At 42.0% G+C, this 110,439-nt stretch overlaps 2 protein-coding genes and 14 non-coding genes across 16 annotated transcripts; 12 read left to right on the forward strand and 4 right to left on the reverse strand.

The window, feature by feature from the left end:
• Window positions 1-13,230: 13,230 nt before the first annotated feature.
• On the forward strand, window positions 13,231-13,443 carry LOC117561303. Its single transcript, XR_004571340.1, has one exon. It is a non-coding gene; the product is annotated as a small nucleolar RNA U3 (small nucleolar RNA).
• Window positions 13,444-14,161: 718 nt separating this feature from the next.
• On the forward strand, window positions 14,162-14,376 carry LOC117561294. Its single transcript, XR_004571331.1, has one exon. It is a non-coding gene; the product is annotated as a small nucleolar RNA U3 (small nucleolar RNA).
• Window positions 14,377-21,151: 6,775 nt separating this feature from the next.
• LOC117561302 lies at window positions 21,152-21,366 on the forward strand. The gene has a single exon (XR_004571339.1). It is a non-coding gene; the product is annotated as a small nucleolar RNA U3 (small nucleolar RNA).
• A 718-nt stretch (window positions 21,367-22,084) lies between these two features.
• On the forward strand, window positions 22,085-22,299 carry LOC117561307. The gene has a single exon (XR_004571344.1). It is a non-coding gene; the product is annotated as a small nucleolar RNA U3 (small nucleolar RNA).
• Window positions 22,300-23,017: 718 nt separating this feature from the next.
• Window positions 23,018-23,232, forward strand: LOC117561295. Its single transcript, XR_004571332.1, has one exon. It is a non-coding gene; the product is annotated as a small nucleolar RNA U3 (small nucleolar RNA).
• A 719-nt stretch (window positions 23,233-23,951) lies between these two features.
• Window positions 23,952-24,166, forward strand: LOC117561296. Its single transcript, XR_004571333.1, has one exon. It is a non-coding gene; the product is annotated as a small nucleolar RNA U3 (small nucleolar RNA).
• Window positions 24,167-24,884: 718 nt separating this feature from the next.
• On the forward strand, window positions 24,885-25,099 carry LOC117561297. The gene has a single exon (XR_004571334.1). It is a non-coding gene; the product is annotated as a small nucleolar RNA U3 (small nucleolar RNA).
• A 718-nt stretch (window positions 25,100-25,817) lies between these two features.
• On the forward strand, window positions 25,818-26,032 carry LOC117561298. Its single transcript, XR_004571335.1, has one exon. It is a non-coding gene; the product is annotated as a small nucleolar RNA U3 (small nucleolar RNA).
• Window positions 26,033-26,750: 718 nt separating this feature from the next.
• On the forward strand, window positions 26,751-26,965 carry LOC117561299. The gene has a single exon (XR_004571336.1). It is a non-coding gene; the product is annotated as a small nucleolar RNA U3 (small nucleolar RNA).
• Window positions 26,966-34,599: 7,634 nt separating this feature from the next.
• LOC117561304 lies at window positions 34,600-34,814 on the forward strand. The gene has a single exon (XR_004571341.1). It is a non-coding gene; the product is annotated as a small nucleolar RNA U3 (small nucleolar RNA).
• A 718-nt stretch (window positions 34,815-35,532) lies between these two features.
• Window positions 35,533-35,747, forward strand: LOC117561306. The gene has a single exon (XR_004571343.1). It is a non-coding gene; the product is annotated as a small nucleolar RNA U3 (small nucleolar RNA).
• Window positions 35,748-43,606: 7,859 nt separating this feature from the next.
• On the reverse strand, window positions 43,607-43,821 carry LOC117561301. Its single transcript, XR_004571338.1, has one exon. It is a non-coding gene; the product is annotated as a small nucleolar RNA U3 (small nucleolar RNA).
• A 717-nt stretch (window positions 43,822-44,538) lies between these two features.
• Window positions 44,539-44,753, reverse strand: LOC117561305. Its single transcript, XR_004571342.1, has one exon. It is a non-coding gene; the product is annotated as a small nucleolar RNA U3 (small nucleolar RNA).
• A 4,802-nt stretch (window positions 44,754-49,555) lies between these two features.
• Window positions 49,556-49,770, reverse strand: LOC117561300. The gene has a single exon (XR_004571337.1). It is a non-coding gene; the product is annotated as a small nucleolar RNA U3 (small nucleolar RNA).
• Window positions 49,771-51,994: 2,224 nt separating this feature from the next.
• On the reverse strand, window positions 51,995-83,540 carry LOC117561271 (calcium uptake protein 3, mitochondrial-like). Its single transcript, XM_034238569.1, is given in 16 exon segments — window positions 51,995-53,421; window positions 55,256-55,413; window positions 55,535-55,643; window positions 56,253-56,258; window positions 57,872-58,043; window positions 58,135-58,229; window positions 63,496-63,591; window positions 66,245-66,286; window positions 67,619-67,672; window positions 67,674-67,691; window positions 68,464-68,546; window positions 69,517-69,564; window positions 74,212-74,290; window positions 75,476-75,507; window positions 77,090-77,237; window positions 83,197-83,540. Coding segments are annotated over 16 exon segments (1,503 nt in total). The 5' UTR covers window positions 83,461-83,540; the 3' UTR covers window positions 51,995-53,322.
• Window positions 83,541-87,647: 4,107 nt separating this feature from the next.
• On the forward strand, window positions 87,648-91,054 carry LOC117561290 (fibroblast growth factor 20-like; the record flags this gene model as incomplete). Its single annotated transcript, XM_034238587.1, has 3 exons — window positions 87,648-87,987; window positions 89,173-89,276; window positions 89,414-91,054. Coding segments are annotated over 3 exons (690 nt in total), but the record flags the coding sequence as incomplete, so codon positions are not given.
• Between the last annotated feature and the right edge of the window lie 19,385 nt (window positions 91,055-110,439).

Below are 110,439 nucleotides of genomic sequence, written 5' to 3' on the forward strand. Positions count from 1 at the left end.
AGACAAAGTGGCTTAACCCAGGCTCTCCGACCCCGACCGAGTGACCCAGCGGACCTCTTATGCCGTCTGCCTGGGAGAAAAGGGGGACAGCTCGTACCACGGGAGCCAGTGTGCGGCGGGGAAACCACCTGCTAGGACCAGGGGACGACATCAGACGGACGTGGCCCTGGCAGACGTGGACTACTCGGAAGCAGCAGACTGGAGGAGCAGGACCCTGGAGACATCCTTACAGCAGACGACCCGGGAGGCATCATCAGCGGGCCGGAGAAGGAGGACCCTGGAGACATCTCTACAGCATCGACCCGGAAGCCGCCATCAGCGGGCCGGAGGACGAGGAGGAGGAAGACATCTCTCTAGCAGGCAGCCCAGAAGCTGCCGTCAGCGGATTGGGGGACAAAGACACGGCAAGCCAGGACGGCACAGGGGAACTTTTCGAGGCAGCAGAGGGAGTCTACTTTCGCTCTGATCAGTTCTACCCGTGAAGGGAAAGCTGCATCTCCCCCTCCCTATTAGCTGTCCTTGTGGGCTATTCCTCCGAGGGGGGGGGGGCTGATGATTCTAGCACTCAGCTACCCCCTCATGGTTCCTTCACTGCCATGGAAAGTGGTGTTCTGTCTCCATGAAGGTTTCAAGTACTCTGAATACCAGCTTCGGATGGATTTACGGACACAGTAGAAAATAATGACAGTGGGTATATTTCAAAATGCCTTGTCTAAGTTTATCTCTGGAGAAGGAGATAAAAAGGGGGATTTGTAGAGTTATATTTGTATTTATTCATGTTAGCAAACTATGGATAAGCTTAAAATGGGAATAATTTGGGTAAAACTGTGAGCTGCATTTGGGGCCTGTTGACATGTGTTTTTGAGGACAAAGGAAGATGGGGGAAGGTGAGAGCATGTCCTGATTTGCATTCAACTTAGAACTAGCTACAGTGGTTGTGATATTAAGAGAGGTCCCTTGGGTTTCTCTGGTGCTTATCAATAGTAGCAGTTAAGTGAATACTGTTCAAATAATACCTGTGTTTGTGTTTTATATTGATTTCTCTGTTTTATCCTTTCATAAATGTAAGGACTACAAATGGCTATAAACATTCTGGGCTGGTTGGAGTAAACAGGGTTTTATTGCTCTGTGGGGGAGGTGTAGGTATGCAGGCCTTGAGACCTTTGGTTGTAAGGTGAGCCTGTTTGGTTTCCTGCTGGCCAGCGTTGCGTCTCCCAATGAGATGACCTGAAAAGATGACCAGCTGACCTAACACCAAACCCCTCCTTCTTACTCTGGTATATATCCGGAGGATCCCTGGCGTTCGGCCTCTTCTTCACATGCTGCCCTCGGGTGAAAGTAGCTCTGCAGTATGCGAACGAGTGCAGGAGTAAGCCGGTATTACTCCTTAAGCATTACAATATAACTGTAATATATCATGTTGTATTGTAATGATTGTATTGCATTGTCATATTGCCATTAAAGTAGATTATTGTTAACGGTTACTTTGTAGATATGGATTCCTTCCTGTATTATAACCAGCTTCATAGGAACGCGCGGAGATTTGAAAAGCGGACCAGATATCCCTTTAAATCTCTAACAAAATGGTGACCCCGACGTCTATAACGAAGCTGAGGAAGAATTCAGACGCTTTCAAACATCTCAGACAATCAGCAGGCCTCTGCAACTTTGCAAATAAGGTAAGCAGACGATGAAAGTCGCCTGTCTGTAATTGGATACGCTAAAACTTTAGGATTGTCTGTAGGCGTTTCACAGTGTTTTTATAGTTTAAATGGAATATACAATGCATATTTTACTATGTTAGGAAAGTTATATACAAAACGTAAACGTTGATCGACAGGTAGACGAAAGTCCTGCGTGACGTAAAATAGAGCAGTTTGGCGTGGATCTGCAGGTAGATTATTCCTGAGTGGCGTAGAGATGGTGCAGTTTGTTATGCGAGGTTTGATTCCTGCACGACAAAACCTGGAAACTCGATAAATCAGATCGAGTCGCCGTTTAAAACTGGGGTTTAAATAACAGACCAATGCTAAAAGCTTAAAGCCAGAGGTCTGTTATATATTAAACCAAGGTAGAGCGTTTCCCTTTGTCTGGAAACTTCTGCTGCTGCCATCTAGTGGCTGAAAGGGGGTATCACACCCTTGAAACTTCTGCTGCTGCCATCTAGTGGCTGAAAGGGGGTATCACACCCTTGAAACTTATGCGAGCTTAGAGTTTAATCATTACATTGCTGGCCGGTATTGAAGACGGGAAGCACGTTCCCAGTATATTAATTATAACTGATTTTGGTAAACTGGTACAAAACAATAAGGGATTGAACATTTTTTACAACGACAGCACCAGGAGATGAGTAAACTCAAGAATCTGTAGAGTGTAAATACATTGTGCAAAACACATTTTACACTCGAACTGTTTGCAAATTTAGCCAATATAAATAAATGTTCAGAAAGAAGACATAGGCCTACACTTGATTCAAATTTCATTACTGTGATCCGATTGGTGTGCTCTGCAGGTTTACTATTGTTCGAAGTAATGGTGGGATTTAAAATGAGAGAACATATGGAGATGTTCTTTCATAGTGTGTGGAATATGTGATGCTGGAAACATGTAAGTATTTCAGAGTTGTGTTGGGTAAATATGTAACAATGGATGAAACAATTTTTGGAGTGAGTTTTTGTAATATCATAAGTAGACATTAATTATGTTGATTACATGGCATTTAACAACTAAGACAGATAGTATGATTAGAAAGAGACAGAGTGGAAAGGGTTGGATTTATTTAACATCAGTGGGCTAGACTTCTTATAGGTAATGTGTACCGAGACCTGGACTCCCCCTCTGAGTTAGAAAGGCTTTGATCCCGACCCTCCAAGCAGACAAAAAGACCTAACCCAACAGGAGACTCCTCCTTCTCCATCGTACAGACAGAGAACCAGAGCTGAAACAACAACAACAACAACAAGACTACATCAAGACTGCAGCCAGAACTATCTCCACCTGTGGCATCCAGAACCAAACCAGCATGCTGACAAAGAGGCAAACTCTCATCGGTCCCTCAAACAGGACATGAAGTTCCAAACTGCGCCGCGAGATTTGGCACAATAGACATGAGAGCAGAATCCGCCCTCCATAAAAACAGCAGAGAGACTGTAAAGGAGGAGTGCAACAACAGTGGCATGATGGGGCTGCAGATGTGACTGGGCCAATGGCTGCCTACAAAAGTTACAGTGGATGGATTCAACAGCTGATGGACTGAAGAGAAGACAGAATCAGAGGAGTTGGCATGGTCGATTAGAAGTGAGGAGGCCGGGGTCACGGCTTGAGAAAACCAGGGGAGGAGGAAAGGAGACCGGGAATGAGTGAGTTACACATAAACACACTTATTCACGAAACGCACATTTAAATAACTTGAATTAACTTCATAAAGACAGAAAGATTTATTAATCATTTGGTAAATTAAAAATAGCAGTAAAGAGGAAACTATTAAAGTAAAATGATAATCATCCTAAAACACACTGACAGAGTAGAACCATATTCTTCAATATTTTCATCATGTTAACAATTCATTCTTTAAGACATTTTTATTCACGTGTGAATAAAGTAGTGATCTCATTGGTTACAATATTGATCACCATTAAAAGGATAGTTTTAGGAACCACTCTATAGGACAAATCTTTGTTTGTATTAATGGCTAGTGCCAAGCCACATATTAAATTCCAATCTAAAGTGTTGATTTCACCATTGTGGCATAGTTATTACCAGACTTCGGTTTTAAATCCTTGATAAAGGAGGGAGTAATTGTTGCATGTTCGGACACCCAAGGTTCCACACACTGCTAAAGAGTTTAACATCGTTTTTTAAGTAGACCAGAATTATAATGAGCTATGAAATGCAGAGCGACACAGATCCTAGTAATGTTTTGACTCAAGATAATAGTTATTGTACAAAAGTTTCTGAAATAGATCATTAGACATTTTAATTAGTAGTGGTACTCGAAGGAAGTGAGTTTTGTACCAAGTTTCAGGAAAAGTGGGAGGCGGAAGTCCCAATGACAAGTGAGAATCATCTTGAAAATTATAGTTGAAATCGTGACATATTTTTGTAGACAAAGGATACTGGCCTATGCTGAAATGTCAAAGTCTCTGCAGAGCACGACACATGGCCAAAAAAGACGGAGACCAACTGACCTTTGACCCTGACCGACAGTGTAACTTGACAAGGCACTGTGGATGACTGACTCTGGGGTGTAACCTGACCAAACTTGACATGACAACCAGACAGTGTGAGTGTGAATGTATGCCGGACATGTGATCAGTGTAACTGCATGATTCTAAAACAATAACTAACCAAGCATGTTTTTGGACTAACATATTATTTTGGAGCTCCAAGGGAAACGAGAGGTTTCCTAAAAATTCCACAAAAAGGGGAAACCGCACATGTGATATTTTACTCTCACATGAGTTGGCGGTTTGCAAATGTAAAACTACAATCTGAAGATTCTGTTTCTTTTAGGCCTGAAGGACGGAGAGGAACACTTCTTTTCACTGAAGTGTTCACTGTGGAAATAATGATAATAATGTTCGTTATGTCCCTAACCAATTACCTGACAGTTTTTGTTCCCCTCCCATTACAGGCTTTTGTTACACATTATTTCATGTGTAAAAGGGGGGAGTGAGTATAATGTATAAATGTTAACATGGCTGTAAAATTCACAATTTAAATTTTTCTTTTAAGGATTGACAGAAACCTTCCGCCCCAACCCAGATGTTCAAACTGAGCATTGAATGTAATTAACCTGCTCCATATCTGGGGATAAGATACTGTTTGATGAATGTTGAGATGTTTCTAAATATTGATTTGAATTATAACAGGTAACACAGAAGCAGTGGCCAAGGGGCTACTGTGAAACCGAAGAAGTTGACCTGTGATAATGAAACCATTTTGTAATATTTTAACAGACATTAGAGTAACTGAGGTTTGAAATGTAGAAAGAACATATTACAGTTAAAGCTAAAACATAGTAGTGTATTGAGACAGAATTTAATTTAGACAACATCATGTAACTAGCCTGGTAAAGAAGTAAAAGCCATATACTTTATTGTTTAGGTCATTATGGGGATATACATTTCATCTAAATTTATAATAGAAAGACATTTGATGACAGTTTGTTGGAATTCTGTATTCATTTTTTCAGCGTGATAATATCTAAGCACTGACAGGTAGAAGCAGTATCACCAGGAAATCATTCACTTTGTTAGCATCGTGATTTTGGTTGTTTTTGAATCCATAACATTAGTGTGTTTCTTTACCAGAAACATTAGCAGTTCATATTATATTTGGATTTTAAATAGGATTTCATTTAAAAATAAACACGGATGCTTGTCAGAAATTCAGAGCTATTGAAATATGTTATTTAGTTTACCTAAAGATGTTGGGGTTCTTATTTAGTTGGCACAGTCCAAGTATTAAGATTCTGAAGCTGCACTGGCAGATAGGAGGTCTACAATTAATTTGGAAAACCTGTTCACAGACGGCTGTTGTTTCAAGACACCCCACCAAGAGGCTCCAAGTGGGGCAAAACAGCTGAGCGTAGGCTTGAGGGAGTTGTATCAGATTTCTCCACACAGGTCGCTGGCGCCAAAAGGGGGACCCGAGAAGCACGAGGCCGACAGCAGAGTTCGTCTGGCTGAAAGTCATCAGGACAAAGTGGCTTAACCCCAGGCTCTCCGACCCCGACCGAGTGACCCAGCGGACCTCTTATGCCGTCTGCCTGGGAGAAAAGGGGGACAGCTCGTACCACGGGAGCCAGTGTGCGGCGGGGAAACCACCTGCTAGGACCAGGGGACGACATCAGGACGGACGTGGCCCTGGCAGACGTGGACTACTCGGAAGCAGCAGACTGGAGGAGCAGGACCCTGGAGACATCCTTACAGCAGACGACCCGGGAGGCATCATCAGCGGGCCGGAGAAGGAGGACCCTGGAGACATCTCTACAGCATCGACCCGGAAGCCGCCATCAGCGGGCCGGAGGACGAGGAGGAGGAAGACATCTCTCTAGCAGGCAGCCCAGAAGCTGCCGTCAGCGGATTGGGGGACAAAGACACGGCAAGCCAGGACGGCACAGGGGACTTTTCGAGGCAGCAGAGGAGTCTACTTCGCTCTGATCAGTTCTACCCGTGAAGGGAAAGCTGCATCTCCCCCTCCCTATTAGCTGTCCTTGTGGGCTATTCCTCCGAGGGGGGGGGGGGCTGATGATTCTAGCACTCAGCTACCCCCTCATGGTTCCTTCACTGCCATGGAAAGTGGTGTTCTGTCTCCATGAAGGTTTCAAGTACTCTAATACCAGCTTCGGATGGATTTACGGACACAGTAGAAAATAATGACAGTGGGTATATTTCAAAATGCCTTGTCTAAGTTTATCTCTGGAGAAGGAGATAAAAAGGGGGATTTGTAGAGTTATATTTGTATTTATTCATGTTAGCAAACTATGGATAAGCTTAAAATGGGAATAATTTGGGTAAAACTGTGAGCTGCATTTGGGGCCTGTTGACATGTGTTTTTGAGGACAAAGGAAGATGGGGGAAGGTGAGAGCATGTCCTGATTTGCATTCAACTTAGAACGAGCTACAGTGGTTGTGATATTAAGAGAGGTCCCTTGGGTTTCTCTGGTGCTTATCAATAGTAGCAGTTAAGTGAATACTGTTCAAACAATACCTGTGTTTGTGTTTTATATTGATTTCTCTGTTTTATCCTTTCATAAATGTAAGGACTACAAATGGCTATAAACATTCTGGGCTGGTTGGAGTAAACAGGGTTTTATTGCTCTGTGGGGGAGGTGTAGGTATGCAGGCCTTGAGACCTTTGGTTGTAAGGTGAGCCTGTTTGGTTTCCTGCTGGCCAGCGTTGCGTCTCCCAATGAGATGACCTGAAAAGATGACCAGCTGACCTAACACCAAACCCCTCCTTCTTACTCTGGTATATATCCGGATGGATCCCTGGCGTTCGGCCTCTTCTTCACATGCTGCCCTCGGGTGAAAGTAGCTCTGCAGTATGCGAACGAGTGCAGGAGTAAGCCGGCATTACTCCTTAAGCATTACAATATAACTGTAATATATCATGTTGTATTGTAATGATTGTATTGCATTGTCATATTGCCATTAAAGTAGATTATTGTTAACGGTTACTTTGTAGATATGGATTCCTTCCTGTATTATAACCAGCTTCATAGGAACGCGCAGAGATTTGAAAAGCGGACCAGATATCCCTTCAAATCTCTAACAAAATGGTGACCCCGACGTCTATAACGAAGCTGAGGAAGAATTCAGACGCTTTCAAACATCTCAGACAATCAGCAGGACTCTGCAACTTTGCAAATAAGGTAAGCAGACGATGAAAGTCGCCTGTCTGTAATTGGATACGCTAAAACTTTAGGATTGTCTGTAGGCGTTTCACAGTGTTTTTATAGTTTAAATGGAATATACAATGCATATTTTACTATGTTAGGAAAGTTATATACAAAACGTAAACGTTGATCGACAGGTAGACGAAAGTCCTGCGTGACGTAAAATAGAGCAGTTTGGCGTGGATCTGCAGGTAGTTTATTCCTGAGTGGCGTAGAAATGGTGCAGTTTGTGTGAATGCGAGGTTTGAATCCTGCACGGCAAAACCTGGAAACTCGATAAATCAGATCGAGTCGCCGTTTAAAACTGGGGTTTAAATAACAGACCAATGCTAAAAGCTTAAAGCCAGAGGTCTGTTATATATTAAACCAAGGTAGAGCGTTTCCCTTTGTCTGGAAACTTCTGCTGCTGCCATCTAGTGGCTGAAAGGGGGTATCACACCCTTGAAACTTCTGCTGCTGCCATCTAGTGGCTGAAAGGGGGTATCACACCCTTGAAACTTATGCGAGCTTAGAGTTTAATCATTACATTGCTGGCCGGTATTGAAGACGGGAAGCACGTTCCCAGTATATTAATTATAACTGATTTTGGTAAACTGGTACAAAACAATAAGGGATTGAACATTTTTTACAACGACAGCACCAGGAGATGAGTAAACTCAAGAATCTGTAGAGTGTAAATACATTGTGCAAAACACATTTTACACTCGAACTGTTTGCAAATTTAGCCAATATAAATAAATGTTCAGAAAGAAGACATAGGCCTACACTTGATTCAAATTTCATTACTGTGATCCGATTGGTGTGCTCTGCAGGTTTACTATTGTTCGAAGTAATGGTGGGATTTAAAATGAGAGAACATATGGAGATGTTCTTTCATAGTGTGTGGAATATGTGATGCTGGAAACATGTAAGTATTTCAGAGTTGTGTTGGGTAAATATGTAACAATGGATGAAACAATTTTTGGAGTGAGTTTTTGTAATATCATAAGTAGACATTAATTATGTTGATTACATGGCATTTAACAACTAAGACAGATAGTATGATTAGAAAGAGACAGAGTGGAAAGGGTTGGATTTATTTAACATCAGTGGGCTAGACTTCTTATAGGTAATGTGTACCGAGACCTGGACTCCCCCTCTGAGTTAGAAAGGCTTTGATCCCGACCCTCCAAGCAGACAAAAGAGACCTAACCCAACAGGAGACTCCTCCTTCTCCATCGTACAGACAGAGAACCAGAGCTGAAACAACAACAACAACAACAAGACTACATCAAGACTGCAGCCAGAACTATCTCCACCTGTGGCATCCAGAACCAAACCAGTATGCTGACAAAGAGGCAAACTCTCATCGGTCCCTCAAACAGGACATGAAGTTCCAAACTGCGCCGCGAGATTTGGCACAATAGACATGAGAGCAGAATCCGCCCTCCATAAAAACAGCAGAGAGACTGTAAAGGAGGAGTGCAACAACAGTGGCATGATGGGGCTGCAGATGTGACTGGGCCAATGGCTGCCTACAAAAGTTACAGTGGATGGATTCAACAGCTGATGGACTGAAGAGAAGACAGAATCAGAGGAGTTGGCATGGTCGATTAGAAGTGAGGAGGCCGGGGTCACGGCTTGAGAAAACCAGGGGAGGAGGAAAGGAGACCGGGAATGAGTGAGTTACACATAAACACACTTATTCACGAAACGCACATTTAAATAACTTGAATTAACTTCATAAAGACAGAAAGATTTATTAATCATTTGGTAAATTAAAAATAGCAGTAAAGAGGAAACTATTAAAGTAAAATGATAATCATCCTAAAACACACTGACAGAGTAGAACCATATTCTTCAATATTTTCATCATGTTAACAATTCATTCTTTAAGACATTTTTATTCACGTGTGAATAAAGTAGTGATCTCATTGGTTACAATATTGATCACCATTAAAAGGATAGTTTTAGGAACCACTCTATAGGACAAATCTTTGTTTGTATTAATGGCTAGTGCCAAGCCACATATTAAATTCCAATCTAAAGTGTTGATTTCACCATTGTGGCATAGTTATTACCAGACTTCGGTTTTAAATCCTTGATAAAGGAGGGAGTAATTGTTGCATGTTCGGACACCCAAGGTTCCACACACTGCTAAAGAGTTTAACATCGTTTTTTAAGTAGACCAGAATTATAATGAGCTATGAAATGCAGAGCGACACAGATCCTAGTAATGTTTTGACTCAAGATAATAGTTATTGTACAAAAGTTTCTGAAATAGATCATTAGACATTTTAATTAGTAGTGGTACTCGAAGGAAGTGAGTTTTGTACCAAGTTTCAGGAAAAGTGGGAGGCGGAAGTCCCAATGACAAGTGAGAATCATCTTGAAAATTATAGTTGAAATCGTGACATATTTTTGTAGACAAAGGATACTGGCCTATGCTGAAATGTCAAAGTCTCTGCAGAGCACGACACATGGCCAAAAAAGACGGAGACCAACTGACCTTTGACCCTGACCGACAGTGTAACTTGACAAGGCACTGTGGATGACTGACTCTGGGGTGTACCTGACCAAACTTGACATGACAACCAGACAGTGTGAGTGTGAATGAATGCCGACATGTGATCAGTGTAACTGCATGATTCTAAAACAATAACTAACCAAGCATGTTTTTGGACTAACATATTATTTTGGAGCTCCAAGGGAAACGAGAGGTTTCCTAAAAATTCCACAAAAAGGGGAAACCGCACATGTGATATTTTACTCTCACATGAGTTGGCGGTTTGCAAATGTAAAACTACAATCTGAAGATTCTGTTTCTTTTAGGCCTGAAGGACGGAGAGGAACACTTCTTTTCACTGAAGTGTTCACTGTGGAAATAATGATAATAATGTTCGTTATGTCCCTAACCAATTACCTGACAGTTTTTGTTCCCCTCCCATTACAGGCTTTTGTTACACATTATTTCATGTGTAAAAGGGGGGAGTGAGTATAATGTATAAATGTTAACATGGCTGTAAAATTCACAATTTAAATTTTTCTTTTAAGGATTGACAGAAACCTTCCGCCCCAACCCAGATGTTCAAACTGAGCATTGAATGTAATTAACCTGCTCCATATCTGGGGATAAGATACTGTTTGATGAATGTTGAGATGTTTCTAAATATTGATTTGAATTATAACAGGTAACACAGAATCAGTGGCCAAGGGGCTACTGTGAAACCGAAGAAGTTGACCTGTGATAATGAAACCATTTTGTAATATTTTAACAGACATTAGAGTAACTGAGGTTTGAAATGTAGAAAGAACATATTACAGTTAAAGCTAAAACATAGTAGTGTATTGAGACAGAATTTAATTTAGACAGCATCATGTAACTAGCCTGGTAAAGAAGTAAAAGCCATATACTTTATTGTTTAGGTCATTATGGGGATCTACATTTCATCTAAATTTATAATAGAAAGACATTTGATGACAGTTTGTTGGAATTCTGTATTCATTTTTTCAGCGTGATAATATCTAAGCACTGACAGGTAGAAGCAGTATCACCAGGAAATCATTCACTTTGTTAGCATCGTGATTTTGGTTGTTTTTGAATCCATAACATTAGTGTGTTTCTTTACCAGAAACATTAGCAGTTCATATTATATTTGGATTTTAAATAGGATTTCATTTAAAAATAAACACGGATGCTTGTCAGAAATTCAGAGCTATTGAAATATGTTATTTAGTTTACCTAAAGATGTTGGGGTTCTTATTTAGTTGGCACAATCCAAGTATTAAGATTCTGAAGCTGCACTGGCAGATAGGAGGTCTACAATTAATTTGGAAAACCTGTTCACAGACGGCTGTTGTTTCAAGACACCCCACCAACAGGCTCCAAGTGGGGCAAAACAGCTGAGCGTAGGCTTGAGGGAGTTGTATCAGATTTCTCCACACAGGTCGCTGGCGCCAAAAGGGGGACCCGAGAAGCACGAGGCCGACAGCAGAGTTCGTCTGGCTGAAAGTCATCAGGACAAAGTGGCTCAACCCCAGGCTCTCCGACCCCGACCGAGTGACCCAGCGGACCTCTTATGCCGTCTGCCTGGGAGAAAAGGGGGACAGCTCGTACCACGGGAGCCAGTGTGCGGCGGGGAAACCACCTGCTAGGACCAGGGGACGACATCAGGACGGACGTGGCCCTGGCAGACGTGGACTACTCGGAAGCAGCAGACTGGAGGAGCAGGACCCTGGAGACATCCTTACAGCAGACGACCCGGGAGGCATCATCAGCGGGCCGGAGAAGGAGGACCCTGGAGACATCTCTACAGCATCGACCCGGAAGCCGCCATCAGCGGGCCGGAGGACGAGGAGGAGGAAGACATCTCTCTAGCAGGCAGCCCAGAAGCTGCCGTCAGCGGATTGGGGGACAAAGACACGGCAAGCCAGGACGGCACAGGGGACTTTTCGAGGCAGCAGGGGAGTCTACTTCGCTCTGATCAGTTCTACCCGTGAAGGGAAAGCTGCATCTCCCCCTCCCTATTAGCTGTCCTTGTGGGCTATTCCTCCGAGGGGGGGGGGGGCTGATGATTCTAGCACTCAGCTACCCCCTCATGGTTCCTTCACTGCCATGGAAAGTGGTGTTCTGTCTCCATGAAGGTTTCAAGTACTCTAAATACCAGCTTCGGATGGATTTATGGACACAGTAGAAAATAATGACAGTGGGTATATTTCAAAATGCCTTGTCTAAGTTTATCTCTGGAGAAGGAGATAAAAAGGGGGATTTGTAGAGTTATATTTGTATTTATTCATGTTAGCAAACTATGGATAAGCTTAAAATGGGAATAATTTGGGTAAAACTGTGAGCTGGATATGGGGCCTGTTGACATGTGTTTTTGAGGACAAAGGAAGATGGGGGAAGGTGAGAGCATGTCCTGATTTGCATTCAACTTAGAACAAGCTACAGTGGTTGTAATATTAAGAGAGGTCCCTTGGGTTTCTCTGGTGGTTATCAATAGTAGCAGTTAAGTGAATACTGTTCAAATAATACCTGTGTTTGTGTTTTATATTGATTTCTCTGTTTTATCCTTTCATAAATGTAAGGACTACAAATGGCTATAAACATTCTGGGCTGGTTGGAGTAAACAGGGTTTTATTGCTCTGTGGGGGAGGTGTAGGTATGCAGGCCTTGAGACCTTTGGTTGTAAGGTGAGCCTGTTTGGTTTCCTGCTGGCCAGCGTTGCGTCTCCCAATGAGATGACCTGAAAAGATGACCAGCTGACCTAACACCAAACCCCTCCTTCTTACTCTGGTATATATCCGGAGGATCCCTGGCGTTCGGCCTCTTCTTCACATGCTGCCCTCGGGTGAAAGTAGCTCTGCAGTATGCGAACGAGTGCAGGAGTAAGCCGGTATTACTCCTTAAGCATTACAATATAACTGTAATATATCATGTTGTATTGTAATGATTGTATTGCATTGTCATATTGCCATTAAAGTAGATTATTGTTAACGGTTACTTTGTAGATATGGATTCCTTCCTGTATTATAACCAGCTTCATAGGAACGCGCGGAGATTTGAAAAGCGGACCAGATATCCCTTTAAATCTCTAACATCACCTATAGAGGTCACTGTTTCTGGGCTTTAACTTGAATCTGATACAGGCATAGTTTAACTTACGTTAAAGGTCTTACTGTTTATCATAAGGATAATTGATGCTTTGCCACAAGCTAACTTGCATTGCTGTTAATAACATCAATCACATGACTTGACGAAATGGACACGTTTATTATTGTTAGGCAGGAACCCTCAGTGATAGTACGTTTCCTGTGAATGAGATGCAGTTTTCATCCTTCAACAAACTAAGACTATACTTTCAGGGATCATTTCTATAGTTTCTGACTTGAGAAATGTGTTTCTAAAGTGATTGGTCTCGCTACCCACGATGATGAGAAGTGATATTCCCTTCTGAGAGTGAAGCGGACACAGAGTAATGATTCAGTTCATATGCTCTGTCATTGATGATCGTTCTTTGCTTCTTCGGGAGTATTGAGGAAGGGGATATGATCAGAGTGGTAGTCAGTATCAGTACAATATAAAAACTTCTTAAATAGGTGAATACTGTGACATGTTTTATGTCTCGATAGGTTCAAATATTTCGTCAGCTCGTATCATTTTCATCAGACATTATTTAATCCAGTCAGCGGGAGCCCTCGTTGTCGCTAGTGATTTGGTCTTTGACTTAACGCAGCCCTTATTCTAGAAAACAGGTACACTTAAACAGTGTTGTGAGGAAAAGTCATTGTTTGAGCTCCAGACTCCACAGCACACATAGTCAGTACGCCTTTTGTTTGTCCAAATGTTCAACTTTAAAGCTCTGTCAGCTCTGTTTAAAGCCAATGTTTTAGCTGTAATTTAAGTTTTGATACAGGCTGAAATCAGTGTTGTTCAAGTCAGAGTCACATGGTCAATTTCACCTCGTTGCTGTGTCCTCAGCAGCTGCGGAATGAACTGTGATTGTTTCTCCCTGCAGCTATTTGCTGTGTTCACCTATAGAGGTCACTGTTTCTGGGCTTTAACTTGAATCTGATACAGGCATAGTTAAACTTACGTTAAAGGTCTTACTGTTTATCATAAGGATAATTGATGCTTTGCCACAAGCTAACTTGCATTGCTGTTAATAACATCAATCACATGACTTGACGAAATGGACACGTTTATTATTGTTAGGCAGGAACCCTCAGTGATAGTACGTTTCCTGTGAATGAGATGCAGTTTTCACCCTTCAACAAACTAAGACTATACTTTCAGGGATCATTTCTATAGTTTCTGACTTGAGAAATGTGTTTCTAAAGTGATTGGTCTCGCTACCCACGATGATGAGACGTGATATTCCCTTCTGAGCGTGAAGCGGACACAGAGTAATGATTCAGTTCATATGCTCTCTGTCATTGATGATCGTTCTTTGCTTCTTCGGGAGTATTGAGGAAGGGAATATGATCAGAGTGGTAGTCAGTATCAGTACAATATAAAAACTTCTTAAATAGGTAAATACTGTGACATGTTTTATGTCTCGATAGGTTCAAATATTTCGTCAGCTCGTAACATTTTCATCAGACATTATTTAATCCAGTCAGTGGGAGCCCTCGTTGTCGCTAGTGGTTTGGTCTTTGACTTAACGCAGCCCTTATTCTAGAAAACAGGTAGCCTACACTTAAAGATCAAATGCAAAGCTTTTTGTATAATTGCCAGTACAATCGAAATCATATAGCTACAACACTATCTAAGATATTGCAGTATTAAAATAGGAGATAATATGAGTCTGGCAATGCGCAATATTAATTTTGTTCAACCCCCAACACCAAGTCCGACGATTTATTTTCTCCGCCGCTCCTCCGCAAGATGGCAGCGCGTGACGTCAGATGTGCCAAACATATTTCCACCTGGCTTATCAATCACAGCGGCTTCCGCCGATAGTACAAATGAAAGCTTTAGCGCAAGTTCAATAAGGAAGACCTAACTCGAGTCACTCACACGTCACTCTATGGCTCCCTTCCCCCCTCATTAAATATGAGGGCGTCACCCCTCAGCAGCCAATCACTGCACATGCTAAATGCCTTAAATGCCTGCTCTTCCTCCCTGTCAGTTGTCATTGCAGATGATCACACGCAGTAGCAGTACTTCTTTACTCTTCCTCGTGAGAAAAAAAAACAAAAACAAAAACAAAACCTAGCTCAAGATGTCCAACTCGGACAATTCAGACGAACCTGGTATGGAAATCTTTGATCCCGGTTCGGCTCCCCACAGCGGCCTATCATCAGAGGCAGACTTCCTCATTGCCCGACTCCTGCAGCAGGGCATCCCCACAGCCCCAGGCCTCACTCTCTCGCAACTTCGAGAGCTCTCGGATCAGGTCTCCAGCTCAGCTCCCCAGCCCGAGGCAGCAGCCCCAAGCAGCTCCCCAGAGAGACCAGGGCGAGGACGCGGTCGCAGCCGCGGAGGAAAAAAGCGCAGGAAATCGAGCCCTCCAGGACCCCGTACGCCTCCCAAATCCACCCCTTCTCAGGCTCGCCAGGCCGGGAGTGGGGAGAGTAGCGTGGTCGGCGCCCTGCAATCCCTCGATAGCTCCATAAGAGCCATCGATGCTCGCCTCCAGGTCCTGGAAGACTCCGGCACAGGAGCGTCAACTTCCGTCGCATTCAGAGCAGCGCTCGCTGCCTCAGTCCCGCTGGGGTTGCCAGGTCAGGGTTTTCCACGCATCCCAGCGGCAGCTCCTCCTTATTCTCTGGCTTCGGCCCTCCCAGCCCCCCCTGCAGGTAGGCCTTTTATTTCCCAAGCCGCTAATATCTCCTCACGGCTTAGGTCGAAAATTCTTGAAGGGAAGGATGTTAACTTGCTTAGCCTTATCCTGCTCTCCCCGGAGTGCGATAAAGCCATCGCCACAGGAGGAGACATCACCGCCGTCTTTAAAACCGCAGACCCCAGGCTCATCAGAGATATCAGCATAGGGCAATTCATGGTAGCTTTTGGCATCTTCCGTGACGTCATCTGCTCCGTCTACCCTGAGAGAAGAGCAGAATTAGATGCGTACATGGCCATTATCGGAGATATCAACCTTAGATACGGGAGATCCATCTTTTATCAGTACCATAAAAGCTTTTCTAGTAAAGCAGCGCTTCACCTAGCGCATAGCAATATCCGCCTCGACTGGTCAGTGATGGACATAGAGCTGCTCGTGATGGCTACCGGCGGGCAAACCGCTATTTCTTGCAACAGCTGCGGAGCACAAGGCCACATCGCTGCCCTCTGCCCCTCAGTGCCTTTCTCCGCGCCCAGAGCCTCCCACATGCAGTATACTGGAATTGATAGACCAAACCGTCAGTTCCTGCAGGGATGCACACCCGAAGTCCGTGTGCCCCAGGCGCAGCCAAAACCTCTCAGTAGCTCTGCGCCAGAAACCTCGTGGTGGAAAAACATTCTGAAACATCACCCCTCCACTCCCATTAACATCCCTCAGCTAGCAGCTGCGCTATCCAACCACCCAGATTCCTTTTTCGTGGACTATCTCCTGTCAGGGCTCTCCCAAGGCTTCAGGGTAGGGGTCCTCTCATCTCCCACAGTTACTTTCGTAGCAAAAAAACCTACAGTCAGCCGCTAAAGAACCCAACATAGTTTCCCATCTCATCGACAAAGAACTCCACAAAGGATACATAATCGGTCCCTTTAGCTCCTCCCCCTTCCCAGTGTTCCGTTCAAATCCCATAGGAATAGCCACACGCAAATACTCTGGAAAAAAAGGCTGATTTTCGAGCTGTCCGCTCCCCATTCCGGCCCATTTTGCAGCGTCAATAGTATCATCCCTCCAGAGCAGTTTTCCCTTCACTATGCCTCAGTGGACAATGCAATCAAATTGATTAAGTTCACAGGGCACGGAGCGTGGCTCTCCAAAGCGGACATTACCGATGCCTTCAAAATCATTCCCATTCACCCGTCCCAGTGGAACCTGTTCGGCATTAAGTGGGAGTCCAAACTCTATTTCACCGTTCGCCTGACCTTCGGGTGCAGAAGCAGCCCCTGCATCTTCAACTCCTTCTCGGAAGCGCTCTGCTGGATCCTGCTGAACATCGTCAGAATCCCCTCCGTCCTTCACCTACTGGACGACTTCCTCCTCATAGACCCGCCACAGGACAGCTCAGGGACCTCACTGAGCAAACTGAAACACTGCTTTCAGGAGTTAGGCGTCCCCCTCTCCAATGAGAAAACGTTAGGTCCCAACACATGCTTAGAGTTCTTAGGCATCACCCTTGACTCTATAGACATGAAGGCGTCTCTCCCCTCCGACAAATTGCAGCGCATCCGGGACATCACCAAATCATACTGCGAGCAACAAATCATTACAAAACAACAGTTGCTCTCCCTTCTAGGACACCTCAACTTCGCCATGCGAGTCATCCCCCAGGGGCGCTCGTTCATCTCCCGCCTCCTGGACACAGCATCAGCGGTCGACAATCTCCATGACTGCGTCCTCTTAGACGAAGGCTGCCGCTCAGACCTACGTTTCTGGTCTCTCCTGCTCGCCCACTGGAACGGAGTCACTTTCTTCTATGACGACCTTGTGTGTTCCTCCGATTCAATGAGGTTTTTCACGGATGCCGCCCCATCCGTGGGTTTTGGGGGCTTCTTTCAGGGCGAGTGGTTCGCAGGGTCTTGGCCCCCGTCATTCCCTAATCATGCCTCATCCTCCGCTCTGCACGAGATATTTCCGATCGCCGTTGCATGCCACGTATGGGGTCACCAGTGGTTCCGTAAACGCATCTCGGTGCTGTGCGATAACCAATCAGTGGTTGAAATAATCAATAAGGCGCGCTCCCAGTGCAGCGACATCATGCCATTCATGAGAAGCATTACGCGGTCCTCCATTATCCACAACTTCATCATCACAGCTCGTCACATTCCCGGTCACCTCAATGTCATCGCTGACTCCCTCTCTCGCTTTCATTTCCAGACATTCCGGAGCCTCTGCCCGGAAGCCAGCTCGCAACCAGTCGGAATCCCTTCACTTCATCTCCTCTCTCTGCACTAACCGAGAGTCCCCTAGCTCGGCACCTTGAGTCGGCCAGATTCTTCATGAGAAAGGGCTTAGCCGCTTCCACCCTCAGATCTTATGATTTCGCATGGAGAACGTTCGCTTTTTTCTGCCGCTCAGTAGATGTCCCCCTCAAACCTGTCCTCATCTCCACCGTGTGCGCCTTTATGGGCTACTGCACCACCGATCGACACCTCAAACCCCAGTATATCCGGAGCCTCCTAGCAGGAATTCAATTTAACGTTCGATGCTCCGATCCTAGCTTTCCCAGCCTATTCTCCAACCCTACTGTTAAACTCATCCTTAAAGGGCTGTATAAGACGTTTCCCCCCGCTGCAGACCCGAGGCTCCCTATCACGCTCCCTGTCCTGCGTCTCATGCTGTCCACACTCAGGAAAGGATTATTCTCCCCCTATCTCGACGCACTGCTCGATGCCGTATTCCTACTTGCCTTCTATGCGCTCCTCCGACCTGGCGAATTCACCACAGCTTCCCTCACGTTCGACCCCAGCCAAGACGTCTGCCTCTCCGACCTAGTCTTCAACACCAACCACTTTAGTCTCAGCCTCAAACACTCAAAATGCGGAGGAGCCTGCTCAGTCATCGCAGCTCGCATCGATTCCCCGTTCTGCCCTTTTAATTCCATGATTAAATTCCTGCGCTGCAGACCCCCCACCAATCCGTCCTCACCACTTTTTCTCATTAAAGGAAATGCCCCCCTAACGCTGCGCCTGTTCACTTTCTACCTCAAGCAAGTCCTCACTAAGTCCGTCCTATCACCTACATCCTACTCAGGACATTCCTTTAGGATAGGTGCAGCCACCTCGGCTGCTAATCAAGTTCTCTCCACCTCATCCCTTCAACAACTAGGACGGTGGTCCTCCTCCACCTTCGCAACCTACATTCGCCCGGACATCAGCACCGTACTGGCTTCCCAAAGATCTCTCGGACCCTAATTATGGTATTTATGCATATAACTGGTGGTGGCTCATAAACACATTCATAAGTATACATGTCTCACTAAGGTACCTGATATTCAAACTGCATTCCCGTCCTAGTCCGCGGGCCCCGCCCACAGGGAATAACGTCTCTTCTCACGCGCACCTCCACGTAACGGGCTCCATCTCCCGGACACAGGTATCCAAATCCCAGGCCCTCGCTCAAACGTGTCAGTGTAAAGATATATCCTGCGAAGTCAGGCGTGGACTCGGGCCACCGTATTCTCCGGTGACAGTTACAAAACAAAGGAAAATAAAGAAAGAGAAAAGAGTAAAGAAAAAAAAAAATATATATATATATAGCCTGCGAAGTCAGGCGTGGCGGAAGGCCACCGTACACTTCGGTGTCAGTTACAAAACAAAGGAAAGAGAAAGAAAGAGTAAAGAAAAGAAAATATATATATATAGCCTGCGAAGTCAGGCGTGGCGGAAGGCCACCGTACACTCCGGTGTCAGTTACAAAACAAAGGAAAAGAAAGAAAGAGAAAAGAGTAAAGAAAAAGATATATATACATATATATATAGCGTGCGAAGTCAGGCGTGGCGGAAAGCCACCGTACACTTCGGTGTCAGTTACAAAACAAAGGAAAGAGAAAGAAGGAGTAAAGAAAAAGAGATATATATATATATATATAGCCTGCGAAGTCAGGCGTGGCGGAAGGCCACCGTACACTTCGGTGTCAGTTACAAAACAAAGGAAAGAGAAAGAAGGAGTAAAGAAAAAGAGATATATATATATATATATATAGCCTGCGAAGTCAGGCGTGGCGGAAGGCCACCGTACACTCCGGTGTCAGTTACAAAACAAAGGAAAAGAAAGAAAGAGAAAAGAGTAAAGAAAAAGATATATATACATATATATATAGCCTGCGAAGTCAGGCGTGGCGGAAGGCCACCGTACACTTCGGTGTCAGGTACAAAACAAAGGAAAAATAAATAAAGAGTAAAGAAAAAAGAAAAAAGATATATATATAGCCTGCGAAGTCAGGCGTGGAGGAAGGCCACCGTACACTTCGGTGTCGTAGCTTCGGGCTACCGTACACTTCGGTGTCGTGGACGTTGGGCCACCGTTACAAAACGAAACCGCTCGCTCCTCGGCGTAGTCCTGCTGGCCAGGCATGCGACCCGCAGGTCGTTTTCAGGTAAGACCGGCACTGATTTAGGCAGTCAGAGTCTCAGCATGACCAGTAAGCTCCGGCAGTGATTCCGGCCCAATGCCGCTTACATATGTTAATCTATTATCTTTCCTTCCCAGATCACCAGTCACCCCACAAGGTAAGCAACTCAGTTCATCTCAGTATTCATACTTCACTGGTTTTGGGGATTTCATCGGAGCGGTGCTTTCCCTCCTGAATGATTATCCTGCAAACCGGGGCCTAATCGCCAAACACCATTACATTCTCCTGTTGTACTATCATGGCAATCATTTCATTCATATGACGTGTAAACAATAAATATGTAATTCTTACATCACGTCTCTCCGGTTTGAAATGAAAGCTTTAGCGCAAGTTCAATAAGGAAGACCTAACTCGAGTCACTCACACGTCACTCTATGGCTCCCTTCCCCCCTCATTAAATATGAGGGCGTCACCCCTCAGCAGCCAATCGCTGCACATGCTAAATGCCTTAAATGCCTGCTCTTCCTCCCTGTCAGTTGTCATTGCAGATGATCACACGCAACCCGCCTCCACCCCTCTCGCCTCCTGTCTCCTTCAGGACAAAGCTAAACCTTGCTCCTTCAGACCGGTCTCACCTACTCATCACCACAACCAGTGTCTAGACCCCGGGGATTTCATCGGAGCGGTGCTTTCCCTCCTGAATGATTATCCTGCAAACCGGGGCCTAATCGCCAAACACCATTACATTCTCCTGTTGTATTATCATGGCAATCATTTCATTCATATGACGTGTAAACAATAAATATGTAATTCTTACATCACGTCTCTCCGGTTTGAACTATAGAGGTCACTGTTTCTGGGCTTTAACTTGAATCTGATACAGGCATAGTTTAACTTACGTTAAAGGTCTTACTGTTTATCATAAGGATAATTGATGCTTTGCCACAAGCTAACTTGCATTGCTGTTAATAACATCAATCACATGACTTGACGAAATGGACAAGTTTATTATTGTTAGGCATGAACCCTCAGTGATAGTACGTTTCCTGTGAATGAGATGCAGTTTTCACCCTTCAACAAACTAAGACTATACTTTCAGGGATCATTTCTATAGTTTCTGACTTGAGAAATGTGTTTCTAAAGTGATTGGTCTCGCTACCCACGATGATGAGAGGTGATATTCCCTTCTGAGCGTGAAGCGGACACAGAGTAATGATTCAGTTCATATGCTCTCTGTCATTGATGATCGTTCTTTGCTTCTTCGGGAGTATTGATGAAGGGGATATGATCAGAGTGGTAGTCAGTATCAGTACAATATAAAAATGTCTTAAATAGGTGAATATTGTGACATGTTTTATGTCTCGATAGGTTCAAATATTTCTTCAGCTCGTAACATTTTCATCAGACATTATTTAATCCAGTCAGCGGGAGCCCTCGTTGTCGCTAGTGATTTGGTCTTTGACTTAACGCAGCCCTTATTCTAGAAAACAGGTACACTTAAACAGTGTTGTGAGGAAAAGTCATTGTTTGAGCTCCAGACTCCACAGCACACATAGTCAGTACGCCTTTTGTCTGTCCAAATGTTCAACTTTAAAGCTCTGTCAGCTCTGTTTAAAGCCAGTGTTTTAGCTGTAATTTAAGTTTTGATACAGGCTAAAATCAGTGTTGTTCAAGTCAGAGTCACATGGTCAATTTCACCTCGTTGCTGTGTCCTCAGCAGCTGCGGAATGAACTGTGATTGTTTCTCCCTGCAGCTATTTGCTGTGTTCACCTATAGAGGTCACTGTTTCTGGGCTTTAACTTGAATCTGATACAGGCATAGTTTAACTTACGTTAAAGGTCTTACTGTTTATCATAAGGATAATTGATGCTTTGCCACAAGCTAACTTGCATTGCTGTTAATAACATCAATCACATGACTTGACGAAATGGACACGTTTATTATTGTTAGGCAGGAACCCTCAGTGATAGTACGTTTCCTGTGAATGAGATGCAGTTTTCATCCTTCAACAAACTAAGACTATACTTTCAGGGATCATTTCTATAGTTTCTGACTTGAGAAATGTGTTTCTAAAGTGATTGGTCTCGCTACCCACGATGATGAGACGTGATATTCCCTTCTGAGCGTGAAGCGGACACAGAGTAATGATTCAGTTCATATGCTCTCTGTCATTGATGATCGTTCTTTGCTTCTTCGGGAGTATTGAGGAAGGGGATATGATCAGAGTGGTAGTCAGTATCAGTACAATATAAAAACTTCTTAAATAGGTGAATACTGTGACATGTTTTATGTCTCGATAGGTTCAAATATTTCGTCAGCTCGTAACATTTTCATCAAACATTATTTAATCCAGTCAGCGGGAGCCCTCGTTGTCGCTAGTGATTTGGTCTTTGACTTAACGCAGCCCTTATTCTAGAAAACAGGTACACTTAAACAGTGTTGTGAGGAAAAGTCATTGTTTGAGCTCCAGACTCCACAGCACACATAGTCAGTACGCCTTTTGTTTGTCCAAATGTTCAACTTTAAAGCTCTGTCAGCTCTGTTTAAAGCCAGTGTTTTAGCTGTAATTTAAGTTTTGATACAGGCTAAAATCAGTGTTGTTCAAGTCAGAGTCACATGGTCAATTTCACCTCGTTGCTGTGTCCTCAGCAGCTGCGGAATGAACTGTGCTTGTTTTTCCCTGCAGCTATTTGCTGTGTTCACCTATAGAGGTCACTGTTTCTGGGCTTTAACTTGAATCTGATACAGGCATAGTTTAACTTACGTTAAAGGTCTTACTGTTTATCATAAGGATAATTGATGCTTTGCCACAAGCTAACTTGCATTGCTGTTAATAACATCAATCACATGACTTGACGAAATGGACACGTTTATTATTGTTAGGCAGGAACCCTCAGTGATAGTACGTTTCCTGTGAATGAGATGCAGTTTTCACCCTTCAACAAACTAAGACTATACTTTCAGGGATCATTTCTATAGTTTCTGACTTGAGAAATGTGTTTCTAAAGTGATTGGTCTCGCTACCCACGATGATGAGACGTGATATTCCCTTCTGAGCGTGAAGCGGACACAGAGTAATGATTCAGTTCATATGCTCTCTGTCATTGATGATCGTTCTTTGCTTCTTCGGGAGTATTGAGGAAGGGGATATGATCAGAGTGGTAGTCAGTATCAGTACAATATAAAAACTTCTTAAATAGGTGAATACTGTGACATGTTTTATGTCTCGATAGGTTCAAATATTTCGTCAGCTCGTAACATTTTCATCAGACATTATTTAATCCAGTCAGCGGGAGCCCTCGTTGTCGCTAGTGATTTGGTCTTTGACTTAACGCAGCCCTTATTCTAGAAAACAGGTACACTTAAACAGTGTTGTGAGGAAAAGTCATTGTTTGAGCTCCAGACTCCACAGCACACATAGTCAGTACGCCTTTTGTCTGTCCAAATGTTCAACTTTAAAGCTCTGTCAGCTCTGTTTAAAGCCAGTGTTTTAGCTGTAATTTAAGTTTTGATACAGGCTAAAATCAGTGTTGTTCAAGTCAGAGTCACATGGTCAATTTCACCTCGTTGCTGTGTCCTCAGCAGCTGCGGAATGAACTGTGATTGTTTTCTCCCTGCAGCTATTTGCTGTGTTCACCTATAGAGGTCACTGTTTCTGGGCTTTAACTTGAATCTGATACAGGCATAGTTTAACTTACGTTAAAGGTCTTACTGTTTATCATAAGGATAATTGATGCTTTGCCACAAGCTAACTTGCATTGCTGTTAATAACATCAATCACATGACTTGACGAAATGGACACGTTTATTATTGTTAGGCAGGAACCCTCAGTGATAGTACGTTTCCTGTGAATGAGATGCAGTTTTCACCCTTCAACAAACTAAGACTATACTTTCAGGGATCATTTCTATAGTTTCTGACTTGAGAAATGTGTTTCTAAAGTGATTGGTCTCGCTACCCACGATGATGAGACGTGATATTCCCTTCTGAGCGTGAAGCGGACACAGAGTAATGATTCAGTTCATATGCTCTCTGTCATTGATGATCGTTCTTTGCTTCTTCGGGAGTATTGAGGAAGGGGATATGATCAGAGTGGTAGTCAGTATCAGTACAATATAAAAACTTCTTAAATAGGTGAATACTGTGACATGTTTTATGTCTCGATAGGTTCAAATATTTCGTCAGCTCGTAACATTTTCATCAAACATTATTTAATCCAGTCAGTGGGAGCCCTCGTTGTCGCTAGTGATTTGGTCTTTGACTTAACGCAGCCCTTATTCTAGAAAACAGGTACACTTAAACAGTGTTGTGAGGAAAAGTCATTGTTTGAGCTCCAGACTCCACAGCACACATAGTCAGTACGCCTTTTGTTTGTCCAAATGTTCAACTTTAAAGCTCTGTCAGCTCTGTTTAAAGCCAGTGTTTTAGCTGTAATTTAAGTTTTGATACAGGCTAAAATCAGTGTTGTTCAAGTCAGAGTCACATGGTCAATTTCACCTCGTTGCTGTGTCCTCAGCAGCTGCGGAATGAACTGTGATTGTTTCTCCCTGCAGCTATTTGCTGTGTTCACCTATAGAGGTCACTGTTTCTGGGCTTTAACTTGAATCTGATACAGGCATAGTTTAACTTACGTTAAAGGTCTTACTGTTTATCATAAGGATAATTGATGCTTTGCCACAAGCTAACTTGCATTGCTGTTAATAACATCAATCACATGACTTGACGAAATGGACACGTTTATTATTGTTAGGCAGGAACCCTCAGTGATAGTACGTTTCCTGTGAATGAGATGCAGTTTTCACCCTTCAACAAACTAAGACTATACTTTCAGGGATCATTTCTATAGTTTCTGACTTGAGAAATGTGTTTCTAAAGTGATTGGTCTCGCTACCCACGATGATGAGACGTGATATTCCCTTCTGAGCGTGAAGCGGACACAGAGTAATGATTCAGTTCATATGCTCTCTGTCATTGATGATCGTTCTTTGCTTCTTCGGGAGTATTGAGGAAGGGGATATGATCAGAGTGGTAGTCAGTATCAGTACAATATAAAAACTTCTTAAATAGGTGAATACTGTGACATGTTTTATGTCTCGATAGGTTCAAATATTTCGTCAGCTCGTAACATTTTCATCAGACATTATTTAATCCAGTCAGCGGGAGCCCTCGTTGTCGCTAGTGATTTGGTCTTTGACTTAACGCAGCCCTTATTCTAGAAAACAGGTACACTTAAACAGTGTTGTGAGGAAAAGTCATTGTTTGAGCTCCAGACTCCACAGCACACATAGTCAGTACGCCTTTTGTTTGTCCAAATGTTCAACTTTAAAGCTCTGTCAGCTCTGTTTAAAGCCAGTGTTTTAGCTGTAATTTAAGTTTTGATACAGGCTAAAATCAGTGTTGTTCAAGTCAGAGTCACATGGTCAATTTCACCTCGTTGCTGTGTCCTCAGCAGCTGCGGAATGAACTGTGATTGTTTTTCCCTGCAGCTATTTGCTGTGTTCACCTATAGAGGTCACTGTTTCTGGGCTTTAACTTGAATCTGATACAGGCATAGTTTAACTTACGTTAAAGGTCTTACTGTTTATCATAAGGATAATTGATGCTTTGCCACAAGCTAACTTGCATTGCTGTTAATAACATCAATCACATGACTTGACGAAATGGACACGTTTATTATTGTTAGGCAGGAACCCTCAGTGATAGTACGTTTCCTGTGAATGAGATGCAGTTTTCACCCTTCAACAAACTAAGACTATACTTTCAGGGATCATTTCTATAGTTTCTGACTTGAGAAATGTGTTTCTAAAGTGATTGGTCTCGCTACCCACGATGATGAGACGTGATATTCCCTTCTGAGCGTGAAGCGGACACAGAGTAATGATTCAGTTCATATGCTCTCTGTCATTGATGATCGTTCTTTGCTTCTTCGGGAGTATTGAGGAAGGGGATATGATCAGAGTGGTAGTCAGTATCAGTACAATATAAAAACTTCTTAAATAGGTGAATACTGTGACATGTTTTATGTCTCGATAGGTTCAAATATTTCGTCAGCTAGTAACATTTTCATCAAACATTATTTAATCCAGTCAGTGGGAGCCCTCGTTGTCGCTAGTGATTTGGTCTTTGACTTAACGCAGCCCTTATTCTAGAAAACAGGTACACTTAAACAGTGTTGTGAGGAAAAGTCATTGTTTGAACTTCAGACTCCACAGCACACATAGTCAGTACGCCTTTTGTTTGTCCAAATGTTCAACTTTAAAGCTCTGTCAGCTCTGTTTAAAGCCAGTGTTTTAGCTGTAATTTAAGTTTTGATACAGGCTAAAATCAGTGTTGTTCAAGTCAGAGTCACATGGTCAATTTCACCTCGTTGCTGTGTCCTCAGCAGCTGCGGAATGAACTGTGCTTGTTTTTCCCTGCAGCTATTTGCTGTGTTCACCTATAGAGGTCACTGTTTCTGGGCTTTAACTTGAATCTGATACAGGCATAGTTTAACTTACGTTAAAGGTCTTACTGTTTATCATAAGGATAATTGATGCTTTGCCACAAGCTAACTTGCATTGCTGTTAATAACATCAATTACATGACTTGACGAAATGGACACGTTTATTATTGTTAGGCAGGAACCCTCAGTGATAGTACGTTTCCTGTGAATGAGATGCAGTTTTCACCCTTCAACAAACTAAGACTATACTTTCAGGGATCATTTCTATAGTTTCTGACTTGAGAAATGTGTTTCTAAAGTGATTGGTCTCGCTACCCACGATGATGAGACGTGATATTCCCTTCTGAGCGTGAAGCGGACACAGAGTAATGATTCAGTTCATATGCTCTCTGTCATTGATGATCGTTCTTTGCTTCTTCGGGAGTATTGAGGAAGGGGATATGATCAGAGTGGTAGTCAGTATCAGTACAATATAAAAACTTCTTAAATAGGTAAATACTGTGACATGTTTTATGTCTCGATAGGTTCAAATATTTCGTCAGCTCGTAACATTTTCATCAGACATTATTTAATCCAGTCAGCGGGAGCCCTCGTTGTCGCTAGTGATTTGGTCTTTGACTTAACGCAGCCCTTATTCTAGAAAACAGGTAGCCTACACTTAAAGATCAAATGCAAAGCTTTTTGTATAATTGCCAGTACAATCGAAATCATATAGCTACAACACTATCTAAGATATTGCAGTATTAAAATCGGAGATAATATGAGTCTGGCAATGTTAATTTTGTTCAAACCCCAACACCAAGTCCGACGATTTATTTTCTCCGCCGCTCCTCCGCAAGATGGCGGCGCGTGACGTCAGATGTGCCAAACATATTTCCACCTGGCTTATCAATCACAGCGGCTTCCGCCGATAGTACAACTAGTTTCGTCTATCATGTCTGATTCTGAGTAGACTATAGACTAAAAGCTTTAGGAATCCAAACTATAACATATAATAAGTACCCTGTATCAAGATTGATGCAAAACAAGTGAAATTTGACCTTTTTAGAGAGGTTTAGAAAAATAAATTCCAGGCGGACTCACCTCACAAGGACGAGGTGGATGGGAATTTGTTCAATGCCTAACATATTTCCACCCGGCTTATCATGTCTGATTCTGAGTCGGAGGCCACCCAATATCTGGAGTATGTTGTCGACATCCAACCCTATCTCTACGAGCCTCTGATGTCGAAGAGGAAATACAAGGAAACGTCACCTGATATCACCGATGAAAGTGCTGATGGTGATGATTCAAGTTCGCCATCTGAGGAAGAGGCCGAGGGTGCTGAGAATTGGTGTAGATGTGGAAACTGCCAGACCATGCCTACAAGCCGAGAAACCAAGTGCTGCCACAAATGAAAGCTTTAGCGCAAGTTCAATAAGGAAGACCTAACTCGAGTCACTCATACGTCACTCTATGGCTCCCTTCCCCCCTCATTAAATACGAGGGCGTCACCCCTCAGCAGCCAATCGCTGCACATGCTAAATGCCTTAAATGCCTGCTCTTCCTCCCTGTCAGTTGTCATTGCAGATGATCACACGCAATGGTAGTTGCAATACAATACTCCTTCTCGTGAGAAAAACCGTAAGAAACAACTAGCTCAAGATGTCCAACTCGGACAATTCGGAACACAAACTTTCTCTGGAAGTCTCCGATCCCGGTTCGGCTCCCCACAGCGGCTTATCAACAGAGGCAGACTTCCTCATCGCTCGGCTCCTGCAGCAGGGCTTTCCCACAGCCCCAGGCCTCACTCTCTCTCAGCTGCGAGAGCTCTCGGACCAGGTCTCCAGCGTAGCTCCCCAGTCCGGGGCAGCAGCTCCAGTCAGCTCCCCAGAGAGCAGGACGAGGCCGCAGCCGCGGAGGTACAAAAAGGGCAGGAAGTCGAGCCCTCCAGGATCCCGTCCCCCTCCAAAAATCCACCCCTTCTCAGGCTCGCCAGGCAGGGAGTGTCAAACCCCTTAGGAGAGTAGCGCGGCCGGCTCCCTGCAATCCCTGGCTAGCTCCATGATAGCTATCGATGCTCGCCTCCAGGCTCTGGAAGACTCCGCCACAGGAGCTTCAACTTCCGTTGCACTCAGGTACTAGTTCTAACGAAAATGTTTGCACTCACCCTTACACAGGGTTGGATTGTAACGGAATACATGTAACGGTGCTACGTAATCAGAGAAAGAAAAAAAATAAATCAGTATATTCAGCTGGTGTTACATTTGAAAACGAGTAATCTGAGTGCAGTTACTTTCGTAAACCTGAAGTGAATACTTATTGGAATTATTGGTGGAAAGTTTCCTCACAATATGTAATATTCATTACCGGCAGAACCGTGTGCACAGCGCTGCAGCGTATCTGCGAGCGAGAGATGCAGCGTGTCCGTGAGGCCCCGCCCCGCACGCAGATGAGAGAGAGAGAGTTCTCTTTCAAAACATATTGGAAGGTAGAAACGGAGATGTTTAGATGCAACGTGGAAGATAACGTTTATGTTGCATTTATTTACTGTCGAAATGATGACATTTATAACGGGATAAAATCTAACTGAATGGCCTGCTGCTGCTGAATGCATGGGGCAAGTAACTGGGACAAGTTTTAAAAGTTATTACATCGTTTCAGATAATAACTAATAATGATAATGCATTCTATTTAGGGGCGCCTTTCAAAGCACCCAAGGACACCTTACAATGCATAAACTTTTCCAAGGAAAGGTTTTAAGACAGTACAAAGAATGCAGTCTGGGTGAGTTTTTCTTTTTATGTGCGGTGCAGATGAGGTCCAGAATGACACTAAAATGTTGTGTTCGTGCTCTTCATAAGCCATTAAAACAGTAAATACGTGTCTCCCGTTCACCAAAACATACCCATCTGTTATGGAAAAGAAAGTACTATAAAGAAGAAAGAAAAGGAGGGAAAAAAAATGGAAAGAAGAAGAGGAAAAAGAAAAGATAAAAAGAAGAGGAGGAAAGAAAAAAAAAAAAAAAAGAGGAAAGAAAAAGAGAAGAAAGGAAGTATTCTAAAAGTAATCTGCCACCGGTACCGGCGGGATCGTGGTTAGTTTCTGATGCGCAGAAAAAAAATCTGGCCCACCCTATATTTTTACAGGCCCACCCTAAAGTACATTTCTGCCTACGCTACTGGTCCGCACAGCAGCAACAACCAATCACATGAATCTCTTGCCCCGACACACAAAGCAATAGCAATGTTAAAACTAAGTAAACTGGAAAAAAAAAAAAAAAAAAAAAAAATCTCCAACAGGCGAAAACCTACCAGTTTCACCCACTGTCTCTGCCTCCTCCCTCCATGCCTCGCTCCTCTGGTTTGTATCCCGGTAGATGAACAGAGACTGATCATACAGCACCGGGTGATTCACTACCGCTATAATGAATTTTCCCTCACATTTTTGGAATATGAGGAATTACCTGCGTAGTCTCTCCCAACATACACGCGGTCTGATTGGCTAGCGCTTGTACCGGCAGATTTGCATAAACGGGATTTCATTGGCTGACGCTTCTGCCGAGGCGCGAAAAGTTGAACATTGCTCAACTTTTTTAAGCGAGCAACGCCAGCAAACGCTCCACGTCGCTTCCCAAAATACAGTTCTACTAAAAGTGACGTCACCCGATTCAAAGTGAATAGGCAGAAGCGTTTGGAAGCTGTAACGCACGCCACCGTGTGGACGGGCCGTCACAGTGGCTCTGCGCCAGAAACATCAACAAATAAATAAATAACTAATAAAACAAAAAATAAAAATAAATTTAAAAAAAACAAACAAACAAAAAAAACAAAAAAAAACATTCTGGAATATCACCCCTCCACTCCCATTAACATCCCTCAGCTAGCAGCTGCGCTATCTACAGATTCCGTGTTTGTTGACTATCTCCCGTCAGGGCTCTCCCAAGGCTTCAGGGTAGGGGTCCTCCCATCTCCCACAGTGACTTTCGTAGCAAGAAACTTACAGTCAGCCGCTAAAGAACCCAACATAGTTTCCCTGCTCATCGACAAAGAACTTCTCAAAGGATATATAATCGGTCCTTTTAGCTCCTCCCCCTTCTCAGTGTTCCGTTCAAATCCCATCGGAATAGCCACACGTAAATAAAAGGCTGATTTTCGATCTGTCCGCTCCCTGCTCCGGCCCATTCTGCAGCGTCAATAGCATCATCCCTCCAGATCAGTTCTCCCTTCACCATGCCTCAGTGGATAATGCAATAAAGATGATCAAGTTCACAGGGCACGGAGCTCGGCTCTCCAAAGCGGACATTACCGATGCCTTCAAATCATCCCCATTCATCCGTCTCAGTGGAACTTGTTCGGTATTAAGTGGGAGTCCAAACTCTATCTTCGCGTTCGCCTGACCTTCGGGTGCAGAAGCAGCCCCTGCATCTTCAATTCCTTCTCGGAAGCGCTCTATTGGATCCTGCTGAACATCGTCAGAATCCCCTCCGTCCTTCACCTACCGGACGACTTCCTCCCCATAAACCCGCCACAGGACAGCTCAGGGATCTCACTGGCCAAGCTTAAACACTGCTTCAGGAGTGAGGTGTCCCTCTCTCCAAAGAGAAAACGTTAGGTCCCGTCACACGCTTAGAGTTCGTAGGCATCATCCTCGACTCCATAGACATGAAGGCGTCTCTCCCCTCCGACAAATCGCAGCGCATCCAGGACATCACCAAGTCATACTGCGAGCAACAAGTTATCACAAAACAACAGTCGCTCTCCCTTCTCGTACACCTCAACTTCACCATGCACGTCATCCCCCAGAGGCGCTCGTTCATCTCCCGCCTCCTGGACGCAGCATCAGCGGTCGACAACCTCCATGACTGCGTTTTCTTAGACGAAGGCTGCCGCTCAGACCTTCGGTTCTGGTCCCTCCTGCTCGCCCACTGGAACGGAATTACTTTCTTTTACGATGGTCTCGTGCGTTCCTCCGACTCAATGAGGTCTTCACGGATGCCGCCCATCCATGGGTTTTGGGGGGTTTCTTCCAGGGAGAGTGGTTCGCAGGGTCATGGCCCCGTCAATTTCTACCTCAAGCAAGTTCTCACTAAATCCAGCCTATCACCTATATCATACCCGGGGCATTCCTTCAGGATAGGTGCAGCCACCTCTGCTGCTAATCAAGGTCTCTCTACCTCATCCCTACAACAACTAGGACGGTGGTCCTCCTCCGCCTTCACAACCTTCATTCGTCCGGACATCAGCGCCGTACGGGCTTCCCAAAGATCTCTCAGACCCTAACTATGGTAGTTATACATATAACTGGTGGTGGCTCAAACACATTCACAAGTATACATGTCTCACTAAGGTTCCCGATATTCAAAACTGCATTCCTGTCCTAATTCCGCGGGCCCCGCCCACAGGGAATAATGTCTCGTCTCACGCTGCAACTACATGTAACGGGCTTCATCTCCGGCACACAGGTATTTCCTTCCCAGGCCTTGCTCAAACGTATCAGTGTAAAATGTATTTCCTGCAGTCCGCGTGGACTCGGGCCACCGTACACTCCGGTGTCAGTTACAAAACAAAGGAAATAAAGAAAGAGTAAAGAAAAAGATATATATATATATATAGCCTGCGAAGTCAGGCGTGGCGGAAGGCCACCGTACACTTTGATGTCAGTTACAAAACAAAGGAAAAAGAAATGAAGAGTAAGAAAAAGATATATATATATATATATATATAGCCTGCGAAGTCAGGCGTGGCGGAAGGCCACCGTACACTTCGGTGTCAGTTACAAAACAAAGGAAAGAGAAAGAAAGAGTAAAGAAAAAGATATATATATATATATATAGCCTGCGAAGTCAGGCGTGGCGGAAGGCCACCGTACACTTCGGTGTCGTAGCGGAAGGCTACCGTACACTTCGGTGTCGTGGACGTTGGGCCACCGTTACAAAACGAAACCGCTCGCTCCTCGGCGTAGTCAAGCCCTGCTGGCCAGGCATGCGACCCGCAGGTCGTTTTCAGGTAAGACCGGCACTGATTTCGGCAGTCAGAGACTCAGCATGACCAGTAAGCTCCGGCAGTGATTCCGGCACAGTGTCGCTCATATACGTGGTAATCTATTATCTCTCCTTCCCAGATCACCAGTCACCCCACAAGGTAAGCAACTCAGTTCATCTCAGTATTCATACTTCACTGGTTTTGGGGATTTCATCGGAGCGGTGCTTTCCCTCCTGAATGATTATCCTGCAAACCGGGGCCTAATCGCCAAACACCATTACATTCTCCTGTTGTATTATCATGGCAATCATTTCATTCATATGACGTGTAAACAATAAATATCTAATTCTTACATCACGTCTCTCCGGTTTGAAATGAAAGCTTTAGCGCAAGTTCAATAAGGAAGACCTAACTCGAGTCACTCACACGTCACTCTATGGCTCCCTTCCCCCCTCATTAAATACGAGGGCGTCACCCCTCAGCAGCCAATCGCTGCACATGCTAAATGCCTTAAATGCCTGCTCTTCCTCCCTGTCAGTTGTCATTGCAGATGATCACACGCAACCCGCCTCCACCCCTCTCGCCTCCTGTCTCCTTCAGGACAAAGCTAAACCTTCCTCCTTCAGACCGGTCTCACCTACTCATCACCACCACCAGTGTCTAGACCCCGGGGATTTCATCGGAGCGGTGCTTTCCCTCCTGAATGATTATCCTGCAAACCGGGGCCTAATCGCCAAACACCATTACATTCTCCTGTTGTATTATCATGGCAATCATTTCATTCATATGACGTGTAAACAACAAATATGTAATTCTTACATCACGTCTCTCCGGTTTGAACTACGGTTCCCTTATTACTTATCCTAGCTCCACATCCAACACATTGTTTATGATCGTAAAGACACATAATCTAACGGTGCCCACCTCTATAAGCAATACAACTTAATAAAACTGCAATTCCGTTATCTGCGTTATCTGCTGTGCTCCGTGCGCTTTGAAATCTAATCAAAAGTTGTTTACCTCAATTCTTTGTCGTTTCTGCATCGCCCGGCTCTTTCGTTCTTTCAGTGGTTTCTTGTGCTGAAATATGGAGGGGACGGCTCCGGGTTTCAGCCTCCGACATACTATTAATGCTTCTGCACCAACAGACTTGATGATAGCAGGATCAACCTCGTATGCATCACACGTGAAGTGGTCAGAACACAACCTGCTCCATTTTGTCGGTTGCCAGCCAACACATTTTTTGCGGATGATTTGGTCTTTGGGAAATACATGAAAAACTCTCCCAGATCCCGCACCGTTCGTACAACAAAAAGCACAACAATAACCCATGTTAATTCAGTTTTCTTGTCGAAAAACTTGACCGAGACTGCCGAGTCGGGCTGTTTGGTCCAGAGACTGTTTGGCATGTATGACGTCACGCGCGCGGAGGCTGCTGGGGAGGTCATGTCAGAAATTCAGACGGCTTTGGGTCAAGTTTTGTATCAATAAAAAGCTTTTTTTCGGGTGTATTATCTCGATTTACATTTTTTTTTAAAATACAGGCAGTCTTAAAAACAACATTTCTATAAAAATGTAGCATATTTGGAAGCTTTGCATTTGATCTTTAAACAGTGTTGTGAGGAAAAGTCATTGTTTGAGCTCCAGACTCTACAGCACACATAGTCAGTACGCCTTTTGTTTGTCCAAATGTTCAACTTTAAAGCTCTGTCAGCTCTGTTTAAAGCCAGTGTTTTAGCTGTAATTTAAGTTTTGATACAGGCTAAAATCAGTGTTGTTCAAGTCAGAGTCACATGGTCAATTTCACCTCGTTGCTGTGTCCTCAGCAGCTGCGGAATGAACTGTGATTGTTTTTCCCTGCAGCTATTTGCTGTGTTCACCTTAAGAGGTCACTGTTTCTGGGCTTTAACTTGAATCTGATACAGGCATAGTTTAACTTACGTTAAAGGTCTTACTGTTTATCATAAGGATAATTGATGCTTTGCCACAAGCTAACTTGCATTGCTGTTAATAACATAAATCACATGACTTGACGAAATGGACACGTTTATTATTGTTAGGCAGGAACCCTCAGTGATAGTACGTTTCCTGTGAATGAGATGCAGTTTTCACCCTTCAACAAACTAAGACTATACTTTCAGGGATCATTTCTATAGTTTCTGACTTGAGAAATGTGTTTCTAAAGTGATTGGTCTCGCTACCCACGATGATGAGACGTGATATTCCCTTCTGAGCGTGAAGCGGACACAGAGTAATGATTCAGTTCATATGCTCTCTGTCATTGATGATCGTTCTTTGCTTCTTCGGGAGTATTGAGGAAGGGAATATGATCAGAGTGGTAGTCAGTATCAGTACAATATAAAAACTTCTTAAATAGGTAAATACTGTGACATGTTTTATGTCTCGATAGGTTCAAATATTTCGTCAGCTCGTAACATTTTCATCAGACATTATTTAATCCAGTCAGCGGGAGCCCTCGTTGTCGCTAGTGATTTGGTCTTTGACTTAACGCAGCCCTTATTCTAGAAAACAGGTACACTTAAACAGTGTTGTGAGGAAAAGTCATTGTTTGAGCTCCAGACTCCACAGCACACATAGTCAGTACGCCTTTTGTTTGTCCAAATGTTCAACTTTAAAGCTCTGTCAGCTCTGTTTAAAGCCAGTGTTTTAGCTGTAATTTAAGTTTTGATACAGGCTAAAATCAGTGTTGTTCAAGTCAGATTCACATGGTCAATTTCACCTCGTTGCTGTGTCCTCAGCAGCTGCGGAATGAACTCTGCTTGTTTTTCCCTGCAGCTATTTGCTGTGTTCACCTATAGAGGTCACTGTTTCTGGGTTTTAACTTGAATCTGATACAGGCATAGTTTGACTTACGTTAAAGGTCTTACTGTTTATCATAAGGATAATTGATGCTTTGCCACAAGCTAACTTGCATTGCTGTTAATAACATCAATCACATGACTTGACGAAATGGACACGTTTATTATTGTTAGGCAGGAACCCTCAGTGATAGTACGTTTCCTGTGAATGAGATGCAGTTTTCACCCTTCAACAAACTAAGACTATACTTTCAGGGATCATTTCTATAGTTTCTGACTTGAGAAATGTGTTTCTAAAGTGATTGGTCTCGCTACCCACGATGATGAGACGTGATATTCCCTTCTGAGCGTGAAGTGGACACAGAGTAATGATTCAGTTCATATGCTCTCTGTCATTGATGATCGTTCTTTGCTTCTTCGGGAGTATTGAGGAAGGGAATATGATCAGAGTGGTAGTCAGTATCAGTACAATATAAAAACTTCTTAAATAGGTGAATACTGTGACATGTTTTATGTCTCGATAGGTTCAAATATTTCGTCAGCTCATAACATTTTCATCAGACATTATTTAATCCAGTTAGCGGGAGCCCTCGTTGTCGCTAGTGATTTGGTCTTTGACTTAACGCAGCCCTTATTCTAGAATACTGAGGTTACCTACTGTAACCCAGCTTCTATGAGTATTGGCGCAGCCCTCTAAGGCTATCGCTATTGGGTTATCCCTCTGCGCCCCCGCGCAGCACTGAAACACTTGTAGTCCACGCCCACCCGCCAGGTGGGCCCCACCCTCGGGCCTCCTTCCGGTATAAATAGGAAGGGTGCCCGGCAATCTGCTCCCATACAAAATAACTTTTCTTCAGCTATTCGTAGAGCCAGTGGGGTCCAGCGCTTAGAGGGCTGCGCCAATACTCATAGAAGCTGGGTTACAGTAGGTAACCTCAGTTCTATTTCGTATATGGCTTCGCCCTCTAAGGCTATCGCTATTGGGTTAAGGGCGAAGCATGATGTAGTCTGCGCCCCACTGGGTCCGTCCGGCACTAGAAGCACAGACATACCTGCTTAATAACATCTCCCTGCCTGTTGTGCCATGCGTAATGGCGCATCACCGTACCTGGAACATAGCAAAACATGCCTATCTTCCTGACGGGGTGAAGGCTGGGAACAATACATACCGACCGCTGTGAGAAAGTAGAGACGAAGGTCCCACCTTGTCCTGCGATCATAGAGGGGGGAACAGCCTCTCTCTCCGTGCCAGCCAGGTAGGAGAGCGCTCAGCTGGATCCCTGACGTCACTCACTCTGACCGGCACTCCGTACGAAGTGTGTCAGAGTAAAGGGAACATCCCTCTCATACGAGGGGAAAAAAGGGCCGCTCTCTGTGTGCCGCGAGGCAGGAGAGAGGCGCACAGCTGGATCCCTGACATCACTCACTCTGACAGGACACCCAGTACAGGGTGCGTCAGAGAGGAAAGGGAGACATCCCTCAAATAAAATTGAATAAATGAACAGGGGGAAGACCAAGATGCAGCCGTGCAAATATCTTCCACTGACATTCCTCCGCGCAATGCCGTGGAGGAGGAAATTCCTCTGGTGGAGTGCGCTTTGATATTCTCCGGGGGCTCCCCCCCCAGAGGAGACATATGCCTGTGACACAGCCTCACACAGCCAGTGTGACAGCCGTTGTGTAGACAGAGGTTGCCCGATCGAGCGCTCTCGGTAATGCACAAACAGGCGCTGAGAACGGCGCAATGCCGCCGTGCGCGCCACATAGCAGGACAGCGCGCGCACCGGACAGAGGAGATGAGATGTGGCTTCTTCCTTCGACCTGTAAGGAGGGAGGAAGAAGCCAGCCAGGGTGATCACTCTTGACCTAAAAGAGTTGTGATGACCTTAGGCATGAAGCCGGGTTAGGGCATAAAACAGCTGAACTGCATCTCCTTGGATCCGGAGACATGACGGAGCCACAGAGAGAGCAGACAAATCACTCACCCTTTTCTCTGATAGAGCCAAAAGCAGTACTACTTTGGCTGAATACAGTTAAGGGGAACCTGATCAGGTTCAAATGGGGCTTTGCTTTAGTGCGCGTAACACCAAAGCCAAATCCCACTGAGTCGCCAGTGTGCGTGATACTAACCCAGTCTCACAAAAAAACGTGTAATAACTACGTTGGTCCACAACGTAGGACGTAGTATATCTACAAAAACGCCTCTGAAATTGTAAGATGCCTACGTTTTTTTTCACCATTCATTCCAATGGCTGGCTTCTATGTCACGTGATCTTCAAATTTCTCCCTGCAGAAAAAAAAACATGGCCGACCTTCGTTTTATTCTCGGTGTAAAATGCCTATTTTAAGGTTAGTTTGGTCATTAAAATGCGTTTTGATGTCATTTCATGCGAGAAATATGAGTTGTTATTTAAGATTATGTGTGCAGTGGGTGTACATGATCTTTAGTTTGCTAGTTATTACGAAGATTACTTCAGGAAATTGTGTCCATTCAACGTTTTCATTGTTACCAAGATGGTTGCTAGGGACGCTGCTATCGATATTATTTCTGTTATGTTGTGTAAAATGGTGTTATCTTTATTGCTACCCCCTTCCCCGTCAATGTATAGTGTTGGTCCACAGTGCAAACGTAGGCCTATTAGTTTAACAAAATCAAAGGTACAAGCTAGACTTTTATTTAGCATCTCAAAACACATCGGACCGGCGGAGACAGGAAGTCCGGCTCACTAAAATGTCCGTGCAGAACAATACCCTGGCCTAACCCGTAGATCCGTGGGTGAATAATGTCAATCACCACAATAGATACGTTATTTTCCGTTACCAACACCGTTATTAGTGTTGGTCCACTGCTTTTCTCTTTGAAAGTCATCACATAACGGCATTGTAATACACGGTTTGGCTGCATTAAATGTTACATATCTGCTGTAGTTCTCTATTTATAGAGCCTTGATGAGACAAACATGATGAACTGGAAACGTGACATGGATCATAAATATATCAGCCATTAAACAACATCTTACATTTATTTTCACACAATACATCTCCTTGCAGTATCAACACTAATTCGGCTGACTTTTATATTTGATCCAATTGGTAGATAGGCTGTATTTACACCATAAACGTGCACACCTGATATAAAGGGACACCTAGTGGTTAAAGCATGTTATTGAATGTCATTATTTGTATTATTAGACATTAATAGAATCCCTATAAAGTATTTTCATTACTCGTTATTCTCTACTAATAGTTAATTAAAGACTGTATATAATGACTATTTTGCATATCCCCTTCAAGATTTTCTAAGGTTTATTGACATATTCACAAATGGTGTAGTTATGCAATGAATGTAAAACTGTGTGTATACCTCCAAGAATGTTAACTATGTTGAAGCACTTATTTTAACTGATATTATACATATGCATCTCTTATAAGATGTAGATAGTATAAGAAATGTGCAGAATATGACAATTTAATGGTGGAGGTACACAAATATTGAAAGATGTCTTGTGATGCACTGTTGAGGAACCTCTGACCCAAGTTTTTCATCTCCGGCCTTGTCAGGTATTGAACAATCAATAAATAAAGAACAGAGAATTATTAAATATAAAACACAGAATTTGTGTGATTATACTAAATGATTTACAAATAAACACCACTGCATATGTACAACTATACACATGCTGATGTAACGCAAATGTTTCCAACTTGGGATCAATAAAGTATATCTTATCTTAAGCTGATCGATGGCTACTGCCAGATTTGCAAAATGTGCCTCTGAACCTTGACAAGTGCATGTTTCAGGCTTATCAATGAACAACAGGAGGGGTCACAGACATAAGACCAGCTGTTAAATAAAGCTCTTCTGACCTTAGCTGTCGTGTGGGTATATATTAATGCTGCCCATTGGGCACAAGCAATTTTCACCCATTTATTAATTATATTTTTTAAATTTGAGTGTTTCCTATCCCCTAAACCTCCCAAATCAAATCAAATCAAGTTTTATTTATATAGCACATTTATAAACGATTTTTGGTCGAGCCAAAGTGCTGTACATATAATAAAATTACGCGGTGGACCCGTTCAAATCTAGTTTTGGACAGTCTGCCGTGGTCCCATCCCATTTCATGGGTATTGTTCTGCACGGACATTTTAGTTAGCCGGACTGCCGGTCTTCGCCTCCCGGGCATGAAGCTGTTTACATGTGTTTTGAGATGCTAAATAAAAGTCTAGCTAATAACTAATACGTTTGCACTGTGGACCAACACTATACATTGACGGGGAAGGGGGTAGCAATAAAGATAACACCATTTTACACAACATAACAGAAATAATATCGATAGCAGCGTCCCTAGCAACCATCTTGGTAACAATGAAAACGTTGAATGGACACAATTTCCTGAAGTAATCTTCGTAATAACTAGCAAACTAAAGATCATGTACATCCACTGCACACATAATCTTAAATAACAACTCATATTTCTCGCATGAAATGACATCAAAACGCATTTTAATGACCAAACTAACCTTAAAATAGGCATTTTACACCGAGAATAAAACGAAGGTCGGCCATGTTTTTTTTTCTGCAGGGAGAAATTTGAAGATCACGTGACATAGAAGCCAGCCATTGGAATGAATGGTGAAAAAAAACGTAGGCATCTTACAATTTCAGAGGCGTTTTTGTAGATATACTACGTCCTACGTTGTGGACCAACGTAGTTATTACACGTTTTTTTGTGAGACTGGGTTAGTATCACGCACACTGGCGACTCAGTGGGATTTGGCTTTGGTGTTACGCGCACTAAAGCAAAGCCCCATTTGAACCTGATCAGGTTCCCCTTAACTGTATTCAGCCAAAGTAGTACTGCTTTTGGCTCTATCAGAGAAAAGGGTGAGTGATTTGTCTGCTCTCTCTGTGGCTCCGTCATGTCTCCGGATCCAAGGAGATGCAGTTCAGCTGTTTTACGCCCTAACCCGGCTTCATGCCTAAGGTCATCACAACTCTTTTAGGTCAAGAGTGATCACCCTGGCTGGCTTCTTCCTCCCTCCTTACAGGTCGAAGGAAGAAGCCACATCTCATCTTCTCTGTCCGGTGCGCGCGCTGTCCTGCTATGTGGCGCGCACGGCGGCATTGCGCCGTTCTCAGCGCCTGTTTGTGCATTACCGAGAGCGCTCGATCGGGCAACCTCTGTCTACACAACGGCTGTCACACTGGCTGTGTGAGGCTGTGTCAGAGATGTTCACAAGTCTTTTTTTGCAAGTCCAAGTCAAGTCTCAAGTCTTTGGTCACGAGTCCAAGTAAAGTCTCAAGTCTTTGTGGGGTGAGACTTGATCAAGTCTCAAGTCTTTGGTCACGAGTCCAAGTCTCAAGTCTCTAAAAAATAAAAGTCTCATGTCTCTTCTGGTTGTAATAAGCCTTCTATTGTCTGCTGCTATCCAGTCTGTTAAGAATACTGCACAGCTATATCTAAGAAATTCAAAGCATTTACTGTATTATTATCACTCCTATATCTATTAGCATACAGTATCCGTACTGATTAGTTGTTTGTTATATGATCACTTTAAACAGGCTATTGCAATGCAATATGAGGAAAAACATCACACTTTAGCTAAATGCAAACAACTTATAAGCAAAACACTTCAGAATCAGAAATCAGTATCACAAATACTTTATTAATCCCCCGCAGGGAAACTGTGTTAAAAGTACTTAAAAGTAAACATTTGTTCTGTGCCATTTGCAACTAAAAAACTATTGCTGCAATATTATCTGAAATATACTGAACTGGTGATATTAAAACATGACCTGTTCCAAAAGAGATATCTACCATTAACACCATTTACCAGCCAAATGCTGGTAAATCATGCACGTGGCTGGTACTGTATGTTGCACGCACCAGCCAAAAATAACAATGGCAATCTATTGAGTGGCTGGTAACATTTCAACATTCACTAGGCTAGCCATTTGGCCAGTGGACAAAAATGTTAAAATTTGACCTCTGCAACCGTATTGTTTAATTACACTGGGTCTCTAATTACATATTTTAAGTCTACTATAAATAAACATATTCCTCTATCCTCTCACTCAAACCCAGTGTAATGGTACCCTGATAAACCTGTAACATTAACGTTACCTGGTCAACAATAAACCTGTAACCTGCCTATAAACCGACAGATGTATTTATGTATGTAACTATGTATTTTTCTACGTTTAACGTTAGCCAGTAGATGGTGGCAGCGGAACGTAATAATTAACGTTACCGACCTTTTTTATGTCATGTCAAGAGTTGGATGTCAACGCCACTCAACGCAAACAAGTGTGACAAGCAAACATTCACTCATCTTTTCAAATATTCAGTTACAAAGCTAGTAGCAAGCTAAGTTAACATTACATAGCTGATGCTGAGCTAAACATGTTTGCTAACCGTCCATATGCGTTAATGTGACTGACCTCTCCGAGTGAGTTTTCAAGTGCCTGATGAAATTTGACGTTGTTGCGCTAGCATCCTTGATTTTAATATTGCAGACTTTGCAGTGTGCGCTCCTTTTGTTGGTGCCGCCGGCGTTTTGTTCGAAGTGTTTATAGTTGAACCTAATTACAAGCGGTACAGCTGCAGGTGTGCCGTCGTTCGCCATGGTGTTACCATGATGTTAATGTTAATGTTAAAGGTGGGGTAGGTAAGTTTGAGAAACCGGCTCGAGATACACTTTTTGTTATATTCCATGGAATGCTCTTAACATCCCGATAGCCGGCCCGGCTAAAATAACTGGATGGCCTACCTGCCTGTCAGCCTCCCATCGGGGCACACACTTATCTCGTGCCCTCATTGGTCATGTGCGCGTTCGTGTGTGTTGGAGGAGGGACTCTGTGAGGAAGTGGCAGATTTTCTCCGGTTCTGTATTTTCAAATTCTAGCGATCACGAGCCGGTTTCTCAAACTCACCTCCCTACCTTTAATACGCCAAAAATAGAAAACACAATGATTGTTCACGAGTCCCAAAACACGAGTCCAAGTCGAGTCCGAAGTCTTTTGAGCAGGAGTCCAAGTCAAGTCTGAAGTCTCTGTGTGTGCGACTTAAGTGCGACTCGAGTCCGAGTCACAGACTCGAGTCCCCATCTCTGGGCTGTGTCACAGGCATATGTCTCCTCTGGGGGGGAGCCCCCGGAGAATATCAAAGCGCACTCCACCAGAGGAATTTCCTCCTCCACGGCGTTGCACGGAGGAATGTCAGTGGAAGATATTTGCACGGCTGCATCTTGGTCTTCCCCCTGTTCATTTATTCAATTTTATTTGAGGGATGTCTCCCTTTCCTCTCTGACGCACCCTGTACTGGGTGTCCTGTCAGAGTGAGTGACGTCAGGGATCCAGCTGTGCGCCTCTCTCCTGCCTCGCGGCACACAGAGAGCGGCCCTTTTTTCCCCTCGTATGAGAGGGATGTTCCCCTTCCTCTGACACACTTCGTACGAAGTGCCGGTCAGAGTGAGTGACGTCAGGGATCCAGCTGAGCGCTCTCCTACCTGGCTGGCACGGAGAGAGCGGCTGTTCCCCCTCTATGATCGCAGGACAAGGTGGGACCTTCGTCTCTACTTTCTCACAGCGGTCGGTATGTATTGTTCCCAGCCTTCACCCCGTCAGGAAGATAGGCATGTTTTGCTATGTTCCAGGTACGGTGATGCGCCATTACGCATGGCACAACAGGCAGGGAGATGTTATTAAGCAGGTATGTCTGTGCTTCTAGTGCCGGACGGACCCAGTGGGGCGCAGACTACATCATGCTTCGCCCTTAACCCAATAGCGATAGCCTTAGAGGGCGAAGCCATATACGAAATAGAACTGAGGTTACCTACTGTAACCCAGCTTCTATGAGTATTGGCGCAGCCCTCTAAGCGCTGGACCCCACTGGCTCTACGAATAGCTGAAGAAAAGTTATTTTGTATGGGAGCAGATTGCCGGGCACCCTTCCTATTTATACCGGAAGGAGGCCCGAGGGTGGGGCCCACCTGGCGGGTGGGCGTGGACTACAAGTGTTTCAGTGCTGCGCGGGGGCGCAGAGGGATAACCCAATAGCGATAGCCTTAGAGGGCTGCGCCAATACTCATAGAAGCTGGGTTACAGTAGGTAACCTCAGTTTTCTAGAATAAGGGCTGCGTTAAGTCAAAGACCAAATCACTAGCGACAACGAGGGCTCCCACTGACTGGATTAAATAATGTCTGATGAAAATGTTATGAGCTGACGAAATATTTGAACCTATCGAGACATAAAACATGTCACAGTATTTACCTATTTAAGAAATGTTTATATTGTACTGATACTGACTACCACTCTGATCATATGCCCTTCCTCAATACTCCCGAAGAAGCAAAGAACGATCATCAATGACAGAGAGCATATGAACTGAATCATTACTCTGTGTCCGCTTCACGCTCAGAAGGGAATATCACGTCTCATCATCGTGGGTAGCGAGACCAATCACTTTAGAAACACATTTCTCAAGTCAGAAACTATAGAAATGATCCCTGAAAGTATAGTCTTAGTTTGTTGAAGGATGAAAACTGCATCTCATTCACAGGAAACGTACTATCACTGAGGGTTCCTGCCTAACAATAATAAACGTGTCCATTTCGTCAAGTCATGTGATTGATGTTATTAACAGCAATGCAAGTTAGCTTGTGGCAAAGCATCAATTATCCTTATGATAAACAGTAAGACCTTTAACGTAAGTTAAACTATGCCTGTATCAGATTAAGGTTAAAGCCCAGAAACAGTGACCTCTATAGGTGAACACAGCAAATAGCTGCAGGGAAAAACAAGCACAGTTCATTCCGCAGCTGCTGAGGACACAGCAAGAGGTGAAATTGACCATGTGACTCTGACTTGAACAACACTGATTTTAGCCTGTATCAAAACATAAATTACAGCTAAAACACTGGCTTTAAACAGAGCTGACAGAGCTTTAAAGTTGAACATTTGGACAAACAAAAGGCGTACTGACTATGTGTGCTGTGGAGTCTGGAGCTCAAACAATGACTTTTCCTCACAACACTGTTTAAGTGTACCTGTTTTCTAGAATAAGGGCTGCGTTAAGTCAAAGACCAAATCACTAGCGACAACGAGGGCTCCCGCTGACTGGATTAAATAATGTTAGATGAACATGTTACGAGCTGACGAAATATTTGAACCTATCGAGACATAAAACATGTCACAGTATTTACCTATTTAAGAAGTTTTTATATTGTACTGATACTGACTACCACTCTGATCATATTCCCTTCCTCAATACTCCCGAAGAAGCAAAGAACGATCATCAATGACAGAGAGCATATGAACTGAATCATTACTCTGTGTCCGCTTCACGCTCAGAAGGGAATATCACGTCTCATCATCGTGGGTAGCGAGACCAATCACTTTAGAAACACATTTCTCAAGTCAGAAACTATAGAAATGATCCCTGAAAGTATAGTCTTAACCTAGAGGCGGCTGAAAACGGTACATACTTCACAAGACTACCTTTCTCAGTCATGGTTCCCTCATACCGTAATATCTGTCAAAGGCCACCACTAAATGAGTACCTCACAACTTTTAATATTACCTACATCAATTTAATCTAATATTGTAAAACAACAGTTTTATTCAATCTCACAGTTCAATTCTATTGACCCACAATGCATTGCGAATTGAGTCTGTCTAAATTATACAGACAACGTCTGTGCTATTTGTTGTGTGTTTAATAAGGATTGTACGAGCCGAACCTACACAATTACCGGTAGTTTTCAATGCTTAAAAATAAGTGAACAGCGACGAGATGTAAAGCACTCAAACGGTATTTAAATTGGTTTACATGTTATATATGGTGAACGGTGCGTCGTATCTAATGTTCCTGACAGAAACAAGTCAGCGAAATGAAGTTCCGTGTTCAACTCCAACAATGGATACGCATTTTAAGGGTTTTGAATGTTTAACATTAAAACTTCGGAAATAACCATGCAGAATAAGTGGTAAACGATTACGGACAGCGAAATGATATTGTATAATATGGGGGCGCTGCATGTTTTACTGTGACACACCCATAGAGGACACACCGCTATACTGTTGCAGTTTCATCAGTAGGCCTACACTCTCAGAAAAAAAGGTACGAAAAAGACCTTAAAAAGGTACAAACGCTTGTCACTGGGGTGGTACCCTAAAGGTACAAAAAAAGGTACAAAAACTATGGATACAAAGTTATACCCTTGTACATTGTACCTTTGTACCTCAAGGGTCAAATATGTACCTTTTACATAGGTACATGTACCTTCTGAAATGGTACAAATGTGTCTCTTTAGGGTACCACCCCAGTGACAAGGCTATTTGTACCTTTCAGGTACACATTTGTCACTTTATTGTACTATATTGTACCTTTAAAAGTGAGCATAGGTTTTTGTCAGACAAAACAGGCAAAAATCCAAATATTTTAGTTTAATCTCATTTAATCAATATCAAAACACGTTATCCCTCACATCACTCCCATCAGAAAGTCAGCACATAATATAAATGGCAACTTGCATGCTACAACAATAATCAATAAAAGCATCAATTCATTTCCTACGAACGCTGAAAAATGAAAATAAATGTTCAATAACCCATCAATATAGAAAAGCTTCACAATACTTTTGATATACTGATGACCAACAACCCGTCATCCACAGTATATATATCAATGGGTGAAACATTCACCAATACAATGAAACACATTTTCATAAATACAGAAATCTATCAAAGCTTCACAATTCTCATTAGTTTGAAATATTCAACAACAATTTGTAATCCACTGCATAGCTATATAAAGATGTGAAAATATGACCAGTGTCATACTGGTCACCCAGTCGGTCAGTCAGTCACCCAATCACAATATTACTTGGAAATATTCACCAACAATTTGTCATCCACGGTATAGCTATCAAGAGGTGAAAAATTGATCTCTTGGCCTGGCAGAAAACATGACCAATCAGTGTCATATACTGGACTTGGTATGCATGGAAATGTTTAAGATATGATACTGGAATCAGCATTTTCCCACACAAAACCCATTTTGTGTCCATGTTTAAAATGTATTTTACCTAAAAAAACAAGGGAATTTCCTCAGAATGAACTGTAGCAATAACGAAAATGTCCTTTAAGGGATACTTAACATTGTGTAATAAAACCTCAGATACACGTTGAACAACCTTGCCATTCAAATCAATTCCTATAACGTTTGAAAGAGCTGTCTGAAGTTGGGCTGGTAAAGATTCAAATGGTGTGTCAATACTCTTTCCTGGTACTTTTTCAAAGTCACATAAAATCTTGGAGGAAAACTCCCAGCACTGTTTGTATTGGTGACGGCTACTTAGTGTTGTAGCTATGTTAATGAAGTTCCTACAATTACTGGCAACATTTTTAAAATACTGATGCTTCCCTTCAAATCGCATGCACCAAAGGGATCGAAGAGGTCCATACATTAACATAAGTCGAGAGTAATGTATCATATAATGGCACTTGGGTGTAATGATCCCAAATACGTCTTTCATTTCTCTGAGGAACTCCTGTACAAGTAAGTCTAACATGGGAAGGAAGACACTGCTTTTTTACTGTAGATGCCATGACAATATCTGAAATCTCACGACACAAGAGGAACACATTCCAATATTTACTATCTGGTGGAACACGGTCTGCTATTAGAAAAGGGAGCAACCTAAAAAGACACCACTTTTGTGATGCAGATCCACCTGACTTATTTAAAAGCTTTTCAGACAGCAGTACAGGTCGGTTTGTCTTGTCATTTTGACCAATTGAGAGTTTCTGTAACTCTTCATTTACTTCTGTAATAGTGATATGCTTCTCTCTATGAGCTCGAGTCAAAACAAGTTTTAGAACTAAAGGAATTACTCCTTCTAGTAGATCGTGCATTATGTCTGGGGGAAAGGAGGTAGTTGTGTCAAAATAGGGCAGTTCATCAAATGGACATTTACTCTGTACTCCATATATTGCTTTACTGTCTGGATGTTGTACTATACATTCAAGGTGATATTGGTGAACAGCTGCTGTTCTTAAAACAAAACATTCCTCTGTAAACTTTTCTTTCATTTCATTATAAGTTGCCATGCAATACCTACAAATCCTACCAGAGTTGAATGACATGCTGTACCCAGCAAGCATATGAGCAGAGAGATTATCGCTAGAAATCGTTGCTAGTGCTGCATTAACTTTATACTCAATCCCACTAACAGATACAGTGAACCCATTCGTTGCTAGATCTTTGAGATCATCAAGCATTGGTTTCAATATGACATCCCAACCACATTGTTTTACATATGAATAACACACAAGTAAAGCTAAATGAATATTCTTCAATTGAGACCGATAGCGCCCGTCCATATTACCGATTGAATAATAAAAGGCACACAATTTCTGTTTGTTACGTTTAGAACCTAAAGGATTCACTACTTCAAACTCATCCTCATAAAAATGTAGTCGTAAGGAATTCAGATGATGCATGAAGAATGGGTGCTCTGCAAAGTAGACCCCATCGGAATAGTCACTTAAAACACCTTCATTTTTTTGTTGGTTATTGTAAGACTGTATTTCTTCCCAAACATCCACGTGGGAGCAATATTTACGCAGCACTTGACTAAGAGGAACATAGGAGTAGCTGCCCAGTTTGTGTCCTGAAGAACCTCTTAAAGTGTACTGAACAGGTTCAGTCATATCGAGTTTTGACTTGCAATGCTCTTTCAGCTTGTATTTAGACCTAATCACATTTGATGCTTCTTCAAAAAAATCCTTAGATTGTAAAACATTCTGAATTTCAGGGTTTTCTGACATGTTAAAGCCACTTTTGTTTAGGTGGTAGGCTATGAATGCATCATAGTTTTCCTTTAAAAAAGAAAACAAAAAATGGACATCATCAAGGATTTCCTCCTGTACCAACAGTGGAAGATTATTTTTTTCTTTACATTTTAGAATAAAACTAACAAGGTTCTCACTAAACGATGTCAACAGTTCATTCAAGCAGGGAGGCTGTTCGGCCATGCCATTTATGGAGGGATCATTTTCTGCAGCGGCATCTTCATTTTCAAGGTCCATAGGGGGCTCATGCTCTTCGTCATCAGAGGGCAAAATGGAGTGCTTGTATTTTCTGTACATGTGTCTTCTGAAAGACTCATATTTTGAAAATGTACTTTGACAATCATTCAATCCACAAGTTATGTTAAAATTAGACTCAAGTCCAACATGCTGTACTAATTTCATTAGTGTGAATGTTCTTCGAGAGCACTTGAGACATTGATGTAGGCGAGGCATTAGTATAACTGGTTAAGAATTCTGATAACAATGGTCGAGAGCGGCTTATCCCCCTCCTCAGATATTTTCAGGATGCAGCGCTGTACGAAGGTCAAGGTGTTCTTACGGTTTGGTGGGTATGCCATGATGAAAACGAAATATGCGCAAAAGGCTGCGATGACTCCCTCCACCAAATCACTGGCCCTGCGCAACTCTAACCCATCCGTTTTGACCACACTGGGCCCTCTTCTTAGTTTGTTGAAGGGTGACAACTGCATCTCATTCACAGGAAACGTACTATCACTGAGGGTTCCTGCCTAACAATAATAAACGTGTCCATTTCGTCAAGTCATGTGATTGATGTTATTAACAGCAATGCAAGTTAGCTTGTGGCAAAGCATCAATTATCCTTATGATAAACAGTAAGACCTTTAACGTAAGTTAAACTATGCCTGTATCAGATTCAAGTTAAAGCCCAGAAACAGTGACCTCTATAGGTGAACACAGCAAATAGCTGGAGGGAAAAACAAGCACAGTTCATTCCGCAGCTGCTGAGGACACAGCAACGAGGTGAAATTGACCATGTGACTCTGACTTGAACAACACTGATTTTAGCCTGTATCAAAACTTAAATTACAGCTAAAACACTGGCTTTAAACAGAGCTGACAGAGCTTTAAAGTTGAACATTTGGACAAACAAAAGGCGTACTGACTATGTGTGCTGTGGAGTCTGGAGCTCAAACAATGACTTTTCCTCACAACACTGTTTAAGTGTACCTGTTTTCTAGAATAAGGGCTGCGTTAAGTCAAAGACCAAATCACTAGCGACAACGAGGGCTCCCACTGACTGGATTAAATAATGTCTGATGAAAATGTTACGAGCTGACGAAATATTTGAACCTATCGAGACATAAAACATGTCACAGTATTTACCTATTTAAGAAGTTTTTATATTGTACTGATACTGACTACCACTCTGATCATATCCCCTTCCTCAATACTCCCGAAGAAGCAAAGAACGATCATCAATGACAGAGAGCATATGAACTGAATCATTACTCTGTGTCCGCTTCACGCTCAGAAGGGAATATCACGTCTCATCATCGTGGGTAGCGAGACCAATCACTTTAGAAACACATTTCTCAAGTCAGAAACTATAGAAATGATCCCTGAAAGTATAGTCTTAACCTAGAGGCGGCTGAAAACGGTACATACTTCACAAGACTACCTTTCTCAGTCATGGTTCCCTCATACCGTAATATCTGACAAAGGCCACAACTAAATGAGTACCTCACAACTTTTAATATTACCTACAGACAATTTAATCTAATATTGTAAAACAAGAGTTTTATTCAATCTCACAGTTCAATTATTTTGACCCACAATGCATTGCGAATTGAGTCTGTGTATATTATACAGACAACGTCTGTGCTATTTGTTGTGTGTTTAATAAGGATTGTACGAGCCGAACCTACACAATTAACGGTAGTTTTCAATGCTTAAAAATAAGTGAACAGCGACGAAATGTAAAGCACTCAAACGGTATTTAAATTAGTTTACATGTTATATATGGTGAACGGTGCGTCGTATCTAATGTTCCTGACAGAAACAAGTCAGCGAAATGAAGTTCCGTGTTCAACTCCAACAATGGATACGCATAGTTTTTAAGGATTTTGAATTTTTAACATTAAAACTTCGGAAATAACCATGCAGAATAAGTGGTAAACGATTACGGACAGCGAAATGATATTGTAAAATATGGGGGCGCTGCATGTTTTACTGTGACACACCCATAGAGGACACACCGCTATACTGTTGCAGTTTCATCAGTAGGCCTACTGTATTTCCTTCTACACACATTTCTGTAACAACTTTATCGAGGACAAATTCATTGAGTAGCCTAGAGCTCCATCCTGTTCTAAAAACACGTAGGCTAACGTTAAAGAACACACTCTCACAAATATGGTCTTTAAAGCTGTTCATTATTCATAACTTATGACGTCTGATAACAACACTTACATTGTGTACCTTCTTCTGCAAAAGGCGATTAACACAACATGCGTTTAACGAAAAAATAATGACGGCAGGTGAGGCAGGGCTGCCAACCCTCACGCATTGAGCGTGAGAGTCACGCAATTAACCCATATATCATGCCTTTTCTCACGCTAAGTTTTCGTCCAAAATAAATGTATATAAATATAAAAATAAAGTGAAGGAACAGCAAACCGAGTGGTCTATGAAATGAGACGGTCTTCTGGCTTAGTTCAGTAAAATTGGAACGATATTGGGAGATTCGGATTTCACGGATCAATAACTCATGAACAAAACGTTATTCAGACACAAAAGACGTCTCCTAAGTACCGTGGTAAGGTTGACAACGAACTACAATCAAATTTTTGATCAAAAAAAGCCAATACGCGCCGTCCTCCGAGCTGGACACATTACATTGGTCTCTATCCGCAGCCGGAGAAGAAACGAGTGCTCAGGGACCGTCTGCAAAGTGCAACTCCGAAAAAAGAGATTACAATAATATTCAATCACTATTATACAGTATTACTACCAAACTCACTACACACATCAATAGTCTCCTGTGTGTCATACTACAACAAGGAGTTTTGAAGAATATGCTTTTGAATAATATTGGGGAATATTTATAATGTCAACTCTTCAATAAATATGGCATCATCTTCAATAACTTTACTATTATACAGTATATTTCTACCAAACTCACTATTTGCATTGTTGTTGTTAGCATCTGGTTAGCTAGTTGCGCTAACGGATAGAAGCTGTTTCTAAAACAAGGAAAGGGAAAGGTCTGTCCTGTCAGACTGAGAGAGATAACTACAGCTCAGTGAGGTAAGGGACTCTGAGTGTTTAGATAGTTAACTTTAGTCTAGTTATCTCAGTGGGTCTCAAACGGTTTGGTCACCATTTATGAGAATAAATGAATATCAGGTATGAAAACTATATGACAGTAAAACAAGAATACAGTTTTGTTTTTTTTCAGAAAATGTTTTTGTTATATGCCATGGAATGCTCTTAACATCCCGATAGCAATGCATATATTAAATGCTTTCACAATAAATACATAAAAAAATGTCATCTGTGGAAGCCGTAGAAATGTAAAAAGCACGATCAATCATTTTAGCCGGCCCGGCTCAAATAACTGGATGGCCTACCTGCCTGTCAGCCTTCCATCTTGTGCACAAACTTATCTCGTGCCCTCATTGGTCATGTGCACGTTCGTTTGTGTTGGAGGAGGAGCTCTGTAAGGAAGTCCGAATGAAGAGGCTGATTTTTTCCGGTTGTGTACTTTCAAATTCTAGCGCACTCGAGCTGGTTTCTCCAAAATGACATACCCCACCTTTAATGTGTTTCCTAGTGAATGCTCAGTGAATAAATTACTATGTCTGCTTAAAATAGTTTATTCATGCATGGAAATTAAATCACCAGGTCCACTGACTGTGGTTACAAATTCATTATTGCAAACACGGTTAGCATTATTTACATCATGAGAAAAAAGTTTCCAACAACCTTCATTTAAATATATTCAACATTTCCACATCAAGACACAACAAATTCACAAACACTCAAAAATGATATTCAATTATTCGTGCTATATTAAAAACATTAACGATTGGGTCACAAAACACATAATGTAGTCATTGCACATGTTCGGCAATTATGTTGCTGTATAGAGATACACAGTTCTGAATAAGTAGCAGTTTGGCTTGCTATGTGATATTTTCTCAGATGAGAAAGGGAATGTAAAGAAGGCACTGATGTGGATATCTATGTCATATATCTTGCCATATATATTTTCATACATTCAACTAAGACAACACAAAATGTCCAAAACATTAATTGATCCAGTCATGTCATATATTGATATAACAGTATAGGCCTACAATCACAATAATACAAACAAATATCCTCCATGTTCTATGCTGTCCAGGTCAAAGACATAACCTATGCTGTAGTACTATTAAAATAATATAGCATCCTTACTAATGGTGTGTATATTCTCTCTTAGTGTAGTAAACAAACCTACACTGGCTTTAATAGATGTGATCAAACTAAATGTAAGCGAGAAAGAGACTGAAATAGATACAAATAAGAAAAGAAAATAAATATGAACTATAACTTTGTTTAATTCTCCAATTTCAGTGTTTTATTTATTAATGTTGTGCTCTTTCAGTTGTTATAGCTTGTAGTGCAGTGTTCTTTCTTACTTTAAAAGGAATATATTATACATTTAATTGATAATTAAAAAAGCTCATCCATTAAGTGAAAACATTATAAGGGTTGATAACACTTTAAAAAATGAGTATCTTGCTCAGTAATATCTATATTGTTAAACATAATTTGTAATATTGTCTATCCAGAATCAGTAAGCTAAGTAAAACAACAGTTTTCATAGCTTTTTTTAAATGTATAGAAAATATAAATAATCATTGGTTGCAGCTCTACTAACTTGTAGAGGTGCTCGGAGAGTAAAGACTACACTATAAATTATATTTGGCATCAGATCAACTGGAATGACTGGTAAAACCAGAGGTAAATGGTAGTGATTTCAGTCGGCTGTGTTCAGGCATGCTTGTAGTTATTATCTGTGTTTGAGGTCCAATGGAGATCTGTCTTATTAACAGTGTTGTGGAGTCAGGCCTCTAGATAAGAGATGCATTTGACTTATTCCATTTCAGAATGACTTCTTCCTTCTTTTCTCATCCTCCTCCTCTACATCTTCTCCTTGTACTTCCTCCAGAGCTGCTTCACTTGTCTCCTGGCTCCAGAGCGGACACAGCCGGAGAAGGAGGAGTGGTGTCGGCCCTTCACCTGGTAAACACCGAGCAGAGAGAGGCACCGTCACACTGGGAGCCAGAAGTTAGTTCTTCTAAAGTAACTGTGAGTTATGCTATTGCTACAGTGACAATAATATTCAAATCACATTTACATACAAATCTCATACTGTTTGTTTGAGGAAAGTTACGTTAAATGTTTTCGAAAATTCAAAAAATACTTTGCAGATACTTTTGAACTGTGTGCACATTCTGGATTCTCCAAACAGAAGACACTGAGGAACTCACAGTTGCAACTTCACCTTGAAAATGTGCCAGTTTTGGAAGTACAAGTTATGGTTAAAGTGACTAAATGTACACATGGCATGTATTTCTTAACAAGGTTTCAAAGAGAGACAAAGCTAGCAAGGCGAAAAACACATTTAGCATGTAACAGAACATTTGACTGTAATTAAGTTGTTAGTATCTGACTTAACTCAAAATTGCATTACAGTAGAAACAGGCACAATCAAGGTGAAGGTTGAACATGTGAGTTGTAAAGCCATATTACTATTGATAAGTCATATTCCAGGTCAAATGCTTATTGTAGCTGATTTGGTTGTCACTTTCAAATATGTAATGAATATGTTTTTGAAAAGAATACTCAAACTCTAGATTTCAAATTCAAATGATGAGAACAATGAAGACCAGGAACTTATTATAACTTTATGTTGTTAATGCTGGTACTTATCTGCCAGCAAGCTCCCTCTTCAGACAGGATTTAAAGGAGACGGCGCGCTCCAATGATTTATATCCCTAAGAGGTCAGTAGATAGGACGTCATAGCAGAGGAAACAAGTTGAAGAGAAGGATGGGGAATAAGAGAGGCAGAGAACAGATTTGTGAGAGGAGGGAGAGTTTGTAATGATGGCAGCAGAGATGAGTGTGGCAGAAAGAGAAAAGATGTAAGCAAAGCAAAGAAAGACAGAAAACTGTTAATGAGCCAAGACTGTGAGGCCAAGACAGACAGCATTCAAAGCATCCCATAACTTCTAGGTCCACTGCTGTGAATGTAAGTGCTGCTTTGAGCATATTTTAAGCTTGTAACAACCTTACATCTAATGTATGTGTTTAACTTCTGTTGTAAATGAGGCTCTTGAGTGTAGTGTTGTATCACAATTCCCCACTAGAGGGCAGTATCCCTCCTCTGGAAGAACACTGTGAAGTAGCTCGAGGTGATTTCCAGTTCAGTTTTTTATCGCTTCATGTAATTCAGTGATGTTGTTAGCAGCTTCTTCCTAAGAGCTATAAACCCTGTATGGCCAATATATAACCCCCTGAGAAAAGGCACAACCATGTCAATATGTGTATGTTCCTGCATTCCTGTTCTTAGTGTTTAATGAAAGCTCATAATCAAAATGTATTTATGGGTTTATGGTATTCCGTGTAGTTTTACACCTATGATTATTTTAAAGGGTTGTTTTTGTTACTCTGGCCGCACGATTCGTTTCCTGTAGTTATTGGAGTTAATTTGCAGGGGCAGCAGGGCGATAATGGCCAGTGTTGTTTTAAAACCATTTACAATGAACAACCTTTTAAACAGCAGGGGGTCTGGTAGTTATAGCAATTACTCTACAACTCGAACAAACAAAGCCCCCTTTACAAAAACAACTGTTAGATTGCTACCTTAATGCTGATCGTTTCCCTGTTCTAATTATTTGCCATTGTTCACATTTTCTTTTTAAATGTGTTAACCTATGACAAGAAGGTGTCATGTCATCTTATTGTCCTCGCTGTGAATTATATTTGGCCCATAGATCTATCATTTTAGGCTGAGTAGTTAGTCTGAAAGTGCTTTTTCTCCACTGCAACACTTATTGTTTCTTTCCTCACCCTGGCTCCCCTGTGCAGCCGGTCCTTCATTATTCCAATGAACTCCTTGTAGGAGAGCTGGTCGTCGTGATCCACGTCAAAGATCTTGAAGATGGTGTGTACGAGGTGACGTGTCAGCTTCAGCCCAGTGGCCACATACACCGCTCTTGCAAACTCATCTGGTAGAAGAGAGAGCAAAAACAATTCTGATTAATTCGGCCACTTGTTGTACACCAGGAACCTACCATCTGTGTGTGTAAGCAGAGACCCTCGGTGCCTGTAGCCTGCAGCACTTCCTACCTTGTCCAATGGAGCGAGAAGCAAAATTGTACATCTGCATGGCAATGGCAAAGTCCTCGAGGTTGTTGAGAAACTGGAAGAATGATCTGAACTCATCGAAGGTGATTCCCTGAAATACCAGAAAACAACACGTGAACCCCCCAGAAATGGACTCAAGGGAGAAATATATTGATGAAATATTGATCCTGTCAAAGGACGTTGACAGACGTGCATATAGCATTCAATGAGGCAAATCCACTCTGTTGTCTGAAATATGAACCAACCAAAACCAGCTGAACATAACTCATACCATCAATCAATAACTGAGAGATTCCGTGAAGAAGTCCTATTAATGACATAAAAGGTCATTAATACCAGCATTGTATGTGCATGATATTGACAATTTCAAACCTTCTTGCAGTGTTTCATACAAAGTAGTTGCATTCAATGCTAAAGCCATTCAACAAGTAGCCGTAGAAACCCCATGCTCTTTGCTGTGCATCATCAATCTAACTTGTGACGGCTAAATTAATAACACACAGTATACAGTAAACAAAACCATACACTTGAACAAATAAGGAAATGCAGTCTTTGCAGGTTAAAATGAAAGGATGCAGATTAAAATACACAGAAAAACTACTAGTGTATCTTCCCCGACATGGAGAAAGAAATAAGTAACTAAATAGCAGGATAGACAGATTGTAACTGCGGGTTGTGTATCGTACAGGCAGAGACCAACCTTCTGCTTCTCCCACAGCATGAAAAGGAAAGAAGGGAGGGACAGAAATAGAGTAGGGTTGCATAAGATGGCAATGTATAGCAATGTAGATAGATAGATAGATATTCCCATGCAGCTATATGTGCACTCAAGTGTGTGTGTGTGTGTGTGTGTGTGTGTGTGTGTGTGTGTGTGTGTGTGTGTGTGTGTGTGTGTGTGTGTGTGTGTGTGTGTGTGTGTGTGTGTGTGTGTGTGTGTGTGTGGTCAAGTGAGGCAGTGGAGCGCTGAAGTGTGGAGAGCCACAACAGCCTCGGGGTTAGACAGTGGTGGGAAATTACAATTGCTCTAGATGGCTGGAAGGCAAGACCATAAAGCAGGAGGAAATCAAACAGATAAAGGATAAGGAAAGGTATCTGGTGTTATCTAAAATGTGCAACATTTTCTAATTACACATTTTACTACCACCTTTTGGTTATTCTGCAGCTATCATGTTTTTTTTTGCTTCACATTTTTAGTCCATGCTTCAAAGAGGACCTTATTAACTTTAGGAAATGTTAACTGATTATTACCTGACATCCTTACGGGGCCATTCATTCCCAGAACTACAGCATACAACAGGGGATGGGTCTTTTAACAGGGGGTACGTGAACCCTATGCGGTCCTCACAGTTACTGCAGGGAGGTCACCAATTATTGGCAGATAATACATTGAATTTTTGTTTTGCTTTTAGAGACTAGAATGTCTGAAAAAACAAATTGGACCACCTTACTTGACAAGAGTGTATGTCTCAAAGCCATTGGGTAGGACACAATGTTTTGTGTCGAAAACTACATTTAAAGGAACGTTAACATGTTATTCAGATTTTGTTGTTGTTGTTAGATAAAGATAGTTTTATTCTAGCGAACCAACACAAAACACGCAGAGACTCAAATAAATGACTTTAGATAGTACAATAACATCCACAGACAAACAGTCAATGTAAGGTAATATTCATTTTGATGACATTTTCCGCTTTCACACCAAGTACTTTGCCGTACTTAGTTCCCAGTACTTAGTCCCACCGAACTCTTTAGTCCCGTACCTGTTCTAGTAAATCGCGTTCACACCGGAATAAATCCCTGAGGGAGGATTAGGCAAATTAAACCGCTGACGTCACTTCTTCTTCTTCTGCTTTAGGTTTACTGGCAGGCCGCAAACACCCGAAGTCCCGGAGTCCTCCGGAGTCCGGGACACCTCCTCATCACTCCACCGATCCCACGTTTTATTTTGTGTTGCCATAAATTAGTCTCTCTCCGTTGGTGCGCTGGGCTAATGCTAATGCTAATAATGCTAATAAAGCAAATAAAATGGCGGCTTCACAAAAACTGTTAAGTTTTACGGGGCGTGGTTTGCAATTCACCCAGCCAATCAGAAATTGGAACCTTTTTCTCACCAGGAAAGTCCCTGCTCTCTACCAGGGACTACAAAAGGGGTGAAAAGGTTCGCAAAAAAAAGTTCTAGTTCCAGATTTTTTTGGTGTGAATGCAAAATCCCAGGAACTATCGGAACTATTCCTGGGAAAAGTACTCCGGTGTGAAAAGCGCCTATAGATTTGTAGTGTGTGTTCCTTGGAAAAAACAGTGTGCTTGTATGTAGTTTACCTTCTCGTCAGGTATACAGTGGCGGACATTCTCCAGGTAGGCGCTGATGTTCTCCACATTGGTGAAACGAAGCAGGATTTTGGCAAAGTCTTCTTCACTGATGGTGGTCATTCCTTTAGAGTAAGTCAGAAACTCAATTTCCAACATTTCTGTTTGGAGGTTATCCATAAACCTGAAAAACAGCCAGGACAGGAAAGGAGGAGAAATATATTTTACCTTAAGCTTTATCAAAATAAACATGTTGCTATTTTGTGAATTTGTACCTGTAGAAGTCATCAAATGTAAGCTCTGCTTTCCCTTTCTTCCCAAAGAAATGGACCAATAGGGTGGTGTCGATTGTGATACTCTCATCTGCTCGCTATGAATCATCAGAGAGGGAAAAGCGACAGAGAGGATCAATGAGTGACTGATCAATAAACATCAAGCAATGTGATTGGAGGAAAAGCAGTGGGCGGGTCAAGTCCATCATCATCAATCCAACATGGCAACCGTGGTGCCAGGCTAGCAGGAAGCATCAACAACAAACTGTCAATCAAACGATCAGCTCAGACAAACAGTCAGCGGCCATCATGACATCAAACCGGTCTAGGCAGCAACTATATTTAGGTTAAACCTCTTAAATGCGATGAGTATTGTAATAAATAACAGGCAGGTTCACAATATTCCCACAATGATGGCAAAATCAAACTTAGATGAAACACTTTAAAGCTTTCAATATAATTAAGTAAGTGAAGAGAAAAATTGACAAAACGGGGGTAATAAGGTAAAATTGACAGAAATGTTTTTGTCCATTTTACTATTTGCATTCTACAAATCAAATCAAACAAATCCTTATCATTTGTTTTTGATAACAAAGAAAGGATATTAAATGAGAGGTATGGAGATATTTTTTTAATTTCATGCTGCCTAGACTGGTGAAGAGAGTTGCTGTAGCAGCATGAAACACAGACATCTTCTGGTCTGGTGAAGACACAGGGAGGGTTCGGACAGCAGAACACAAAGAGACACAATGACAAACAGAGTCATGCAAATATTCATCGAGCCGGAAGCTGTTGAGCAAGAAAGTATAAGAAGGAGACACGAGCTGGAGAGTGTAGTCAATTGAAACAGCAGAGGTGAGAGAAAGAGAGATGGACAACTAATGGCGAGACATACAAACACACATAACGACATGCACTTCTCTGAATGCCACATTGACACTCATACACAACTTTGAATCAACAAGAGCAGCACGCATCAAACACACATAAGCACAAAGCCGATCCCACCTTTTTCCGTCAACAGACGAGAATTATAGTGTTATATTTTCAACCTTTTGTTTTCCTCGTTATATTTTGACTCTGGTAACATATTCTTTAATTGAATATTTTGACTGTCTGGCTTCCCTCCACAGTTTGCAAGCATGTTTAAATGATTGATCCGGGTCATTTGAAACACATTTTACAGGCTTTGGGATGTTTGGTCTCGTGCTATAATTTGTTGCTGAACATTTTCTAAATCCCTTAGAAAAACAGGGTGAGTTTTATAAGGCTTCAAGGAAACTGTGCTAAGTATGTACTTCATGTCAATGCTCCCTTACACATGTATCTCAGAAAAAGGTGACTGTGCTTTAGCGCAGTTCCAGAAAAGACTGAGCCAGCTTCAGTGCTTAAAGAGAGGATGTCAAACGGCCATCTTTATTCTCTCTATCTGCCATGCCCCACCTAGCCAACCCCCTCTGTCCAATCCACGGCCATGCTGAGCTATATGCAGACATATCAAGTCCTTCTAAAGTGGAGAAGCATTTCCATCATCAAGATATTGATCATCATCACAACCACAATGCCATTTGTAGTTCTACCTTAAGAGTAAAATCCTAAAATCCGACGTGGGACAAAAAGAAAATGTCACACAAAATCACACAGGTTTACAAACTATAAAGATTCACATCTCTGACAGATGTTGAATCTGTTGAGTTGTTTGTAGCGTTGTTAAATGTATATTCATTCTGTCAATAATTAGCACGTGATCAGAACAGAGTTGGTGGGAAAATTATGGAGAAAGTAACAATCCAAAGACAAATTACAAGGAAATCAGAAGCATATTTTTCTATTTCAAGAATGAGATGATGACACCCACACCAAACGACACTATTAATAATCTAATATGGTGAGATGTAACAGATTAGGGACTAACCAAATTTGAATGGACATACACTGTAGTCACATAACTCAGAGGATAAATATGTCTTCTCGGAAACAACATTTAAAGTAAACCGTCTTTTAGGGCCACAAACATTTGTGTGACTCGTATCATTCAGTCTGTTTCTGATTCACATTGCAGTCTGGTCTCAGTCTTTGATTAGGAAGTCTTCTTTGATATAAACAGACAAACGGACCTCCTATTTAAGTGTCTTGTTTTCGTTGTCTCACTTATTCCAAGGTCTTTTCTTTAAGTCTCTGATTACTGACAAATGGGGTAAAGTTTCATTTACTCTTTTATCTTGTGACTGACACATTACTGATGTCTTATGACACATGAGCAGTTCATACATCTAGACAGCATCCAGGTGCTGAGTCTCTGGTGAATTTTTTTTTTCTCTTGGTCATTGGCATCTTTCTCAAATACAGCAAGAATACTAAGCTTTAAAAAATTCCAACCAATGTGACATTTTTTTAGTTGCTCTATTTTGTTTTTACAGAGTAAAGGTACAACACAAGTGTGATGTTGAACCTTCGTATGATTATGTGTTAATGTTACTCTCCAGTTTGTTTGTTTCCCTGCAAGTATGTGTGTTGTGTTCGAAGTCCAACTAAGTCTGACCTCAGGTAAGACGTAATGCCAAACTGATCAAAACAAGCTTATCATTCCTGGAAGTGTGGCAGCAGCAGTGTGAGCTCATCATCCCCATGAAGACGTAATGGTTACCACGCCCACAAGGCACGAGCCAACACCTGGTGTGTCTATTTGTCCATCTGTGTGAGTGTGAGCGTTTCAACAGACTTTGATCATGGAGCTGAAGGTAAAAACAGTAATTACTGATGTAAACACTAAACGTTCTTCCTCACCCTCCCTATCTGTGAGGAATACCTTGGAGGAAGAGCTCATTGTCGCTCTTTAGTCAAGTCAGTCACACACCTTACAGCAAACCCTCCCTTTCCCCCCCTCCTGTTTTATCTCTCACCTTGTGTGTCTCCCCCCCATCACTTCTTTCTCTTTAATCCTGCCTCTGCTCTGATTTCCTTTCTCCTCATGCTACGCGTCAGTACCTCCTTCACCTGACAAACATGAAGGTGATTCGCTCTTTCTTTCCCTCCCTCCTGCTCAGCCTGTCAGTCAGTTCCTCCTTCTCCAGACAAAAGCAAAGATCTATAATGGTGACTAATCTGTTGAGTAAACACATCTCTCTCTAAATGCAACCTGCTTCTTTCTTTTCTCCTAAAAGTGTTTCCCGAACTTCTTCTCTCCCCCACCCACTTTGTTCCTCACCATTTGACCTGTGTCATCTTCTCCCACCTGTTTGTTGTCTCCCTGATTGTATCTCTTCCCTTTTTTCTACCCCCTCAGGTTCCCTATGCTTATCTGATGTGGTAAAGATTTGTTACAGTTTTAAAATGTTCTTTCACTTGTAATATTCCATTTTTAGTTTTATATATTTGAATCACACTTTCAATGCCCCTGTTTTTCTTGCTTTTATTTTCCTCCCCCATAGTCCGATTCGCCTGTTCTGTCCGTCTGACATCCCGTCAGATGAAAGGCTGCTGGGTGTAAATACAAGGTCAGTCCCATTATGCTCCACTGTCATTATCTCCACCTCAGCTTCCGCTGCCACCAGAGCACATAGCCTGTCATTAGTCACTTAGCTTACTAGCACTGTTAGCTGTTATTTATCATTCCCAGTAGCTTCACCTTCTGTTAGGAAGACTATTTTAGTTTCACATGCACAAGCCATTGGCTTGCCACAATGGGACAGTCTGCTGACAGACAGCATTTTAAACAATGCAAAAATGTTTTGATTTTTAGTTCTGTTTGATTTCAACTGATCGTAGGCCATTCTAGTCTGTTTCAAGATGGCAATGGCAGTTTGTCTCGTCCACCTCTTTGGTTGACTAAAATATCTCATCGACTTTTAGATGGATTGCAATTCATTTTCGTACATATATTCATGTTCTCCAGAGGATAAACCCAACTAACTGATTTTTACTCTACTGCCAGAGGTTGACATTTATTTTATTCATAGTGAATTGTCTCTACTATTATTGGACGGATTGCCATGAGAAATCTTTAATCTTTCAAACACTGGTTCACGATTAAATACCTGCAAGTTAATAACGTGTCCCTCACTGTACTTTGTGTTTAGTGCATTCTGACCCGCTACACATGGCATACTCTACTTAACGTAATATCAACAGTATTATTGTTTTTAGCATGTTAGCATGCTGACGTTTGCATTGAACTTAAAGGTCCACTTTGTTTACATACAGCCTAACAGATCTGCTGCATGGCTGTAGATAGTGGGTCTTGTTTTTCTAAATCTATCCAAAAAATGTTTTAATAAAACATTTTTTAAATCTTGAATGATGAAAGTAGATATATAGGGTTGTTGAAAGCATTACAAAAGCAACAGACCATTGTGTTTCTACCTCAGTGTGTGGTGCTATACCAATCCAGTTTTTGTTTCTGCTTTGCGGTCAGCCTTCTTATAATTTTAAAGTGTCTTAAACATGTTGTTGAGTAAACTCAGAATGACTAGACATCAAAGCTGCAACACTAGCCACAATACAGCACAGATAACAATGCACGGATACACATACAAAAGCATAACGAAGAGACCAAACGGCAGTAGGCAGGGTGAGAAACAGAACAGGTTATCAGAATATGCACATTACAGCATCTATTATCGTACTACCATTATTGGATCAATACTGTCACACCAATACAGTAGGTAAATCCTTAAAAAACAATATTCTCCAAGAACAAATATTAAGAACTCAAATGTGTTCTTCAGTAACAAATGAGTGACACAAAGAAATGGGTGAGACACTTCAAATGTTTGGAGGAGCCTGGAGTTATCTTTACCCACAACTTTCTCTCAGTTGCAGATGAGATCACTTTAATGAACATATTATGTTCAGTGCAAGAAAGTCTATTAGAACTCATCCAAACAAAAATGATTTAATTTTTTTATAAATGGAGGAATGACAGTATGTATCATACTTAGGGGTGTAAAACAGTATATAAAAGATACTTAGAAATCTGAATTATATAGGAAGTAATGTTTATAGGTAAGACAGAATGAAAGAAAGATGAGAGTCTATGCAAATCATTAGTATCAAGCCAAACCAGAATAAGTGTTATTTTTTCCATATAAGTCCATATTGACAAACATGTTATTTGTATGGCAATGAGAACATGTCAATCAAAACATTTGCTATCTGCAAAAACGTTTAAGCATGATTGCACTACAAAAGTTAAAAATAAAGGCTCTCAAAGCTTTTATTTTGAAAGAAAAAATGTCTAGTCTTATTCTGGCCAAGCTCTGGATCTATGGGGGGAGTTGGAGGATCAACAATAACTACAGGGAACTAAAGAGGAAGAGTGATGGATGAAGAATGGGGGGACAGAGGACAGTAGGGTCAGTGTACCTCTGCCAGGTCAGAAAAAAGGACTTGACTTGCGCCTCGCCTCAGAACGTCCCAGTAACTCCGCGCCACAAACTCCTGACTGTCTTTTTTTAGCACCTGTAGGAGCGGTCAAGCAGGGCCAGGGTCAGTTCACCTACAACTCAACCACTTTATGAAGGAAACATCAGCTTCCAATATTGACTCTATCAAATCTCATATACAAACAGATAGATTGATTTATATGTTATCATTACATTACTTATACTGTACATATAGAGCATATTCATGAACAGTGTGTTAAACACCCTATTGAACTACCTTCTAAGGGAAACTTCATATTGTTCAGTTTTGACAAACCGGAGAGAACAAATAGTAAACTAACTAGTACTGAGGTACTGGAAATGTTTTGCTAACTCTACATTGGTGAGTGCTGTTTATTAGAATAATTAGCAAAAAACAACTAGTAAAGAGGGAAAATGTGAATGTTTATAATAGTTGTTCTGTCATCACTACAGTTTAGAGTAGTGATATCCATTTGTAATGTTAGATTTAACAATAAATTCACCCTATCAACTGTAATAAGCACCAGGCATAGAAACCCCTGTAATTGTTTCAAACAAAATAGGAATGAAGGGATGGTCAAATGTAGGTTTATGTAATTAACCTCTAAAGCAAATACAAAATTCTCCGACCCAAAACATTTTCAGATGAGTCGTCTGAACATTTTGCTGTCCCAAACGCCACAAAAAAGAGCTGCTGCCTATCTGAACGTATCCTGCTTTGATAAAAGTCGACCATGCTGCCTATCTCCTGACCACCCACCACGCCTGTCTCTCCAGGGACAACGCAGCAGCAGCCATTTTAACATGACCCTGCACTGCTCTTAACTTCACAGTGACAATGCAGCTATCAATCATGACACCGACAGAAGGAGGAGTGTTTGTATGTGTGTGTGTGTGTGTGTGTGTGTGTGTGTGTGTGTGTGTGTGTGTGTGGTGTGTGTGTGTGTGTGTGTGTGTGTGTGTGTGTGTGTGTGTGTGTGTGTGTGTGTGTGTGTGTTGTGGTGTGTGTGTGTGTGTGTGTGTGTGTGTGTGTGTGTGTGTGTGTGTGTGTGTGTGTGTGTAAGACACATAGAGAGAGAGAGAAAGAAAGAGTGCTTCTAGTCTGACAAGAGGCCAGTGGCTGGTAGTTTACAGTTACTGGACAGCACACATCCATTCTGACATTTTTGCTGCACTATACTACATCTGCATCAATACATTTTCATCACCCTTGGGCTTTAGCAAACATGTCCAGTGGTTATCATCATATCTCTCTGTAGCCTTGAAATGTCCTGCTCTCTATGCGTGTTAACAAACCCCCAACAGAGACAGAAACATTGCCAAACAAACAGCACACGTCCCAAAACAGTCTGAAATGGACAGTGTCTGATTGTGTTTAAAGCTTTAGAGTGCCTCAAGTCATTTTAAATCACATCACTCTCTTTTTGCAAGAGTTCATCTCTCCTGACCCCGTAAATCTATTACTCCTTCATAGCCATCCCCTCTCCATTCATCCCACCCTCTGCCATCGTCCCCCGATCAATCAGCCAGCTGACCTGACAGATGGATGCTCTTGAAGGAAGTCTCTCTCTATCCCGCTTATTCTTTCTTTTCATTCATCCTTTCAACTGTCTACTGTGTTCGTTTGACTGAAAACAGAGGATCAGGTGGACCGGGTCAGGGTTAGGCGTTTTTCAAAGACCAGGTCAGGACACAAAAGTGGGTGACAGAGGCATTAAACCAAGTCCTCTAAGTATCCCAATATAATTGACATATACACCTTACAAACGTACCAAAGTCCCCGGAATGAAAGGGTGAATTTTACTTGACAATTTACTTGACACTCTATTGGACAGAGGCAGCAGTGCTTCCTCGCTGAGCTTTGGATGAGAAGGTCTATACCACTCTTGAGTTTGAATAGTAAATATGAAGCTAGAATCAGGTGACGGTTAGCTAAGCATAAAGAATGTAAGCGGGGGAAACAGCTAGCCTAGCTCGGTTTGAAGTTAAAAGAGAAGCCTACTGATAGGCACAGGGACTCTCTGCAGTATCTTTGTCACCGTAAGTTTGCCAGGCAACCAGAAGAGAGGTCCCAAGAAATAGTCTTACGCACAATCCCCTATTAAAACCACGACATACAGTGCACATAGGTGTAATTACAGGTGTTGGTAGGCCGATTCCAGTACCTGAAATGTTTCATTGGACTAGGCTAGCTGTTTCCCCCAAGCTTGCTTCCAGTCTTAACGCTTACCTAAGCTAACAGGCAGTTTGCTTTAGCCATATCATTTATAGATTTAAGAGTGGTATTGATCTGCTGACCTCACTATTGGCAAAAAAGTGCAAAAAAGCGCAAAAAAACTATTAATTATTTACGTAATTATTCACAATATTGCCCAATGCAAATTAGGATGATTGATTGAGACATTTTACCCAAAAATAAGGTCAAAGAAATTATAAATGTTTTTATTAGTAAGATGTTATGCAGAAAACATATTTCCAACATGACCACTTATTATTTTATCACCACAATGTTTAAGTCCCATATGTGGTTTATTTAAAAAAAATTACGTTTTCTGTCTTCTTTTACAAATGAAACAAAGTATTATGTCGCAATTTAGCTGACAGAAACAGCTAGCTGTCTGTTCCTCTGTTTATCCTTCCATCCATTTCTTAAACCATCAAAAGACGAGCAGAAGAGAGACTAAGGGGTTATGGTTTTGGATACATACGCTGTTCATGGGGGCAACCTGATATCCATAGAGCTGCATACTCTAGCACACAGAGAGAGACACAAGAAAGAGGAGCACAGAGCATGCAGCCAGAGAGGAGGAGGGAGGAAGAGAGAAGGTAAAATACATGTTAGTACATGCAGAGAGGCTGTGGATACGCTCTTCAAAGGGATGTGTCATTTTCAACACATCCGTGATCACATTTTAGAACAACACACACTTTGCATTACAACACTGTTTCAAGCCCATCCAACACTTGGTTTGGGAATAAAATACAATATATATTTGTACAGTTACAGTAAAAAAAAAATATGATTCCATATTTAGGTCGGCAACCTTGAGAGCCTTGAAAGGAGCCTATATAAATAAAATGTATTATTGTTATTATTATATTTGGGTTGGCAGATATTTTACATTTCTGTACAAAACTAGCACTTTTAAAACAGCAGCACTATTATATTTTTGTATTTAGATGTATAGCACATATTTTGTATAGTATTTTATATATTCTGTACAGTTGTTTATTACTCTTTTGTATATATATATATATGTTCCTTGTACATTTCTGTATGTATTTGTGTCATGTTTTATTGTATTCCACTTTTCCATTTCACATTTTTACTATACACAATACTTTTTAAAAATAATATATGTGGTTAGTTATTATTGAAGTCTCTCACTATGTTAATGTTATGCACCAATACACATTAATTGTATGTGAAAACCTTCTTGGCAATAAACTAGATTGGATATTCTGATATTGGCATATCTAGATATTAGCTGACATATTGTCATTTGGCTATAATTCAGCATGAAGGTTTTCAAGCCTGCAGCTATAATGATAAAAAAAACATTGTTCAGTGTAGTAAACCATAGTGACCTCTGTTGTTCAAAAACAATCACAGAAGTGTCAAAAAAAGACACATTCTTTTAAGAGTGTATTCCATATAACAAGTTCACAGTAAAACAGAGGAGATACCACACTGTCAAAACAGTCTCTATAAGGGAGCATGCACTCAAACATGATTACATGAAGGGTTTATCTAACTGTAATACTTGCTTAAGTATAGATGACAACAAACTTGGATGATGATCTGTCATTTTCAATACATCCATAAGACACAGCATTTGTTTTACACCTTAAGAAACCGAGAGGTGATGGATGCATTAAATGCCATTTTAAAAGGGAAGGAACTTACAGTAATGTGTTATTTTTATATTTTAACTGGTACATTAACCAGAAGTTAAATAGCAGCATCACTGACGTCCATAGTATTAATGTTTTCTTCACAATTGGAGCGATTAGTGAAATAAGTTTACCTACCTCTCCTCACACACAAACACACACTTGTCCCAGGTTACCAACTTTCTTACCAACTGTGCCGACTTCTCCGCATCTCCTTTCCTCCCTCTTTTTTCATTTTTTTTTCCGGAAGATCTCCTGAAGCTATAATGAGAGAAAGCTCTGTTTGAAGCTTTGAAATGATCATATGCACACAAATTCAATGAGTGCACAGGTTGAAGTTAAATAATTGTTTTCATACTGGTCTATGATATGATTCAAGTATGGGCCTTTTGACAACTTGATTAAGAGATTGTTTGTCTCTAGTTTGACATTTAAAGGGATTTATGGTCACATATTGTATACTCAAAGTTGAATCAATGCTTGATGCAGAGAACTTCAGTTGTGTTACTAGTAATAGTTAATTCATCACTATTCCCTTTGATTGACTACAGATGTCAATTTTCAGCAGAAAGATCAGAGCTCATCACCAAACACTAATTTGTTAAGGTATACTCCCACAAGATCATCAGCCATTACCATCCCACTCCAGCAGCCTCCACAGGGATTATGATCACTTCCTGCCTGCAGCAGTGTTTTCAGTTGAAAATCTGTTGGTCCAATCCCACAGGGAAAGTGAGACACATGCAGCCATCTAGGTTTTATTCTAAAGAAATTATTTTACTCAAATGCTCTATTGATTATCCGTTGAAAAGTAAAATGGAAATCAGCTTTTAAATGCTGTGAGTGTAACAAATAGCTTCAGGCCTTTGGGATTCAAGGTTCATAAAAACATGAATCGTCCATCCCTGTTTCACTTCACACTTATTCTAAATATCTATGATATCATAGCATTGCCCATCTGTGTCAGGAGTGATGTTACAAATAACATTAATTCAGTCATTGGGTGGATTTTCTCCCAGTATCAGAGACTCACCACCAAGAACTCCCTCTTGTCCACCATCTGGTTGCCGTCTGCATCAAACATATTGAAAGCAATCTTAAAGCCAGCATGGGGCTCTGGAGAACAGAAAGGAGAGAACATAGGGTGAGGGTGTGTGTTTGTGTGTGTGTGTTTGTGTGTGTGTGTGTGTGTGTGTGTGTGTGTGTGTGTGTGTGTGTGTGTGTGTGTGTGTGTGTGTGTGTGTGTGTGTGTGTGTGTGTGTGTTCTATTCTAAATCCAGAAATAGCATGGGAAGAAGTGGTATACAGGCTATACAGGGGGAGGTGGGGCATGTGAATAAATATATATGGACTTTAAGATACAGTTAATATTTATTTATTTATTTATTGAACAATTCGATTTACTTTAAAGGGGACCTATCATGCAAAATGCACTTTTGTACGTCTTTTATACATGTGTCCCTGGTGTGTCAGGGAACTCACCAAGTGTCAGAAAACACAACCCTCTCTCTTTTCCTCCATACCCAAATCTCTAAAAACGGGGCTGCAACGGATCTGATTCAGACTGATCCAGATTTGAAATTGTTCTGACATCAGAAACGGGGTGCTCCGCCTATATGGGCAACTCTCCACCTATCAGGGGAATGAGAGGTTGCCGTGGCATGGTAACAGCATGGTAACATGACGCTCGTGCCTCGCCCCCCTCCTTTGCAGGGGGGCGTGGTCAGCTGCAGCTCATTTGCCACAGAATCAGCCCTTGTGAAGACAGGGCTGGAATAGAGCAAATAGAGTGAAATGAGGCATGGCTAAAATGCATGATCTGTTTGGTATTTTGAAAAAAAAACATGTTTTATATAGGTATGGCCCTACAATATATTATTAAAATATTGCATGATAGGTCCACTTTATGTTTTTTCTCCTTCTCCGTGTCTCTCTCTTAATTTCCTTTTTACCCCAAGGGGGAAAAAAACATTTATTATCATTATGGTAGCAAACCGTCTCCCAAAATAAGCACAGCATACTGCTAGAGTAAAATCAGAAAGCAGAAGATGAGAAGAGGATTTGTAAAGAGACTGAAAAGACTCACTTGTCAGGATGCAGAGCAGGAACAGGTACTCTGTGTATGAGACGATGCCTGGTAATGAGACCAAGACAGAGAGTTAAAGAAAAGGTCACATTCAACACACACAATGTTTACAGATGTTCAAAGACCAGACACACACACACACACACACACACACACACACACACACACACACACACACACACACACACACACACACACACACACACACACACACACACACACACACACACACACACAACACACACACACACACACACACACACACACACACACACACACATAATCCCCCCCTTTCATGAAGATAGTATCTAAAAATGTGTCTTACGGAGCTGAGCTGCCAACAGCCATTTGACCACACACCGTTTCTTTTTCCACACCCCAAGTGTCCAAAGTAAAGACACTGGTTGGTGGGGTGTGTGCATGTGTCTGTGTTTGGATAAGCAAGTGAAAAATGTCTCAGGAGGTGATCCTTTCTTGCCTCAGGCCCATTTAGGAATCTTTGTAGCTCTGTCTCATCTCTCTCCCGCTTTTTCGCTTTCTGTCTGATGGCTCAGATAGTTCAGGGTGACTCGCTTGAGTGTTACGGGAGACTGCTTTCCCCATGTGTGTGTGTGTGTGTGTGTGTGTGTGTGTGTGTGTGTGTGTGTGTGTGTGTGTGTGTGTGTGTGTGTGTGTGTGTTTCAGTGAACATGACACCAATGAAAACCAGTGTGAGCCTAGTGTTTTCCTGATGCCCGACTGCTTTGTGTAGAGGAGCTGGTTTGGAACTGAATTCTCTTTTCCTCATGTAGCCTGAGCTGTGTAAAGACCAGGAGATACACTCTGAAAGTGCTCGGGTTTCTCAAATACATTCTGCATGTTTGTGCTCACAGACTTTCAGGGAAATGTTGTTACTAATCCTCATTAGGAGAAAACCTCTCCATCAAAGTCAATGATCAGTGTAAACTAAACTGAATGTAGGTGATAACACTATGTTTGCTATTTGTATATTTAAATTACATTATTTATGCAATTCACTGATTATTATATTATATTTAGAAAAGCCTGCTTATAATTACTATGCATAGTAAATACAAAAAGATATATGTTTACCTTCTATTAAATAGCAAACATTTTTATAAAAGTAGTAGGGGATCACTGTCGCACTGACATTGTCATATGACAGGAGCACTGACTTATGATCACTCAAATAAAATGTATCCTTTGCGTATACTTTATATGATTTTGAACTGGTGATAGGGTTAGAACATCTTAAACATCCATCTAGATCCACATTAGTGTTGACATCAAGTGTAAACCAAATCTATTACTGTAACATAAAAGTGGTAAATCTGATCTCACTGAGAACCAACAGTGGTCAGTCTCCTGTAGCTTTCAGCTGACTACTTCTAGCAGTTTAACAGGTACACCTCAGTCCAGACACTTTTCATAAAGCAGAGACGTTCCTATCTAGCAAAATACCTCACAATTGAACACTGAAATAACTTTTAAATGTAATATTCATGGACACAAAGTAAAAAAAACAATAGCTGTTGAACATTCTTTTCAACAAGCTACAATAGATGTCATGTAAATGCCCAATACATTGGATGCTTCTAAACTAAAGTACTTCTATGTATTTTCAAGCCCCCACACACACACACACACACACACACACACACACACACACACACACACACACACACACACACACACACACACACACACACACACACACACACACACACACACACACACACACACACACACACACACACACACACACACCACACACACACACACACACACACACACACACACACACACACACACACACACACACACACACCACACACACACACACACACACACACACACACACACACAGTAAGAAAGCCGGTTTAGGTAAGAAAAACAACAAATTATTTGTAAAGAGGTATTGTTGAATACTGTGTGTGTGTGTGTGTGTGTGTGTGTGTGGCCTAGCATTACTATACTTGTGGGGACCTAAATCTGTGTGTACACAATCACGTGTGGGGACTCGCCTCCCTTATGGGGACAAAATGGAGGTCCCCATGTGGGGAATCATTAATTTTAGGGTGAAGACTTGGTTAGGTTTAGGATTAAGGTTAGGGTAAGGTTAAGGGTAAGGGTTAGGGTTAGGCATGTGTTGGTTATGGTTAAGGTTAGGATAAGTCTCCAGGAAATGCATGTAAGTCAATGTAATGTCCCCTGAAGTGATGTATACATGGTATGTGTGTGTGTGTGTGTGTCGTATAAATATGTACTCTTTTCATCAGTAAGGAACATGTGTGTTAAGAGTTGGAGGCCAGCCTCTCAAAAAATCCTTCAATGATCTCAGCTCCTCTTCACATTGTGTGATTAAGCAACAGTCTTGTTTATATTCAAAAACGTTCACAAGCTTTTCTGTTGACTGGGATCAGCTGATTCTCAACACTATTTGGTTTTGTCGGCATCTGGGAAGTCCTTAGACTTCAAACAAGCAGTGTCATTTTATTTAATTATTATTTTAAAATTGGTTTCGGGATGCAATGTCTTATACAGTGTAAAACCAGGAGAAAACCAGTTATTTTTCCAAGCTACATTCCTGTATTTCACCTTGTATACAGATGTGTAGGTTATATTCGTATAACCTACATATATATATTTGTATGAGAAAAGAGCATGTGGCTTCCCAAATCCCTATCCCCTCCAGGCTCCAGTGATGCAGAGCCAGTCACTGCTTTACCCCCAAAGCAACAATGTGGTGCATGAAACAGCAGGCTGGTTCCCTGTGGAGAACAACATGCTGGAGTGGCAGACAGAGGCTGAGGCACTCCAACCATTATGGGAAGAGACACAGTCAAGATGCACGAGGAAAATCTGAAATATTCACATGGACTTTAAAATGTAGTGCATAACTGTGTACATGCCATTTTTCCATCTGTATGTGCGTACTTTGAATACCATTTTGAAAAGTGTTTTCAGCAATGAAGTGTCATTTTTTGAGTCTAAGAAATACGTGTCAGTAAGCTAAAGGGAACCTGCAGCAAAATCATAAATTATATAAGTGTTTTCAGTTGACACTAACCAATCTCAAACACCTGTGTAAAATACTTGGCCTCTTTCTTCCTTCAAATATCACTTATTTTAAACATTTCTTAAAATGAATGTTTATTTCATTTATTTCCTAACTGTCACTACTGGATTTTTAAAAGGTGGCATAATAAATACAGGAAGCAGGCTTTTAGGGTTGGGAGTATGTGTGAGGAGTTGCAGGTTTTTAAGAGCGAAAAGTGAGAAACCAGCCATCAAGACAACGACAGGCAGCACAAACTGAATATTAGCCTATAGTCACCATCCACACTTATCTTACTGAGCCTCTAAGGTTGGAAATGGTAACTTTGGTAACAGTCTTATTCCATCACCCATCTTCAAGCTCAGCCTTTTTTTTTTAACTCAACTACCCATCACAAGTTTTGTGATGCCAAATTTGACCAGTGGTGTAAAGTGGGGCACACTCACACAAAGACAAGCCACTACAATAATATATGTTCATGAATCTTCGTTATGACTGTACAGAGAAAAGAAGCAAAAGACTGGAGTGAAACAACTGCGAGATGTTGGTGAGTTAAAAGCGTCTCAATTTAAGATTCAGGGCATTAAAACGGATACAGTGCTGAAGACGGGAGCCAAAAACTACCTAAACATTTGAAATAAAGGCTTTTCTAGTCATCTTAGTGTTAAGTTAATTTACCTGTAATAAATAATAATCAGACCCTTTAGACTTGAGAGTGTCATCTTTATATACATTTTCACTCCCTGCTCAGCATGTGTCTTTCTTGTCAATTTTCTATTCCCTGCTGTCCTTACTTCCTCTCGCATCTCCTTTTTCATTTCTGCTTTTTCTCCAGTTTTCTGTTTTTAAGAAAAGGACGAGGGCAATGCTTCTGGTTATTGGTCCCTGAAGTCTAAATGTAGAACACACTCACAACCCATTAGTTGCATGGTACATTATCACGGTAGATGAAGATAGGGTATGTTATATATAGCATCTCTTAAATTAGATCTCTCCCTCTATCTGTCTTTGGTGCTGTTTAATTATTCTGTTTCCATATTCAATGAAGAGAAGAGAACAAGAGGAGAAAAAGAGAGGAGATTTATTTTTAGATTTTTCAGCAGGTTGTTTGGCTGTAAGGAAGGACAGCATGGTTTCAACCCCGGATTAGAGACACCTACAGTGAAACACACACCCACACACACACACACCTACAGTGACACACACACACACACACCTACAGTGACACACACACACACAAACACACAAACACACACACAAGCGCTATTTAGTCACACATCGGCAGGTAAGCCCTGGTATTCATGAAAATCTACAGAAAATGGTGTACCAATTATACAAATGTTTCTTACTGACAAAAGGCAATATTTGACCTGAATATATAAGTTATAGCAAAATCAGCATAATGTGTATATTTAAAATGCAATAGTAACTATAATAGCGACAAAACTCCACAACCTAATACATAGACATTTACTGACCTTGTTATTATCTGACCTCTCTGATAGCAAATACATTAGTGTTATTTAAGTGTGTGTGTGTGTGTGTGTGTGTGTGTGTGTGTGTGTGTGTGTGTGTGTGTGTGTGTGTGTGTGTGTGTGTGTGTGTGTGTGTGTGTGTGTGTGTGTACTCTCTCTTACCTCGTTCTCTCAGTTTGCGGAACAGTTTGGAGGATCCTCTCCATACTGGGGGAGTTTCTACCAAAATCTTCTCCAGCTCCTGACAAATGCACAAAAACAAACACACATATATGTCAATTAACTCAAAACCTACACCTTCAAGCTTCAAACAATGACATTTGCATTGACAGAGACAGTGGGTATCATGCAAGGATTCACAATAAAACAATCAAGTGAAAAAGTAACAAAGAAAAATGTAAAAACAAGAAAAGTTTTTTAAGATTTAAAAATTGTGTTTTCTCTTTCATATTTTTGAAAACATGAGCTGCCAACATTAATTGGATGTAAATAGGTCACTGGTAGAACAATGGAGCAATGTTTGATCAGCAGGTTCCTGTTTTGCATGTATCTCGTGCTCTACTAGAATGACCCCGTGGGTAACACGATACATATCGGTGCCTACTGCAGAGAGCAGAAATGCAAATGTATAATATTTGCAAGAAACGCTTTCCACTGATAAACAACTGGTAGTTGTAAGGCTCAGAAAAGACGGGGGGAAAGTAGACAATCTAACAATGATTTTTGAGCAAGGAAACAAATTAAACACATGTGTTGTGCCTCATACTGTAATAGACACGACGGTCTTGGTAAAAAGACTCCAAATGCAAACATAACCAAACACAGGGTACCTTTAAGATTGTATTGGGCTTTTAACCTGGTAAGAGAAAATGATGTCCTGTAGTTCTACAATATTTCAAGAAACATATAATTAGTTAGTCAGTTATTAACAAGTTAACTATGGTTTGTCCAACTGATGTTAATACAATTGCATTACAGAAGTCACCTGATTGGTGCCAATTGAATGGAACAATTGCTATATTTACATATGACTATTTTTCCATGTACATTTGTTATGATAAATTGAAGTGGAAAATGTAACAGATTCAAATGTTCAAAGGTGAAGGGGTCAGGATACTTTCTGCAGCCGCTATATATCACTCTTTAAACACCTGGACTGATTTTCATAGTCTAACTCTTAGTATATATAGGACATATATCGTTTACATGTGGTGGCCGCTAAAATCTTCCTTCACATGTTTTTATTTCTTTGCATAATGCGACAATGAAACTAATAATGATGTGCAATCATGCATAAATGCTAACAGATTCTGTCTCTGAAACAATCCTGGCAAAATCTGTATTTTGACTGCAGTGTGCAACAGATGTAACATGCAGCAGCAGCAGCAGCAGCAGCAGGAACAAGCATCAGGAGTGTGTGTCCCACCTGTTTGGCCAGGGACCTCCAGGGCCTCTTGTCTGCCAGGGAACGAGACAAAAGAGGAGAGAAGAAGAAGGGAAAGAGGAGAAGAGAGTTTGGGTGGGCTTGGTTAGATAGCATCTGTATGATCTAGAAATGGGTCTTAATGTGCCCGGTTCAGTCACAACACACACACACACACCAACAGGCACAGACACACTCACTGTATATACACTGTCATCATCACAGGCCCATTTGTACCGTCTAAAGTGCCCCGTGCTTGTCTTTGTAGTACGTGGAATGTCCCCGTAAAAGCACATACTACTTTTGTTCTGTTTTATACAACAAAGTTCATCTAATTCAACTTCAAAGGGGGCATTAGAGGATGTCGGCTGCTGAGAGGGTATGTGCGGCTGTATCGTATGTCAGTGAGCCTGGCTGGATGTAAACACACACATACAGGTGCACAGTTTGCACGCAATACAATCACATGCGCGCTGAAGGAAGGAATGGTAGCTCTTTTGGAAGTTTTGGTTTTGATCATCTCAACTTGTGAGGGCATTTTTAAAGCAGTTGTCACAAAGTAAAAAAATAAGTTAAGTGTCTGGTTTAGATATTTACTGGAGAAAGAGCCAATATGAGCAAATGGAATGTGGACAAGTAGAGTGTGTGTGTGTGTGTGTGTGTGTGTGTGTGTGTGTGTGTGTGTGTGTGTGTGTGTGTGGTGTGTGTGTGTGTGGTGTGTGTGTGTGTGTGTGTGTGTGTGTGTGTGTGTGTGTGTGTGTGTGTGTGTGTGTGTGTGTGTGTGTGTGTGTGTGTGGTGTTTGTGTGTGTGTGTGTGTGTGTGTGTGTGTGTGTGTGTGTGTGTGTGTGTGTGTGTGTGTGTGTGTGTGTGTGTGTGTGTGTGTGTGTGTGTGTGTGTGTGTGTGTGTGTGTGTGTGTGTGTGTGTGTGTGTGTGTGTGACTCACCTTAACCTCAGACTAACATTAGCTGTAAGGCCATCTGCTTTGAGGCTGGCTGGCCAGGGCTAATCTGTTAGGACTGGCAGCAGGCTGACAGAAACAGCAATGACGTGTTTAAACCAACTAAAGGGTTTTTTAACTTTCTGTAAAAAATGATCTATTTTACACCTGGCACTAGCATCCATATTGGGAGATACATTTTGGATCAGATGTGTCCATCAGCAAACTAAAAACACATTATTATGTTTGATTTGGTCGGTTATCAAAAGCATATAAAGATATAAAAATGCTTGTGTACCAAAAAGGAAAATAAAGAAATAAAACTTTAGCATCCAACTCGCCCAGTTATGTTCAGTAGCATTGTGAGTTTCTGAAATAGGTCTGTATTGTATAATACATGATGTTACGTGTAAGTGTAATCATTCAAATCTAGACACAGTTCAAATGTCATGAAAAAACCTGTATGGCTGCGTCAAACTGAAATGGCTCATACTAGAGGATGTAGTTTCCCTCAAAGCCAAAACATTTTTTAAAGTTCAAAAACACTTTGGACCTTGAAAGCAAGGTCTCTACACAATATATACAAGATACAATAATCTACTCTAGGTGGATAGGAACCCACATTATTATGTCCCATGTAGAGTGTTGAACCGGGTGAAAAAGTGTATTGAAACATACTTTTGGGTTCGCTCATGGTGACCGACTCGATGAAGTTCTGAGGAGTCATGTAAAGCTGCCCATCGTACTCCACAGAGCTGAACATGCGGAAGCGATGCTCATGGGACGACATGTACACGTCTCCTTCCTCAAAATCAAACGGACGTGCCTGCAGACATAAAAACAAAACAAAACGCAGAGCAAAATATTAATCTATTAAATAAAATATTATTAAGAATATTTTTTTAAAAAGTCAAAAGAGAATGCATAACAGAACAAAATAACAGTTAACAGAAGGACACAAAACAGTCAAAGTAGTGCATTTTACATTACTTACAATAAATCATAGTGAGTGATGTTAAAGTATAGGCATTACCAAAGGTACATGTCATAATGTACTTTAAGTATTTTACCAGCAGGCTTCCCCATCAAGTAAGAGGGAACTCTGACGCACAGACAGCAGAACCTAAACTGTCCGTGCCTCTTCACTGCTTTTGAATTTCTTTAATGAGGAGATCCATCTATTCTTGGCATCAACTTTTCAACTTGCATCTCTGGCGCAGTACAATAACAGGAAAAAGGGGCGCACGAACACACACACAAATACTTTGTCACTACTTTCTACTTGATTAGCATCTCTCCCTATCTCTCTCTCTCTGTCTCTCTCTCTCTCTCTCTCTCTCCCTCTCTCCCTCTCTCTCTCTCTCTCTGCGAGGAGCCAGGGCTTCAACTTGATTAGCTGCAGAGTAGGAGAGCAGCTCCCACAGATTGTGCTGCATGAAGCGGTGTAATTAGCAGAGAGGTTTCCAAATGTAAACCTGTTTGGCCGCAGGGCCCAGCGCACCGAGGTTCCTGCTCAGCGCAGCTAACATGCTAATGAGCACACAGATTCATTCATAAAGCTTTGATGCTGCCTTCACCGAGGGGGCTTTTGAAGGCGTGAATAGGAGATGAGCTCTCGGCTTCATAGGAATGCACTGTAATCAAGTGTAAGAGCACAGGCGCCCGTGGCTTTGACTCTCACTAATGAATGAAGTTTATAAAGTTCTGCAAAGTCAGCTCGGTGCCAAGCGGCACGACATGATGTGAAAAGTAATGCGAGCTCCTCGGGAAAAATATATTTAAATGGCAGTGATTCGAAATGACATTCAGTGAGGTACACCGTGTTCTTGCGTGGTTATAATGATATGTAGCCACAACTAAACCTGTCGCCAAGCCTTGTTCTCCTAACTGCAAAGCAGATGCTCCAGGTGTTTTCCCCTCAGGCAACCCAGTGTTCTCCATCTGCAGATTTATGTCCATCTCTTCATTTTTTTGTCATAAAATTAAAGTACAATCTATCTGGCTAAGGTGCCAGCATATATGAACCAGTTCTTAAGTCTGAGGCGTTAAAATGTCAATGTTTTTCAGCTCCTTTTGGAATCATACAAATAGGGTTATAAAGTAGCAGTTTTCTCTGTTGTCATACAACAAGTCTGATTTGATGATTTCTATCTATTTACCCAAGAGTTACCGAAAACATGTTTCATCGTGATATATATGATGTGATACATTTATATAGCGATAGAAGATTTTGGACATATCGTGCAGCCCTATGCTGCACGTGTCTCTTGATTGCCTGCTTCAGGAAAACTGACTCTGCCCCTCTGAGACTTACATTATTCAAGCTGATTGGCGTTCCTTTACCTATTGTCTTTATTAGGATCCACCTATGTTAGGAGTTCTTCTAGCGCCAAGCTGGCAAAACATTCCCAAGTGGTCCGTTGTCCATCTGAACCCAGCAGCGCCCAAACGCTGAGAACCACTCGGGTGGAACCATTGTCTCCTTATGTGATTCTCAAGTTTCCCAATCATCCAACCAGACATCAAGTCACTCTATATGATAGTAAGTTTGGTCAAGCCAACGTGTTCCTTAGTCAGGCATCCTTACTGTTCTTCTTATAGGCAGGAAACGATTTGATCCCAGGCTGTTTAGAAGATCAAACCTAGTCTCACAGCCTTCATACACAAAACATGAAAATACTTGATCAGGATTGGTCCCAAAAAATCTTGATCATGACACCCCGACTGATCATAAAGCAGCTAATTTGTATATCAAATACATACTCCGGGTTATCTTCCTAACAGCTGCAGTCAGGATTAAGTCTGTGGTCTTTTTTAATTATGGATGTATTCTGTTGTCTCTGGTTTGTAGGCAGAAGATGTAGGCTTCCTTAATAAACCTATTTATAGTAAAAATGAACAACAAAATGAACAACATTTCTGAACATGCTAGACACTGCAGACAGTATGTCAAATGTAGGTATGCATGCTTATATGCATGTTCTTATGTCAAGCAAGTGCATGCATATATTTCTGTTCAAGAATGCATACATGTATACATACTGTGAATACAGGCATATCAAGCGCACATGCATTAAAGTAGTATAAAGATTTAGAGATATCTGGAAAAGCGCTGCAACAAACACATTTCCTCACCAATCAAGGCTGCTGACTATTTGCTTCACTAATTGTTTGGCCTAATAAAATGTTAGGAAATAGTAAAAGGTAGTTTTCCAAAACTGAAGGTACTTCTTTTATTGTTTGTATTGTTTTGTCCAACCATCAGTCTAAAGCCCACATTCTGTCACCAACTAATTGTTTTCAGATTTTCACAAATGGCACTGAAAGTGGTATAAAGTAAGTTTACCACTAGCGTATCACATTTTTTTAATTCAGGAGAAATCATCATCTTATGAATGCCGAACATAAAAAAATATAGAAAGTAGTTAAAAAATTATTCCAGATGCAAAATGTAAGAACCTTTTACATGTTTAGGCGTCAATAATTATTAAAAAAAATACTATATATATATGAGTATAACTTCTGAGTAGCTCCCTTCTCCGTAATGATTAATTGTATGTATTTATTGTTTTACTTTTGGTTGATTTTACTGCTCTGAGTAATACATTACAAACTGTAACTTGTACTGTATTGTTTTTAACATGTGGAATGGTTAAGTTAAAAGTATCTGAGTACTTCTTACACAGCTGGAAAAGGTTAACTATAATTATTTCTCAAGCAACCAAATATTCAACATCAAACTGCAGGAACTACTTAGCTATTCAAGTATTTGGCCTTTTGGAAACTAGTTACAACTCTGAAATGTGTGTATTTGATTTTAAAGTGTTAGCCTTGAACAGATGTGGAAGAAGTATTCAGAGCTTGTACTTAAAGGGCCCATGTCATGCTTTTCCGGTTATTACCCGTCCCCTTGTGTGTTATGTGCTTTTTCTGCATGTAAACAGTCTGCAGAGTCACAAACCCTCAAAGTACACCCTGTAGCGAGTAAAACTCTAACACAGAAAAGACCTGTCTATGCTGCCCTCTAACTAGAGATGTCCCGATCCGATTACGTGATCGGAGATCGGAACCGATCACGTGATTTTCAAAAGATCGGAATCGGGAGAAAAAAATCGGGGATCGGGAATTTTTTTTCTTTTTTTTAATTTAATGTTACAAAACAAAAATGACCATGTTCACGTCTTAAAGTCATCCTGAGGACTTAGTTTTGGTTTAAAATGACACAACATCATGTATGTGTTGCTTCTTTTGGGCTTGTTTTCATAGACCTGGTTGCTTATTTCTCTCAAATCTGGCAACAGAGTGGGCGCAGTGTCTAATAGTAGCAGTAAGCTAACGAGAGGCTACGTTCAGCTGGTGACTCGGGAGTCGGGACAGAGAAAATGTCAGGAGTTTGGAAGTATTATAAAATTGAAAGCGAAGGCAGTGTAACAGCCAGATGCAATGTTTGCAAGGCGGAGGTTCCGCGTGGTGGAAAGAACAGAGCTACGTTCAACACGACCAATCTAACACGCCGCCTGAGAAACAAACACCAACAACAACACGACGAGTACACAGCGGCCACTCAGGTAACGGCACTGAAACGACCGACACTTTCAGAGACTTTTAAAAGGAAAGAGAAACTGCCCCAGAACAGTGAAAAGGCCAAAAGAATAACAGCCAAGATAGCTGAATTCATCGCGTTGGATGACCAGCCGTTATCTGTTACCTTTTTTTTCTCTTAATGCATTGCATGAAGATCGGATCGGGAAAAATCGGTATCGGCAGATTGTCAAAATCAAATGATCGGATCGGGAGCAAAAAAAGGTGATCGGGACATCCCTACCTCTAACGCCTCGTTGGGGATTTCTCTTTTTCCATTGTTTACTTCTTGGGTATAGTGACGTATTTTGGGTATAGTGACGACGTAACGTAATTGGTCCAAATGGACCAATCTGCGGAGCCGTTACGTTACGTCCGCGGAGCCGTTACGTCCGCGGAGCCGTTACGTTTGGACCAATCCGCGGACTTCCTCACACTCACACACTCGGCGGGACGTTGCGAGGCTCGCTGCTGCGAGGAGCGGAGAGTGTGAGCTGGCTCACTGGTGTGGGGTCGGCGAGACAGTGCACCGCGGAACTCAGCCTGGGCACACACACAAACTCCCAGCCAGGCTGCGGGTGTGTGTGTGTTTCGGGCAGGGTTTCGCTGTGTCTCGCTGTCTCGCAGACGGCCACTGGGCTCACAGGAAGGGGGGGGGGGCAGGAGCTCCAACAAGCCGTTTATGACAGAGAGTGAATACACATACTATACAGAGATGATCAGTAGAAATGGCCATGACAAGTATCTCTTTCGACTCCACTTCGAGCGATAGAACTTTTAACAAAGCACTTTTATACTAATAAAGGACTGGCTTATCTAAAGCCAGTGGAGTAGCACTTGAAATGTTTGGCTCTATGAAACCTGATGTACTTATATGATTCTGTTTTCTTCAAGGTTGTGTCTTCCTGGTCGAATGTACTTATTGTAAGTCGCTTTGGATAAAAGCGTCAGCTAAATGCAATGTAATGTAAAAAAGTGTAATACTGTTACCAGTGACAGTCCTGCATTCAAAATGTTATTCAAGTAAAAGTACAAAGTATTGGCATCAAAATATACTTAAAGTACCAAAAGTAAAAGTACTCGCTATGCAGATTGGCCCATTTCAGAATAATATAAGATATTATGTTTTGATTATAATTACTGATGCATTAAAGTGTTATTGAAGCTGGAATGACAGCTAGTTTGAATGACTTTGTACAGTATAGCCTACTGCAGGGTAGATTGTGAATGTTACTCCAAGTGTAACTAAAGTCCTTTAAAGGTGTTTTGTGTATGTTTGTGTGTAGTGGAGTAAAAGTACACTATTTATCTCTGAATTGTAGTCGGGTAGAAGTACAAAGTAGCAAAACAGTACAATTCTGAAATTGTACTTAAAGGTGGGGTATGTAATTTTGGAGCAACCAGCTCGAGTGCGCTATAATTTGAAAGTACACAACCGGAAAAAATGTGCTCCTTCCTTCAGACTTCCTTACAGAGCCCCTCCTCCAACACACACGAACGCGCACATGACCAATGAGGGCACGAGATAAGTTTGTGCACAGATGGAAGGCTGACAGGCAGGTAGGCCATCCAGTTACTTTAGCCGGGCCGGCTAAAATGATTGGTCGTGCTTTTTACAGCGCCACGGCTTCCACAGATGAACATTTTGTATGTATTTATTGTCAAAGCATTTAACATATTCATTGCTATCGGGATGTTAAGAGCATTCCATGGAATATAACAAAAAATGTTTCTGAAATAAATTACATACCCCACCTTTAAGTACAGTAAATGTACTTAGTTATTTTTACACCATTGGCCTTGAATGCAAGATGTTGCGTAACATCCCCACCGTGTTGTCATTTCAGCACCAGCTCAACCGGAGAGCGACATTTCCACATATGCGCGCGCACATCATCCTGCAGCCAAAACAGTGAGCGAGCTGTTTCCACTGGGCGTGGGAACAAATGACTCCGTTTATCCGTCCGAGAGGAAAAACTATGACTACAAAAAACAAGTAGGCTCGTCTCACTGAGCCGACTTTGGTCTGAAGAAGATGTGAAGCTCTCTGCCGTCTCTCTCAGTGGTCTGTCGTTTTTACCCCACAGCCCTTCATACCGAGGCCCCCTATGTCAACACTGAAGTCAACACGTTTCCTGCCACTGACTTTCCTGTCTACGTGTCTCTAAAGCCTGCTGTTTCCGTACAAAATATCGGCCTCCTACCTTCTCCTTGGCAATAACGGTCGGGATGGACGGCAGCAGACCGTTGTTTTCGTGACTCCCCATCCTCTTCCTGCCTCTGCCGCTCCACGTATCGTTGTAAAAGTAAGCCGCCACGGCACCTCCCGTTGCGAGACACATCCCGACAGCCAGACATTTCCGTGTCCTTCCTTCACTGGCCGTCTGACCGCCGAAGAGCTCGGTTCTCGCCGCCGTCCAGAGGTTTAGCTTACCGGCCAGTGCTGCCACTCTGCGGAAAGCGGCCATTGCTGCTGTTGTTGCTGCTGCTGCTGCTGCTGTCGCTGTGCTGCTGCTTTGATACAACTTTGCAGGCAGCACAAAGTATCGCTTTTCATCGCGAGATGTGCGGGCACTCTGTTGATGCTGAGGCTGAGAGCTTAGTCCCTCGGGAGGATTTGATGCTTCACTGAATGAGAGTGGGTGATTACATTTAAACCGCGATCAATGATAAACAAGATTCAGTCGTAGATAAACAGTGTAGTCAATATACTAAGATTACATTGAATTGAACTAAGACAATTACATGAGACTGGATTCATTCAAACAAAACTTATATTAAAATAGGCATACTTTAAAGTTGACACATCAAATCTCAAAGTGGGGGCTACCCTAATTCATGAACTTTATATCATATTTTACATTCCTGTTATCAATAGCAGCGCTGTACTCTGTTAGACTAATAAAGGTATTCTGATTCTGATTATAAGTATGTTCTAAATCAATGTGTTGTGTACATTCTTAATCAGCAAAATAACATGTGTATTGTCAGATAAATGTATTGGAGTAAAATAGATACTCATCAAATGTGCAAAAGTAGAAGTATAAAGTATACCCAAACATTTTTGAAAAAAAAGAACTAGAGCTCAAATATAACCCTAACTCTAAATCTTGGAATTAACTTGAAAAAACATCTTGGTTTACCACTAGGGGAATTTCTAAGTGACCAATGATATATACATTTGTCACTCTGCACTTTCCATTGAGGGTTAGTGGGGTATCACATTTCTAGTGGGAAGTTTAAGATCAAAGGAGCCAATGGAGAGCAGATATCAAACAGATATCAAAGATGAACTCTTCATTTAAGTCTTTACATGTTAGACTTATGTTAACCTGATGGGGCTTTTTCTTTACCTTTGATGCTGAGAGAATAAAGGGTAGAAGTCTAATAGATGTGCCTGTCACCTTGTTCTCACATGAAGCACCCGAGGACCACTCCTATGAGCTCCATTTAGCCAAAAGTTGAAAACAGATCAAACAATGACTATCAAAACCGCTTGATATAACTCTTGAAGGGGTTTGATATAGCTAATAAGCCCTTAATTTGTCCCTTTAATATCACAATCCAAACGAGTTTTTGCCGATCACGGTGACTAATAATACTCACCTAATTTGTTATCCTCGAGATGGAAAATGCTAAATAATTCATGCAAACATAATTTCTGTACAAAAAAATCCTTGGATGTTAAATGCCCACAAGTTTGACATGTAATTTAAGGTGGTCCGCCAGGTGTTTAATATTGACTGCATAACATCTCTCAATTCAAGTATTTATATTGACCCAAGCAATAGCACACTATGTGTTGTCTCACAATAGCCACAGTTTGTCCAATAAAGGTAAAACATTCATTGTTGTGGTTTATTTATATTTGAACGAGACCTATCTAAATGTTGAGAGAAAAATAATCTGAGTTTACGCCTATTTCTAAGTGACATACATAAATAGTGATGGAATTAAACAAGTCTATTTCATAGGGACCTTTTCAATCTTGCTTTAAATGAGGACCCCTGGAGTTCCCATAGACCAATGTTTGGGAACCACTTGCATTAATAACCTCTAGGCTACTTATTTAGTTATTCCATTATCCAGGCATTCGATTAGGTTGTAATTTCTTTTTGTGTGTGTGTGTGGGTGGGTGATGGGGGTATAACCCTAGGGGCCTCCTCCTCCTCCTCTCCATTGACTGCTTTGGCTGCATAGTGGGCTTCACTCTCAGTCCTACAAACAGGGCAGTAAACCAACATAACGTTTATTTTAAAGTAAACCATGTGACCCTGGGAACTGTTTACTTGCACCTTGTGTGTGGAAATGTGGCATTGCAGTTGACATCTTCATTGTGGCCAGGTCGATATCCAATACATCAGGATCTGATCAGCCTGGAGGCGATACCGATCGATCGTGTCCCCTTTTTAAAAAAAAGTTCATTTTTTTTACTAGTCATAAATAATAATGAAGCGAGGGAAAGAGGGAGGAGTATGGTATGCCACGCGCAAACACTGTTTGTCTGCCTTATACACTGTTGTACACAACCAGTATACACTAATGTAATGTATATAGGCAAGCACGACAGTATAAGAATAACGTATAAAGGAGTTTATAAATTAAAAGCACATGCAATTGTCCCACCTCTTCCTGTCATGCTTTGCTGGACAAATCGACACTAATACAAAATGACCATGCGTAGCGACCACACGCACGCACAAAAACACCTCTGCACCTTCAACTCATTTATCAACACAACTCCCAAGGGAGGGGGCAGCTGTGCACTCTCGTGCGTTTGTGTGCGCGAGCGCGTGTCTCCATAGATGCCAAAATCAATGCCATAAAGGCTCGAACATGGCCCTTGTGCTTGGATAAACCTCAGTCTTAAATTAAACATGCACCCCAAGCAACACAGATCTGAACAAATGATATGGCATGAATGAAGAAAGGAGGTCAGGTTTAATATGTTCTTAAGGCTACAGGTCAACCATTAATCTATTGGTTTAAGATTTTGGTCTAAAACAAAATACTCCATGTAAATGTCCATAAATGTAGGCAATACTATAATTTTTCCTGCAAATGAAGCATCATTGAAATTAAAATCTTTGGTCTGCAATGAGTTCGTTTTATTTTTATTTTTGGCAGAACGTGACCAATACCTGACGGCAGTTGTTTCGTTAAATATATGGCCGACGCAATACGACCAAAAGTTTGATTAATAAAACAGATGTTTATAACTGCACATTTACATAAAGAATTACCAGCTTCTGAAGCCCTTCAAGTGTCAAGTCAAGTGTCGGGGTATTATCTGAGCTTGCAGTTCAAACAGGTATATTCCCCTCTTCTGGTTGTTATTGCCTGATCCCCTTACAAGATCCCTGCACTTTGAAGCCTCAGTGTCTTTGATTCGTCTTTTTAAGACCACAATTAAGGCTATGGGCTCCTGCGCGGTTCAAAGCCCAGTGGAAAGATCAATGAAGGGATTGACAGTCAAGTGATGTCGTTTGCACAGGTGTGTGTGTGGGATCATGTGTACGGTTGTGTGTCTGTGTTTGTGTCTGTGCGGGCGCTGTAAACGTGCGACTGGGTTACATAAAACGGGGGCAATAAATCAACAGTAGAGTGCGAAAATTACGCAAATGGGGGCTTTCCTCTGTCTGTCTCTCCCGCTGCACCTGAGTCATTTCGAAACGGGGGCGTGGAGTTGTAAAGCGTTTAGGGTAATGGAAATATCACTTTCATGCTGTTTGACACACTCTCTCTATGTCCATTTCACACACGCTCACACAAACACTGTTAAATGTGCAACTGCTGAAGTGCCCATGAGCAATATTACGTCTATGAGCTTCAGTGAAGCACTCGTCTTGCTGCAGGGAAAACGAAAGGGGAAAACCCTGCATTGCTAATTTATTTGAGTAGTTTTTAATTTCCTCTCCAAGTCCCTGCGCTCTCTGCACTGAAACTGAACATCAAAGATGAGACAGCAGAACGATGAGCTGAGGGATGCAGATTGGGGTATCAAACGGGAAACAGATATGAGCCATAAAGGGAGATCGGGCGCATTTACATAAAAAGGCAACTCGGGGTGAATATCCGCATATGGGAGTAGTGCGTTGGAGTGAAGTGTGAGAGTGCAGGCAGGGGTACCGCAGAAATACAAGCTGGAGTAAAAATATGAGAGAGCAAGAGAAGAGAGGAGGAGAGGGAGAGAGAGAGATGAGAGAGAGAGAGAGAGAGAGAGTGAGAGGAGAGGAGAGAGAGAGATAGGAGAGAGAGAGAGAGGAGAGTAGAGGAGATGAGAGCGAGAGAGAGACTGAGAGAGAGAGATGAGGGAAAACCTCAAGTGCTCTGGAGTAAAGGGGAGTATCCGAGGTGAGGAGGAGAGAGAGGCAGGATTTGAGAGAGGGGGATAAATAGCAGAAGGAGAGAGGAGAAGAGGGACACGGGCTGCTGCAACCGGGGATACCTGCATACGTCAAGATAACGCTGGAGTTTAATCTTAATTAGATGACAATCTAATTACAGGTCCTGGTGACTGCGCCACAAACGTGCACTCACTCTGGATTTTCCTCCCGTACGTCCAACTTTTATTTTTCTCCTTTTCACGGACTGACCCTCGCTGGTTCGTACCGAGGCTCACCGCTCATCAATTGGATCTCCTGTGCTGTAAACCCGGATCGGCGGTCTTATCTGTGATGGGGCAGCGGCGGAGGTGGGGAGCTTCGCCAACGGATTTCTGGACAGCTTTGGCCCCGCGGGTGCAGCTCCGGCTCCCGTTGGCTCTCATTTCGTTCTCACCCCAGCCGGGGCGGTGGACTACAACTCGGTGACCGGACTGGGACAGCAGCATGACCACCTGGTGTCCGCAGAGAGGCTGTCCCGGAGCCTGGCCGACCTCAGTTATCTGAAGGGGATTCTGAGGCGGCGTCAGCTCTACTGCAGGACCGGCTTCCACCTGGAGATCCGGCCCGACGGCACCGTGCAGGGCACCAGGAAGGACCACAGCACATTCGGTAAACACCACTTCAAAAATAATATTCATTATAATTATGATTATGAGTAGCACGCCTATAGTGCATTGAGGAATTTCTGCTTGCTACAGTATATATGTATAGGCACTATTGTAGAATAGAATGACAGGTACGGTGGAGGTCCTGGAACAGACACACACACACACACACACACACACACACACACACACACACACACACACACCACACACACACACACACACACACACACACACACACACACACACACACACAGTTCAGTGTAATGTTAAACTGATTGTTAATTTAAAACTATGCATACCAATATAATATCCATACTTCCGCCACACAGGTTACTGGGATATGAAGTAGCCCACTGTGATGGCAGCTGCTGCTCTAACACCTAACTGTAATCTAACATTAGATGTTATAAGGCATACAGATTTATTACATGTTTAGTTTTATATAGTTTATTAAGAACATATAACAAAATAAGTATAACATAACAATACAATAAAAATCAAACATATAGTTCAAAACAATATAAATAAACAATGTGAATATATTACTTTTGTAAGAAAAGGAGTTCAAAAAAGTCTACACCCATTCCTATTCCCCATAACTCAAACAATTGACTTATTATGTATCACATAATACAAGATGAACGAGCTTACCAGATGGTACATTGAGTATTTCATGTTTTTCCTCTTTGAGATAGATTAGACGATTTTCTTTTACTTTTACCAGCTTATCTTCAGTTAGAGAAAGACATCTGCAGTTTACAGCAGATCAAAAGTAGAACTGGAAGATATTTCTCTTGGTGCTGCAGGCCGTAGCACTCCTGGCACTTGATTTATTCCATTTGAGACTTGGATGTTGCTTAATGCCAGAGGCCATTCCAGACGCAGCCTTGCTCTACAGAGTCAGCTGGTGTGGATAGTAATATGTACTGTACTTTTCTTTGTATTGAGTGAAAGTCACTTTTAGTCTCATAGTCAATGCTTCTTCGGACATTCTCCATTGGCTTACCTCAATTATGTCATAAAATTAGGATATTTTGCAACCATCTCAGGACTTATTTTATATTGTACCTAATATTTAAAATGTATGCTTATGTGTGATATCAGATATGTTAATAAGAATGAATATGCTTATTGTATGCCATTTTGAACATGCAACATTTCTGACAAGTGAATGTAATGTTTGCAGGCATTTTGGAGTTCATCAGTCTAGCTGTTGGACTGGTTAGCATCCGAGGAGTGGACAGTGGACTCTACCTGGCCATGAACAATAAGGGAGAACTGTATGGATCGGTGAGTACACACATTGTTGACTAAACACTGAACACACACATCCATAATCACTATATCAATTTCCAACCAATCTCACGGCCAGAATGTGGCATATTTTGCATCACTAAACAAATGTTTGCCTTTCTTTCTTTGTGCAGGAAAAGATCTCTGCGGAATCCATCTTTAAGGAGCAATTTGAAGAAAACTGGTACAACACCTACTCATCAAACATATACCGGCATGGAGAAAAAGGTGCATTTTACTTTGTTGCTCTCAACAAAGATGGGACGTCACGGGATGGAACGAGGTCGAGGCGACATCAGAGGTTCACTCACTTCCTCCCGAGACCCGTGGACCCGGATAGAGTACCAGAGCTGTACAGGGACATACTGGGCCAGAGCTGAGACTGAAGGGGCATTATCATGACTGTCTGAGCTGAGAAGCAACCCAAGTGCACATAATCCTTATCCCCTCTTGAAGGGAAGATCTTGTTGATCAGGACAAAATGGGAGCATAAAAAGTGCTCCCAATTCAAGACCCCCATCCAATGGTTTGGAGGAAGGAAACTAGTCAGGGAGCTTGACTAAGCATTATGGGATCTTCTATGGAAGACGTGAAGGCCCCATGACTGAAAACTTGAGCCCCTAATTTTGCCCCTTTATCGGCCTATGCAGAAGCCTGGGTAGCCAAACAGATGATTTATGGATTTTGTTGATTTCCGCTAATTAAAATCTACCTGCTAGTCCAAATTGCATGTTCAAGAGGAAAAAAGTGAGTGAACTAATAGGCGAGACTCACAAATGGCTGCTACTAGCTTTTAAATGTGGCTGGTGAGTCTTGTCAATTTCACAGTTTTCAGTTATTTTTATTCGAAACACTACTGTGGCTGCTAAATGAATGATTTATAAAAATGCTTATTCCACTGTGTGGCTGGTTTACACAAAAAGGTAGTTTTATGCACTAGAAATTAGCCATGTCTGTTGTAGGAAACAGGTCTGAGAGCTCTGGGAATCATCTTTACCAAACTGACTTTTGAGATGGATTCACCTTGAAACTACTCCAAAGAGTGATGCTGCTCAGAAAATATGACTTTTCTACAAAGTGCATGAGGAACAACAGAAGAAGGACAGATCCAATGGAGTTTTATAAGGACTTCTTCTGTGGTGTCTTGTGCCGGAATACTGCGTGTCCCAGAGACTCATGCTAGAACCCAGTGAAGGAAATCTGTGGTTCTCCCACCGACTGCAGCCAAACCGAGCACGGGACCGACGAAGACGCCTTTATGAACCTGTGGACAGATTGTATTCTTATTTATGAGTTTTTGTTTCCTAGGACATACAGTATATTTATTTCATATATTTATTTATTTTGAGAATATATTTTTACAGGTATGAGATTAAATAAAAAAAAGATATCAATAACAAGCCATGAGAGAGTTTTTACTTATTTGTTGTTATTGGGTTAACTTTATCTCCTTGTCTGAAAATCTGGAGATTTTGTTGGAGAAACAAGTCTGTCACCTAAAAGTATGTGAAATATAACTCGTCATTTTGAGAATTGTCTAAGTTGAAAACACTGGATCCCATAGAAGTTCGATAATTCCCAAAATGCAACTCTTTCGTCAGCCCCTCCTTGCCTGGTAACCGTTATGGGTATCAACATTTTGATTCATATTATTTCAAAGATCGACAAATCCAATATTGTCAATGCAAAGTGAAAATATCAGTACATATCATCAGCTTTAAGATACACTGTTTTTGGACTTTCTTAAAAGATACAAAAACAGTTGCACTTAAACATAAGGAAATGATTGCACTTTAATGAACAACAGTTCTAAAAAATTCAAGATTGTTGTTTTTAATTTTAATGTGTGAAGGAGTCATCTAATAAAATTGTCAAATCATGATTTAGTTGCTTTTTGTGAGTCTATATAAATGTATCTGATGGTCTTAATTGGCAATACTGTATTGTCTCATATCGATTGCAGGCAACTGCAATATGGTATCGTCGTCTAATCAATCAATATAATGTTGTATTGTGATGAAAGATGTGATTTAAAATCCTTGTAGACAGCAATACGTTTTAAACTCCACAACCACAAGCATCATGTAGTGTCGTGATGTCAGAGAGTCACAGAAGACCTAATACAACTCTTTTATACAGCCTAGAGTTTGTAGTACATGTAATATCCCTGGAGCGCCCTTTCAACACACTATATCTGTTTATATGGCTGCCAACATACCTGCACATTGCAGACTCCATATAATGTAATTGAGATATTGACACTTTGATTGGGGTACATGTTGGCAGTACTCATAAAGTCTGTTAAAATCAGTCAGTGAGATCAAGTATTTGTCATCTGTTTGTACGGTAGCAGCTTGGATTAATTAAGCAAATAAGTCCGTTTCAGTCCAATTCTGCTGATGTATGGTTCACTCCTAAATGTATTGCAGTAAAGCAAGTAGCTTTTCTAAGCTATTGCCGGCAAAGACTGAGTACCACTAGTATGACTGCATTGTTAAAGGCTAGATGTTGATGTATGATAGCATCATCTTTTAGGCTGAGTCATCCCTTCTTCTTGCTTGAGTGCTAAGGAAATTATGTAGCAAGGCAGAGAACAACAAATTATTTCCATCCATTGAACGCAGCCAAGTGTATTGATCTCCAAAGCTAAGTGTTGACCTTAGAAACAACAGTTTAAAAAACAATCTACCCTTAACAGTGATTATCCGATCCCGGCTTTGTATTAAGTTAGCCACAAACATGTATTTGTATGCACTACCATTATGTGATTATGAGGAGTTGGGTCATTGAGAGAAATAGAAGCAATAGATGGCACCAATTCCCTAGTCATAAAACCCTTATTCCATTGCAAAATAAGAGAGAGGAACAAGATGCCCTACTTACAGTGATAAGAAAAGATGACACAATAAAAAAGAAAACTAGAAAACTTGATGGGCGTGGAAACAGTAACAAGGGGCAGAGCTTTTTGATGACAATTGTACAAACTGTATTTGCTGAGGATTATCTTGTGGTATAATCAAAAGCTGCAAAACAGCAACTAAATAGGCCTTAAAGTGTGATGTTTAGTCATTCTGTGTGTTTGTGTGTGTCTTTCTCTCACTGCGTCTATAAGAATATTCATAATCAAAGTGTAATCAGATTGAGTGGAGAGAAACTGGAGCACAATTCAATTACCAGAGCTCAGTCATTTGTCAATCTCTCGAATTACCGTGGCCCAACTTAAACCTTCTTTGCAGGGAGAATGACCTGGGGACCACGTGTGATGTAGGAATTACCCCCGCCTAAAGTGAAGTAACCTTTATTCTACTTTGCACAGGCTAAGTGCTCTAACATATAGAGTTCTGTGAGTGAAGTACAATGCCTGAACCTGCTGTGACACCCACAGGACCCCTGCGTGCTGGGGATGGGATTGAAAATGCTTAAAAAACCTGACCGACTTTACACAAGAAAAGCTCAGTGCTACCCGTCAGGTAGCACTATTCAACATCTGGCCTATGTTTGCCTGACACTGGGGAAACACCAGTTCTGTCAGATTGATCTCAAATGGTTTTATGTCTCCAGCTGCATTTCACATCAAGGAGATGTTGCCATGTATAGGTCGGTGCCAGCATACGGGCTCATCACTTCGGCAACATGTTTCAGATAAGATTACAGGGTGCTGCGGTTCACATCTGCCCAGTTGTGCTGGCAGGAGCATGGCTACATTGTGTCTAGTTAAGATATGGCTCAGTGTGTGTATAATCCTCTGATAAGGGTATACAGTGTAGGACGAGAACATCAGACAGACAGTGCCTGAGTACCAGCATACGAACACTGACTGAGAGTGTATGTCACACACACACACACACACACACACACACACACACACACACACACACACACACGCACACACACACACACACACACACACATACACACACACACACACACACACACACACACACACACACACACACACACAGAAATCTTAAAACCAGGCAAGAGAGATAGAGAGCTATGACTTGAAAGTTTGTAAGAAACAGGTGGGTTTCTGAGAGGGAGAATTGAAAAAAAGGAGCTGCATGTGGGTTCTTAGTGTTGCCGTCCTGTCAGGTTACAATCTTCCTTTGAAGTGTGTGTGTGTTTTTGCAGGGAGGGGGAGGCATGTTTATGTGAGTCAAAGTGACTGTGTAGATTCATGTCAGTACAACTTCTGTGAGTGTCTCTGTGCGTGTGTGTGTGTACGTGTGTGTGTGGTGTGTGGTGTGTGTGTGTGTGTGTGTGTGGTGTGTGTGTGTGTGTGTGTGTGTGTGTGTGTGTGTGTGTGTGTGTGTGTGTGTGTGTGTGTGTGTGTGTGTGTGTGTGTGTGTGTGTGTGTGTGTGTGTGTGTGTGTGTGTGATCTGTAAATCTGTGTGAAGGTGAGCCAGGGGTTCTCCTGACTAGAGGGCTGTCTGACTGATGTGTGAAGGCTTGTGTGTATTTGTGTGTGTATTTTTGCCGTACCTCCACCCCCTCTCTCTACGCTCTGTCTGTCCTCTCTGGGGTTTTCCATCGACTGGTTAGATCTTCAATGTTGGATCAAGCAGGTAATGGTCAATGCGGAGATAACCTGAGTAAAATAAATAGACAAGGGGAACAATTATTATCTTCTCTTTTGATTTCATCTCTTCAAGTGTGGTGTCTAATCTTTAAAGTCCAAATGGATATTGCAAAATAAACGACACTGAAAGCAGTTTCACGTTGAAGTGATACTTTGAGATTTTTTTTCTTGGATGCCCCCACAGTTAACACAAAATCTATATCAAATCCTCCTTTTTCAAACTCTTACACAACTCTTACCTATAATCCAAGTCTGTCATGTTATAACAACTTTTCACACATGCAACACTTCTGCATGAACACAAATGTGTTGCTGAACTTCTCCTCCATTAGAGTCTGAGGCTTCAAAAATGCATTACTTTAAGGCTTGTCAAGTAAGGCATGGTTACAGTTAGCGTTTTTTGCCCCTTAAGAATAAATGTGTCGGATTAAAATGCATTCAAACACTTTTAACCACTGGCCATTTAATGTGCCATAAAGTGTGTGTGTGTGTGTGTGTGTGTGTGTGTGTGTGTGTGTGTGTGTGTGTGTGTGTGTGTGTGTGTGTGTGTGTGTGTGTGTGTGTGTGTGTGTGTGTGTGAGTGTGTGAGAATGTGCATGTTTTTTGTTTTTCTCAACAGGCAGGTGTAGAAGTTAGTGATCTCTGCTGGTACGTATCTGCGTCCACACAGGTGTTCCTCCTGCAGTCGTCAACAAGCACACACGCACACACATTTAAGACGTGCGCGCACAGTCTGTCATCGCCTCTCTGTGCGTGAAATTAATGGTGCTGTGTGAATGACTCAGCTGTGGTGAATTCAGACAAAAAGAAAAAAAAAACTGTTTCCTTTCCAAATTCTTAGACGAATAAGACAGCCATGAACTCATCCAACTTTTTACTAACAAATGCCTTAACCTCTCAAACCCTGACGTAACCACCAGTAGCTAACAAATTCACACTGTGCAGCAACACACCAAACTTACATTTGCTATACCAGAGCTCTAAAATGTTTGTCCTACTGTAACTGTTTCAGTTAGGAAAAACATAGTAGAGCTCTGAAGGCCTTGTTCATGTAGAGGTGTTTCACCTCTACATGAACAAGGCCTTCAGAAGGTGATCCGTGTGTGTTTTGTTTTTATGAAAACCTTGTGGTCATGGGTGCAGCAGGTGAACTTGAAGGAAAACATAAACTTGAAAGAAACCAATGTTGACTGATATTGTGAAATGTATCACTTGTTGTGATGAAAAGCAGTCTTTCAGTTCAAGGTTTTAGATTTACTTTACTGTGTTGATTCACTCTAAGCGCTCTCATCAAATGTGTAGCTGCAACAGGCAGCTTCTTTTATGAAAAGCCCTTAAAATCGACTGAATGCTAGTTAACTTGTAAACATGGGAGTATAACAGATAAAGAATATTCACCTCAGGAGTTGGAAGAAAACAAAATAGAGCTTATAGGAGGGTGAAAAACATGATTCACTTATTAGTTGATTGAGATTTAAAGAGTTATTATGGAAAGGGAATACATTTGGAGTTATAGAAAGTGCAGCCTAAACAGTGTGAGGAATTTGTCCAAAGTAAGTGTTGATTATCCAAAAAGACACAACAATACAGAGTCGAACGAACCACATCACAGGCTAAAGTAAACCAAGTGTACTTTAAGTGCACCTCCACACCCTCTTGCTGTTTTCTCTTGGTCTGTTTCAATGAAAGAGTGTTACTTGACATTTTGCAGATGAAAGATTCACACCGGTGCACATATTTTCAACCCTGTTATCATCGACTGTTCAGAAGCAGCCGTAGAACATGTTGTCGAGTAAAAAGCACCGTGCAGATTCCATGTCAAATACCCATCTAACCACTGTCTTCAGCTCATATCCACAAACCACACAATTACAAACAACATGGCATACTGTAAGATTGGGCAGACAAGCTAGTTCTCTTGGATCTCAAGATAGATCACGCAGAGTATTTTTATTTTGTGATTAACTAAGGTTGTTTCTTAGCGAATAATGAAAATCAAGCAACAGTGGTTGTTGCCATTATTGGCTACATCAACCCTAAGGTCACAAAACAGAGCGAGCACATTACATTTGTTTTTCCTGCATTCATACACCAATGGGCCATTGGTGTTGCAATAGTTTTAGAAACCAGTTTTTGTAACGGCAAACTGTTTGTATCTGAGAATTGTAATTCATTTATCTGACTGAATTATGCTTCTGGGAGCCCTTATACAGATTTGCCAGTAAACAACACCTGCAGGTGTTCAGGAAGTGCTTATTGTCATGATGAACTCAGGCAGAATAACCCTTTAAGCCGTTGGAGTTGGACATCCCTATAGAACACTAAGCAAGTTTAAGGTGATTTCCTCTTTTAGTTGTAGTCTGTGTGAAATCACCTGGCTGTTGTTACTGAGCATCATATGACTGAGGAAAGTAGACAGTCAGGCAAGAAAGAAAAACTACAGCCACACATTCTTTGAGCTAACAAAGTTATTCACATGTGGGAATATTAGTACACATGTTTTTATTTAAACAACACTACAGCTGTGCCTGCAGCTTTGTGATGCTGCACTTAGACAATACAGGGCATCAAGCTCCATGCTTACATCAGCTTACTAATATGTTCACAGTGACAACGTTAACATGTTCTTGAAAAGCAGAACAAGTTCACAATATATTTAACCAGATAATTTGCCGACTAATGCTAACATGTCTTTTGATTAGTTCCTTCCTGTCATTTATGCAAGCTCCCTGGTATAAGTTGGGAATGGCAACGTGTACATAAGCGGTATTGGGAACTGATAGGAGGCGAAAGAAGGGTATAGAGATGAGACAGAAGACACTTATTCCCCTGTGGTTCTCCACCCTTGTGGTGAAAAATCCTTTATGTGGCTTACAAGGGACATGAACGTTCAATGCTATGGATTCACAGACAAATTCACTTTTAAATTCTTAATAGGAACAAGAACATCGATGTACATGCCAGATGAGGAGGAATACAGGGAGAGAGAGAGAGTGTGCAAGATGGAGGAAAATCTGACACAATAAAGAAGTTTAATCTATATACGAACAGAAACGCAAGAAAAGAAAAAATGTTGGTTTGAAGGGAGTTATATATGGAGTCCGGGTAAAAAGATTATTCTTCAAAAACAGTATAAAGATAAAATGAATCATATTCTTTTAAATAAACTCATGCCTTAAGGGATCAAACCCCCAGGACCCTCCTAAATACTCAGCAGACCCTGAATTCAATAAATGACCAAAGCTGTATTTTTATTATCCGCCTTCACGGGTAGTCTAACACCACTCACCCTCGAGGACACACACATACACACACACACACACACACACACACACACACACACACACACACACACACACACACACACACACACACCACACACACACACACACACACACACACACACACACACACACACACACACACATACACACACACACACACACACACACACACACACACACACACACATACACACACACACACACACACCCACACACACACACACACACACACACACACACACATACACAGGGTGGAAGTAATTAAAGCAAGTGGAGCTAAATTGAAGTATATTGAACTCATCTCTCACGCGCTCCCACTCTGTCGATAGATCACTCGCCAAGTGCTATCGACCGCTGCAAAGACTTCCCTCTGCAAAACATGCCTCTCAGCAGAGTGTGTGTGTGTGTGAGTGTGTAGGTTGTTTGTGTGAGTTAGAGAATGAGAGCAAGGGACAGAGGCAGAGTAGACAGGAGAATTTAGAGACACAAACTGATGCTCTGAGTAGCAGAATTTCCCCCAAACTATTTTAGGATCACACTTCTTGCTATTCTCATTCTGCACCCATGAATTCCCCCCATCTCTCTTTTTTTCTGATATTTTTCTGTCACCTAATCTATCGTAGTCTTTATTTCCACCTCCCAGTTTCCTCCCTTCTCTCTCTAATTCTCGTTATCTCTATCTATCTTGTAGGAGAGGTAATGATTTTAACTGAATGAGAGTCTTGCATTTCCCCACCCCACTAGATTACTGGATCAATGGGACATCGTTTGTGTGTTCATCATGGGGGAGATGTGTGTGTGTGTGTGTGTGTGTGTGTGTGTGTGTGTGTGTGTGTGTGTGTGTGTGTGTGTGTGTGTGTGTGTGTGTGTGTGTGTGTGTGTGTGTGTGTGTTCAGTTCACACAGTCTGTATAGTCACCATAAATATCTAATACCCCAGGTGACTTCGCATTGCCCTGAGGACAAAGCCCTACAGATGAGAAACGACAAGAAAAAAAATGACGGCAGAGATTTTTCAGAAAACGGCAGGGGAGTAGAAGGCTATGGATTTTTCCTGAATAATCGGTAGGAATTCTCCACAAGGTCTCGACATGACAAATGTGTGTCAAACACACCATCAATGGTGGAGGGGAAGAATGCCTCTGCTGCTCTGTTGAAATGACTTTCCCCTCTGCCTGATGTGAATTCAATTGCAGTTGAATTGATTATCTCCTAATTTGTGATCAATCCTAAGTGGGTTTGCATCTACTGGCCTAAATCTTCCACTGTGGGACTGAGCCTCTGCTCCTCTAACGCTTTCTTTCCTGCATATATTCTGTTGACCAAAGTCTCCATTCTCATTGCTCTATGTGTTGATTGTGTTGGGTGTGATCTGATGGATACATTTGAAATGCTGAGAATGAATGATGCAAAATTGACAAGAGTTGATTTTATAAATAACCAATTCAATGTCCCCTAAAAGCAAACCAAGATGGATGGCTAAATGACACTAAAACAGTTGCATGAATTAGATGAGGTTGCATAAGAAGGCTCCTCTGAAAGAATGCTTCACTAAGAGAAAGATGCTTAAAACACAGAGCAGACCAAATGAGCACTGTGGGAAATGGGTTATTAAAAGTTGAGGCGCACTTGCCTTACATTTTCTCTCACTAGCTTCTGAATTGTGCATCTCTGACCCAGTTAGTTGCCTTTCCCTAATTACACACTTACTATAACCATCCTATACTGTAGCTGCCATATGCATATATTGTAGAAAAAATAATCGTAACAAATGTTAGTATTGAACATAATCTCTTTTGTGTATAGATTGGTAACCATACAAATTGAGTTACATGACACAGTTTGACTTAAAAGGATTACTGTAGGTTAATAAGCTAAAAGGACACCACATAATTTAATTCAAGCATTATTATATTGTCATTAGTTAGCTAATCTGTGAACTTGGAGTATAGCTCAGGGTTTGAGTACAACCCATGTGTGTGTGTGGGGAAGGGGAGGGGGTTAGGAGTAGCAGTATTATGTTGCAAAGCAAGGAGAAGTAGTGCCCACCACATCACTTGCGGTGTTAGCCTCATTACCATGTAATAACCAGTGTTTCCCACAGAATTTGATTCTATTTGTGGGAAAAGGCAAAGGCCCCTTAACCTATTCGGGTGGTCCACGAATTTGGGTGGTCCCCCCCTCAAATAAGATAATACATGCGAGTTCATGGCTACTGTAGACAACGTTCTTGTTGCTCTGTGTTGCGTTGTTAATGAGTGAAACACACCGGAGTTGAGGATCTGTGGGGTTTATTCTCCCAAAAATATAATTTACAATTTAGGCCTTTAGCAGACGCCTTATTCCACAGCGACTTACAATGACCAATTACAGGGACATTCTCCCTGGAGTAACAGAGGGCTAAGTGCCTTACTCAAGGGCACACTAGTAGTGGTGTTCCAGGCGGGATTTGAACTCGCAACCTTCCGATCATCAGCCCACCTCACTATCCATTAGACCACCAAAAAAAAAAAACAATAATAATAATAATATATATTTTTTTTTATGAGATCCATTTGTGGCGGACGATATTTAATTGTGGCGGCCCGCCACAAATAAATCAATGTATGGGAAACACTGAATAACCACTTGTATGGCAACTCATGAGGTATGGAAATAGTGAAAATGTTAAAGAACATAAAAATGAGACACTGGTAAATTGAGACTTAGCTGAAAAACTTTGACACACATTCTCCTGGAATGTTTATACATGTTTAAAGGCTAAAGTATATTAACATCATTCATGCGTTTACCATATAGCATTTTGCTGAGATCCGGTTTATTTAGTATTTCTACATTTCTTATTGCTGTCAATAAGTTGACCGTGAATTGGGTTGAAATACACATTTGCGTTTCTTTGCAGTTAATGAAATGTGTGTATCATGTCACCTGCATGCTAAGCACAGACATATGCGATTTAGTAGAACATGTAATACTAAACACAGGAACCTCAATGACACATTACTTTAAAAGACCACTAAAGGTAGCTAAACTCCAGACGGTGGCTTTAAAAGCATTTCAATGTAGGGACAGAGTAGGGAATCATTTGTCTATATCTATTAATGAACATTGTCTCCATATGTAAAAGTCTTTATTGCAGCTGATCTATAACCCAAGATGTTGATGAGTAGCATCCCACAGAGTTCAAACAGTCAATCAGTGCTGGTTGCCTCACTGCTATTTAATATAATTAGATATAATGCAGCCTTATTGAGCAATGAAACCTGAGTTCACACACACACACGTCCATGCATGCTGTGTGCAGATATGGTGGTTTCCTCCTGTTGGTGTGACAGCTCTTAAGCCTCACACATGAAAGACAGACAGGGAAGTTTTATTTCACCTCTTCTCAAAGCAAGCGTGTGAATGTGTGTGTGTGTGTGTGTGTGTGTGTGTGTGTGTGTGTGTGTGTGTGTGTGTGTGTGTGTGTGTGTGTGTGTGTGTGTGTGTGTGTGTGTGTGTGTGTGTGTGTGTGTGTGTGTGTGTGTGTATGACCGTGTTCTCAGCTGGGAGAGGTGTAGACATCGCCGATGAGTTGCCAGATTCTCAAAACATGGCTTCACAAAAACATATCCTTCCTCTATGCTTCTTTTGTCTGTTTCTCTTTTATGAAACATGTAGCTGTTAGTGCAAACACAAAGAATTAATCCTTATACAAACGCGGACGCAGACAGCACTCAGCTGGTCTGAATTTTTGAATATTTCTGGATTAAAGCTTCTCTGTCAGCATCTCAACCTGATTACATGCACACATTGTTTGGCCTCTTGGGGGGAGCAAAAATAAACTGTGAACATCAATTTGACATACTGTACATATATAAAAAACCTTTGAGTTGTGTTGGATGTTAACTACAACGAAAGATCTGCCCTAACAAGGCTAAAGTGTAGTGTATGTACATTGAAATCGTAGTGATAATTGTATTATTCAATGGGCTTGTTCCTACCAGTCACAGCTGTGTTGGTACACAGACAGAAACACACACTCAGTTCATGTCTTATTTTGTGATTGTGTCACCGCTTCCTCACCGATGATTTTTCTTTAAATGGAGAGACACCTTAACAAAGAAAGGTAAGGTGCCATGATGACAGTATCCATACCGGAGGCGTGACGCCATGTAGAGGTGACAGACAATATTTGAAAAAGCATTTGAGTGTTTGCGTGAGAATAAATGAAAGCACTGTTTGAGTGCTCGTCTTATAGGCACCGTAGCAGCTGAACTTATGAACAGATACAGACAGTTATTATGGCAATAGATACAGATGAGGCACTGTAGAACCATTAAAACGTGCAAATGCACACGCAAATGTACACACACACACACACACACATTCTCACACACACACCTACACACACACACACACACACAACACACACACACACACACACACACACACACACACACACACACACACACACACACACACACACACACACATGTTGTTATCAGAAGATCAGGATATGAGTGATCACTGCCTTTCTAAGCCAGGGAGTTTCCTTTCCTCTCTGCGGCTCTATTAAATCTGTGTGTGTGTGTGTGTGCGTGTGTGTGTGTGTGTGTGTGTGTGTGTGTGTGTGTGTGTGTGTGTGTGTTCTTCACCACTTCCAAGCAGCTTTGACCTGCCAGGAGATAAACAACCTCGTCACCTCAGGTTGTTCTGAGATATACCTCAATTACACATTCAAGAGCGCAGGCAAGCACATGCACTCACACACACACCCTCTCTCTTTCTCACCAGAGAAGCAGCGTATCATATTTTTACCCTTCATTGATGATCTTTGGAAGTGAAAGAAAGCAGTGTTCACTCATCAAGAGCCCCATTCAGAGATTCTGTCACTTGTCATATCACGATACAAAGCTGTAAATGACACTGCAGTGACATGCTTCAACACCGCGACTAAGACTCAAGAGGGCAGCGCCTCTGACCTGCCGACAGGCGGGGCGTCACGCGCATCGCCGAACATAAAATAACAGTTAAAAGCTGAAAAGTATTACTGAAAAGCACTACTGGATACTGAAATCAATAATTAGATCATGACTCTCAATAATAAAGCAGTTGTGCAAAGCTCGTATTAAGCATATAACATAGGTTAAGTACTTTGTAGCATTAAAACGATAGAAGGGTTCCCAGCTCTGCAAATGGGCGTTTCTGTGATGTAAACAAGGTTTGAGACCCCTGACAAATTTAGACATAAATATAATGTAAGGTGAACATACATTTAAAGTGAAACTCAGACCCCATCTTGTTTAGGGTGAGCTGGAACAGAGTTGCAGACATGAGCATTTCTTTAATAAAGCAAATTTGTGTTTTGGGGCTGGTTTAATTAAATGGACTTGACCTAAGTAACAAAGACTTTAGACTTGACTTGAAGCTCAAACACACTCAACTGAAGCGGCGAAAGAAGAACACTGTTGGTCCACTGACAACACAAGAAGCCTCACGTCGCCTGCGTCTTTGCAAGTAGTGTCACTGGCTGCACACAAGTCAGTGCAAAGACCACAGCTAACGCAGTATGTGCGCTTAACAGCAAATCTGCCGCAAGGGCCCACTTGTGCCAGGCAGCAATGAGTAGACTGCAAACAGGAAGACTGATGTTTGGGAAAGCAAAAACCCTACCACACAAAGTAACATGTAATATTTATTTATAACTGACAGTGACTGTCATTGAATGTACACAGGTCTACGTGTGATTTACACACAGATCAGCATTTGGAAAACCTGAAGCATTGTGACTTGCTGTCTGACTTGCCCAAGTTATCTTAGACTGGATCTGATATTTGAACTTAGGCGCCTGTGACTTGCACATGCCTCAGCTGAATTAAAAGCAGATCTGGATTTAATGACTAAAAACTGGTACTTAATTGTTAAAAGAAACATTTTCCCCTGAAGCTTCTCTGCAACATATTACGTCAAGAACATTAGAACACCCAGCTACAATGCCTAAACTATGCACGACATTGGCCTCATCAGTTTGTTCCTGTTTCAACCCTCTTGCTCCATTTTGTCCCCCAGAGAGGCTGAAGGCAGGCCGATCCTGCCCAGCTGTAGTGCGCTGAGTCTGGACATGTCAGGGCATGTACACCCCCCAAACATCCACCCAACTGGTGATTTATCTGTGTGTTACGGCTGTGTGCTTTAATCGCTAAAAAGAAACACACAATCAGTCTCACACACAGACAGTGACAGGTGGGGTTTGCGTATACAGAACATGTGTGTGTGGGAGATTTCAGTCGCAGTGTGTGTTTATTGCAGAGAATGTGTGCAAGCTTGCAAGAGTGTGAATGTATCGCTAGACTGATGCTTGAAGTCAGGTGGGCAGGCACATCTAGGGTCCCCTTTGAAAATGTGTTTATGCACACACACACACACACACACACACACACCAGCTGTTTCTCTCTTTGATGTCTCTACTTTTTCCATCCTACCCGCAGTACATGCATCCCTCTATCTCTCTCACACACACACACACACACACACACACACACACACACACACACACACACACACACACACACACACACACACACACCACACACACACACACACACAGGTTATTTATCCTCACTGTAGACCTCCATATAATGTTTTATATGCTCATTGTGCTCACATGTGCCACACAATGCCTGGGTTTCAGTGTTCTGCGATTTTCTGACCTGACAAACCATATTAAACGTCACTGTTAAGAGTGTCAGTCCGAAATGTTCTTGCTGAAATATAAATCCACCAAAATGCTTCAAATAAAGATTTTTGTTTTTGCTTACGGGGATCCCCACTTTTTCTGGGATTGCATGCATAAAATACGTGTTGTCATGATGAAAAATATTTGTAATTATATTGAGAAATGTCCTACTAAGAACAGTGTACTTTGGTTTCACACACACACACACACACACTCACACCATAGCAGCTGAACTTATGAACGGATACAGACAGTTACTATGGCAATAGATACAGATGAGGCACTGTAGAATCATTAAAACGTGCAAATGCACACGCAAATGTACACACACACACACACACACACACACACACACTCACACACACACACACACACACACACACACACACACACACACACACACACACACACACACACACACCTGTCCATATGCCAGTCAGGTATGGTAATTACTGTTTGGATTCAGTGCTTTTGCAGTAGGTGTGTGTCTGCAGTAACATTTAAAGAACAATGCAGAAATCTACACGTCTCTTTTTTTTAAAATGTCAGCGTTTTTGTTACAAGTGGGACACACTGGCGCTAAAAAATGGATCAGTTTCATAAACAATATATTTTAATAAGCACACTCACACAACGTGGTATGTGAGCTTTTGAGTTCACTTTCTCTAAAAGGCTTTTTTTCTTCTTGAATGTCATCATTGTTGAGCATTTGAAGTATTTGCATTAGGCTGCTAAAAGAGTGGAACCTAAATCAGCCTGACCTTGGCCTTATCGCCATTAACTCGATTTCTCATTCCACATTTAGGTGAATTTTTGTATTTTATTGTCTGTTTCAAAATACAGTACAGCTGTTTAAAGGGTGGCTTCAACCACATGTGCTTTTCCAGTTCAAAGTTGTTTTCGCTCTAGCAGCCATGACGTTTCTATTATAGTTTGAGAGGATAGCCATCGTTCTGCTGCTGCATCTTATTGGCTTGCTTCTGGCAATTTGTGGTTCTCTTGGAAGAGACTAAAGTTTTCAGTGGTAAAAAAAGAATATTACTTTATATTTCCTCACATGATTTTTTACATGCAAGTACATGCAGCACCAGCCTCGGGTATGCAGCTAGAAGCTTATAAGTATATTTATATATATATAGTAGAATTATGTAGTAATTGTTTTTCTATATGCTGTCATGTATGAGATTTAACCTATAAGCAAACAAATGTATCATTATAGGTGGATTATTGAAACAGCATTTGTAAAGGAATGACTCTGTCCTAAGCTTTTTGATCTTTTTGTTAGCGGTTTCTCAGCATAGTTTCTGTGAATCAGTGCATTCAAAGCAACTGCATGGGAAACAAAGGACTGTGTTTCTGGAGCCTCAGATCATCAAAAAGCTCAGTTTTAACCCAACATTTTCCTATGTTGTAATCTTCTCCTAACCATCTTGCCTTCACCTTGGAGCCATTAGGACCTTCTAGTGTTACCTGGCCTGTCTGTGGCCCAGCTGAGCCCCAGCCTTTGTCCAGGCCCGGGCAGCAGGTGAATAGGATGCCCATACGAGGGGGCCTCTCAGCCCAGTTACACCTGATACCTGGCTCAAGCCCCCACAACTACACCCACCCAAGAAACCCTCCAAAGTCCCTACTGGACCCCTAAAGCCCCCAACTCCTCCTTCTCTTGTCTGCCTGCCAGCTGGCTTTTCCGTCACAGACACCCACCGAGAATGAAGGATGTTATTGTTGACGGTATTGGCAGCTTTGCCCCCCACTGAGTGTATGTTATGTGTATGTTCTCAGTTCTCTTTTTCTGTAGAGGTTATGTGGGCTCTGTCTGAGCCTCATATATTTGTGTGAACTCTGTGTTCACCTTTGAAGTTCTCTATCATGCATCTCCTCGCCCCCTCCACCTCTCCCAGTCTCCCCTCCGCTGCTTTGATTCCCTTTCTTGTTACGGGGAGTTGGCTGATCCACAGATAATGCCACTCAGTCTCTACTATGCTACATGTTACTGAGAGCTTAGAAGGTTCAGGTGCAGAGCAAATGGAGAACTTTTTTTTCACCTTGTGCAATTTGTATTCAGTTTTACCTAGTATAGGACATTTTGGATAAAACTCCTCCTAAATATATGAGTACAGAAAAGGGATGGATGGTTGGAAAGCTGTCCCATTAAGTGTGTTTGCACTGGATCATTGGTGTGCTTTCTCTCTCCACAAACTGTCTATTGCTCCCACTTTTTACTGCATGTCACCAACGTGCTGAAATAGCACGGTCGCTTTAAAGGCGTGCAGGTGGATTAAAACAAGCATCACATTTGCATGCTGATGATAGTTTGACTGGGCTGGCTTAAGGACAATAAAATGAAACCTTTTCATTGCTTTTTACTGCACCCACAAACAATCGTAACAGGAGCAACTTAATTATATTGTATTGACATCCTGTTTACTTTTTCGGACCATTTATGTTCTGCCCTGAACACTGCGCAGTTTAGAGGGTATGCAATCCGAGATGTAGATTTAAATCGAAAAGGATTGCAGAACATCTGCTCACCCTGTCATTCTTCAACGATATTTTAAAAAAAAAACATTTCTACTGTTGTTGACGAAACATTTAGTAACTGTTCTGCAGGCGTTGATTGGATCACACTATCTTCACAAGTAGATGGAGTTTGGCGACACTGCAATTGTAAGTTCACACTTGACCTTGGAAACAACAAAACAAACTCACCACAGGATTCATTTGGCAGCTGTCCTGAAATTTCTAGCTGACAGTGTTGAAGAGCATCCTGCAGCGTTTTCTATCAGCGGTGTCCATGTCATTTCTGGGGGGGAAAGGGCAATAATTTAGTCGGGGGACATCTTACTTCTTCTGTACTCTCTGTCTATACCTGTGTACTCTCATGTTCCGATTAACCCAGCTTCCCCAAATGTCTTTCTTTTTGGTGTCTATATATGCTGGGATCCGGAGTCATGGATGATCCTGCGGTCCTGTGTCGGATCGCGAGCCCTGGATCTTGAGTCGTGGCTGTGGTCCTGGATCATAGGTCCTGGATGGATATCCTCGTGGATTCATCTTCCTATTATACACACATGCATTTCCAAACATTTGGACTACCTATGTTTCAAATGTATTATCTTTTCAATTTACACACGGCATCTATTGCACGTCTGTCCGTCCTGGGAGAGGGATCCCTCCTCTGTTGCTCTCCCTGAGGTTTCTCCCATTTTTCCCTTTAAACTGTGGGTTTTCTCCGGAGGTTTTTCCTTGTACGATGTGAGGGTCTAAGGACAGAGGGTGTCGTATTGTCATACTGATATTCTGTACAAACTGTGAAGTCCACTGAGACAAATGTAACATTTGTGATATTGGGCTATATAAATAAACATTGATTGATTGATTGATTGATTGATTGATTGATTGATTGATTGATTGATTGATTGATTGATTGATTGATTGAATAACTGGTTATATTGTAAAATATAAAATAAATACATTTGAGCAACATAGCTATTTAAATGTTTGCTGCTATTTTTATTAAATGCTGTTTTTAATATACAATTATACCAAGGCACAATTCTGAGAGGATGAAACCCCTACAATTAAATTTAGAAAAAGGTTTTGCAAACTCAAGAACAATGTTTTCTTATAAATCCAGGTTTTACGAGACAGTAGTCAGTGCATTATTTATTTTTTGTGTTTTTGTTTTTTTTACAAATTGTACGGTGTCCTTGGGTGTCATGAAAGGCGCCTAAAAATAAAATGTATTATTATTATTATTATTATTAAAAGGGAAGATTTTATATTACAATGACATCTAGAAGAAGAAGAAGATTCAACTTATTGTCCTACACTGCTCCCCGGGCGCCGTACATAATGGCAGCTCACTGCTCCTAACACTAGGATTCTACTGTAGGCTATTTTTATTATATGTACAGCACTTTGGCTCGACCAAAAATCGTTTATAAATGTGCTATATAAATAAAACTTGATTTGATTTGATTTGATTACGTAGTACAGGTACTATGTAACGAAACGGTTTCTCTGCATTTGACCCATCCTAGTGTTAGGAGCAGTGGGCTGCCATTATGTACGGCGTCCGGGGAGCAGTGTAGGCTCAGGGACACCTCGGTAGCACTTGGTCTTTCCAGGACTTGAACTGGTGACCTTCCAGTTGCCAAGCCAAGTTCCTATGGACTTCGACACCACCGCCCTGCTAACAGCATGCCTGCACATTTCCTTGCAATTACACATGAGGTGGTCTGCAGGGGTCCCAGCGGCCCCCTCAACCGCCTCCCAATGACTTTCGTGCCCCCAGTCGCCGGCTTTCTAGGCAGCCTCGTGCCTCAGAGCCTTCCTGGCGCCCCCCCAAGGGGCTCCGGAGGCCGGGGGACTAGACCCTGAAGTCCCGGGGGCCGGTCGTCGGCTGCTTTTCCCAGCAGCAGTTCAGCTACTGGGCTGCCTGTACTTCCGACCCTTGGGTGGTTTCCACCCTAACCCAGGGATACGAATTGCAGTTCCGACGCCGGCCCCTAGCCTTCGGCCGGGTCAGAATGATAGTTGTCAGCGATCCGGCAAAGGCCTTAGCTCTGGCCCAAGAGTTGTCCGTCCTCTTGGCCAAGGGCGCAATCGAGCCAGTAGACCCTCTGCTTCAGTCCGGGGGGTTCTACTCTGTGTACTTTCTTGTGAGCAAGAAAGTCGGCGGATTCCGTCCAGTCTTGGACCTCAGAGGAATCAACAGATTCCTGTAGGTGCTGCCCTTCCATATGCTAACCACAGCAGACACCCTTCGTGTTGTCGCACAGGGGAAGTGGTTCGCAGCCATGGACGTGAGGGACGCCTACTTCCACGTGCCAATTGCATCCCATCACCGGAAGTTCTTGAGGTTCGCCTTTCAGGGCCGACACTATCAGTTCCGGGTGCTTCCCTTTGGTCTCTCCCTCTCTCCAAGAGTGTTCACCAGGGTCGGGGCGGCAGCTCTCGCACCCCTGCAGGCGCAGGGCGTGAAGGTCCTGCCGTATCTAGGCGACTGGCTGAAACCCAGAGTGGCCCAGGATACGGCGCGCCTCTTATCTCACATAGCCCGGTTGGGCCTAACAGTAAACACCGGGAAGAGTTGCCTGGACCCTTCCCAACAGGTCACTTACTTGGGGATGGTCCTAGATTCGGTCGCCATGAGGGCCTACCTGACACCTTGTTGTGTGGATGACATTTCCCACCTTCTTCCCATCTTCAGGCTGGGCAAGATGGTGCCTTACATCCAGTTCCTCCGGCTCTTGGGCAGACTGACGGCTGCCTCAGCCGTTGTGCCCTTAGGTCTGATGTCGCTGCGCCCCATATAGATGTGGCTGAACGGCCTTGCCCAAATCAACCACCAGGGGGGCACCAGGTCCGCACAGCTGCTCCGGGTTTCACAGAGCCTCTTGTCTTGGGCGCTCCCCCGCCTGGCCAGTCTGCGGGCAGTCTTTCTACGAGGAGACCAGAATCAGGTCGCAGATTGCATTGCTCTGTCGCCACCATTTTAGAGTTCCTGCAGTCCCTTCTGGATAGTGGGCGTTCTCACTCCACTTTGAAGGTGTATATGGCTGCTATCTCTGCCCGACATGTTGGAGTCGACGGCGCCACGGTGGGGGGCCACAGGTTGGTGTCCCTCTTTCTGAGAGGGGCTCTAGGGCAGCGTCCCCCTAGTACCCCAAGGGCTCCGGCTTGGGACCTGCCCCTAGTGCTGGATGCCCTATCATCTCCTCCCTTCGAGCCCCTGGCCCAGGTGGGGCTTAAGTGGCTGTCCTTGAAGGCAGCATTTCTGCTTGTCATAACCTCAGGGAAGCGAGTTGGAGAGCTACATGCCCTCTCTGTGAGCGATACATGCCTGAGGTGGAACTCCGATGGCTCGGGTGTTGCCCTCTGGCTGAATGTGGCGTTCCTGCCCAAGGTGCTTCCACTAGCCAACTCCAATCAGCCTATCCAGTTGGGACGCTTTAACATTCCACAGGAGAGTGGCACGTCTGAGTTGCTGTGCCCCGTGCGTGCCCTAAGGGCGTATATTGATGCTACGGCCTATTTACGGCAGTCAGAGCAGCTCTTCGTTTGCCATGGCGGCACTAGGAAGGGTCGTGCTCTCTCTAAGCAGCGGCTGTCCCACTGGGTTGTCGATGCCATCTCGCATGCCTATCAATCAATCAATGTTTATTTATATAGCCCAATATCACAAATGTTACATTTGTCTCAGTGGACTTTACAGTTTGTACAAAATATCAGTATGACAATACGACACCCTCTGTCCTTAGACCCTCACATCGTACAAGGAAAAACTTCCAAAGAAAACCCACAGTTTAAAGGGGAAAATGGGAGAAACCTCAGGGAGAGCAACAGAGGAGGGATCCCTCTCCCAGGACGGACAGTGGGGCCAGTGGCCGCCCCCCCGCCATCAGGGGTGAGATGCCACTCTACGAGGAGCATCTCAACATATTGGGCTGCCCTGAGAGGGGTGCCCCTGGAGACCATCTGCGCCGCGGCGTCGTGGGCGTCTTCTGGCACATTCTCCAGGTTCTACCGGGTCAATGTCGCCACTCCTCACCCTTTGGGCGTGGTCCTGTTGCC

This window comes from Gymnodraco acuticeps, unplaced genomic scaffold (genome assembly GCF_902827175.1).
Source record: "Gymnodraco acuticeps unplaced genomic scaffold, fGymAcu1.1, whole genome shotgun sequence".
Classification (NCBI taxonomy): Eukaryota; Metazoa; Chordata; class Actinopteri; order Perciformes; family Bathydraconidae; genus Gymnodraco; species Gymnodraco acuticeps.